General features: G+C 43.0%; 2 protein-coding genes across 2 annotated transcripts; both read left to right on the plus strand.

Annotated features, from left to right (window-relative positions):
• Positions 1 to 5688: 5688 nt before the first annotated feature.
• Positions 5689 to 37365, plus strand: CIMAP3 (ciliary microtubule associated protein 3). The gene is made up of 6 exons (XM_075198147.1): positions 5689 to 5734; positions 6123 to 6262; positions 16460 to 16558; positions 30898 to 31031; positions 35550 to 35667; positions 37194 to 37365. Exons 1-6 carry the CDS (start codon positions 5719 to 5721, stop codon positions 37257 to 37259), a joined length of 573 nt encoding a protein of 190 aa, XP_075054248.1. The 5' UTR covers positions 5689 to 5718; the 3' UTR covers positions 37260 to 37365.
• Positions 37366 to 68177: 30812 nt separating this feature from the next.
• Positions 68178 to 70443, plus strand: BTG2 (BTG anti-proliferation factor 2). Its single transcript, XM_075196036.1, has 2 exons — positions 68178 to 68472; positions 69043 to 70443. Exons 1-2 carry the CDS (start codon positions 68325 to 68327, stop codon positions 69372 to 69374), a joined length of 480 nt encoding a protein of 159 aa, XP_075052137.1. The 5' UTR covers positions 68178 to 68324; the 3' UTR covers positions 69375 to 70443.
• The last annotated feature ends 73736 nt before the right edge of the window (positions 70444 to 144179 follow it).

Raw genomic sequence — 144179 nt, forward strand, 5'->3', positions numbered from 1 at the left:
TGGTCTAATGCCCAGGCATGACAATGGCCTTCTTCTTATCACGTGCAAGAACTGCTTCCACTGGTGCACGACTTACACAAACAAAATCATCCTCATCAACATCCTCATTAGCTACTTCATCGACTACACAAATATCCCCCTCATCCTGATGCAATTCCAAAGTTGCATCCTCAATTTGTGTATCACCGGCTACACTTGAGATGTTCATGCACACATCTGCAAAAATGCTGAAAGGGGCCTACTTTATGGGTACACTATCAGACAGGTCAGGATTAAACTTAGCACTTATGGATCGCCTCTCCTCAGGAATTTGTGTCATTTCTGAATCAGAACACACATTTTCCTCCAATGCCTTACTATTTTTTTGCAGCTCGGGTTTTACATGTAAAAGTATTTGGATACCCCTTTTGGAGTCCGAGTGACAAGGTCTTGCTTGGTCATGACTGACCTTACAAGAAGATGCCTCAGTGATAGTTGCAGAACTAGCACTCATAGAGAAAGGCGAAGGCCTCATTATTTCCTTGCCACTGCGTGTGTAGAATGGCATATTGGCAATTTTATTTTTTTCTGCAGATAACTTTCCCTGGATTACAGGTCTTTTTTTCTTGGCCAAGGTAAAAGGTGTTTTTTTTACATTTTTGTTTCTCTGACTTAAAAACACTATGCACTTTAACATAGGCTTTAGCAGATGACGTACAGGGATTACTATCATCATGACTGGTGGTGCCAGTAGCTGCTTGGTTCTCCTGGTCTTCTGTGTACTGCTGTGAATCCATTTTGATAACACAGTACAATGTGACTGCAGATTTAGAAGACCAAGCCTGCCAGACCTAATATTTGTATTTCAGCCACGACAATTACAAAGAGGAGAGCTCTATTACTCCATTGCTGTTACCTATATAACACAGTACAATGTGACTGCAGATTTAGACGACCAAGCCTGCCACACCTATTATTTGTATTTCAGCAATGACAATTTGCAATAGAGCAATGGAGCTCTCCTCTTTGCATGTTACATGTTTTTCTTATTTAGACCTGCAAGGTGGAATACAATTTATCCTTATCAAGGAGGGTGATGAGTGGAAGATGGCCTTTCACACCATTGACCGTCACTTCAAATATCTGGTGCAGCGCCCCAACGGTATTCCAAAACTCTATGAATTAAATATCTTGGGATCTTCTTTATCAGTTTGTAATAATTTACCTGGATGATATTCTTATTTTTTTGCAAGATTTCCTCACTGACAGAAAACATGTGGCTGAGGTCCTTATTCATCTTAGGGAACACCGGCTGTCCTGCAAGATCGATGTCATGGCAATAGGGTTTCTGAAATCCTGGGACTAGCTATGACAGAAGTGTAGTGGAAACTGGGAGGCCGGATGAATGCCTTGTTTATAGAGCTTGCTCTAATCCTGTATACTGGATGTTAGGAGAGGGAACCACACAGAAGATAATAGCTGGAAACTGTACACAAGCAGGTAGTATGAAGTTGAATCCACATGAGGAATAAATAACCAAAGTATTTCAGCAAGCAGAATGAAGCTTAATTCATACAAGAATTAATGGTTTGCAGTTCACATAACAGCAACAGGATGAAGCTGAATTCACACAAGGGTCAATGGTTTGCAATTCATATAACAGCAACAAGATGAAGCAGCTGAATTCACACGAAGGGTTGATGGTTTGCTGTTCATATAACAGCTGTAAGATGAAGCAGCTGAATTCTCACAAAGGGTTATTGGTTTGCAGTTCATATAACAGCAACTAGATGAAGCAGCAGAATTCACAGAGAGTTATTGGTTTGCAGTTCATATAACAGCCAGCAAGATGATGATGAACTCACACAGAGAAGTCCATAACACAGCAGCAGGATGAGGCTGAATTCCCTCAGAGGGTAAATGGTGGAGATCTGTATACAGCAGGAGGATTGAAGCAGCAACCAGGATGAAGCTGAATTCACATGAAGGGTTGAGATCTGTATACAGCAGGCAGAATGGAGCAGCAAAACAATAGCAACTGTGAAGATCTGGAACCAGGAACTAGGAAAGTGTTGCACAGGCAATTTGCTGAGTGTAGGAGGAGACCCTTATAGTCTGCAGAGGAAGCCAATTGGTGGATGAGATCAGATGTTCAGACTCAGCAGGATGTTTGGTAAATGTCTCACCCAAGATGGCAGCCTCCAGTACTGCAGACAGAAGTCACGCTTGTCCCAGGAAAGAATGCTGCATTCGACCAGGAGCGAAATGTACGGTGATATGGTACCGCTGAGTGGTGTAAACAGGACTAAGACCCCGATGCCTGACAATCGACAAGTGTCTTTCTGAACAAAGACAATTACCCTTCCTGGGGTATATTATTTCAGCTACTTGACTCCAGATGGATCCCGCTAAACTGAAGGCCATCTGAGATTGGCCACAACCTACTGGACTGAAGGCCATTCAACTCTTTCTCGGATTCTTCAATTATTATAGGCAATTCATCAAGGGGTATTCCTCCATTATAGCCCCCATTATGGCTTTAATGGAGGGATGTTCCTCGTGGGTTCCCCTTGCTTGTAATTTTGCATTTTTTCGCTGACTTGTGGTTGCATTTCACAGCGTGTTTGACTTGTTTAACTGATAAAGTCTGGTTGTGCACCTTCCACTTCTGGAGGGTTGCTACTTGTTTTGGAGACATGGTGAAACTGGGTGAGACATGGTGCAGGGTATAAATGAACAAAAGTTTGTTATGAATGTATGAAACAGAAAAACGAAGGAAAAGGAGGGAGATAAAAGGCAGAATATAAGGTGAAATAAAGAACAAGAGACAAACAGAAGGGGGAATGAAAGAATATGAAACAAGAAAATATGCAAAAAAAATTGACAGTAAAAAAAATTAAATCAATTAATCCTATCTGAACTCTAAGGACTCAGGCTGACAGTGACACACGAGCACCACGAATTCCTGAAAACTAGAGGAAGAACGCCCATTGAAACACTAGTATATATAAACACAGCCTAACATCCATGGGCAGCAGCATGTCACCAGACTTAACCCTGTAAGGTAAGTGCCTGCTTCGTGACAAACAGATGCGTTTATCTGCATTCAGCTTAAGGCCACATTTTAAAATATTAATATAATGTGTGAGGAAACGGGGATCTTAATATAATGTGGGAGGTAGGCTATTAATTTAATGGTGGAGTGCAGGTGGGAGCTAATTATGGGTGCTATCTTATTTATGAGTGGTGGGGCAATTTAATAGTGGGGCATATGAAGTTAAGATGAGGTGATTGGACCTTTAATTTAATGCTGGGGTGGTTTGAGAGCTATTAATTGAATGTGTGGCTGTTTGGGGAAAATTAGGTATATTTATTATATGTGATTATGAATTATTTAATGTCTGGGATGGTTGCGGAAAATTGTTATATTTATTAAACGTAAATGTTATTTAATTTATTGCTGGGGCAGTTTGCAAGGAGGGAAATAGGTTTACTTATTAAATGGAAATACTGTTTAATGTTGGGGGGAAATAGGTCTATTTATTAAATGTGTATGCTATTAATTTAATATCAGGGCTAGTTGGAGAGAAATAGATATATTTATCAAAAGTGAATACTATTATTTTCATTTTGGGCTGGAGGGAGGATTTATTATAAAACATGGGTGTTATATTGATTTAACACCATGGCTGGTTGGAGGTATCTAAATTTCATCAGGCGCCCCGACCCTACAACCACTAATGGTCAGGCAATGCAACTTTGCTAGGCACTGGGTGCGGTGTACTCCCTAAACCTTCTCCCTCTACCTATAGGGGACACCAGCCGCTGTTCGCCTTCTACTCCGGGGGCTGATCCTGAACCTGAACCCAGGTCTTAACAAGAAGACTGTCTTCTCAATACGGAATTGCTTACAGAGTCCCAAGGACCAGGCGCCACCTGCCCCACCGAGGCCCACTGGAACAACAAGCCACCAGGGTGGTGGCTCCCACCCAGAACCGTCAGTGGCCACTGCCGGAACTCAGGCTGGTCGCGTTCACCCGGGTGGTAACACCGCCTAAGCTGGAGCCGTCAGGAGAACCTGCCGGAACTCAGAATTAGACACCTAACTAGAAACACGGAACGAGCGCCTGGAACTCAAGAGGGACGTGCTGCACTGCCAGTGGGGAGCCCAATCACTGCCTCTGTTCTACCCTAGCTGTGTGGTGCTCTAACAGATCCCCTTGTCCCCACAAGTAAAGAGAGTTACAAAGGAACAGCAGCAAACAAGAGCCTACCTTTAATGGGGGCCTGACATCTTGATCCTGAGGGGGAAAAACACACCAAACAACCCACAAAGTACACAGGCACAACAGTACAGAAACAAACAGTATCTTTTCCTACACTTACACAGAGCTTACTGCCTGACCTAGAAGACGTACCACAAAGGGTCCTGTGGACCTTGTACACCAGGGGTCACAACCCTTCCTCAAAATGAGGCCTAATGCCCTGCTACCATCTACCAAAGGGCCTTGTGCCTTGTTATATGAGGGACTTCTCCCTGCCTAACTATGGGGACTAGTGTCCTGCAACCATCTACCTAAGGGCCTTGTGCCCTGTTATATGAGGCTTTGGCCTAGCGCCTGGTATGCAGAATGAGTCTAATGCACGGTGACAGAAGAAAGCACTTTATTAATAGAATATGTGCAAGGTGCAGGCATGGGCCCGGGAGAAGGGGTGCCTTGCAAGGCCTTACCTGCTCCAAAAGTGCCTCGCACTACCTCTGTGTAGGTCTTCTTCCTGCCGCTGTCCTCACTGAACTGCCACTGCTCTGCCACCGTCCTCAGTGCACTGCCGCCGTTTCTGTATGTGACGCCGCCGCGAGCCCGGATTGGCTCGCTGCAGTGCTAAAGTTTAAATGATCGAGCAGGGAGCGCTGATTTGCTCCCCGGCCCGTTCATCCCCACAGGACACTGCGGCCGAACGCTGAGGGACCCCCTGGAAACGCTGCACCCAGGTAAGTCCCTCACAATGCTCACCCAGGGTTGTATACTGTTGCAATGAGGTTGTAATTCTGGGCACAGTTTGTATTCAGTGAGCATGGGGCTGTAATTCTGGTCACAGGATTGTATATGGTGGTCATAGTTTCGGTGGTATGCATGTATGACTGTCAGGCAGGGTACCGTATATAATATGCTTAAGTCGTTTATGCTGGGCAGAGGACATGTGGTGTGCATAATTCTAAATTTTGAAGTTTACAGTTTTTAGCAGAAATCTTTCAGTCTACGCAATATGCTCATTTTATAAATAAAAAATTACATATACAGTATGTTAAATTCAAATGTTTTTTAAGACCTTTAATTGCCAGCATATAATGTAAGAACGGATACTGAGAAATGCATTTCTTATATAAAAAGTAGAATTATTATAAAGGGCAAAAATCAGTAAAGTAAAATGTAGGCATGGGAAGTAATTTACATTACTATACTACTGTTTCAGTGAAACCATTGGTTTTGATTGCACAGATAGTGACTGAAAGCATATCTGCCCTTTAGTAGTTATCATTTATAAGAAACTACTTCCCAAACATCTTCTGTACAGATCAGCCAAGGTGTTTGGCTGCAGTATGATATATAACCAGCAGATGGAGCCAATGCTAAACTACCATGAACTGTTCAGAAAAAACTGTATAGCACTGTGACGTCACAAATGAGTTCCCTCCTCATGGCCATAGCAACACAAGTACACAAAACAGGAGAGAGCATGGAGCATAAACCAAGTAAGAAAGAACACTGATATTTCCCAAGGAGAATTTATATGAAGACAGCTATAACTATACTTTATGCACTATATTTAACCATAGCAGGTAGCACAAGCATAACTTAATGTAGCATAATTTAAAATACTATGAGAGACTGAAAAATTGCACTCCTAATTCACACAGTAGCATAGTTTAGTAGAAACGTTTTTTGTTTAAAATTAGTTACTAGAAAAAATAGACTGGAATTATAATAAAACTGTAGAAAAGGCTTGGGTAAAAAGCACTGTTTGCAATGCTGCATAGTGCAATGTCTACAAAAAGCCATTTTTTTCTATTTCAATTTGTTCTGTTTGTATTATATAGTATTGTTTATAGATTTCATTGGTTTCTTTTTTTAAATCTTCAGAAACCTTGAGAAATTGCTTTGGCAGCAGACAGGAAAGAAATCTTTTCCCATATAACTGTGCCTCAGACCGCCTGGGAAATGAATTAGCCCCTATTAGAGGAACCCCAAATGTGGGACCTGGAAGCTACAACAATGAAGAGGTGGGTGGAAACATGCTGGGGGTCATTGATTAAATCAGGGCTGAAATAGGACAGATAGATTTTGCTTATTTATTACCCCATTGCGGACCCTAAAAATTGTGCTATATTGGATAGATACATACAAGTGTGTGCACCAAAGAGTCCCGTCCCTTTAGCAACAATTGTAAGAAAGAAAAAAAGCTGCAGGGTAACTGTTAGGAACCCCTCAAGCAGTCTACTCTGCCAGTCAGGTGTTCACTGGAGCCCCTGATGGTGGGGACAGACTGGGCTGCAGACTGACAGAGGGTTGTGAAGTGTGTACCGGCCGGGGAGAACCCAGGCAGGCGGAGTGGAATCCAAGCAGAGGTCAGGGGTCGGCAGCAGACAATGGTACCAATAAACAAGCTGAGGTCAGGGGTCACGAGCAGGCAGGGAGGTCGGTATTCAAGCCAGAGGTCAGGGTCACGAGGTTCACAAGCAAAGTCCAAATCCAAGCCAAGGGTCATACACGGGTAAACAACAGCGAGTCTAATAGACAGGAACAGGGCAGAGAGCAGGCTAGCAGACTGGATACAGAAACTATAACCGGCAGTGAGGCTGCAGACCTCACTGCCTTAAATACCAGTACCAGCCAATCAGAGCCTGGCACTAGATCACATGGACAGGGGTTCTGATTCTAATTAATTACTTAATTAGCCCACAGGCTTATTCTCACACACGCGCCCGGCTGTCCCCAGCTGCCGGGACGCGGCGCTACTGCTGTTGGCATCCGACCGTTGCCTTCTGGGTAGATCCCGGAAATGACGTCCCGGTCCTTTTTAAAGTTCATGCTGCTAAAGTGGGGCAAGGATTCCGAGTTGAACAAGGCTAATTTTTGAGAATTTGTTGTGTTGGGGTATTCTTGGAGTTCAAGAAAAGGCAGGCAGATAACAGCACTGATAACTTTCGTAGGAATGGTACAGGTGGTAGGGCCAGTGGATGCAATTTTGGTGCTCTCCTCCACAGAATGCTGCCTCCCCTACACCGACCTCGGAGATGGCATTCCCACTCCCTGCTGCTCTGTATCTTAGCAGGCAGAAGGTGGGTGCGATATCTGCTGCTCCCTTCAGTTTGGAGGAGTAGCACTGGGCAGTAAAATCATAGCAGCGACCCCTCTCTCAGTGCTCAGTGGGAATGCCGTGAAAAGACATCGAGTGTTTTCAATGTTTCCATGGAGCCCTCTAACCATTTGCGCCCTAGGCAATTGCCAGGCTTCCCTAATGGCAGCGATGACCCTGACAACTGTATAGCAATTCTATAAATGTCATGCGAACATTCTCTGTTTACCCCATTTCTGTCTTGTCCCAGTTTTAATAAATATCCCAAGCTAGAACTCAATGATGTGGAGGAGATGCCAAATAAGAGTGACGTATTGTGATGGGGGATTACTGTGGAAAAGTATGCACACGCAGTTTTTGAACCTGGTTAGGCAAAACAGTCGGTTGGGTTTTATTACAATTGTTGTTGATGTATTTCCTAACTCAAATATCCATTTCCAAGAGTGCATACATGTACTGCATGATATACAAAGTTAGCAATGACCTGCATACTATGGCAAATAAATCTAATTCTTTATTTATACAGTGACAATCTTATTAAACAGTACTGTGCAAAGAATATGTAATCATTCATACCAGTCCTTGTCTCAGACTTAATTCCCTAATACACACACACTAGGGTCCATTTTATCAGAAGCCCATTATGTTTTTGGGATGCGGGAGGAAACCAGAGCACCAGGAGGAAACCCATGCAAACAGCTAAAAAACCATACAAACTACACACTGATAGGACCCTAGTTCAAATCAAACCCATGACCACAGCGTCTTGAGGCAGCAATGCTAACCACTGTGCTGCCATATATAAAAAATATATAAGGACATAGTTAGTGTTCTGCACATACCACCGTGCACCATATAGATGAAAGTGTAAGTATTCCAATGCCCACCGTATACAATTCCTAGCATAATATAATACACCACCCCAGTATGCCCTGCAATATGCCCTCTATTTTAGCAGCAGTATGCCTTCTATTTTCTGCTAGTTAGAAAAAATGTATTAAAAATATAAGGACCCGGAGGATTTGGAACTGGAAATTCTAAAACCAGTCAATTAATAAATTGTAATTATGTTAACACTTGCCAATCTCTGGAGCATGATAATGGACTCATTTGGATGGCAAAATACCTGGATCTTGGAGAAAAAAACTTGAAGAATATTGTGTTTTTTGCTGGTTGCAATAACCATGGGATATTCACATAGAAACATAAGAACACATGAATGAGGCATTAGCAGAAAAATATACTGTATATTGTAATCTATCTTCTGTCAGTGCAAACTATTGGGATAATAGAGTACAGTAGCAGTTTTAACTGACAGGAACCTTCTTGCAGATCACTATGCTGCTCTATAATGTACTTCTGCATCCAGCTGCCTACCTGTTTCCTTTTTATTCTGTTTATTTTTATCTTATTGGGTGAAGTAATTGTTGGTTATACCTCATACTTGCCTATTTTTGAAGGCAGCTGTCCGGGAGGGGGTCCTTGTGGTGGGGGCGTGGCCATGCGTGTTGTGCCGTTAAGTTTTAGACAATTTCGGCCAATCGCAGCAGTGGGTGAGGCCATGACGACGCGTTTAGCCCGCCCCCACCCTCTTTAACAACGGAAATGGCTGGATCCGGGATGTTTGCCTGCTTTCTCGGGAGTCCGGGAGTCCGGGAGAAAATTTGTGAGTCTCCTGGACATTTGGTTAGAGTAGGCAACTATGTTATACCTTTTGATGGTAATAAAAGTATTCAGCTGTGTTAATGTGGATGTTAAGCCACAACACTTTGTTTCTTAAACAGGTTGTTTATTTAAAGATGACAACAGATGAATACAGTTACTCACAGTTGCTTGTAGTACAGCAGGCAATATACAGTAGCAGTGCTGCTGTATTAGCGCTTTTAAAAAACCCAGTAGCATATTTAGCACAAATAGGAAGTGTATGGAGAGGGGAGTTTAGGACCCAGTACCAAAGCCAGAATTAAGACTAATAGGATAGTGATTTTATCACAAAAAGATGAGTAGCAGGAACATACAGACACAGACACAGACACTCTCACTCATACATAGGCTTTAGCTAGTCGGTGCAATTTCACATGTTTTTTTTTAAAATTAGATTTGTATTTCATAGACTGTGTTGTGCTTTCTACTTTCCTTATACAGTTAGGAACTAAAGAGCCAGTGTGAGTGAGACAGTGAGTGAGCCTGCTGGAGCTGCTGTGCTTTATCGTACTGTCTAGTGCAGTGGTCAGGGAACAGGGGTAAATTACCCCAAATGGGGTAAAAATGAAATTTCTGGGGGTAATGCTGCCGATTACATGCTGTCAGTTGGATTGCAGACCCCTTTAAATGTGAAATTGCTGTTGTACCAGAAGAGCCTCAAGGGTTGGCAGAGGCACTTCTTGAGCTTCGATGCAATAATGAAGCACGTATTGCATTTGAAAACAAAGCAGATCTGTCATATTTTTGTATGTCAACAGCTACAAAGGCATTCAAATGAGGAGGCAGTCAAAAAGTTGCTGCCTTTTGCAACCTACCTTTGCGAACAAGGATTTTCCACTCTTACGAACATAAAAACAAAGCGGAGAAATCGATTGGACGCTGAAGACTGTATCCAAATTGCTCGGATATCAAAATGCCCCAATATTGATGCTCTCGTATCAAAAATTAAGCAACATCATTTCTCCAAAACCTGAAGTTTTGAAGTTGAAGCTTTCAAAGAAATTTTTGAATAGATTCAAAAAATATTTGAATTCCAATAATATATGATTTTCTTCCTTTCAAATCAAGGGGGTAACATCGGCGTATCTAAATATATTTTGGGGTAAAAGGTAAAAAAGTTCCCTGACCCCTGGTCTAGTGTCTAACTCCTCCCACTTGTTTTACATCCTGATGAACTAATCTTTGCCAGAGCTGTGAACTAAATGAGCTACTTCACTTTGAAGATTAGTTCATTTTGAACTGATTATTCGTGAGCTACCGATCACTAATATACACTTTATGTTCATGCAGCACAGGTCCCTGTATGCAGTAGTAGATATAGTAGTATATGGTGGTATACCGTTATACAGATATGTATATGGATGCAGGAACATTATATATATATATATGTGCTGCAAGCCTGTGCAGAAACTTGTTATGTGGGCACAGACTCCTAATGTTATCTAGGGAGCCTCCAGTCACCTTCTGAATTACTTTGGGGACTTTATATGAGCAACGGTACGCAGCTCTAGATAGTGCGTCCATCTCTCTCAAGCTCCAATGGAAGAACGGCGTGAAAAGACGAAGTCCGGTTTGGAGGGACTGGTCATGCGCAGTAGCGCAAATCTGACATAGGCGTCCTGCCCCACTTCCTCCTAGACCACTAGGGGATTCGGATCACTATGGAAACCAGGGAACAAGGAGATGGAGCAAAGCGCTCCTATATGCCAACACTCCCCCTCCCTTAATAAAGTCTCCTGTCACAAAGAAATAACATTTCTACTTACTCTATCAAACATTTCAATAAAGTCTCTGTTCCTGTAACAATAATTCAAGGGTTAAGTGAAACAAAATAAGCACATGGTGAAATATATCAACATTATTCAAATATATTCCAGTCTACATTTTCTCAGGAATACAATTAGCAAATGTGAGGTCAATCCCTTTGTTAACATGTCAGCCGGATTGTCCTCACTGGCTATATAACTCACACTGACAGACTTCTTCTCCACTAACTCTTGGATGAAGTGGTGTCTTATGGCAATGTGTTTGGAACATCCATGGTGCTTTGTGCTTGAAGACAAATCAATTACTCCACGGTTATCACACTCAATGTCGATGGTCTCACTCTGTTTAAGAAGACCGATTTCACATAAAGTCTCCTTTATCCATAAGGCTTCTTTTGCTGTTTCTGCGAGTGCCATGTACTCTGCCTCAGTGGTGGATAGGGCAACAGTTGGTTGTTTTTTGCTTGACCAGCTGACCGCTGTGCCTACTAAGACAAACAGGTACCCTGTGTAGGAATGACGATCATCCTCATTGGATCCCCAATCAGCATAACAGAAAGTCTCTACAGTTGAATTCTTGGTTTTAGTAAATCCTAACTTTAAAGAACTAATACCTATCAAGTATCTTAGGATTCTTTTGACTGCGGTCCAGTGTTGCCTTCCTGGTGTAATAGCAAATTGGCTCACACGACTCACAGCAAATGTGATTTCGGGAGAGTCCCAATACTTGCATACATTAAGCTTCCAACAGCATTTCTGTAAGGGATTTTACTCATTTCCTCTCTTCACTGCTTGTTGGTAACATTTCCTTTGTCATTTTTAAGCTGTTATCCACAGGTGTATTTGCTGGTTTTGCGTCAAACATCCCATACTTGGTAAGTATATTTATGATGTATGCTTGCTAATCAATTGTAACAGTTCCATCATTCAAATTTTGCATGATCCTCATGCTTAACAGCTTGTTTGCAGGGCCTAGATCTTTTAATTTGAATTTCTGTTTCAACAGATGTTTGGTATTGGTGATGGGTCTCTCTTGGCCTGCTAGCAGTAGATCATCACCATACACAACTACGAAGAACATCCTTTGCTCTATAGTTTTGTAATACAGACAATTATCAGTATCTAACCTATTAAAGTCCATGTTTAGCAGTACAGCATCAAGTTTTATGTACCAACATCGACCACTTTGTTTAAGACCATAAAGTAACTTCTTTTGGAGGCAGACTTTACCTTCTTGGTAGAAACCTTCGTTGTAGTATTCAGGTGGCTCCATATAAATCTCCTCTAACAATTCTCCATTTAAGAATGGGAGTCAACGTCAAGCTGATACAACAACAAATGATGGATAGTGGAGATGGCAATCACTAACCTCAGGGTGCTGTATCTGGCAAGAGGCGAGAAAATCTCTCCGTAATCGATCCCAGACTTTCGTGTGCAGCCCTTGGCAACAAGGCGGGCTTTATAGCGTGTGATTGTACCGCCTGCATGGTACCGTCTGACCCACTTATTCCTGATCGTTTTGCGGTTACTCGGTTTGTCAACTACAGTTCATGTATGATTGTCATCCAGAGCTTTTGACTCTGTATCAATGGCCGTTTTTCACTGTTCCCAGTTATTGCTTGATTTTGCCTCTGCAATGTTTTGTGGTTCACAAAAGGCTAGATTAGCGTACTCCTCGCTATATCTCCTAGGGGGAATACCTTATTACTCCTCGTAGAACTTCTGTTTTCCGGCTGGGTATCCAGTTACATTTTCTGACTCAGATACGCTTTCTGCTGCCTGAACATCCAGTGTCACTAACCTTTCTTGTGGTTGCTGTTCCACTACTCCACTAGGTGACGTGTTTTCGTGAAACACGACATATCTGGATTTTGTTGTTAATGTCCCAAAGTCTGTATCCTTTACTCTTTTGGCAGTACCCAAGCGTGATACACTTCACTGACTTGGAATTTAACTTACGTCGCTTTTCTTTAGGAATATGTGCATATGCCTTACAGCCGAATACACTAGAATAATTGACATTTGGCTTTTTCCCGGACCACGCCTCCAATGGCATTTTACAGCTACTGTGGGCGCTCGGTTTTTAAGGTAAAATGCAGTGGACACTGCTTCCGCCCCAAAAACTTTTCTTCAGACCTGCTCGCTCAACAATTGTTCACTCACACCGTTCTGTTCTGGTGTATAGGTAATTGTTAGTTGCTGCTGTATGCCATATTTTCTTAAGAATTCAGCTAAAGTCCCGTTGTTGTATTCTCCACCATTGTCGGATCTCAAGGCTTTTAGTTTCAGACCTGTTTGAGTCTCTACAAGGCTCTTGTGATCCTCAATTTTCTCTATGACTTCACTCTTAGCTCTTATGAAGTAGACATGTGTTATCCTAGTTGCGTCATCAATAAGTGTCAGAGAGTATCTGTAGCCACTGACCAATCACTTCCATTGGACCACACACATCAGTATGCAGTTGACGTATATGCAGTTGCTGATTTGGGTAAGGGGCAACGAGTTTGCTTACCCTTTATGCAGCTCTCGCATGTCAGTCTTTCCAAACTGCTCACAATGATGCCTGTCACCATCTCTTCAGCGTGTTTCTGGACGTTGTCATATCCTAGGTGACCCAATCTCCTATGCAATAGCTCCATTGATTTACTGTTATCTGAAGCCGCCATCGCATGACATTCTTCGGGGTCTATCACATAAAGCTGGTAACACCAGGTTGCTGTTGCAATTACAGTACCTTTCTGGTTTTGAACAATACATTTGTCCTCTGCGAATTTGACCTCATAACCTTTTCTCTCAAGGATGCTTATAGCGATAAGGTTGGTTCCCAAATCTGGTACATACAAGGCGTCTTTGATGTTTGTGGCAATGATTTCACCTTTTATATTCAGGCGAACTGAAAGTCCCAACTTTTATTGCAGTAAGAAGTTTTCCACCGGTTCCTTTCACTGTAACTGAGTCACATGGTTTCAATAAACTGAACCAATCCTGATTACAGCTAAAATGTCTTGTGGACCCCGAGTCCATATACCAGCAGTCTTTCTTATGACTATCTGCTACATTCAATGCCGACTCATTCGATTTTTCACGCTTCTTCTGTTGCGCACCACTTGAAACTTTTAGTCTACATTCAGATGTAAGAAGCATCTGTACTTGGGCTTCTTGGACTTCACACTTTGTGTGAGTAGAGCGATGCTCTCAGCATTGAACTGCAGCAGCTTAGCTCTCACGGTTTCTGTTGTTAACTTGGTATCGTTGGGCTCCAAAGCTATTACTAGGAAATCATACCCTGGTGTGAGATTCTGCAGCATCGCCATTGCGACTTCTTCGTCATCCACCTGTGCTCCCACAGATGCCAATTGCCGGGATATCGACAGCATTGTGTCTATGTACTCATCCATGCTCTCACAAGTACTCAATTTAGTCCCATACACTGTACACCTCAAGCTTATCCTTCTTATCAGACCTTTGTCCTCATACACCTATTTCAGGGCAGTCCACATCTCACTTGCTGAATCTTTATCATTAATGATAGAATACACGTGCTGTTCTACAGCTAAGCCAATGGTGCCCATGGCTCTATTCACCTCATCAGCATTTGGACTGGCGTCTGGATCTACTGTGACTTTTCACAACTTTGCCCACAATAATTGCATTTGCATTACAAATTTCCACATTGCATATTTTCAGAACCTTTTAATTTAGCAAAGTTCTTGCTGGCGTCTCTGTTGTGCATTTTTTTTTTGTGTACTGATTAAAGGAGTAATCTGTAGGTTATCAGTTTCCTTTTATTCTCCTGCACTTCTGTTATCATTCTTTACGTTTAAGCGTTTGCTTTAACAAACGGTGCTGGGCCCATAATCGGTTGGTTATACCTTCTGATGTTACTAAAGGTGTTCAGCGGTGTTAAGTCACAGCGCTTTTGTTTCTTAAACATGTTACTGTTTATTTAAAGATAATAATAAGAGATGAATGCAGTTGCTCACAGTTACTTGTAGTACAGCAGGCAATATACACTTTATGTTTATGCAGTACAGATCTCTGTATGCAGTAGTAAATATAGTTGTATATGGTGGTACACTGTTATACTGATATGCATATGGATGCAGGAACTTTAAATATATCCCTGTGTTTGCGTGGGTTTCCTCCGGTTGCCTCCCACACTCCAAAAACATACTAGTAGGTTAATTGGCTGCTATCAAATTGACCCTATTATTATTATTATTAATATTTATTTATAAGGCGCTACAAGGCATCCGCAGCGCCGTACAGAGACAAACAAAATCACAATACAATGGGAGACAGCACAGTACAGTAAACACAGCAACTCAGTACGCTCAATGCACAGCTAGAGAGGGCGGGGAAAGGGGAGGGAGGATCCGAAAACGATGGGGCCCAAGAAGGGGGGCGCGGAAGAGAGGGAGACCCCCAGGGGGGAGGAGGGAGCGAAAGTGGACGTGGGGTGGAGGACCTTTGAGGAGGAGGGCTAAGTAGCTGGAGAGCAGAGTTAGAAGTGGTGGAAACAGGAGGAGAGATGGCCCTGCTCAGAGGAGCGTACAATCTAAGGGGAGGGGTGAACAGACAGAGACGCAGGAGAGAGAGGGAGAGTAGGGGGACAGAGGCAGAAGATAAGGTAGGAAGTTAAGTGGGAGACAGAAAGGCTTTAAGAAAAAGGTGGGTTTTTAGGGCCCGTTTGAAGCTAGTTTGACCCTAGTCTCTCTCTCTCTCTCTCTCTCTGTCTGAGTGTGTGTGTTAGGAAATGTAGACTGTAAGCTCCAATGGGGCAGGGACTGATGTGAATGAGTTCTCTGTACAGCGCTGTGGAATTAGTGGCGCTATATAAATAAATGGTGATGATGATGATGTATATGCTGCACATCTGTGCAGAAACTTGGTATGTGGGAACAGACTCCTAGGGCTAGATTTACTAAGCTGCAGGTTTGAAAAAGTGGAGATGTTGCCTATAGCAACCAATAAGATTCTAGCTGTCATTTTGTAGAAAGTACTAAATAAATTAAAGCTAGAATCCGATTGGTTGCTATAGGCAACATCCCCACTTTTTCAAACCCGCAGCTTAGTAAATCTAGCCCCTAATGTTATCTAGGGAGCCTCCAGTGACCGTCTGAATTACTTTGGGAACTTTATATGAGCAACGGTACGCAGCTCTAGAGCTCACTCTCAAGCTCCAATGGAAGAACGACGCAAAAAGCCGAACTTCCAGTTTGGAGGGTCTGGGCATGCGCAGTAGCGCAAATCGGACATAGGCGACCTGCCCTTCTTCCTCCTAGACCACCGGGGATTCGGGTCACTATGGAAACCAGGGAACAAGGAGAAAGAGCAAAGCGCTCTTATATGCCAACAGTAATGCAATATTTATGTCTGTATGATGAATAGGAATTTGTCACTGGCATCAATATAGGAGGATAGACAAATGTGTAGGCTGGTTTATTTACAATGATGTTCTTTCCAAAATACAGAGAGCATGAGCATGGAATAACATACATTTTTTTGTATTTATTTTGAATTGTTTTAGATGATATTTTAAACTTAGATAATACCATTTATAAAAAGGATTTACAATACCAAATGACTTAGAGACTATTGCTAAATGTTTTTTCTTCCTTGACTGAACTATGAATTTGTTGTGTTACCAGTTTACCAACCTGAAGCACCTTCAGCAGAGGAAACCGCTGAGTAAGAAGGGGTACTGTTTGGGAGCCAGGACTGCACCCCGCTTCCCCCCAGATAGTAAGGTAATAATTCTGTGGTAGTGTATATATCCAATATAGCCGTCTCTGTTAGTAGCCCTGAGCTATGTGGTTACTTTCACTGTAGATTATCCACACATTCAGAACATCGTTGTACTTTAACTTAACTAATTTGAACAGTTCCAGATTATATCAATATACCAGAAGGTAATTATTATTCTGTATGACACATGTAACATGGAGTAATAGGATTTTTTTTTCTTTGTTTCATGGTTATTTTTAATTTACTGATGATCTATCTTTTATAAGATTTCAACCAACTTGATGGACATGCATGTGCCTTTGCTTTGAGTGAATAAAGTACATGGAGTAATTTATCTGCCACCCTTTTGGCAGGTGCCTGAGCCTCTCACCCACCCCCTTAAACTGTACGTTATGTAGTATATGGTATTGTAGCATAACAGGAGTTGGACATCAGATATCAGAATCTAATGTCACAAGAAGTTTGAAAACAGAACAAATTTCTCAGATATTACCAGGTGTACTATCTATTCAAACAGTTATATGTAAATACCACCCCAAACAAGAATATTTCTGTAACCTCTTACTCATTGCGATATTTTTTTCACACTGAGTGATGCTGATGGCTACTTCACTTGCTGGAGCACCGTGGCAGCCTTTAAATGTTTAAGTACTGTCTTCTTAATATTACATATACAGCTATATTCAAAAGTTTGGGCAGCCCTTGTCTAATTGCATGTTCGATTGAATGGCTAAGTAAAAATAAGTTAGCAAACCCTCTGTGGGGTATAAACTTGAACATAACATATTTTTGCAATCAGTAATGCACATTAGTATTTAAACTGAATTTGTCAGGTTAAAAAAGAAAACAGGGAATTTGGCACATGCAAATGTTTGGGCGCCCTGGAAGTTAGTATTTTGTAGTACCTCCTTTAGCAGAAATCACAGCATTTCTTGTAGTCGGAGAAGAGTCTTTAGGGATTTTTTCCCCTTTCTTCTGGCTCAGAAACATTCTTATATGTTAAGAGATTTTCAATAATATTCAAGTCTGGGGAATGTGGAGACTATTCTAAAGCCTTAATTCGTGTCATGATTGATTTTGAGGTACGTTTTGGATCTGTCTTGCTAAAATATCTCCATCCTGAGACGTATTGATATTTAGTTTAATTCATTCTTCCTTCCACACAGACTGTCACACATCCCCAAATGCCCTAATAGATCCGCCCCCATATACTCTAATAGATCCGCTCCCACATACACTAATAGATCTGCCCCACATACTCTAATAGATCCGCCCCACATACTCTAATAGATCCTCCCCCACATACTCTAATAGATCCGCCCTACATACTCTAATAGATCCGCCCCACATACTCTAATAGATCCGCCCCCACATACTCTAATAGATCCTCCCCCACATACTCTAATAGATCCGCCCCCTTGCTTAAGGGTTCATTTTTGTTTAATCAATCCATAGCAATGTACAAACAACCAGCACCACTTATAATGCATATAATATTTATTGAACAAAAGCCTGATGGTTCCAAAATATACATCTGATGCATGTCTATTAAGTAATATCTAGTAAACGCATGCAGCTATGACCATCCTACTGCTTTACAGAGATCCAGTATTGAAACTTGAGCTCAGTGAGCCCAAGAAGTTGCTGTTGACCTGGTTGAGTGCACCCTCACAATTTGTGGCAAATTCACATCTGTTCCCTTTGAAAGCCTGTGTGATCACTTCTCCTATCCACTTTTTAAGTGTGTCTCTTGAAAGCGGATATCCCTTTCATGCTTCATCTGGTAGAACAAAAGTGCTCTGTCCTTATAAACCCACCTATTCTTGCAAAATACATATTAACGGCTCTGACCAAATCCGAAGTCTCTAGATGTTCCTCAACCTCTCCAGTTAGGAACAGAATGCAGGGCATATTATTTCCTGATTAACATGGAAGGAGGAGACCACCTTATGCAAGAAACGTGAGTTCGTTCTTAGAACAGACTTATAAGCATGAATATTTAGAAATGGTTCCTGGCAACATAATGCCTGGAGTTCGCCTCTTTTCCTGACAGAAGTTATGGCTCTGATGTTACAAATAATATAAATCTCTTGAAGAAGATGTAGGCTGTTTCAGATAACAAGAGCACTGCAGATTCTGTATGTCAGCTAATTAAAGATTAACAGTAATATAGTTATAGGGCCTGATTCATTAAGGAATGTAAATGCCTATACGTGCTGTATTTTGCGTACAAAAAATTATGCCAGAACCAGATCATACGCCAGTGAATACAAGAACATCCAAATCATCTTCGGGCACAAAGCATCCTGATGGCTGGCTACAATTTCAGGGGCGGTACGGGGAAGGAATAGGCGTATGCACGTAGTCAATGTACAGTAAGGGCGTGCCAAGCTCGAGCAAACACAGCAGCACCCGATTCAAGCTTTGGGCATATCAAAGGTACATGTTTTTCTGTCGCATCACTTGCACCAGCTACAGGGCAGATGTAAGTGCCACTGGATACTGATGACATTTGCATATACAATCGGCAGCAACTGTAAAAATGCAGTAGACAATAATATCTTAATAAATGTATTTTATGGGGTGAAAAATAAACTTTTTCTTCATGTTTTGTCATTAATGACTATATTATTAACAGGTGATATAAACTGATTTTTTTTCTGTGCATTCTGCTGGGAAGTAATATTCCACATAAGTATTGGACATATCCTGCAGTGTCTTGCCTGTCAGAGCAAAGTGTACCTAGACCCACATTCAGCAAAGACGTTTTATTCAGATCTGCTTGTAGTAGAATACGAACGTACATATGCCCAAATTAAATGCGTTTTTTAAAAAATGCAATTACAGTAATTTTGTGTGCCTAAATGAATCAGGCCCATGGAATTTGAAAGGATATCTAACTGTATTCTTTGAGATTTATGATTGTTATTTAACTGTCTCTCATAGAGAAATACCAGCTAATTATTATGTGAATTCTGGTCACTTCTGAAGATAGTCTTAAATTATCCACACAGACATTCCTTTGATGGCCAGTACCCCAGGAGTCTGTCTCTCTGACACCTCAGCAATCGGGATATACCGATTGGACCCCAAAACCCCGGACTGCTTGTCGGCCTGCTTCTCTCACTTTGAGGATCCTAAAGAGTGGCACTGGGTGCCATCTTGGCTTGTACAGGGTTCCTCAACCGAGAGAGCCCAGGGCTGTGTATCTACCAGTCTCACCATACAAATCATCTCCCACATTTGGACTCCTGCTTCAGAAACCGAGCTTTTACACTGGAGGCACCTACAGTTCGTGATCACCAGACAACTTCCTTCTCATAGGGGAGATCCAGAAGCAAGCAAGTAGCTTACACTCGAAGCCTGATTCATCTATGCACATAGGTCCTTTTGTGTGCTGTATCTTGCGTGAAATAGCTCTACGCTTGCTCAGAAACAGATCTTACGCCAATGAACACAACTGCATGCAATTCATGTCTGAGTACAAATAACATGACTGTTTACTACTTGAAGGGCAGAATAGGGGAGGAAAGGGGCAGATGAATGTAAGCAATTTACCGTAAGGGCATGCCAATGCAGATGCGGACGATTTAAGTCCTGGGAGACTTAAATCAAGCTGCGGATTTTAAAAAATTGGAAATGTTGCCTATAGCAACCAATCAGATTCTAGGTGTTATTTTGTAGAATGTACTAAATAAATGATAACTGGAATCTGATTGGTTGCTATATACAACCAAGGTGTAGTCCAGTTGTAAGGGACGGAGCTGTCCCACTTGTCCCAACCAAGGGACCTCTAAAATGGCAGGAGGAAAAAGCGAGACATGGACTTCCCAGCAGAGCAAATGTTCTTTACAATAAGAGTACTGCGGATGCAGTTACAAACAAAGAAAGCTTGCAGCATGGTGGGGATATTGGGTATCCCTTTCCCACCTTTGAGGGGCTTCTTGTACATAACTGACCGCTTCACTCTGTCCGTTTTGGAGCCCTTGTGATGGTCTTGCAGATGGCAACAAGACATGGCCAAGCTTGGGCCATGTACTGCAGAATGGGAAGAATCTCATTACGCAGCACCAGTGCGTTTCCTTCGATGGTAAGGTCTCTGACGCTCCACAGGCCAATCTTTTGTCTGACTGTCGTCAGTCTCTCTTCCCAACACTTCAAGGCCACCTCCTCTCCACCAAACCAAACTCCAAGAATTTTGATTGTGAAGGGGAATGCAGCGGGGGGTGACAGGTGCCACTGCCCGAAGAGCATCATCTCTGACTTCCCGCAGTTGACCATTGTCCCTGAAGTTCAGCCGAAGTTCTCGTAGGTCTGGACGAGTGCGGTCACCGAACACACTCTGTTCTCCTTCATTCTCCGTTCCTTTACTTACCTTCTTTCCTCACTTTCTGCTGTCTTCTTTCCTGATGTCCTCTCTGCTGCTGCTCCTCACTGACACTGTCGGACCAGTCTCTTTGCCTGAAGCAGAACTTCAGGCAAAGAGACTGGTTTTAAATAGAAGTGTGCATTGTGTTCTTTGTGATTTTGTGTATTGCTTTTGCAAGGGTGTGATATATATATATGCAGGGCCGCCATCAGAAATCGTGGGGCCCAGTACAATGAAGCAGGCAGGCCCCCCCCACGTTGAACCAGGGCCGTCTTTCCGACTGGACACGATGGGCAAGTGCCCGGGAACCCAGGGGGAAAGGGGCCCAAGGCAATGAAAAAAAAATCCTGGAAAAAAAAACAAAACAAAAAAAAAAACGTACCTTTTGTGGTCCTGATCCAGCTCCCTCCCTGGTCCCCTCTTCCGGGAAGGGGGTCGGACTTAGTCGATTGAAAGGTAAGTTAAGGGGGGCCCTAATATATATAATATATAATATCTCTCCCTCTTTCTCCCCCTCTTCCTCACATATATATATATATACATCACTTTTTACACACATACACACACACACATATGTGTGTGTGTGTGTGTGTGTAAAAAGTGATATATATATATATATATATATATATATATATATATATATATATATATATATATATATGAGGGGGAGAGAGAGGAAGAGATAGATTCTGCAGCACTTAACTTCCGCAGTGGAACGCATGTGCTTTCCACCAACAGGAAGTTCGGCATTTGGAACACAAGTTTGCGTTCCAAAAGCTGAACTTCCTGTTAGTGTAATGACTGCAGAAGTTAAGTGCTGCAGATACAGTTACGGCTCCGCTCGCTGTTCTCCAGTCTCGGCGTCTTCGCTGCTGTCTTCAGCCTGGCTGTCACAGTGGCAGCCAGGCTGAAGACAGCAGCGAAGACGCCGGGACTGGAGGACAGCGGGCCCCCTGGTAAGTGTGTGCCGCTGGGCCCCCTGGTGAGCTTGGGCCCAGTACAAGGGTACCCCCTGTACCCCCCCTGATGGTGGCCCTGCATATATATATATATATATATATATATATATATATATATATATATATATATATATACGAGGTATGTCTATTAAATAATGAGACTGTGATTCCACCTAGTAAACATAGAAGTCAGAACCGGTTATAACTGCATACATAGTAACCCTGAACCGGTCTGGACCTGCATCACAAGCTGCAACACTCTATGACGTTCAGTTGATTGTGAGTCGCCATTTAGTTTGGTTGTGTTTTCTGTAGAGTGACGAAAAAATGCTAAGTTTAGAAGTTGAACAGCGATTTGTTAGTAAAATTGCACAAAACACCAACAGAATGTTTTGAAATGCTTACTACGGACTATGGGAATGACTGCCTGTCTCATGCGCGTATGTTTTAGTGGCACAAAAGATTTAGCGAGGGACGTGAGAATGACGAAGATGATTAACGCTCTGGACGACCTTGCACTTCAAGAACCAAAAAAAATGTAGAAAACATCAATCAGATTGTTCAAAAAGACCACCGACTCAGTGTTCGAATGATAGCTGAATCCGTGAACTTTCATCATGTTAAGATCCTCACGCAAAATTTTCCATACGGTGTCTTGGAAACTTTTGTGTGAGGATCTTAACATGACGAAAGTTTGTGCTAAGATGGTCCCAAGGTTTCTCACACCAGAGCAAAAAGAACGTCGCAAGGAATGTTGTGTTGACATTCTGCAGCAACTTAACACAGATCCAAACCTGTTTCATAAAGTAATCACTTGTGATGAGACCTGGATCTTCCAGTAGGATCCTGAAACCAAAAGACAGTCAATGCACTGGAAAACACAATCATCACCAAGAATGAAAAAAGCTTGTCAAAGCAAGTCAAAATTCAAAGCAATGCTCACATTGTTTTTTCGATATCAAGGGTGTAATTTTGGAAAAATGGGTTCTAAAAGTCACAACAGTTAATCAGCATTATTATAAGCAAGTTTTGCAAAAGCTGAGAGAAAGAGTCAGAAAGAAACAGCCACAACTTTGGAAAAATGGTTTCTTTCTTCGCCAGGACAATGCGCCTGCTCACACAGCACTTTCTGTGAAGCAATTTTTGACCGACAAACACATTACTACACTTGAACATCCTCCATTTTTGCCCGATTTAGCACCTTATGATTTTTATCTTTTCCCAAAAGTTAAATCAGTGCTTAAAGGGACACATTTTGAGTCAGTTGCTGCTGTAAAGAAGAAAACGGCAGATATGTTGAAACAAGTGACAGAAATTGATTTGCTCCATGCCTTCGACCAGTGGAAAACAAGACTACAGAGATGTGTAAGTGCAAATGGGGAGTATATTGAAGGGGACAAACATCAAATTTGTAATACCAATAAATAAAGGTGAGTTAGTTAATCAGTCTCATTACTTAATAGATCTACCTCATCTATATATATATATATATATATATATATATATATATATATATATTTCACTATTCACTCTATGCCAAGGTGATTTATTTACCACAAAGAATTACCACTGCCCTGGTATAGACATACGCCTGTTTTAATTGTGCCTGCTAACAGAAGTAATTTCTGAAGGCATTTCTCCATTTTGTCATCCCCTGGGTCCTTCAATAGACCTGTATCTTCCAGAGCAATTCCAGAAGTTGAAATTCCAGAAGTTGCCCTCGCAGACAGATTAGGTACTGCCACATCGATCTTAGGCACCAAATGCCACTTTATGGCATCAGAGTCCTGAAAAGGGTACTTGTGTTCCAATCTCCTAGTGTTAAATTGATGAATATAAACATGATCCTACTCCTTAGCAATCAAATCCTTCACAACTCTTTGAACCAGTGATGTTCTGCACCTGAGTTTGACAATCTTTATTTATGAATTTATGAGAGAAACGAAAGAGATGTTAAGCAAATTTAAAGATAGAGGTTATCCTGAGAAGCTACTTCAAAGAAGCTGAGAACTACGCTTCAAGCTTAGATAAAGTTTCTCTTTTAAAGTCTTGTAGGAGCAAACCGAAGAAATGGAATTTGGAAAATGCGCAGATTTTTGTTTCTAAGTTTAATGCAAAATCAAGGCAGATTAGAAATATAATTAATTCTAATCTTGGAATACTGAAACAAGACAATGTGCTAAATAATTGTCTGGAAGACAAAGCGATTGTGATTTTCAAAAATAATCTTTACTTAAAAGGGTCTTAGCTCTAAGTGTATTGAAATCTAGCAAAGAAATCCAAAGTGGATGCTGAACTCCTACTAAACTGGATGGTAGCTTTAGGTGTAATAAGCCGATCTGTCTTACCTGTAAATATCTTGTAAATAAGTCTAAAAATATTACATCTAATCATCTAGGAGTGGAATTCCCTATAAAGGGTTTCATAAATTGTGATACTGCATATGTGGTTTATGTTTTAGAGTGTAATTGCAAATTGCAATATGTGGGAAGGACTACTAGACCTTTGAAAGCTCGTTTTAGGGAGCACAGAAAGAATATAATCAATAAACTCCAGGAACATAGTGTCTCCAAGACACTTTGCTAATTTCCACAATGGCGATCCCAGTGGTTTAAAACTGGTGGGAGCTGAATTTAAAGATAGGACCGCCAGAAGAGGCAACAGATTTACTAAATTATGTATATGCGAGTAGGCATGGATACTGAAATTGGCTACTTTATGCCCAATGAGTTTAAATAAAGCCTTGAACCATAATTGTCTCAATTGAAATGAATGGAACTTCATTCTGGTTTATTTCCCAAATGTGGTTTGCAGTCGCCAGTATGTGTTAGAATATTACGGTTAGCCATAATTTGAGTGGTGTGTTATAAGTGGTTATGGATGGTCTGATTATGAATTTCATTTATTTTTTATATCATAACTATGTTGAGTATTATTATTATTACTTTCATTATTATTATTATATTTTCATTGTTATTATATTATATTATTATGTATATTATTATGGTTTTGATATTGCTATACACTAACAAGTATTTCAATAATGGTTATATTCGGACTATTTAAGATTCTAAATGTATGAGGTTTATGATTATTATTATTTAGATTATTTGTTTTATATACTCAGTGTCTCTCTCTTATATCGGCACTTTACGTGGCAGGTGTTTATATGCCTAGTGTGGTATGCTAGACTACTATGGGGGGGATATATATCCTGATTTATGTCATCTATTAGGGTATACTTATAGGTAATTGCACTTGCTGTTACATTTCTACAAAGATCTTGTTAATGATGCACTACTGTCAATAGAAGGATTTTTCTCTAGATGTTTATATGTATTTTATATTATTTTTATTAAGAAGTTGGGTATAATAATGTTTCTGGCTTTATTGATAAATGGAAATATTAGGTGTCGGTTTTTAATTAAAATTCTATGAATGTTATTGATAAGGATTAGTTCTTTATAACTTTGAATTTATGTTTAGTTGCATTATATTTTATGGTGTTTTAATGAGAATATAGGTTGTTCATTATTGATAATGACCTTTGGGGTTACTCCGCTGGTGATGAGATCATTAAAAGAGATTAGATTAAAGAGGTCAATTGACCAATGATAACTCTGGTCACTTTAAGCCCCCTGTATAAGCATATACAGCCTTCGTCACTCAAATGAACACCCCCTGGCAGGTAAAGACGTGGATTCTGAAAAGGAACAAGCGGGTGTTCAATCCGCACACCACCTAACGATCGAGTGAACTGCGCTATCACTGAATTAACCTTCTTCCGTACCTCATCGGCTACCCGGCCATCAGAGAAAAAACACCAATTCAGCCTAGGCACTATATCAAACCAACATATAATAAGGTCAGGCCAGGAGGCACGGACCCAAGACAAGTCAGACCGAATCGAGAAAATAGGATCAACAGATTTTCTTACGCCCAAATCATTCCCACCCAGATGAATTACCAATACATGGGGCACCCCTCGTTTTACTACCTCATCTACCAGGAGTTTCCTAAAACTGGGTCACCATAAACCCCTCTGACCTATCCACTGGACCACTACTGACCCCAGAAGAGAAGATGTGTCCCCTGCTGCCCTATGCAACGCAGTCCAATGAACATACGAGTGTCTGAACACCCAGATCAACCGCGGGGTCTTGTGGTCTGTAAGAGGCAGCAAAAACAATATAAACATTAGCATACATCACCAACAAGCACATTTCAAAGAACGTGAATGGAAAAGGAAAAATAGAACAAAAGGGGCCAGCATGGCCTAGAGCAGTGTTGGCTAACCTGTGACACTCCAGGTGTTGTGTAACTACAAGTCCCAGCATGCCCTACTAGCAATAAGCTGCTATATATTGGCAATGCATGCTGGGACTTGTAGTTTCACAACATCTGGAGTGTCACAGGTTAGCCAACACTGGCCTAGAGACTTAAGCATGCACATGCATATCCATCGTAAGCAACAGCCCACCGCACAAGAAGTGTACATTCCCACAAAGTGAAAGAAGGAAACAAAAGAGGGGAGCAGGAGCCCAAGCGAAGGTAAAACCATATAACCTTGTGCTGCCAAGTGCCAATCAGGCCCACTTTTTGGAGAAAAACATGCAGAAATCCTTTCGCGCCGTTCCTCCAAATGCATGAGCAGCCGAAACCTTGTGCCCCGCAGCAGAGAGAGCAAATTAAGAAGAAATGTCAAGGAAGAAGAGAGGGTCGTATATAACATTTAAAAACATCAGTTTTCCACCTGCCTAACCCCTTTATAGCGAGTCCTGACGCCCCAGCAACCACAGCCGATGGGGCGGCCCTGATACGGAAAGAATGCGTGCCAAACTGAGAACCATCCAGACCCACAGCCGCCAAGGTATGTTTCAACACCACTGAAAATTGGTACCTAGTAATGGGGGAACCATCGCCGTGGACCAACCACGGGAGAGCACCACTCGGCCGCAGAGCAGCAAATTCACTGATTATTGCTCCCGGGCAAACAGAGCAACCAACTTTCGGGACCATTGTAACCCAGCACCCTCACCCCAGCTGGTCCAATTTAGCACACAGAATTGCCAGATAAAACCTTGTGTTCCACAAGCATACCTGAAAGGGGGTGGACCTGGAGGAAGCAATGAGCTCACTCACCCGGAGAGCGGTAATGTATAACATGACATAGGCCGCGCAAAATAAAACCACCTCATAGCTGTCGCGCGCCACCCTTGGAATCACGTCCACTAAGCTACATAACAGGGAGTCACTAAAGGGGCCTCCTCTGATTGGGTACCGGGTGCTTTCTCGCCTAACCCCTGAGCGCCCTGGAAATCAAGAAGCTCTTGGTGTAATTCGCCTCACCTTTCAGCCTAACAAAGAATGATATACCTGCCAGTGACCCTGCCATAGCAGCTCTAGCCCTGCCAGCTTGGAAACCTGCCCAGACAAATGCAAGCATGCCCTTGTCCCCACCTTCCTCACCACCATGGCCCTGGCTCCGGAAAGTACACCACTCATTCCAAGCGACACAATACTTCTTTTGAGTCATAGGAGCCAGGGATGATTCGGTCAGCCCTCTATGTCGGCTTGACAATCTGCCATACATAAGAGGGACAGGGTAAACCCTTTAGATGCCCCAGGTGCCAAAGTTCTAAACCTCTCAACTTGACCCCTAGACAAAGCATCCGCCAACGCATTCTCCACACCAGGCACAAGCACGTGGCATATGTCATAGGACAGACAGCACCATACCAGTCGCCACAGAAGTGTAATCACCGGAGGTGAAGTGGCCCTCTGCCTATTAATCACCTGTTGAACTCCGAGGTTGTCACACCAGAAAATTATTTGTTTCCCAACAAACCTTCCTGTCCAAAGATCCACCGCCACTTTGATTGGGAAAATCTCAAGGAGTGTTAAATTAGCTGTCCAGCCGGACAGCACCCATTCCATAGGCCACTAGACTCCGGTGGCGCAGGCCATAAACGCACTCCATTAAAGTCTTGAAGGAACATGTCCCAAACTGCACAATCTCCACATAGAGAGGAATTCGACCATGTGGGCGCCTATGCCTATGCCCGGCCGTCGCCTGCTGGAGCTTTCAACAAAATACCCGTCCCATAGATATCACCCGACAAGCAAAATTGAACCGCCCCAACAACACTTCATTTATCGCACCACACAGCTTACTCACATTGTCCAGCGGTAGCCGACAAAGGACCAAGACCATATCTATCTCGATACCCAGGTAGGACAACCGCATTGTCGGACCTTTCGTTTTTTTCTTCTAGCTACCGGGATGCCCAATAAATGGAAAAGGGCCATTTCTGAGAACAACATCTCCTTACAGGTAGGGCTCGACCACCAAGAAATCATCCAAGTAATAGGCGACTCCCTGATGGCCTGTGCCTGCGCAAACACACCAGTGTAGGAATGAACTGAAACACTGGAAGACAGGAAACCACACTATCTACATAATAGCCATCATCCAACCTGAAACCTATGAAACAAAATGAGTCAGGGTGAAGCGGCAGCAAGTGAAAGGCCGACTCAACGTCCACCTTCGCTAATAATGCGCCTTTACCAAAACCACGCACCATGTCAAGGGCGGCTTCGAAAGACTGGTAAGTTACCCTACAAAACTTCTCTGGGATCGCATCGTTCACTGAAAAACCGTGGGGAAAGGAGAGGTGGGGAAAGGAGAGGTGCTGAATCAGTCTAAACTTCCCTACGGCCTTCTTAGGAACCACCCCTAGCAGGGAGACCACGAGGTCCCGGTAAGGTGGGTTCCGGAAATGTCCGCTCATGCATCCAAGCGCAACCTCCTTGCTAATCTTAGCCGCCAACACATCGGTGAACAAACTGGCAGATTTCAAACTCCCTACCCTCCCCGAATGCACTGGTCCTTCGATAGAAACACGAAACCCGTGTAGAAAACCCTCCCTCAAAATTTCCGCTTCATACTTGAGAGGGTAGTCACTGAGCCATCGACTCAGGCTAGCCACATTTATCGGTGATTCTGCCTTCCGCAGCTCCGGAGAGGGGCTGGCTACCTGCTCCCCCCCTTTTGTCCTGCTTGTCACATGACTTAGCTGGGTGACCTCCCCGCATCTAAGGCAAGTATGGGAGAATTTACACCCTAATCTGTGTGGACAACTTGCTCAGTTGAACGGATAGCAGCGACCCTTTTTGAGAAAGGGCGCACTAGACCTACCTCGCCCCGGCAGCCGCCACCTCTTCGTGGCCAAGGCACCGACCCCCCAACCATCCTTCAATCAAGTTTCCACGTCACGATAGCCAAGCATAAGGCTGGTGTGACATTCATACTTTCCCGAAACACCTCGTCATAGGCAAGCCATAACCCGAGGCCGACCAGGAGATTCGTACGACATCTGCTGGAAGAGATGTATTACTAAGAGAAGCCAGAGACATAGAGATGCAAGACATAGACCAGCGCCCATGACTAGCCGCTACCGGCAGCAACTGTGTTGCCCTATCAACTATCTCACCTTGCCGTCTGGAGCCACCCGCACTACCATCATCATCATCATCATTTATTTATATATCGCCACTAATTCCACAGCGCTGTACAGAGAACTCATTCACATCAGTCCCTGCCCCATGGGCCGACCTGCTCCTGGAGGGGGACCTACTTAAATCAGCATCACCGTGCCCGCTGACTACCGAGACTCGGGAAGAGTGCTGGTTCCATCAGGAGGTAGAACCCTGCCCCCCATAACAAAACTGAGACTGTGGGATATTCTACGAATCAGACAGAGCGCGGGACTTCACCACTATGCGGCCTGAAGGCAACCGTTTTTTCATAGGTTGCTGGGACTGATTGCTAGAGTTATGCCCATGTACAGGATACCGACTGGTATGAACAGTATGGCTGTATTCCTCATGCACAGAGGCCCTGCTGCCAGTGTGTGAAGCACCCTTACCTGTTGCACCCTTACCTGTCATACCTAAGAAGTGAATCACTAATTACACCTTCCTGCCTGTCCCCCGGGACCCCGCACCAAAATCAACAGGGAGGGGCAACCCCAAATTCTGACTATTATGTGGGGACCAGCTACTACCCCTATCAGAGGGGGGAGCCACCCTACCTACCGCCCTATGTGCCCGAGCTTGTGCAGCTCTGCCGCAAACCCCCGTCGCACCCTGAGCTCGCTCCCTGCTCAGGAAAGCGCCGGAGCAATGGCCATGGGACCTGAAATGACGTCCGTCACTTTCGGTTTGGCGGCGAAAGCTTTGGGGAATGGTAAGATGCATGCCCACTCACCCTCCTGGAGGGAGAGCGGGGCACTCTTGTGGAGAAAAGACAGGGACCCGGACCAGACGGGAGGTAGGGGGAGGACCAGACTGGGGATCCATGATGGGAAAAAGCTACCGCAAAAAACGGGAGAAAAGAAGGTAAGACACTAAAGGGGGAAGCAGGGAAAAAGAGGGCAACAAAGCGGAAGAAAAAAAAAATAGCGTCCCGACATCCAGCAGCACAAGAGACTGCTTATCCTCCATCCATCCAATATATCATTTCCAACGATCCCTCCTCCATGACATCAAATAGGCGTACTCCCTATGTCAAATTATTAACTCCCAGAGTACCACTACAGTCCACAGATCCAGCCTCAGCTTTTAAAATCCCTTGATCTTATATTCAGCCTTCAGATCCTATTCCAGAGTATTTATTCAATTCTGGAATTGTCTTCACCTGGCTTAATTTAAGGCCTAACAAGTCAATCAGGTTTTGAGGACTCAAAAATGTATTAATTAATCTGCTTGTAGGGTGTCCAAATATTGCTTTATTCTTTCAAACTGTTAAATTTAGCAAATCCATAGTAATTGTGCACGAGTGTGTAGAAAGGTTTCGGATTTAAAATCATGTTTAAGGTTGTACCATTTAGAGGTTGTGTTAACTTATTTTCACAAACAGATTCAGTGAAACATGCAATTTCACCATGGCTGCACATACTTTTGCATATTTCCTGTTTGGATTCAGATTCTCAGTGAAACTTGTGTTTTTCAGATAGTGACTCCAGGGCCAACAGAGTATCAGTCATTCTTTTCCAAAGAGCGCACATTCTTACCAAGCATTGCTCCTTTCAATGCCAGTGCTGTACGTTTTCCAGATGAGATCACAGATTTTTCGCTACATCCTAGGTAATATCTGGCTTTCCTTTTACTTTCCGTAATAAAACATATTTCTCCTTCCAATTGGGGATACTTCTACCATGGGGTATAGAATCCATTCTAGGCAATTGGGCACAACTACACAGAGTCTGAAGTTCCTCATTTCTATAACCCAAACCAAAGTTTCACAGGTTTTTTTTTAGCTATGCACTGGAGTTGGACACTATGGCACAGGGCTGCCTAATGCAACCACTTAAAGGTTTATGTTGTTTTTATTTTTAAAATTATTTCTTTCCTTTATAAGTTCCTAAGCTGCAGCATATATTGACATCCATGCAGGAGTGTCTGTCCTATGTATTGGGAGGAGGTAGCGATGCACTCTGCATCACACTGTCCCTTGTTCAGTTTGAGGAGGGCTCTGGAGGGAACACCTTATTACTGATATGCCACAGAGTGATGGACAGTCCCAAAATGACTAGCATTGAATGGCACTAGTCTCAAAATGGAGGTCATGCTCCAGAGCTGCAGACAGATTTAACAATCCTCCACTCCTCGTAGTAGTTTATATAGGACATTTTCAGCGATATATACTGTTTTCACACAGTAAGGAAACAGGGTTTTTGGTCAGTTGGCACCACTATTGACAGGCTGCTTCCACTAGCGACAGAGGGGCATACTGGGGAAATGCCATGTGGACTGGGACCTCTCTCTGTATTGGACCTCTAGGGATGGGCATACCCCAGTTCCTAGCACCTGTTGCTTGGAGAGCCTTACTTCAGAAAAGAAAGTTCCTCTCCTATCACAGATTACTTCTCAAGGAGGCTGCTCTATATTGTGAGTCTCTTTGGGAAGCCTTTTGGGCTGTTAAATTGTTTTCCATTTATGAAAGTTGTGTGTGTGAGAAATTGTTGTAGGCCTTCAATTAATCTGTAATATCTGCCTGTTTACCATTGTAATTGTGTTCTGGTCACTGAGCTATATTACGTATTCCTCCAGTTTCTGTATTATAATTGTTAAAATATCCATTCTCAGTACCAGACTTCTCATTTTTACTCTGTACCCCTGTATTCCTGCTACTATGTTGGATAAAGCGACCAATTCAAAATCTAATTCTAGAGGAGGAAAACCCATCATTTACTATGAAGCAGTGGACAGTGCTCTCTGCTTGTCTGGGTGGAATGCAGCTGAGATGGCGGAGTCTGCTTGGGAAAGATCCTTGGCTCAGTCCATTGCTGAGCTAACATGCCTCGCTGTGCATCCTTAGGAAGTGAATGAAAATCCTTCCTCCATCTCTTCATTTAGGGAAGCTGGGATTGATTCTGTTCTTCAGGAAACTATCATCCAGGTTTCTGAAGAATCTGCTATGGTGGCCCACACTGAGTCACCCTGGGCTAAAAATTTAGGGAAATCAGTATTGGGTTTGGTGTGTCTTCCTCAATGGAAGAATCTTACTCAGCCCAAAAGCACCAGAATATAGTCTATGTTCATTTTTTCATGAAGATTTGGATTTGGAATTCTCTTCACAAGAAGGCTGGGAACTGAGGTTATGAGGACCCGTCGGAATTCGAGAAAGAGTCCGTCAGAGGCAAGGCATTGGCGACCTAGTTATGCCAGTGCATCAGTCCCTTAACATGTTAAATCTGAGGCTCCTAGCAGAGACTTGGTGTAAACAAATAAAAGATTTCAAATTCAGTTTTTCCGAAGAAATAACAAAGTTCGAGTTTCCATCTAAGGTGGACACACTTGTGCCTGCCTATCTAAACCGACCGCAATACCCATGCCTAATACCGCTTCTCTCAAGGATGGCATAGACTGAAAGTATGTGGGAACTTAAGAGTTGATTTATATGACAACAGGTGCTGCTTAAAGGCCCATGTTATCATTGGCATGGATCAATTCAATAAGGCCGTAGAAAAATGTCCAGAACAGGTCACTGATGGGGTTACAATCTGACAGACCTAGTTCTAAGTTGTTTTCCCTTGATTGAACATATCAAGGAAGCATTAGAGTACTTGAGCACGGTGGCTCTGGATGCTGGTCTGATTGGATCTAGAATCTCGGTCCTTTGGCTTAGATCGTGGGATGCTGATGTGGATTCCAAAAAGACACTTGAATCCCTGGCCTTTGTGGGAATTGTGCTTTTTGGACAAAAACTTGACAAGATCAAGAGCTCTTTCCTTCCAGTGAATGCACCTGATCTAGAGGACTGAAATTTCATTCCTTTTGCTTCCCGCTTGAGTCTAAAAGTTCTAACACTAGAGTCCAAACCATTGTCATATGCAGTGGACAGCAGACATGGGTATCCAAGTGTCCAGCCCTTAAGCCCTCTAATAAACAAAGTGCATGTTGGGCTTCTATCCCATACCAATTTGTCTGCAATGGGAGCCTGCTTTCTGTTGTTCTAGGACCAATAGAGAGCCAATAAATAGGTAAGAGGCATTAAAGAGAGAGGTTATATTCTGGACATTCAGGGGCCTCATCCCATGCAATGCTTGTTTACTGGTCTTCCTCGGGAAAGGACCAAAAGTTAGGCTTTCAGGGAGGCCATTCTGTTCCTGCTGTTATCAGTAATAATCTTCCTATTCCCAGAATAGCAGAATGATGAGGGGTTTTATTCAACAATCTTTCTGGTTCAAAAACTGGAGAACATCTGTTGACCCATGTGAAGAAACCAAGGATCAGGTTGAAGGACTGTTAAACTTTTGAAAGGTCCCGACCTTTCAACTACCATTGGAATAAATGTTGACACTGATGATTGGACTTTTATTTAAATGGTGCCTCTAAACACAGGTCTTTTGGGCTCACTTTATCCAGTGGTTCAATGTGATTTAATACTGTACATGTGTATTAAAGTTGTATCACGAATGTTGCTCTATATATTGTGAATATCAGTATGCCAATGTTGTGATATATTTCTAAGGTTATTATTAACACAGTTGTGTACTTGACAATAGGTATTTATTTATGTTCGGAGTCCAAGGTGTTGATCATAAATTATCAGAAATTTAATCAGGTGTTTTTGTGCCTCCTATTTGAAACTAGTCTGCAAAGAGCTTTCTTCCCAGAGCAAAAATTAGGGAGAGCTATCTTGACTTGACTATCAAAAGAACATACTGTATGTCCTCCTCTGCATTCAGTTATTGGGGTAGATTCTCTCCACCTTTGAATCAATCCAACATGAACGCTTCTCCTCACGGACTTTTCAAAACAATATTCTGACAAGGTTATCCAGGTTCAGACTTTGGCTAGTTTCCCAATTCTTGAGGTCACCTCGAACATGACAGTCCCTACTGTGGTGATTAAAAGCGGACAATTTGAACAAGGGACACCATTGGAATCGGTGATGCTTCATCTTTGTCTGCAGGGTCATTGGTCTTGTGACGAAGCAACACTTCCTTTCAATGTCCTAGAGCTGTGACAATCACTTTCCTAAAAGGCAACGCCACTGGTGAGGTATATATACATTATCAAGGTCGAACCAAAAGCTCCCTAGTGATGAAAGAATCAGATCTTGACCTAGATCTTGAGATGGGCATAAAGGTATGTCCTAGCAATTTTGACAGTTTACATACCTGGAGTGGAGAATTGAAGAGTGGATTTTCTGAGCAGACAATCCATTGGAGGTGTTCCACCAAACTGTGGAAAGCTGTAGTCAGCCAGAGGTCAACATGATGGCTTGTTGGCTGAACCACAAGGTGGGTGGGTGCTGATTGAGGACTAGAGATCCACAACCGTTCTTGGTTAACACCATGGTACCGTGGGACTATCTACTAATATACCTTTTTCCACCTATAGCTATGCTACCCCGGGATTAAAGAGAGCCTAAAGAAAAAGAACACTATTGACCCTGGTAGCTCCACATTGTCCGAAAAGATCATAGTACACTAATGTTCTATGGATGGTGCAAGTCCAGCATGGAGGTTTCCACTGAGGACCGATCTTCTAAGTCAGGGTTCATTTCTGCACCAATACTTAGTTTGACTGGCTTTAATGGCGTGACTAATAGAGAGGAGGAGCTTCAGACTTTGTGTGGTTGTTAACCCCTAAGTGCCCAGCTCCTAAACCAGCCTCTATATCCTATGGTAGCAGTGTCCCAAAAAGGAAACAGAGTAATGGCTTTAACATAAGTACAAAAATCCTCTTTTTTCAGCATTAAATAAACATAAATATAGAATAAACTACAAAGCAGGAATATTTTGATTAGAAATCAGTATTTCATATATTTATTATTATAACATTAATATTGTACTTTTATGGAAAGATATATTGTTTATTTGGCAATTAGTGATGTAAAAAAATATGAGTGTAATGACAAATGTCACAAATATTTCAGTATTAGAAACTGTTATAAAACTCTTTTTGTATTCTAACAAATAACTTGTACCATTTTGTAGGTTATATGAAGTCACAGAGTTTTGAAAAAATTGCTGCAACTGCAGCCTCATTACAAAATTCTTCAGTGTTTCTTAATAACCTTATAATCTACAGTAGAAAATGTTTATCCCAATATTATTTTCCTTTAACAAATAATAATATACATCATCATAGCCCTGGAACATATGAGCTTCACACAGAACAGGGCAGGAAGGTATCCTGGCCTGGGAAGTTCGGATCTCCTGACTGGTCAGCCGTACCAACTCTTAAGAAAAGGACAGTGAGGGCAGAGGTAAGAAGTATAGTTCAATCTTTTTTTATTTAAAGTTTAAATTGGCTGCCTCTGCAGCAAAGTGTTTCATAGCTAAACTCAGCTAATTGAACTTTTCTACAAGTAGGACAAATATTTACTGGCCCTATGATTATGGGGCATATTTATCAGGTGAAAAGCCCTATGGCGATGTTTTCACCAGCGTTAGGGCTGCACCCTATAAATGAAGGGGGCGCAGTAAGAGGTAAGCTCAGGGGAAGCCTATTTAACAAGCATTGCAGCAGTACATGTGCCGTACATGACATACTGCATGGCATACTTGTTCTATTATTGCCATATTACATCATATCAGGTCCACATATAATATATCCCCTCATACTGACCTAGCGAAGCAGTAAGTTAACTCTTACAGCTCCAGACCTGTATCACCAATGCAGCTAAGTATCTCTCAGCTGCTACGCCAATATTTTATTGGTAAATTGCGGCTACATATGAGTCTTAATCAGCCTCATCGCCACATTTTAATAAATGGAGCCCTATATCCACTTGTTTCACACAGCTTAGTTGCCTATTAATCCATTATAAATATCACTTCAGACTTTTATACTTAGGAGGGGATGTATTAGTAAAGACATGTTCCAAACATGGCTGCCCCAATTTGACATCAATTAAAGTTAACTTGTTAATGCCCACCCATTGTAGATTTACAGCAAGCCTGTATTCATGTGCCATAAAACTGACTGCAGCTGTACATAGAAAAATAGAATTTGACTGGTCCATCTAGTCTGCACTTTTTTGGGTGTTTTTGGTTTGTTTATTTATTTGTACTTATTTATCTTTGTTTTTGTGGATTTTTTATTTTTAAATACTTTAGATCTAACACTTAATACTTCTAAATACAAGGACTCTGGTGATCACAGGTCTAGATTTATCTGGCTACAAAACTATAAATGAACATGTTAAATGTTGCCTGTGGCTGGATATAGAAGTAATCTAATATTTTTCAAACTTTTTAAGTTCCCCTTTAAATGCAAAAAGTAGAATTTCCATATTTTAAGGCAGGTCTGTAGACATTATTGTATTCAGTCTTCACCTCCCGGCTGTCCGTTTGTACCGTTAGCCAATCAGATCATGAGAATGTTCACAGCAGCAGATGAGTGTGCTGTACATGTTGGAGCAAGTGGCTTGTCCACTCAGATGACTGTGTGCTGCATGTGACAGGGGTAGTGTCACAATGTGAGAAGGGACATGAATGTCAGCAAGAATCCACAGTCTGAGTTACATAGTCGGAGGTGCAGGGTCCCCAAGAGCACAGTAGTAATGATGTGAGACTCCTGTCACAATAGTGCAGAACGATTGTGGAGTTAAACATACCTCGATGTAAAATGAAATTCATACATCCAACTTGTTTGTTTTGCATTTCATCAATATCCACCTACAATGCTTTCCCTATTGAAATAACAAACATGTTCTTTTGTACCACAGTGAATTTACACTGCTTACATTGTGAGAAGCTTTTCACTTTGTATTCTTATTCCTCTTTCCAGCTGATGACGGACAAAGAATTTCGGAAGAACAGGAATCGAGTCGCATATCTGAGTCTGTATGAGTAATAACCAGATTTCAGCATGTGCATAAAAGTCTTCCACTTGCCTCTGACTGCAGATAATATTGTCTATTTAATAACAACCTGAATAATAAATTAAAGAATTGAGGATCTATCTGTCTTTCAATGTCTTGTATGAATTTGAAAAATTATACTAAGAATAATTTTTTAACCTACCATAAGGAATGTGCCTAACCATAAAGATGCCTAAAGCAGGAAATGACACCGTGCCCCTCTAACTTTGGTTTAGGGTAATGTACACTTATACCACTTTCATACTGCCGCCCCTGCAATATCCCGGGTTTTTGAAGCCGGGTTTTTGCAGGGTCTCGGAGCGTCCCAGCTCAGAAACACCATTCATACTGCACCTCGGACCCGGGAATTTCCCGGGTTGACCCCATTCATACTGCACAAGTCTGTGCCCTGGCAATTTGTGGGAGTCATCACCAGAGCAGTTTTCATTGGCTGAAAAATGGTGATGTCATTGAAAGGTGACTGGTTAATGCTGGAACACAGCATTTATATGTCTCATAATCTGGGGATGTGATGATTCACGCAATCAATATAATAATGTGTATAGTATTTGGGATCTAAGTACCTTTATTCATCACTCAGCGACTGAACTTATCATTCGGATTCCTGCACAATATTTACAAAAAGGTATGGTAAGAAGGTGTGTACCAAGATATTGTGATTTAAAGGTGCAGGGATAATAACTATTGGTGTTTAGAATTTAATTTTACTCTATGGTAATAAAACGAGGCAGCAACTTGACATGTACATTGAGCTTTCTTCTTTGTGACCCCTCTGTGGCTGAAGAATGAGCATTATACAGCTGCAGGGACTGGCTAAATGACCTTTAATTGTTGATGACCTTTATATACTACTTATATTCCAAATTTAGTGTACTTGTAGCTCTATTCTGGTTGATGTTCTTAATTTTCTCACAATGCAAACCCAATTACTACATTTTACTCTTTCCCCTTTTAATAAAGAATAAAGAAAACTGAGAGGTCACCTTCAGTTCCAAAAAATGTATGTACACAGCACAGTAGAATCACTGTGAGATATGCTGCACACAGATCTGTACTATAAAACATACCCCTCACCATTGCCCCACAGTTCTTCATGATTCACTGACAGGCAGACAGCCAATCATCTTGTTTTCTGTGCAACCCGGGAATTACCCCTCGATAAATCCCGGGTTGAAGACCCGGGTTTTTAGACCCGGGATTTTTGACTTGTACCATTCATACTGCACCAAGACCCGGGTCGTTTGAGCTCGACCCGGGAAAAACCCAGGATTTTGGTGCAGTATGAATGGGGTATTATTAAACCTACCAATAAGGTAGAGAGTACTTATTTGCATTTACAGCAATAAAAGAATCAATTTAAATTAATTACCTACACCTGGGATGGGAAGCCAGATACACTTCAAGGGCAACATGTGCGGTTCTCTAGCACAACCACAACAACAAATTTGCAGTATGCTGGTTCCAACAAATTCCTTTATATTGTGCTATTGGTTTTGGCACAAGCATATGTTTTAATTTTGGATCTGGATTTCATTAAAATGGTCAAAACAGGTAAAATTATATATATATTTAAGCTACATTTTTATTTATATCATTAACATTAATTTACAGCCGTTTGCAGTGTATTTTCAAATGACCACCTCACAACTGTCAATATATTCACCAATAATAGCCAAAGGCGTCAGCATGCTAGCTGGCTAAAAATAGTGGCATTGCACTTAAAGGAAAGATGTACAATACCTTTGAAACATAGTGACACAGCAGTGGCAGATAGGATGACAGTTTAATAAAGTAATGTGAAATGATTTGAGAAAATTGTATTTTATTATCAATGGCATACAGCATGTGTGATGTGTGACACGGAGAGAGAGAGAGAGCAGCGGCAATAATAAAAGGTAATTTTAGAATAGATGATACACCAGGACAGGCAAAGCCCATAATGTAAAATGGTGCAAGATCGACTTGCCCATGGGACCTTCCACCCACCCTTTTGTTGTATATTAAAAAGGATATGCATGGGGCGTCGCCTGACTGCCATCTCTAGTGGACGTGCGGTACTGGAGCTCCGCTGGTGTTCATGCTATAATGCTTTTTTTTGGGTTCAGTCTCCACTATTTAAAGACCGTGAGTCACCAGCCTTAGCCCCTCTGCCTCCCGGGACCTGATTCGGCTGTAGATGCCCCTCGCCTTTCTGGTGTGGCTCTCCCCTGTGCTTTGAGGCCCAGCCCATCACCATCTTGCTGCAGAGTTTCCCAGTCCCTGGGGCTCCCCTGCTGCCCGGATACTGCACCCTGCAACAGCGCTTACTCTCTGATCGGTCCCCTGCCTGCTTCTCTGGAGTAAGAGCCCCTGGTCCCAGCTGTGACACCCGCGGGAAGCCCGCATTGAATTCTTGGTCACCTCTGACCCCTCCCATTGCTGACCAGCTACCTCCTTAGGACAAAGAGCATACCTACTGCAGCACACAACTGTGTGCTGCAGCAGCAATCCGGTGAAATCTGGCTGGCTTCATTTCTCACTGGGTCCGGTCTGCAGCTGCCCCCTCTGACTGGTGAGTTACACTGCGTGCTTCTCTTCTCCCAGTCAGGCTGTTATTCAACTGTGCACCCCTATAAGGATATATTTTCTTAGACAGCCAATCTGCTCTGCGCTCATGCCACTTCAGGCTCATCCAGGAGGCCTGGGATTTCAACTGCTATATTATTGTGATGTGACTGTCACTCCATCACATCATTCCTGAGTGGCTTTTTTTGATCGAATTTTCTACTCTACCCGCCTCCACCCACCCCTTCCCCCGGATTCATCTCTGACTCTGTTTTGCCTAATTATGCCGAATAAGCAAAAAAAACTCACTCTAAGGGCATGCCCTACTACTACATTAATAAGTCTTCCTAAATCTCTGGAATCGATCAAGCAGATTCCCCCCAGTTCCTTACCAGACTCCAACTCCAGTTACTCCAACTCCAGTTACTAAAAAAGAACTTCCTCTCTTTGATCAAGGAAATGAAAGATCTTCGCTCCTTGGGCCATACTGAGGTCCAACATGCTCTTCATAGTCTGCGATCTGAGGTGTCTGCGCTGGGCTCCCGCACTAACCACATCGAAAGGAAGACGAAGGACATTGTCTCAATTTAAGACTCCACTGTGGACAATCTATCTAAGTTTAATCAGGAGCTTAATGTTATCCATGATTGCCAAGAAGATATGGACAATCGTGCCTGGAGAAACAACCTCCGAATCAAGGGCATCCCAGAGTCTATTCAATCTGTCCACCTTGATCCCTACCCTCAGAAATTATTCTCACAGCTTGCCCCAGAAGTTCTGGAAGATCGGCTCCTTATGGAAAGAGCCCACAGAGCTCTTAAACCCTGCCCATCTTATTAATCTGTAACTAGAGACGTCATCCTCCATCTACATTTTTTCACGACCAAGAAAGCTGTTTTACAAGCTGTGAAGATACCGGGTTTATCTCGCCCAGTGCTACCCACTTCACGCTGGCTGGCCACCCAGGGTGCCTCACTATGCCAGAGAAGTCTACCCAGTACCTTCTAGGATTCATATAGTCACTCAGGCAAATTAGGTTGGAAAGTAAAACAATATATTTATTGTAATAAAAACAACACTAGAATATTATGTACAAACAGTAAAGAACTGCCTGGAGCTCTAACTGATTGCCAGTGCAATGTTGATTCCTCAGACGCCAACCTGGTTTCTAGCAGTCTGCAGTCTATTCAGTTATTTCTGCCCAGACAATGCAAAAAATATATAGAACTCCAATCAGGCGCTAGGATATAGCAAAAATAGGGATCACACTCCCACAGATCCTTACTGCATCTCTAAAAGGGTAGTGTTAGTTCCACAGAAAAGTATCACACATAAATGTATCACACAAAAATACAGTATACAGTGCAAAACAGGAGCTGTGGATAGTGTCCTAAAAATAGTGTGTCAATGTATAAACAATGGTAATGAAGGAACAGATCGCTGATTGTACATAAAAATAGACAATATTTAATTAATACAAATTGATAAAATAAATAACAACATTGAATTATTCCATATCACACAAGCAATAAAAATATCTAACTATAAATTCGCAACCATCATAAGAAACAGACAATGTCTTTTAATACTCTCCCGCCATGGATAAAAATCCTTAATACCGCATGGAGTGATGTTCATACAAGCGATGTTCATACACAGCTTGTCAGTCGCGGCTTTGTTGTGTGGTTAGGGAATCCTGTGATGTCAGAACAGGTTGCCAGGTAACCGTTCTTGATTGTAATTGGGCCCAACACGTTTCGTCATAAATCCATGCAAAGGAACCTAATCAGGCCACCCATCTTTGTATATGTAGCCAACAGTTCTGTTCCAGAGACACAACCCAGTCCAGGCACAGACAAATCCTCAGGCGTGACAGGGACCCTCTGTCATGCAGGCACTGATAGGTGTGTTAATATACGGCCTCTGTATCTGATACTTATTTCTGTGTTTTGAACTTGCTTTTGGATTTCTAAGACCAGCTACTGTTTAACCTCTTCGAACCTTGCTTACTGACATTGCTACAGTGTACTAACCTTGTTCTGAATACTTGAACTTGCTACAGTTTAAAACCTCTGGAACTTCACTTACTAGTTTAGTTATACTATGCACTGACCTGGCTCTAAACAATTGAACTCGCTACAGCTTAAACCCAGTGGTGCACGCAGGGGGGTTTCTGAGTCTCTAGAAACCCCCCCCCTGCGCTAACTAAGTGGCCACTGTCCTATACAGCAGCCGCGGCGCTGTCAAAGAAGCGCCCGCAGCGGTGCTGTATTGTATACAGCACCGCCGCAGACGCTTCTTAGACAGCGCCGCTGCTGCTGTATAGGACAGCGCTGGCTAAACGGAGCTGCTGCGCATGCGCAGCAGCTCTCTCTCGAATTTTTTTTTTTTTTGGGGTGGCGGGGAGAAACACCCCCCCCTCCCCAACAATCCTCCGTGCGCCCCTGAAACCCTGTGGAAGTCTCCTGACTGATCTTCTGCTATATTGGAAACTACTCTCCTGGAACCACCGTCTCAGCAGCTTCTCGAATCACTTCCCAGCCAGCTTCACCAGAAACTCCTCTCTGGTCAGCCTGCTTTCAGCCTTCTGAATCTGTCCATCGGAATAAGGTAACAGAACTACGTTTCTTACTGTTACCATGATATACTCATAGACAACTATGCTTGAAACTCAGTAATTCTAGTGTAAATCTGTTCTGTTTATATAGTGAAAGCCTATAGAGGACCTGAGAAGGGGGAACCAGAGGGAACTTATTATATCCAAAGGGTCAGTACAGGTGCATGTGTTACAGAAACACTTCAATTGTGAGTAGAAAGTCTCTCCACCTATATAACAATCAATCATATAACTTCACTTTCATCCAGAAATACTGCACCAAGAATACTTCTGGTATGCTCATGTATGTCCGGATGATATGAAGGTGACCAGAAGAGGCCATATGAGGCTAAGCACTCAGACCATGGAATCCCTTTTACACCTTTCGGATCTATTCAATTATTACTTATAATTCACAAATGGAATCAACAATACTACTCTAATTATATTATATACTTATAGGGCTGATATGTTTTTTTCTCAGCCCAGCACTGCCTCTAGAATTTGGGATTGCAGCTATCTGGAAAAAGCATTTCTAAATGCCTATCAAAGATACACAAAATAATATAGTTTATGCTGCTAATACATTTTTGGAACTCTCTCATTCTCTATCAGTATTATGTTACCCATGAAACTATTGTGGAAATATCACACTGTTTTGTAATTGTTTGATAGGCTGTGACGTTTTTAAATGAATAAAGTGGTAATTTATGGCTTGTAATAATGCAAAAAAATATAACACTTTCTGTAACTTGCGTCAACTGAAAACAGCTTCTAACTGTACAAAAATATGCTATGAGTAATGTGAAAAAAAACAAGATCCGGTGGCTTCTACATGAGAATGAAAAGAGTCAGGTTTATTTTGTAATCAAATATGCTTCTGGAAAGTATTCACAGTAGCATAAATTAGCCATTCAAGTTCCAAGACACTACTCCCCTTCTGGTAATTACATTGGTATGTATATATTCAAGAAATGAAAAGAGAAAAACTATTGTATGGTACATGCAAAGCACACAATGATTTTGCTGAGAAAACCGTTCCTTTTTCCGCACACACTGCTTTCCTCTTGGTAATTACACAAGTATTGTATATCAGGAGGTAAAACTTATCTTAACCATCTTGAATATTGAAGCCTATTTCCTATTTTCTGCACATAAGATATATAGAAACTAATGAATAAAAAAGGGTTCATATAATACCCCATTCATACTGCACCAAAATCCCGGGTTTTTGCCGGGGCGAGCTCAAACGACCCGGGTCTTGGTGCAGTATGAATGGTACAGGTCAAAAATCCCGGGTCTAAAAACCCGGGTCTTCAACCCGGGATTTATCGAGGGGTAATTCCCGGGTCGGACCCGGGTTGCCTGCACTATGAATGGTGCAACCCGGGTTTTTCAACCCGGGTTGCACAGAAAACAAGCTGATTGGCTGTCTGCCTGTCTCTGGAGGATGATGTCATCGGTGGGAGCCCGTGGAAGATTCAAAAAGGAGTTTAGGAGAAATGGTGGATGGTGGAGTGCAGATCAAGCTGAAGCAGAATCGGAGTTTGTTGGAGAAAATTGCTTTTATTTCACTGAAAAAGTGTCACCTCAAAAAACCAGTCACCTTTCAATGACATCACCATTTTTCAGCCAATGAAAACTGCTCTGGTGATGACTCCCACAAATTGCCAGGGCACAGACTTGTGCAGTATGAATGGGGTCAACCCGGGAAATTCCTGGGTCCGAGGTGCAGTATGAATGGTGTTTCTGAGCTGGGACGCTCTGAACCCCGGCAAAAACCCGGCTTGAAAAACCCGGGATATTGCCGGGGCGGCAGTATGAAAGCGGTATAAGTCTGTAAAGAGAGGGTGTAAAACCTTTTTTGCTCCGGGGAAAACTGAGTAAATGTGAATTTAAAAATGTAAAATATGTAGAATTTGCTACAGGAAAAGGAACCCTCTCCTCTCCTGTAACACATTTGGCCCCCTTCACCTCTGTAACACATAGAAAGTATATAGTAATCACAATGGTGCATATCATTTTGTGGAGCAATGCAAAACCGATATTTCATTGTGTGGTCTGAGATTATTGTAAAGAAAAAAAAGGGCACATTATTAACGGCTTTCCTAGCTGTGCTGAAGGATGTATGGCTAATGAATTTGCACGAGTTCAGGCTGTAATGGGACTAAATGATAAGAGGTTGCATATGATGCTTTTGCAATGTGCACCTTAAGCAACTTTTCTACTTCTTTGCACACCTTTGTGCACATCCTGTTCTGCGAAGACACCTCCTGAAAGCAGAGAGTAGGAGTGCACCTTAATGTATTCAGGCTTACCATCCAGGCGCACTGGTGCAAACCTAAAACTTAATCTGGGGTACAGCCATTCTGCTATATGAGAGTCTGACATTTCAGATTTTGAAACTGTAATAAGGGAACCCACATTTCTCAACCATTTGGAAATGTGAGGATGAATAGTAATAATAATGATTTAGACGTAGAAATTGAGGAGGCTACTTTGGAAATTGCAAATGCGCAAGAGGATGAGGGGGATAATTGTGGATCTGAAAATGAAGGTGTTGTACTTAAAAAAGATAAGGAGAATGATGATGATTGTGTCCAAGTAAGGCAGCCACCAATGTTACCACCTCATGCCCATGATAAGTGCACCTCATGCCCATTGTGATGTCAGGGCATGAGACCAAAAAAATCTCTTGTGGTTGGAAATATTTTTATCCCAACCCAGACAGCATTTGTCAATGCATCTGTAGTCCTTGGGATGCCACGATAAATAGAGGTAGGGACATTGATCATCTAGGCACTTCCTTCCTGTTACGCCGTTTGCAGCGAGTTCATTCAAGTACTTTTTCAAAAGGTGGAAAATTCTGTATAGTAGCAAGCAGCCTAGCATCAGCAAGCAGCTGAATGGATAGACACGTCATGCAATCTTCACCATCCACACCTTCATCATCAACCTCCTCATTATCAGTATGTAGTCCAGCATCCAATTTTTCAATTCAATCTGACTCCTCTAATGCAATCCATGATTCCCAAGAAACATCTTTGTGCACTACTGCTGCTGCTGGGGGTGACATTTCTATACAGAAGGGAAGCAAGAAGAGTAAAGCTGGGTACACACTACAGAATTTTCCACCAACTTTTTATGCCGAGCGATTTTACATGCGATCGATGTTCCGATCGCTTGGTCCATGGACTGCATACACACTAGCCTTTAAAAAGTATAATGATGTTTCTCTGCGCGGTCTATCCACAAAGCTGCCTTTCCTCTTAAAATGCACAATCCCCAATTTGTGCAGTAATAATGGTTTGGATAAAAAAGTATTAAGAGAAATGGGCGCTACCGGATATCACATAAAAAAAGGCAGATAGAACCATAGCTATCCTACTTTAAACTGTGAGATGATCTTGCAGTATCTAACACATGGAATCCAAAACACATAAAAAATAACAATAAAAAAACAATTTACATGGTGATAAACACCCATAAAAGTCTGTATAGTTCAATTACTGTGTATATTCATTCTTCTCTGTTGCACCAAATCTTTTATAGTCGCTGGTCAGATAGATGAGCATGTAAAAAAAGAGAATAAACAAACATAGTGCAACCTGTATGTATATCGAAATATGAAGGAGAAAAAATCCTTTAGAACACAGCAGCTACGGAAGCGTAGTGTTCAGGGCTTCCGTAGCTGCTGTGTAGATGACAGTGTAAGGAGGAGCAGAGAAGAGCTGCTCTGCCTGTCAGGCATAAGATTATTGAATCGAAACGCGTCGGCAGTGAGTGACGTCAGACGCTCCGATCGGGACTCCTTTGGTGCGAGGACCCTGCCCCTTTAGGAAGCGATAGTTGCGGGAGTTCTACCCGGGACACTCCGTGCTGAGTTTTATTTGTCATCATGCTTATCGTTTTCAGCTAAAGGGTAAGAGGCCATCCACCCTCGGTGTAGGAGTTTTTTAAATATCAAGAATGTATGCATGAAGTTTTTTCTGTACAAGAACGGTTTTAGCTTTTTATATGTTTGAAATAAATTGAAAAAGGATTTTACACTATGGAGTACTGTTTTTCTCCCATGTTTATATAACGGTGGAGTGGAATCTGGTATTTCGGATACAAAGTGAATAAGAAGACATCTGTTCAGTGATATGCCTGATTTCTAGCTGACTCTAGTGAGTACATATCCATAAGGGGTAAAGAAGATTTGACACATGAGGTGGTTGTTTACTTATATGCTTCCTTTGAGATTGGTTCTAGTAAGTGCATACCCTGGAGGGGTCTAGCACCTCCCCCATTTTTCACGTGGTGTTCCCATTAACAACATTCCCACACGGGTTCTAAAGGATTTTTTCTCCTTTATATTTTGATATACATACAGGTTGCACTATGTTTGTTTATTCTCTTTTTTTACATGCTCATCTATCTGACCAGCGACTATAAAAGATTTGGTGCAACAGAGAAGAATGAATATACACAGTAATTGAACTATACAGACTTTTATGGGTGTTTATCACCATGTTAATTGGTTTTTTATTGTTATTTTTTATGTGTTTTGGATTTCATGTGTTAGATACTGCAAGATCATCTCACAGTGTAAAGTAGGATAGCTATGGTCCTATCTGCCTTTTTTTATGTGATATCCGGTAGCGCCATTTCTCTTAATACTTTTTTATACACACTAGCCTTGTTTAGGACGATAAAGGGAAGAGCGGACGTCCCTTTAGCGACTTTTTACAGCCATGTTGTCGTGAACAATGATTTTAATTTCGTACACACTGCAGCGACATTTGCGGGAAATGTAACGAGATACCAAAGGCATTAGCATAAAGGGGCAGAGCTTTCGCTAAAGTTAACACCCAAAGCTGCATAAAAAGAGAAGACTACACTGTCTCTTCATTCATTTCTATAAAATAGAAGTTTAGTAATATACATTTAATTTAGAAAAACATTTAACTGCTTAAGTGTAATGCAATGAATATTCCCTAATAATAAAATCCCTTTGTATGTAATGGAATGCTCCATTCTCGGCGTGCATCATCGCTGATTGGTCCACAGCAGAAACAAACGCCCATGTCTGAGTGTATAAAATGACAGAGGAACCTGTTTGGCGCCGAGGAGCGTCAGAAGATGGCGAGTGAGCAAGTGGCAGTGGGGGTTGCGGGTGAGAAGATGTCAGTGGGGTTGTGGGTGAGGAGAAGGTGTCAGTGGGTGTTGTAGCTATGGAGACGGAGACGGAGATAGAGTCTGAGATGGTGCTGGAAGGGCTAAAAATTTTTGGAAAAGTTAAGGTGGGGGATGGAGATACTCAAGAAGAGCAAAGAGCAAATCCAATGAGCCCAAGAGCGGTGGAGATGATGGTAAAAGTACTGGACTAGGACGACAACGACATTAAAAAAGGTCAGTACTAATTTGTAACCTAGGCCTGTTTAGATACCACTGATACCACTAATGTTACACCTGTTAGCAAACAAGAAAAAATTGAAAAAGAAAAATATACTAAAAAAGTTCTACACGAAGGTATGTCAGTGAACATGTTTAGACAACTAAATGCTTTGGGCACATACCTGTACCGTTATAATAACCAAAATGGCGCCTGTTTTCCAGAATGCTCGGAGGTTAAGCCCGCTATTATTGCTATTTCGCCACAGGGACCAAAATATAAACTGATCTCGAGCAGTGTGAAAGGTGAGAAAATGAGAGTATTTATGTCGTTATATATAAATTACAGATATAGAAGTTAAATGGTAAACATTTTTTTATTTCCTTGTATCGTAGACAAAGAAATCAAAGGGAATAGAAACCCAAGCCACATCAAGACCTGTTCTGCCACAAACCAGTAGCACCTTTAAAAATACTAAATACTAAAAATAATACTCTGCAGTACTCAGCTCTCTGATTGGTATGGGCGTGCTCACTTCTCATGCAGATCTTTCATACAGCTGTGTGTGTTAAAATTTTTGGACCTTTTTCCTGCAATAAAAATGTTGCTTGAACACTGTGTGGTTTATTCTGGGTTCTTCTCAATTATAAGTTAATCAAGGTTAATATAACTTTAATAGGTTATAAAGGTATAAGTGTATAAAGAGTAAATATGAATAACACACGTGCTTTACACAAGTGTAATGGTCTGCAGCCAGACAGGTGCAATATACATTGATACAAAACACTAGTCAGTGATGTGCGGATTCCGCACCACGTGGGACTGGGACAGACATCAAAAAATTAACATACACACGCCCCCCAGATTGAGGAAGTATCGGAGGATTGTCGTGGATCGGTCGGAAGTTTATACACACTACACAGCGGAAACGAGATTGGAACGAAAATATTAAACGGTACGACCAACCAAATGAGGCGACAATCGTCCATGTGGGAAGACTTTCGACCATCGTATCACTGCACACACTGACCCGACTTTTGAACGAGCGGTCATATGTCGGCTGTTTGAGGCGATTATTGGACGAAAACAGTGTAGTGTGTACCCAGCTTTAGCAAGAGGAACCAAGTATGGCAGTCAGCACCGTGTTGCAGAGTGGATCACTAAACCATGACATCTATGTTAGCGTTGGATGGGCGCCAATTTCCACCATGAATGAATCAGGTTTTAGCCAATTAGTTGAGGTCATGTGTGCACACTACCAAATGCCATCTCAATTCTATTTCCACCCGAACAGCAATTACTCTACTGTACCGGGAGGTTAAAGAAAAAGTAATTCAGTCCCTTGAAGAATGCCATTGTACCAAATATTCACTTACCTACAGATATGTGGACAAGATGTAGTGGTCAAACAAAAGACTACAGCCCAGTGGGTAGGTGTATTGCATTCAGCAGCAGTAATGCTTGTAGCTTCATCATCATCCTCCTCAGCCTTTCAGCATAGTAGGGCTAGCACAATGCCAAGTTATTGACAGGCAAGCTACTCTCTGTATCACTGGTTTCACAAAGAAACATACTGGTGACAATCTGTTGGAAAAGCTCAGAAATGTCATAGCAAAATGGCTTAGCCTACTAAGACTCTGCTTAGGTTTCCTCATTGCCAATAACGGAGTGAACATTGTGTGTGCATTACAATGTGAATTCCAACACGTACTAAGCTTTGCATATATAATCAACTTGGTGGTGCAGAAATTAGAGGTCAGTACAGAAGATGCTGTTTGTGGCCCGTAAAATTTCTTGCCTTTTTTGACATTCAGTGACTGCATGTAGAACATTGCAGAAGCTGCAAAAAAAAATATCATCTGCCATATCACCACCTGAAGCAAGAGGTAGTAACGAGGTGAAATGCTGCGGAATCAGTGGCGCTATATAACTAAATGATGATGATGCCACACTTTATATGCTTCAGCGACTAGAGGAACAGCAATAGACTATGAGATAGGGAGAGGGGGACATGTTACTTTACTCAAGCACACTATAGAATTGTATTTGTTTTATCCAAGGTATGTAAACTATTTGAAATTATAACAAATGAAGTGGGTTCAGACACTGCCAGCTTGTCAACTCATACCTCTAATCTAACTACTGTAAAAACACCTGGATAAGTGATAAAAGTAGATGAAACTTAGTGATTCTGCAAAGTATGTTGGCCTTGTAGATCAAGTTCTTTATTCATTTCGCCAGGACCCAAGGATTTGCAGCATCTTGAAATTGGATCACTACATTTGGAGACCATGCTTGATCGTAGGTTTAAGTCATATGTAATGTCTTTATTTCCAACTCACAGAAATCTTCACAGATGCACACAGCTCCTTGTGAAAAAGCTGTCGGCTCATCGCACATAACATGTCTCCTGCTTCAGCTTCTCCTACAAATGCTACTGCCAGAATAAAAACTTACTTTTTCTAAGAGTCACACTGATGATGAATCAGCTCAGCACCAGGGCCGTAACTAGGGCTGTACGACAGGGGGCGACCGCCCAGGGCGCATCGCTGAAGGGGGGCACAATTTAGGAATATTTTAGGTTAACTTGGTGAAAATTGAAGGCTAGGGGGGCGTCATTTGTCTTTCTCGCCCCGGGAGCTAGAATTCTAAGTTACGGCTCTGCACAGCACATCAATGTGAAAGGTTATTATGCACATATATATTGACACCTCTACCATGTCTTAATCTGATACACCTTGTATTAGTAGAATGCTGGAGGATTACTTTAATGAAAATGTTTAAATTAGCACCTCAGACAGTTCACTTGAATTCTGGGAGAAAAAAAAGGCAATTTCAAGCCCCTTGTACAATCTAGCTATGGTGTACATAAGCTGCCCGCCCTCCAGTGTGTACTCAGAAAGAGTGTTTAGCACAGCTGGGAACAGTGTGGGTGATCGTTGGATGTAGAAAAACTGGTGTTCATCAAAATCAACTACAAACTGCATGAGGAATACTGTTGTTTCTGCCTATTACAATTGGAATGTGTAATGCTAGATTCCAGTGGTGACGAACTAATATTGTGTGATGATGATCTTGATATCAGTGATGAGGATGATGATGAGGGTGATGACATTGTCAACATAGAGGAAGATGACCACTGTTAGCCAAATGCCCATTGGCAATTTGCTAAAATCCCTATCTGTTCTCCAGTTCCTAAACCAACAACCAAAGTGTTCTCTTTTGTGAAAGCCCATACAAATAAAGCACTTCAGCCACAAAAGCGGCATTTCCTGTCACTGAAGTACCTGGTTTGTTAAAATGTGCAGTTTAAAAACTTCAGCTTGCACTGAATATACCCCTTGCACCCTAGTAGGTGGGTTGAGTGCTGCAGTGTTATTTGTTTATTGTATTGCACTGTTATACCATGTCCTGTCTTGTTGTTTGCCCTCTGTACGGCGCTGCGGAATTCATGTGGCACATTATAAATAAAGGTTACTAATAATAATTATAATAATAACAATATGCATGCCCTTTTTAACATATGGGTGGGCCCAAGGACAATTCCAACTTGGACTATTTTACATTATTGCCTTGGTTTATCATCGACAACATTAAGTTGACAATTCAGGTGTCTACAATATTATTAGGTCGACAATCCACTTGGTAAACAGTATTATTAGGTTGACAATACAAATGTCAACATATTTTATGGTTAGTGTTACTGGTTAGGGTTAGGGATAGAGTTATGAGTAGAGTTGGGGATTTTATTATTGACCTAATAATACTGTCTACATTTCAATAGTCGACCTAATAATACTGTCAATGTCATTATTGTCTACTTTCCAACCCGGTCTATATTAGGGTGTCCACCATATAAATGTCGATCGTAACCATCGAACATATGCGTCATACCTGGGTGGGAGGGCCCACGGAGAATTCTATCTTCCACTATATTACATTATGGCCCCGTTCTACCATCATCTTTTAAATGTCTACTGAGGTCACCGCTGCCTGTCTAATGAGCTCTGATACTGCAGCTGCTGTCCCTCTCCAATGTGTCACACATGCTGCCTGACAGTTTCATGCTTGGCGTATCTTCTTTTGTAAAATGACAATGTGATTTATATAGTCATCTGTATTGGGGATGATGATGAGGTTGATAATATTTTCACCACTGAAGAGGATGGTTAGCTCAATGTCCATTAGTAAATTGTTAAAATCCCTACCTATTCTCCAGTTCGACAAGCAAAATGTCCACTTTTGTGGGGCCATAACAAATCACATACTTCAACCACTGAAGTCATCTCTGTTGGGTTGGCAGTTGTGAAGAAATAATTAGAAAATAGACTGTAAATGAATGTTAATGCTATAAATAGTAATGTAGCAACAAAAGAAGATCATGTGATTGTGAATTTACCTGTTTTTCACCATTTAATTAATCCAGTTCCAAAACCAAAAATACATGAAGACTTTTGGCCACAACTAAAACACTAAGATGGTTTTAGAACGAACATCTCTAGTTGATTGATCCATAAAGTAGGGTTTGGACAGACATAGAGAACTGTGATAGGCAGACAGATGCAAACAAGAAATATGCACATAACTAGACAAGATCAGAGGAAGGCAACCTTTGACGCTCCATCTGTTGTGGAACTATAAATCCCACTATGCCCATCTTGGGACTTATAGATCCATAGCAACAATCATCCTTGAGATATAGAAATAAAGGTAATATTAACATAACCACTGCTCTCTATATCAGGCCCCCTAACAAGGCATCTTCCACCTTGCATAAAATGGTTTGCTTCTATGAATGGCCACTGGAGGGCACTGTTCATATTGACAGCAAGCTGTATTGCAACAAGAGCATGCTGTCACATGTACTGGGTGTAGTACTTTATTTAATGGCTGGGATCATAAATCTGTGACTTGTAATTCTGTGGTTTGTCAGCAGATGGAGTGCTACACAACAGTATTATTTTATGTATGAAGAACCTCCATTTTATGTAAAATATTAGGTCACACTTTATTCAAACATATTATTTCTGACTTGATATTTTCTTTTCTAGTTATAGTTATCTTCTTCTCAATAAATCTGTATAGGTGCAGTAACCAGTGTGTGCCCCAAGTAACCTATGTGCCCACTGGTGCTACAGTCAGGTGTTGAACGCAAAGAGTAATAAGTACACTTGCAGCCAGCACTATAGATTTGTGAATGACTGATATCAGGTAAAGACAGTTCATTGTGTGCTTAAGGGTCCTGCTGTAATGTAACTTCTAGCTTCAGAAGTCTAAAACTTGTCTTTAAGTCCATAGTCTTGTATGATTGCAGAGTGTGTATACACCCCTTCACTTTACACAAATAACCATGAGGCCCAACACCTCCATAAATATATTTGCCCATTCTTCCGGAATGTCCGGGAGACTCCAGAATTCCGGGTAGGTCTCCCGGAATCCTGGGAGAGCAGACAATTCTCACTCATCCTGCCCACTTCCTAGTGAAGAGGGCGGGTTGGGAGCCTCAATGATGTGATTCGTGGTGAGTCGCGTCATTTGGGCCCGGCACCCCGTGACAAAATGTTGTGAATTGCCACAACCCGCCCCCTCCCGGAGGACTAAAGCTCAATGTTGACAAGCATGAAAATACTACACAGAACATTTATAGAAATAGACACAGCCTTTATACAATAAAAAGCCATAGGGAATGGATAGGTTAGGCAAAGCCTAGATACTGGGTAGCGGAATCTGTGCCTGAGCCTACTACCACCACCATACAAAGGAGGGTTATGCCCCAACATGAGGTGGAAGCTCTGAACGTGCCATAAACTCAGATCCTGGAAATCTCCCCCTATACTCACTTTTTCCTGTAACTTACTGTAAACTTGCCACCATGTGCCAGAATAAAACCCACTCGCTGAAACTACCCATCTAGTTTGTGACAAAAAGAAAACGATAAAGAAAAACATGAGAACATCACAAGCACAAAATTTGACTAATGCTCGGTACACACTACAGTGTTTTCATCCGATTATCGCGCCAATCAAGCGGTAAACGACCGCTCGGCCCGATATCACATTAGTGTGTACGCTGCAACGATGAACGATTATCATTCTAAAGCACATCGTATGGTTTCATTTGATTTTTAAACCAGAATAAAAGTGTCGTTCAACCATGGAACAGTGTTGTTCCAATTCTGCAGTGTGTATGCACTGGCGACCGGCAGTATCCATAGATCTCTATAGAGTGCGCAGAGTCAAGATCTGGAGGTAACTCGTGTAAAATGTGTTAAGTGTGCATACATAAATTGGCATGCAGAGCAGGACACTTTTTTTATTCTATCATTGGTAAAATCATTAAAGATATCTCATCGGGATAAATTTTCTGTAGTGTGTACCCAGCCTAACTAAGCTAATGCCCAAAAGAGGTGTGGGAATAGTGTGATTTTCTCCATCTGTAGCCCAGAAAAGAGGAGATCTGTACGTACCACAATCCCTTAACATGTCTACAATCAGGAAGTTACACTGGCAGGGTCAGAACGCCCACCTCCCCAGGCTCTTCCTACTAACGCTGTAAAACTATCAGTAGGACTCATGGTTTGGATTACACTATTCAGTCAGAGCGATTTACATTTCTAGCTTATTACTGCTCCTCTTTAGTTTATTGGGTAGTACCATCATAGTGCCTCTAGGTTTTATTCTGCCAATTTCTATCAATGATGAGGTATAGCTTGAGACTAGTAGTGTTAACCTTTATATAGTGCGAACACGTCCCACCAGGGCCATAACTAGGGCTGTGCGACAAGGGCGACCGCCCAGGGCGCAACACTGAAGGGGGGCGCAATTCAGGAATATTTTAGGTTAATTATTGGGTCTTAGGGGGCGGCATTTGTCTTTCTCGACCCGGGCGCTAGAATTCTAAGTTATGGCTCTGCGTCCCACACAAGGAAATGGCAATTCCATCCCTGGAGTGGGGGGTAAAATGATGCACTTTGAGCTCGCCCCTCTCACCACATCCCCTCCCCAGAATCTCCAGGAGGCAAACTATACAAAGCTGGCAAGTATACAATAGAGTCAATTTCGGCCAAAGCCCATTAACTAACCTACCACTCCATTTTTGGAATGTAGAGAAAAAAAGCAGAGGAAACCCGCACAAACACAGGGAGAAAATATAAATTATAAACTTATTTTAACACTGATTTTGTTCAGGATGGAATCATAATCATACCCATGGTCCCAGTGCTAATCACTGGGCCTCAGTCTCTCCTGTGACTATCTATGGGCTCCTGTTTTCAGGAATATTCCAGTTTTAATAAATGAGTTACCTCTCCCTTCCCCCTCAAGAGCAGCACTAGAATTACAGCTCTGTTTATTTTCACCAGTGTTTGTCATTACAACACTTGCAATGTTAATGTTCCAAAAATATCAGAACCCTGAAGCATCCAGATTACAACGAACAAAGGTTCCTTTTAAGAGTTTACTGCACTTGGCACCATAAAGAAGATAGAAGATTGTCTTTATGGACTTTAGGTCACATGTATGCCTTGGATTTAAGTAGACCAATAGTTAAATAACATTCACATAACCTTGAAACATATTTTGGTTCTACCAAGAATATCTGAGCATTCGTAGCATTTTATTTTTGCGTGCTCACATAGTCTTATTAGCAAGGCGTCTTCTTATTGTGTGTTCTATTAAACAGTGATTACAATCATGGAAATAAGAGAGAGGGTGGGGAATGTTTATGTCACTACATGGTCTGTCAAGCAAGCAAAATATTCTGGAGAATTTGTCTTTTTCAGCTTGTTCTCGTCTGTCTTCGCCCTTAACCCTCTCAGCCCCCTCCTCGGGCTGGCCACGTCACTTGTTTTGGAGAGAAGCTGGGAACGGAATCTGCTGATGCTGGCAGGGCCACGTCACAGCCGACGGGAGGGGAAGCCCTGACCTTTTATGGCTGCAATATGCCCAGCATTTGGTTGGAGGTAGACGTAGGGAGGGGCGGCAGTGTGTGTTTATAGACATAGGGGTGTAACTATGGGAATACACAATGTTCTGTGTACTTGAACTTGTCACTTGCCGGATTCTATTTAATTTACTAGTAGCTATTAACATTTGCTGTTCCTATTAGTATCTTTGCGTTACCACATTGCAAACTGTGTTTAATTTAGTTGTAGTGGATATATAGTATTTAAATAGCAGGAGTACACAAATATTTACATAATACATTAAAATGTGCCCATAGTGTATAACACTATAAGAACCACCATGTTATTAAACTATCCACAATAATACCAAGCATTCAAACATCATTCAAATCAATGTAAGCGTCCAAATGTACACACTCTAAACTATACTGACACAGATATCTGGGGAACCAGGAAGCTGGATGTTAACCTTGAGAGCTTTTAACTAAATTTATTCAGCATAGGTTACATTGATATAAATATCAATTGGCCAATAAAACAGTATAGAGTGTCCCAGTAAAATGTATCATGTATGCAAACATAGTGTGTGTCCTGCAACAGAAAGGTAGAGCCAAGCTCTACACAGCTACGCTATCAGTCATCTTCATTACTTTCTGATTTCCCAATAGTAAAAGACATTACTGTATATGACAGGCACCAGCCACAAGAGTTTCACAGGGTCATACAGTAGGTAGTATGAAACAATACAAGGTAACAAAGAACAGGTCTTGACATGGAATTACCTATTACTAGTGTGTGTGGTAGGGTAGGGAATTTAGACTTTCTCTGTACAGCGCTGCGGAAATGTTGGTATTTTATAAATAAATGGTGACGATGATGAAATGGTGACGGAGGAGGTTGAATCATAGCAGCGAGGTATTGCAATAGAAAACTGTTTGGGGTTGAAATAAGAGAGATTGACAAAGAGGGGAGGTTTTGGAAGGATGGGGAGGGTTTAGGCGGTGGATGGGTAGGCTTTGAAGAACAGGTGTGTTTTTTACGGCGCGTTTCAGACAGTGGGGAGGGTCTGATAGTACGAGATAGAGCAATCCAGGGGTGGGGAGTGGCATGGGAAAAGTCTTGGAGGCAACCAACTGTCCATAATATCCAGTTGATGCCCATCTGTCCCCTATTGTCTCTTACAACATAATGTCCAGGGAATTTGATATGATAGGGTTGTAGTACCCCGTGTCAGTCATCACTATCAGCTGACATTTATACCTTCTCTTTAGTGGGTCCAAAATATACGAGAGAACAAGCGTACTTTACAGTACTCTGTATGTTCTCCCCGTGTTTGTGGGGAGACGCTCTGATTTTCTCTCACAATCCAAAAACATACTGGTAGGTTAATTGGCTGCTATTACATTGACCCTAGTAACTGTGTGTGTGTGTGTGTGTGTGTGTGTGTGTGTGTGTGTGTGTGTGTGTGTGTGTGTGTGTGTTAGGGAATTTACAGAAAATAGCACATTGACAATATTAACAATTATTCCATTGCTTGCAGTATTCAGGTTTTCTTTATCAAGTTTCATCAAAAACATAATTTGAGAAGGGCGAAAGCTGCACCCAGCTGCAATATGGACGTTACTGGCAACCACTCAGTAGCTTGTAATGTGTATTTATGTCAGTAGACATGGAAAATGCAGAGACTTTTGAGAGGTGTAAAGGTATACCTCCCAGTAATGTCACGTCTGAAAGCTTATAGAGGAAACTGTGATGCGTCACATTAGACATGCCTAAGGGCATGTCTAACACTTTTAAAGAGCTAGGTTGCCCCATCCCCCTCCACTAAAAATGGCTAGGCACAACAATGGCAGGTGGGCAGAGTCCCCGCTCGCTGTGTTGAGTGCGAGACACTTCCCTACAGTTCTGGCAGTCAGAACAATAGTTCCCCTCGATTTGTGACTGTCCTGCTTGAACCGCTCTGAAAATACTTCAAGTATTTGTACAGGAAAGCAGGACACAATTTTGACATTGCTATGGTTTCTTTGTATTTTTCTTGTTACCTGACTCAAATGTCAAACACATAAAACACTAAAAAGTAAAGCAAATATTGGTTATTAATCAGCCCCTTTAGTCATTTTGTAAGCACAAACTGATTTCTCAAGCAGTTTTATGTGAACTCAAAATTACTAAACAGAATACTGACCTGCTCAATGGGTTTAGGTTCAGTATATTCCTTAACTGTCTGTGCTACAAAAACCACTCACCTTATCTCTCCCTCTCAATGCTGAAGGAGACAGGGATGATTAGACATTATTTAGCTGAAACCAGAAATGTGTTTCTGCTTACCTCTCTCTTTGTGACTGATCCTCAAAACAATCTGTGTGAGGAACAGACTTAGGGGCACATTTATCATTATTCGGCAAAAGTGAGAAATAGTTATCAAGGATAAGGATTGAACTATTTTTTACATTTATTAAAATGGGAACACAGAAACAGCAGTTCCGAAAAACTGCTGTTTCTGTGATAGAAAAAATCACACTTACCTCCCTCTTCGGACGCGCTGTCTCGGGATCTCCTCTTCTTCCTTCAATTGCGCATGTGCAGTGCACATGCGCACACAGTCTGCGCACACAGTTCCCACTCTGTCTCTGCAACTATCGTTGCAGAGAGAGCGCGCTGAGTGACAGGGAGGGATCATGTGATCCCTCCACACATGCGCTGTCCAGCTCTGCTCTCCGGAGCAGAGCTGACAGCAGTGGATGTCTTCAACTCGGATGATGTACGCCAGCTTCAGCTGGCGTACATTATCAAGACAAGTTCCCGAAAAAAAACATTTTTCGGGACTTGTTAGATTGCGGCCAGGAGCAGTCACCATTCTGTTGAATGGTGACTGCTCGCAAAAACGATCAGGAGTGCAAAGCAGCAGATATCCATGATATCTGCTGCGATGCACCTTTAATAAATTTGCGGAGGGCACATCGGGACTTTAATTCCACGGTAAGTGCACAATAGTGCACTACCGTGATTTGTTAAATATGCCCCTTAACTGTTATGAAATATGTTAGATTGCTAATCATGTTATAAAATTACCAATCAACTCAGAAGCTAAGTTTTAATCAATGCTTACCAAGTGAATTGTACATTTCTGTCATCTCCATATAGTTGTGTGTGGAATGTTATCATTTTTTTTTGTTAAAAATCTCACTGGATATTGAAAAAAAAAAAAAACAGCAAAAGGTGAATGATCTGTGGATTAAACAATAGTGCAAATTACTCTGTTTGCTTTCAGGTATGTGTTAATGATGCATACGGTGATAATTTCAAGTGTACATTGTAGCCTTTTGTAAAACTTCTTGCTTTGAGCAACTGGCATTTTTTGTTTGCTGGTTGTGTACGTGGGTTTTTTTTTTTTTTTTATGCATCCTCTAAACCCACAGTTAAACCATAAAGCCTGGACACCCCTTTGATATTGAGTATTTCCTTTTAAGCCAATGCTTTTTAGGGACTAACTTTCTGATATCACGTATCTTTAAGCTGTTGTGAACACAGGAGGGTGGAGAGCTGCTTCCTGTGTTATCTTACTACCCCCCACCAGCCACCTCCCTGTTTCATACACACTGATTACGTCTTTGGGCAGGGAGAAAAATAGGAGGAATAAATCTCCTTTCAGCTGCTCAGAGCACTCTATAAAGTATTTAGAGAGAACAATGTTCTGTGCAGACACTGAGAGTGTCTTTGACTGAATTAAACAGTGTTCAAAACACTATACGTAGTACCAATGTCCTTAGTATTTTTATTAGGTGTAGTAACAAAACTAAATAGTTGGGTGGGGGGGATTTTAATAAAGTGTACACTCTGTAAGGCCTTGTATACACGGGTGTCAGGGGGAAAACGCTTGTTGACAGCAAAAAGAAAAACTTTCTACTCACTTCAAAGCATATTTTCAATACTCCCTGTGTCATAATTTACTAAAGGGTAAGGGCCTGATTTATCGAGACACAGTATCTGCTGATTTTGAGTGTATCGTAAGCACAATCACTTGAACCATTAGGAACGTCCATAAACGCAGTCCTGCTCTGTGCGCTTGCGAGCACAAAGGACACTTACTACAGCCTATAATTTCAGGGTGTGAACTGGGCAGAGAAGGGGCGTTTTGACCTAGTGAATTTAGAGTAGGAGCATGACAAACTCAATCGTACACAGCCACGTCCAAATCCAGCTCTGTGCGTCTGAAAGTTATTTGTTTTTCTGCCATGTCTCTTGCTCCAGTTAAAGGACTAGTCTAAGTCCTGATCAGTAGTGATGACAGTCCCATATGCATGCTATAATATGTGTTCGCAATCACAAACAACTGTAAAAATGTATTTTATACTCAGTAGACATTAACAACATTCTAATAAATGTATTTCATGGGGGAGGAGAAAAACTTTTTTTTTACTGTTTGTAAAGCACAACATATCAGTCCCCGATTTCAAAGCACTTGAGATCTGTGCCTTGCTGAATTTGGGCAGATGCAAAGCCTAAATATGTGCGTATAATACTGAACGCGTTTGCACCCAGAATATGTGCCTTGATGAATCAGGACCTGTGTGTTAATGCTCGTCGCAGTTTTAGGCAATGTTAAAATTGGCACAAAGTGAAGTGAACACTTGTCAAAAAGTGTCTGTGTTCATTCTCTTGAATTGGACTATCAACATATAGCTTTAAGAATGTGTGTTTAACACCTATTTTTACACTTGTGTAGAAGACCTAAGAGGCAGATGGAAGATGACCTGTCTGGATGCAACTTAATCTGACAGGGAAATGGTTTCTGTTTGTATCTAGTTGCATCTTGCGTTGGAATAAACTGTACATCATGTGTAATGCTTCTGTAGAATAATATAACACAGAAAGTACTTGAGTAATTAATTGCTGTAAGTGGCTGTATGTGACTGTTATCCTACATTCTTCCTGCAGGCCAGTGGTGGAAATACTGCCATTGTGGGCAGCTACAGGGCCCACAGTTCTGAGGCGTGTGTGGGCCTCGGGAGGGTTGACTGGCATCGCCGTGTCCTCCTCCAGATTAGCTATAGGGCCCATGTTCCACCACTGCTGCAGGACTTAAGGCTATAGTCTGTTATCACTGAGAACTACTACCAGTGTGGTAGTAAATGGAAAGTAAGACATTCCATAACAAAAGAATTATATTTAGGAAGCCTAATAAGCTTGGAGTGTCGGATGGGTTGCTAGATCAGCCACTGAAAACTAAACACATTCTTAGTAACTGCCACTCTCGTATCCATTTTTAAACGTCTGACTTGGCATCCCGACTTTATTAGCACCACTCCTCCCTCTGTTCACAGAGGCCAGAGAGTGAAAATGTTAGTGTTTCCACATACACAATATTATACATTCTTGGGCTGTGGTCCTGCAGAGATAAAAATGATGTCTATGTACTAAACCAAATATGGAGGTAATAATGGTGCTTTTTCATTCTTTCCTCCATATTTGCTTTGGTATATAGAGCCAAATGTATCTCTCTGCCACTTTGCCCAGGTGAATGACTGTAAGAGGAGTTGGTACATGCATGGTAATGAGAGTAATCATTGATTCTGCATACATGCCATCCCTCCCACCCTACATATGCTACGATCCCCCCACACCTCTGAGGTGGTGAAAGTTTGCTATGCTCCATTTTTGGAGCACAGCTGTGTTTGCGTGTAAAAAAACATTCTTACATATGGTGCCACTTTGCTCACGCAAACCACTGTGGTAGCTCAGGGAGGTGCCACAGTTCAGGCAATCGCCGACCTCACTGCAAAATGTGGGTGGTTATACGTGTCCATCCACAGTGAAGTCCCCTACTGCTCATTAAAGCTGAGAGGGGGCCTCTATAGCGGATGAACTGGTATTGCCAGGCCCCCCATCACGGCTGCCATAGCCCCTGCACTACCCGCAATGGCTATATTTCTGGCCCTATTACTTTTCATTTTGTAATGTACTGTTTTGCTTAAAAGAATAATAATTATTTCATTATCTGTTTTTGTTTTTTTCTTTTGAAAGCACGGGAACAGTGCTTCCGTGCCCTAGTGCTCGAAAAAATTAGTGAAAACTCAAAAAAAGTGCACAAGGGTGCGGTACATGGCCCTCCTCTAAAAAGGAAAGGCCCTAGTCCCCGCCCCAAAAGGGCCGCTAGGGGGCAATGCTCTTCAGACCCCCTTCGCTGCAAGGTTAGGGAGTCCCCTTTAGCCCCTGGGATCCACCGACGCTTCACCCAGGGCTCGACAACTGGCCTACCCCTGGAAGGATGGGCAACGATGGGGTTCAGGGGGGCCAGAACCTAAGGGCCACACAGCCCCACCTAGATCTTCAGGGAGCAGAGCCCAAAAGGGCCACCCGCACCCCAAAAACCCATGAAACTTAAAAAACACAAAAGTGAAAGTGACAAAAGGTGCAATACATAGAAAAATACAAAAGTGCCGAGTGGTTACGGGCCCAGCCTCATGGCTGGGCTATTATAAATATTTTCTCGCCCAGCCAAAAGGCCGGAGCAAGGAATAAAGGCGGTGCGTATGGAGAAAGTGGTCATAATGTGCGTGGTGCCAACATAATCACATGTATAACTGTCATTTCATTATCTGTTATAACATTATATTCCAGTGACGCCAAGAACTGTGCTGGAGCCCAATCTTTGTAAACTACTAGTACTAAACCTTCTGACACTTTGTATGTTAATAAACTAAAGGAGAAAAAGTACCTCACAGCTGAGTTAACACCACTTTATGGTTACAAAAGCTTCTTCTGAAATGACACCTGGAGCCAAAACAAACAATTATGTCCCTCCCCTTGTTGCTCACACATCCCCCATCCAAACTCTTGAGCAAGTCTGGACAACTCCCCATGTATATTGTGGTTTTATACACCGATCAGCCACAATATTAGAACCACATACAAGTAAAGTGAATAACATTGATTATCTAATTACAATGGCGCCTGTCAAAGGGTGTGTGGGATATATTAGGTAGCAAGTCCACAGTCAGTACTTAAAGTTGATGTGTTGGAAGCAGGAAAAATGAACAAGGATCTGATTGACCTTGACAAGGGAAAAATTGTGATGGTTGGACGACTGGGCAGAGCATCTCCAAAACAGCAGGTCTTGTGGGGTGTTCCCATTATGCAGGGTTTTGTAATGTACCGTGTTGCTTAAGGTACTGCCTGCTTTTGCTTGTAGCACAGAAATACAAAGCAGCTTTATTTTTATGCTACAGTTTAGAGTTAGTTTAGGAAGTAACCGCTAAATCTTTCTGCACATTGTAATCTTGCTCCCCTGCAGCACAACACGGTTTTACAAAAGTGTCAAATTATGTTTTCTGGCTGCATTTACTCACAACCCTTAGCCCTATGATGCCGCTCTTGTATACAGTTTCTTGCTGCATTCTACTTATTTATGTTTTTCTCTTTGTGTCCAAAATAAAACTGCACATTCTAAACTTCAAATAAGCTTACGCCAAACGACACATCACTGCTTAAGCTACTCATGATAACAACACTGCACAAAAACAGGTTAATTCATTTTCATATATTTATATGTAATATGAGCATAAATTATTTTCATAAATGCTAGAATCATAATGCATAAATTACATTATTATGTTGTGTGCAAATAGGCTAATGCGTCTTTAGCATTTACTACTAACACTATCAGACCATATCTCTATGCTATTGCGGGGTGTAACTATATACTCTTGTCAAGCATGTACCCCATGTAAAAATTTTGGCACTTCATTTTTTTTTTAAAAAAAATTATTTAATTTCGTAATTTTATGCACATCGAGGTCTGTTGCACCAGCAGAAAGCACCTGCAATATTATTATTATTATTATCATTTATTTATTAGGCGCCACAAGGTATCCGCAGCGCCGCACACAGTACTAACAGTAGACTATACAGGGTGAAACCATACAGAACAATGAACAAAAAGTACCAATACTTCAGAAACTCCGGCCAGTCATATGCAGTAAAGACGAAGCGGAAAAACAGGTATGGAGACAGGAGGGGAGGGGGCTCTGCTCATACGAGCTTACATCCTAAGGGAGGGTAAACAGACCAGGCACAAGAGGAGCCAGTTGAGGCAAGAGGAGAGAAGGGAGGACGAGCTAAAGGGAGGAGATGGGGGTTAAGTAGATGGTTGGTAGGCTTTGAGGAAGTGGTGAGTTCCAATAGATACGTTATATTTGCCCACTCTCCCGGAATGCCAGGGAGACTCCATAATTCCGGGTAGGTCTCCCGGGAGAGCAGGCAATTTTCTCACAACCTTTCAGTTGGGAGCCTAAATGACGCGATTTGCGGCGAATCGCCTATTTTTGGCCCCGCCCCTACCAGAAAATCATAATTTTTTTCCACAGGGGGCAAAATTATGTGATTCACCGCACCCTGCCCCCTTCCGCTCTCCCTCCACACCTCTTCTCCGGGATCTCCCAGGTGACAACAATAGAAAGTTGGCAACTATGAGATACGTCTCCTAGAGACCTTATCTGCATCTGCTTTTAACTCAGCATAGCATGTAAACGGCATTAGATGTTAGGCTCGCCCACTACCTCCCCCGTTCCACCTCTCTAAGCGTAGAGAGCTGCAAGGGGGAAAACCGTCTCAGTCTGAGTGCTGACTGCGACAGATCCTTGGCTACTCTGCATGCGCAGTAGCCAAAAGCTACTTGCATCAGACTCAACATCAGGCTGCGAGAGTTTAATTAACTTTAACTCTCTGTACACCATTGATTCATCTACTTTTATTAGATATTTCTTTTTATTTAGTGCTTTTCCATTTGTAATTGAATGTCAAAATTCTATTATGTTTGGTATTTAATCTATTCTATTACAATTAACTACTTATTATTCATTTTAAGTGCTGCTGCAGGATCTAATTTGTTTATTCAAATATATATACCCTATGTTTAATATTTAAAAAGCATATTTTCATTTCATAAATTGTCAAACAAATATTGAGATAATAGATATTTGTTTTTACTGTTACACATAAACTTTCCTAAATGTTTTCTTTTTCATTTCAAGTTGCAACATACAATTGAACACATGTCAGGTTGAACGCAAATTGCATTCTCAGCATATAATATACTATACTGGCGGTTCCCAAACTGTGCGCCGCGGCTCCCAGGGGTGCCGCGGGCCAGCCATAAAAAAACAAACCAAACAGAAACACTTATCAACCCGCCGGGCGCCGGGACCCAGCATCCTCCTCTCTCACGCAGCCTGTCACTGATATGACAGCTGCGTGAGAGAGGAGGATGCTGGGTCCCGGCGCCCGGCGGGTTGGTAAGTGTTTCTGTTTGTTTGTTTTATGGCTGGCGCGCAGCAGGGAGGACAGAGGAGAGTGACAGCGTGACAGGAGGGGGACAGAGGAGAGTGACAGCGTGACAGGAGGGGGACAGAGGAGAGTGACAGCGTGACAGGAGAGGGACAGAGGAGAGTGACAGCGTGACAGGAGGGGGACAAAGGAGAGGGACAGCGTGACAGGAGGGGGACAGAGGAGAGTGACAGGAGGGGGACAGAGGAGAGTGACAGGAGGGGGCCAGAGGAGAGTGACAGCGTGACAGGAGGGGGACAGAGGAGAGTGACAGCGTGACAGGAGGGGGACAGAGGAGAGTGACAGGAGGGGGACAGAGGAGAAAGACAGGAGGGGGACAGAGGAGAAAGACAGGAGGGGGACAGAGGATAGTGACAGCGTGACAGGAGGGGGACAGAGGATAGTGACAGCGTGACAGGAGGGGGACAGAGGAGAGTGACAGCGTGACAGGAGGGGTACAGAGGAGAGTGACAGGAGGGGGACAGCGTGGCAGAGGAGCTGGGACAGAGGGCAGAGGAGCTGGGACAGTGCGACAGAGGGCAGAGGAGCTGGGACAGCGTGGCAGAGGATCTGGGACAGTGTGACAGAGGGCAGAGGAGCTGGGACAGCGTGGCAGAGGGCAGAGGAGGAGGACAGCGTGGAAGAGGAGCTGGGACAGCGTGACAGAGGGCAGAGGAGGGGAACAGAGGGCAGAGGAGCTGGGACAGTGTGACAGAGGGCAGAGGAGCTGGGACAGCGTGGCAGAGGGCAGCGGAGGAGGACAGCGTGGAAGAGGAGCTGGGACAGCGTGACAGAGGGCAGAGGAGGGGGACAGAGGGCAGAGGAGCTGGGACAGCGTGACAGAGGGCAGAGGAGCTGGGACAGCGTGACAGAGGGCAGAGGAGCTGGGACAGCGTGACAGAGGGCAGAGGAGGAGGACAGCGTGGAAGAGGAGCTGGGACAGCATGGCAGAGGAGGGGGGCAGAGGAGCTGGGACAGCTTGACAGAGGGCAGAGGAGCTGGACCAGCATGACAGAGGGCAGAGGAGCTGGACCAGCGTGACAGAGGGCAGAGGAGCTGGACCAGCGTGACAGGGCAGAGGAGGGGGACAGCATGACAGAGGGCAGAGGAGGGGGACAGCATGACAGAGGACAGAGGAGGGGGACAGCGTGGCAGATGAGCTGGGACAGCGTGACAGAGGGCAGAGGAGGGGGACAGTGGGCAGAGGAGGACAGCGTGAGAGGGGCAGTGGAGGGGGACAGCGTGACAGGAGGGAGACAGCATGACAGGAGGGAGACAGCATGACAGGAGGGAGACAGCGTGACAGAGGGCAGAGGAGGGGGGACAGCGTGACAGAGGGCAGAGGAGGGGGGGACAGCGTGACAGAGGGGGCAGCGTGAGAGAGGGCAGAGTGTCTGGATGCAGTGGGCAGTGGGGGCAGAGTGTCTGGATGCAGAGGGGGCATTTTTGCATACAACTAAATAAGCATTTCTGTCCTGACCTAAATACTTATTACAATTTTTTGACCCAACTACTTTTAAAACAGGACTGCTCGGTAATTATTTTGGAGGGGTGCCTTAAAAAAATTATGGAGACTCTAAGGGTGCCGCGAACTGCAAAAGTTTGGGAACCACTGTACTATACTATTTTACTTTTGGGCAATCACACAAACTACTAATTTGGAAATTGGTGGTTTGTACGCATGCTCAAATGTAAAAAAAACATATTATATACCAGGAATGCAATTTGCATTCACCTTAACATAAGCCCTTGAATGAGCATGCAATTCTTTTTGTTATCCCCCTGCGGTGCTGACAGATACATACATACCTACAGCGCCTGTGTACTACAGCAGCTCAGCGCCCGAATCCAACATAGATTTTGAGATCCATGACTTGATAAATTTGGGTGCATGCACGGTAGCTAAGTGGTTAGCATTTCTACCTTACAGCACTGGGGTCATGAGTCAATCCCAACCATGGCCTTATCTGTGAGGAGTTTGTATGTTCTCCCCGTGTTTTCATGGGTTTCCTCCCACACTCTAAAAACATACTGGTAGGTAAATTGGCTGTTAACAAATTGACCCTAGTCTGTCTGTGTGTGTTAGGCAATTTAGACTGTAAGACCCAATGGGGCAGGGACTGATGTGAGGGAGTTCTCTGTACAGCGCTGTGGCGCTATATAAATAAATGGTGATGATGAGGATGATGCAAAGCATAAATAGATGTGTAGAATACAGAGTGCCAGTTGTGCTCAGAATGTGTGCCTTAATGAATCAGGCATTGTGTGTTCAGGGAATATTTTGCACTTTTGCTGATACATGCGAGGCCTATTTTTAATGACACTGACGTTCTGCTCACTTTTGCAAAACAGTAGCTGTACAGGACAAGTGCACTAATTATATTTTTCATAAATCTACCTAAATGAAATAGTTAAAGGACAGTCTGCAAGAAGCAGATAGCCCCTTTACCAGGCGCGGGCTGGCAAATTTCAGCTCGGGGGGGCGCACAAGCGGCCCATCACGACACGCGATGCGGCCGCCTGTGCACTGACGCGGCTGCATCGCGTGTCATGTGATGCGGCCGCCAGTAATATTTAGGTAATATTGCATCCAAGGGGGGGGGGGGGTCACCCCAAAAAAGCGGTTAGACTGAGCGGCCTGGGGGGCTAATGCCCCCCTGCCCTTTACCCTGTACTGCAAACAATAATGATCGCAGGGTCTTTTCAGTGAAAATGGAATAACAAACAATGTAAAAATATAGCACAGCAATGCGATCTGTGAAGGTAAAACATACAATTGCATGTATATTTTTGTTACCTTCTTATTATACCAATTTAAATTGGCAAATGTTTGTTCCATGTTAGTGAGATGTTTATATCGCAATGATAAAGTTGTGTAGAGCTCTTGTGTAAATAAAGGCCTAGCCACATGTTAAGAGCTCATGCAGCTCCTCCCCCAGCCCGCATGTCCACACTTCCCCTCTACCATTATGTCTGCCTAGATCCGCCCCTAATCCTCTCGGACAATCTAGCACTGGGGTTGGTGCTGACGTCACTGCCTCACGCGTCAGTAACTCATTAGCATAAGCACCGCTCTCCCTAGCTGGTTGGTGGTTCGGGTTTTACGTTTCTGTACGCAGCTCCAACATGCTATAAAAGCCGGAGCTCTAGTACTTTCTAGCACTTTGGGACAAAGAAGACGGTGCAGCGGCCGGTCCGCCCTGGGATACCACGCAAAGTAACACCCGATCATCCCCCGACGACAGCCTCTCCAAGTGTACTGAGCACACCGTCCGACCTCACTTTTGTCAGCCATGTCCCTCGGATCCGTCCCCGGTAGCCCCTCGGAGGTCCTGCCAGAGGTCACAGCCGCCGTCAGCTTCTTGTCTGGTCTCCTGCGCAGCCGCCTTAGCGAGCAGCAGCTACAAGGCTTTGGTGGAGCATTGCGGGACACGCTTATCGGTGAGGGCACCCGGGGAATGAGTTGGTGGGGAGGGGGTGGTTACCGGGGCGGCGGCTCTGACGTAAATACGACAGCTGTGTGTTCCTGAGCTGCCCGTACTCTACATGAGTCTCATGAATCGGATTTCGGATTATGTTAAATCCGATCATCACTACAGATCAGTAACCTTCTTACGTTGTCAGATGTACAGTCACTTTTCTGCCATGTAATGATCCCCATTTAGAATATATGCGAAACACTCCACCCATTTAATCTTTTAAGTGGTAATATTACTTACTGCATCGAAATGTGAATATTTACTAAGTGTATGATTTGCAAAACTTGAAGGTGACATGTGGCTCTCTAAAATTAAAGGATGGCATATGTAAGTATGGTCTGTGGGACATCAGCAGGCACCTTGCTATAAATATACACAATGTCATGTTGCTGGAAGGCTATTGGTTATGAGAGTATGAATAGTGTATTTAATGTGGCAGGTTATCTACAAGCTTATTGCCAATTACTTTATATGGCTTCTGAAATAGAATATGGACTGAAATACTTATTTTACTTTTTATTTTCTCTTGCAGAGCATTATAGACATCATTGGTTTCCAGACAAGCCTGCCAAGGGTTCTGGCTACCGCTGCATCCGAATTAACCATAAAATGGACCCGATAATCAGTAAAGTTGCTGGTTGCATAAATATGAGCAGTCCATGTCTACTCAGCCTCTTACCCAAAGAGCTCACCCTCTGGGTAGATCCTTATGAGGTGTCGTACCGGATTGGTGAAGACGGCTCCATATGTGTTCTTTATGAAGCATCTGCTTCTACTGCTCGGAGCCCCTTAAACTGTAAGAGTGAGCTACTAAGTTGTTCTACTACTACTCCCAACCAGTATCTGATGACCGTGGGCAGCTAACCTCCCCAAGGGATCTCACATTTGCTTGTGTATGTGTAAATACCTCGCTCTGGGAGCCATGTTTTCTAATGAAGATCTATTTATATTTTTAAAGCTTTTTTTTTTTTTTTTTTTGCATAAAAGTCTTTGTCTAGAAGTCTAGTATTTTAATTCTCCTGATGAGAAACACTAAAGCACTAGTACAATATGTACGACCCACTACCAAATCTGTACAGTATAATGAACATCTACATGTGGTGCATAGGGGCATTTGTATTATACATTTTCCTGACTAATTTTGGACCAGTCTTTGCTACTAGAACCTTGCACTTTATTCCCAAAACAAGTGCTTCAATGTATTTAACCTCCCATTGTTGGAGACTCAGTTTGTTACTGTACAATGTCTATATTTGTAGAGCAGAATATTTTTGGGTCTCCAGTGCTGAGTGGGTTAAGAAAAAAGCACTTTGATCTAGTAGCAGATGGTGACTTTTGATTTCTGAATTTATCATTGAAACAATAACTTTAAAGCTATCTTGTATTGGCAACATACCTCAGGGTTCCTTAATTACGTGGGGCTGTATCAGATTTAAGGACTGATCCACAAAGCAGCAGACTCCTGAATGCACTTTTAAGCAGGGATAGGCTTGTTTTCAGCTTTTATGTTTGGACATGTCTCTGCACAACTGTAACCTGCTAAAATTGCCTGTGATTCCTCTGACAAAATGGTTGCACCCTGCAAGTCAGGTGGCAATATTTCATCTTTCAAATGTTTGAAAATGATCCCTTTGCATATTGATTTTGACATGTATGAAGATTTTTAGTGCCTTCTCTGCACAAAGGTGACTTACTGACACAATTTGCAGGCCTTAAATATTCTCCCAACATGTGTATGTCCTGGGTTATGTTGGATCTGATGTATGTGCCTGCCTTTACTGCCAAGCTGTGACTGCCTGCATCTGTTTGTCATCTGCAATTGCTTGTGCTGCTTAACTGTTTCATATAAATAGGCAGTACCTGATAATACTGTGATTTTGTTACTGGGTTCTGTACAGTTGTTACTTTTGTAATAAAAGATAAATTACTGTAATGTGTATGTAATGGTTACTTGATGCATCTGTAAACTTTAATTCTTATGGGTCAGTGGGTCTGCTTGTCACATGCTTTAGTTACTAACCTATAATATAATTACTTGCTAATGACTAAACTTGGTTTTTCACAAGTTGCTTGATACAAAAATAACTTGTGACCAAATCACCCCACAAGTTGGTACCTAAAGTAACACTAGTTGCTTCTGGTGTGTTCAGTGTCTGGCTGTGAGATATAGTTTAAGAATCTCTGGGTAAATGAGGGTTACTCCCTTTGCTGGCGTTCAATGTGGTACCATGACATTTCTTCACTAGAAGCAGAAGTAATAACTGTCAGGGCTGAGTGGCTGGAAGCTGAGACAAAAATAAAAACAGACAACTTAGGAGGAGCATCTCATTTTTTTTTTTTTTTTTTTTTTTTTTTTTTTAGTGGGGTTATACATGTTAATATAGTGTACCCGTGTTCAATGAATTTAACTGGGTTTCTAAAGAAAACAAAAGGGTTGACTGCTGTTAAACAGAATCAATTGCTAAAGGATTATCTACTAGGTCTTCAAAATGTGTCCATCAAATTTCATAGTGGGACCTGCTATTCCATTTCTGGCAGGGCTGAGAATTAGCTGGTATAAGGCAAGAGTTATTTAAAAAACTTGTACAAACAAACCAATGGTGAGAACTTCAGGAGAACTATGCAGTCACACAATTGGTGTGAAAGACTTGTCCACAAAATGAATGGGTCATTGGCTACACAAAAAAGACAATAGGTTCTTAAAGTACTCTTAATACTGGGTTGAAGTACTGTTTGGCTGCAGTGATAGCTGAAAGTGTACATGCTTAAGACTACTAGCATTGCACATCTGGCCACTGTCATTTTTTTTTTGATTCTTTCCTGTATTGATTCGGTTCCATAGGTTAGATGAGGCATTTGCAAATGGCAATTTGTAATGAAGCAAATCCAAGGTGGATTTGGGTTGCTGGGATAGAATGCTCCTAGGTTTTGTGAAGACCAACAGGTTTTCATTAAAGATTTGGTTGTATCTTGCATCATCGGTTTTACCCATTTTGAAAATGTTCTGCCTCTGATGCAGATATATATCCTAAACAATATGCTCTTGTTACTGTGCTTCAAAGTAGGTATTTTGTTTATGCTAAACAAAATGCCTAAGGCCCGAGTCATTAAGGAAAGTAAGTCAAAAAAAGGAGTAAGTTTGATCCGGGACAAACCGTGCTACAATGCAAGGGGCGCAAATTGGTTATTTTGCGCATAGGTTAAATACTGGCTGTCTTTTTACGTAGCACACAAATACTTGATGGCTTTATTTTTACACTGAAATTTAATATAGGGAATGCCCTATCCCAACTATAAATGTGTCCCCATATTTTAAGATTACCTTTCAATCCAATGCAACATTGTTTTGCTCAGATGCAAAGTTTCTCCTTTTATATGCTTTGCTCTCAATGATTCAGGTCCAATGAGCAAAACTGCAGGCAGTTCATGTCCAGGCCCCTAGTGTAGAGACAAAAAAATGCCAAATGGGGTGAATATTGTAACTAATCACTGTAGGTTTACCTTGTCCATCCTTTAAAATTTGCCCACAACATTTAGTAGGAAACCATATTAGAGATTGCTAGACCTAGCTCGCCAACACAATCAAAGGTCATGTGTCATACGAACCTGTTTTAGTGCCTCTCAGCCCATAAAACTGTTGCTCTTGTGGATTATTTCTGCTCTGTTGCATAATCTGCTTTCATTGGGTGTACCCATAGTTTGGTCCTGGGGGGGCATGTGCATAAGAATGCATTACAAAAGGTGGGATATCATTTTTAAGATTGGGTACCCCAAGGTCTCCGTCCATGATGTGCAAATAATAAAAATATATGCATCCTTGCATATGGGATTCTCTCACCTAAGCAAACATGGATGTTGGCTTATGCAGTACAGAGTTGATTGTAAAGTTTGGTTAACTAAATATTTGTTTCTGATTTGAGATTACAGCACTTAAACTGGAAGTTTTATTCTAGCAGTTTCTTAATAGGGGAACAATGGTTGGGTTTAGTACAACTGTCTTGTATGTATTCATCTCGTATCCATACAGTGAGCTATATGCTTGAAATTCCTGACATGTTTGGGAGAGATGTCATTACGTTGGTGAGGGTAAGCTGTCTTCTAAATTCATTTGGTCTAACATGGGTACCCACATTGCCTGGGTTCACTCTGATGTTCACCACAAGTGGTTCTAAAACCAGGGTGGAGAAGCATGGTGAAAAGCGAACACCTATGCCTTATAACAATGGCTAGAGGTGCATGAGATTGCTAGAGAGCATTGAAGAGGTGTTTTGGCATAGTGGCAATATAATGGAGCATCTCGCATGGTTTCTCTGTGTCCAGGGCCAATATTAATGAGTCTTGGCAAGTTGTAGTTTGAGGATGCTTATTTGCTTCGTGTTGCACAAGGCTTAACATGCCAGAACAAAGTCTACCTGGTCGGATAGATCAGGGAGGTGATAATGCCTTTCGGATTGTTTGCCAGATGTTTCAAATTAACATTAAGATAGGGCAGGATCTTACACATGAGATGGAATCTTTCCCTGCTTTGTGAATGACTGCAATTTTGGAGAGGGTGGGGGCCGGATCATATTCTGCTCTGTAAAAGGTCATTTAAAATGGTCAGGGTGGGGGTTAAGTTATCTTTGACCTTTTTGTAGTAAGGCGCCATGAATCTATCTGGAGCAGGGACTGAGACAGTTTTGAGTATTAAGTTGAGATGCCTTTATTGAGTTTAATGAGAGGACAGAAACGCAGCTAGTTGACTGTTGGGCAAGGTCAGGGAAATTTGGGCATATTGTAGAGTGAAAGCTGATAGCCGACTTGTTTGGTTCGAATTGCAACAATATGATTGCATGTTAGTTTGGCTCTTTGGATGCAAGCATGGCGTCTGTTTGATCATCCTTGACATAGAACCTTTACTGCAGCCATTTGAAATTGAACTCTGCTTTGGTTGAAGAGAGGGCATTAAGAGGGCTGCGGCTTGATGGCCTAACCTTTTGGATCAGGTATGTTGGTGTTTCATGGGGAGATATTTTTTTTAAGTAGTCTTGTATGACAAGCCTTAATTTGCTCATGTGAGCCTGATTGAGGAACATTTTTATCTAGTTGGCATTGCGAGGGTGTAAAACACCAGATCTAAGTGGTAACATAAGTGGGGCCAGGAGATGGGAATAATCTCTGTATCAAGAAGCTGCTGCATTAGGGTACATTTCACAAATATGTAGTTTATTTTAGAGTACATATTATGAGGGGCCAGAGTAGTGAGTGTATGATCTGGTATGTCCATTCTTTTTAAAGACTGAGGAGTCACTATGAACCTATCCAGGTAGGGGTCTGTGGCTACATTGTATTCCCCCCCCCCCCCCCCCCCCCTGGCTCAGGTGCCCATCTGCTGTCTTGGGCAGCTCTACAAAACAGGTGAATAAGAACTTGTGTTGAGCAGGTTTGGAAGCATATGTGGATGCCAGTTTAACCATTAGATTAAAAATACCAGCAATTATTATAAAATTTATATATATTACATATACACAATAAAGGATTGCTCAAACCATCTGCCTTTAAGGAAAGAATGTGTACCACAAAAGTGAGATTTCTGAATAAAGACAAGATTAACGCCTGCTTGCACATTTGTTAGTGGGAGAGTTTAAACTATAAACATTAAGTGAGTACAATTTAATGCTCATAGGAGATAGTTGAGGAACAGCAGGCAAAGAAAGATGTGGGTGTGGAGAATTGAAAGATATGAGTGGACAGCTTGTACTCCTCCACAGGTGCAGGGGAGTAAGTGAAAGGGAAAGACCCCAGATGTATGTTCATCCACTGAAGGGGGTGCAGTGTGAAATAGCTATAGAGCAGTAGCAATGTAAATAATACAAGAAGCAAGTTTGCAGGGATCGTGGTATTATATAGTCAGAGAAAAGCGTTGCGAGCGAATGGTGGGTGAAAGGGGTCCCTTAGACCAAAGTAGTTTTAAGCGTATTGAAGTATAGGTTTGCACATTGCATAGGTCATGGCATGTAATGTTCTACTAAAAGCATTACATGCTTCAATTAGAACTTCAGGAGTCCTATTGGGAAAGCTATCTTGCCTTTGAGATAAGCCAGTTGTAGACTTGGTATAATCAAATTGGCTTCTGAGGAGGGAGTAATGTAAAATAACTGTTTCGGAACAGGTTGTGATAGCACTGAGTCTATCGGATTAACCCAGCGGTTCCCAAAGTGTGCGCCGCGGCTCCCAGGGGTGCCGCGGCGCTGTCACTGGGGTGCCGCAACCAGCCAGAGGAAAGAGAAAAAAAAAACGTACCAATCCGCGCGGCGCCGGGATCCAGCATCCTTCTCTCTCCTGCAGAGCGCCCGACAATCAGTGACAAGCTGCGGGAGAGAGGAGGATGCTGGGTCCCGGCGCCGCGCGGATTGGTAAGTGTTTTTTCTTTTCCTCTAGCTGGCCGCGGCGGAGGGGGGGGGGGGGGGCAGAGTGGCGGCCAAGTGAGAGAGAAGCATAGAGAAAGGGGCAGAGTGGGGGCAGAGTGAGAGGGGGGCAACGGGGGCAGAGTGAGAGGAGGCAGCGTGAGAGAGGGCAGAGGGGCAGCGTGAGAGAGGGCAGAGAGAGGGGGCAGTGTGAGAGGAGGCAGCGTGAGAGAGGGCAGAGGGGCAGAGTGAGAGGAGGCAGCGTGAGAGAGGGCAGAGTGAGAGGAGGCAGCGTGAGAGGGCAGAGGGGCAGAGTGAGAGGGCAGACAGGGCAGCGTGAGAGGGGGCAGAGTGAGAGAGGGCAGAGGGGCAGCGTGAGAGGGGGCAGCGTGAGAGAGGGCAGATGGGCAGAGTGAGAGAGGGCAAAGTGAGAGGGCAGACGGGGCAGCGTGACGGAGCAGACGGGGCAGCGTGAGAGAGGGCAGAGTGAGCGGAGGCAGCGTGAGAGAGGGCAGAGGGGCAGAGTGAGAGGAGTCAGCGTGAGAGAGGGCAGAGGGGCAGCATGAGAGAGGGCAGAGTGAGGGGGCAGCGTGAGAGGGGGCAGAGTGTTTGGAGATGAAGGAGGTCACAGTGTGAGTTAGTTGTCAATTATTCTTTGACAGAAATATAATTGAAAAAAATATATAAAAATATTATTTTTTCCTTGGATCTATGCGTATTATTTTTGCATACAACTAAATAAGTATTTCTGTCCTGACCTAAATACTTATTATGTTTTTTTGACCCAACTACTTCTAAAACAGGACTGCTCTGTAATTATTTTGGAGGGGTGCCTTGAAAAAATTATGGAGACTCTAAGGGTGCCGTGAACTGCAAAAGTTTGGGAACCACTGGTATATGCCATAATAAATGAGGGGTAGTTCAGGCATTCTCTCTGAATTTTACAAAACAAATCAGATAAAATAGGTGTCAGTTCCCTTCATAGGCTTTTGAATATTCAGCCGTGAGACCGTTTGGTCCCGGGGCTGTTGTAAACTTTAAATTTGCAATGGCAAAGTGTATTTCCTGGGACATAATGTCGGCTACCTCAAGTATTTGGAGAGTTTAATGTCAAGTCCAAATGTGAAGTATTTAAATTTTTGTATAAATTCCTGGTTTTCTCCTAGAAGGTTGGTGATTAGGGGGTAAGGCAAAAGTAGGCTTTAGGGTTTATAAACGAAAATATCATTGCTTTTGGGTTTTTTCCCATTGACTAGCCATTGTTTGATATGGTTTGAGTTGGTATTGGATTATGGTGAATTCACTTTGCAATTCACTACATGCAAACTCTGCAGTTGTGTGGCTTAGTTACATCACTACCATTTTCAAACAGATTGGTGTTCACTTCACTGATGCCCGAGTCTATATTGTTTATGTAAAAGTCAAATTAATGAGGTCACAAGATGGATCCCTGTGGGTCTCCTCATTTTAAAAGATGTGGGAGAAAGTTCACCTTCAGCTTTGATCTGTCGTTGCCAGTTAGAGAGGTAGCTGTTGAACCAAAGGAGGTAGATTCTAGACCAGTAACTTTTAAAGTAATGAGGAGACAGTACCAGCAGTTTTACTTAGGTCTGAAAAAACAGTGCAGCAAGCCTCCATGCATCCACCAGCCCCAATACATCCATCAGTATACCAAGTTTAGTTAGGGTTACTTGAGATGACTCATATGGGGAAAGTAGCCACAAAAGTGGCTTACATCAATTACAATGTTCGCCTCTGGCAGTGGTTGAAGTGGGCTGGTATATGGTGGTATACCACCACGAGAATAGGTTAAAGGTACTGAATGAAAACTCTGCAAGTCCCATGGGGATCCGGTAAAGGTTGTCATCTCCTCATTGGCATGGGTTTATTGTAAGCTTTATAACATTATAATTCTTAACATAGATAAATACTAATGCTCTTTTAAGCTTATCACAGACATTAAATATAAGTGTTTATCAGACATTATCGGTAATGACTAAATTAACAAAGATAAGATTAGAGGCCTTGCTACAATCAGGGCACATGTATCACAGTACCGTAAGTAAGAAATATACAACATTATAATAGAATAACTTCAACATGTTTATACAATGTTTCCAAATACAAACACTACAGTGCAATGTCACATGCTATGAGTAAAGGATGTAGAAGTCCAAGTTTTATATCACTTAATAAACCCCATTACTTTTTTAATGTGATGTTTTAGTAATAGAGAACTAGGACAGCATAAAACAGTGACAGTCTCCAACCATGGACTTTCTCCACTGCTGTGATATAGGAAAAAAAGTATTCACAGTGAAATACGTACCACGAACTCACACTTCCTCTCCTCAAATGTCCACAAGTATTTGAAAGATTCCAATGCATTTCATAAGGTATCGACTTCTTTTTGGGTATGTTTATACAGTGATGTTTGAATGAGCATAAACCTAATCACACTATAACAAGTCCCATGTAATCTATGGGGAGGGGGATTCAATTGCACACAATCGTGGAAATTATGGTAGAAATCTCTGCTCATTTCCCCCCGAATGAGCAAAGATTTCTGTCAAATCTTCACCATGAAGTGCTCACCGATGTTCTGGGTACACTTAGCTGCTAATTGAATTTCCCATATGAGTAGGGAAAAGATATCCAAGCTTCATAGAGGTCATAGCAAATGTAAAGCACGAGAATTATAAAGACAAAAAGCAACAATCCTGTGACTGATACCATTAGTATAAAGTGCTCTACATGGATTTTGTCCATACATAGATACAAAGAAGCAACACCATTATAAATGTTTCTAAAATCAGTCAAATAATTTGAGAATAATCAATATATATGTCAATTTGTCCACTGGTATCTCATCTGAGACCGAAGAGTGAGACACCACCAGTCCCTTGCCAGATATATACCCTTTATCAGGATATGCAAAGCCACAGGCAAATATTTCCAAGTGAGCAGAGGCTTCCTTCTCAGCCACCTTTTTCTGCTGTTTCATTATGAAACTTGCCAAACAAAGGGGTATAAAAAAAAAAGGTCTCCACTCAAAAGAAGTCAGATCAGGCAGGGTAAGGGCAATTTTACATGATCATGGACCAGAGCTCTTCTGATTCAAGCCTGTTCACATCAAGCTCAAGACTCTCCCACATGGGAATTGTTACTTAGCAAAGAGGTGTTTTGAAATCACCTTTATGACTTGATCAAAGAGTTTAAACACCCATCCATCACAGTGTCACCAGAATAAGCTTACAAATGCTACTCAGTTTGTTTGTTTTTGTTAAATACAGTGTATCGGTACGGAAAAGTTGGCACATGCAATTGCAGAAATACTTATTGTTTTATTTATTTTTATTTTGCATCATTCGTTATTAGTGCAGTGCTGATTTCTGAGCAGTTGATTTGACAAAGCAATACATTTACCCAGATAAATATGTTCTATGCTTTTGATAGACTACAAGAAACAGGAAACCACTGTTTTTAGTGTATTAATGTTTCCATGAAGAAAGGAACTGAAACATGTTCTAACAAGACTTGTGCCACTAGTGTGAAGAATCTTTTGTGTTGACGTAACAGAGACTGTAGGTTTGGCATGTCACATGGCAACAAATCACAGTGCAGGTGCTTCCTGCAGAGTAGCATATTGTCAGCTTTGTGTTCTCATCACCCAATCGGAGCCTGGGCTGTATGTGTATCCATGGGACTCAAGCAGTTTCTACCCCTGACTGTTTCTGACCTCGGAAACTCATGTTTATGCATGTTCACCAATTGTGTGTTTTCACATGTACCAGACTTCGAGCAAAGCTTGCACATTGAAGCCTGAAAAGGATTACTGGATAAATCATTTGGAGATTTAAATAGTTATTCTGTGTATAAAAACAATGGAAGGAAAGTCTGAGATGAGTATCTTTATACACAGTGCTCTATAAATTTTGCTTTGTACCATGTGACGCAGACACACATTGTGCAATGTTTGAACAATGCAATTATGTTTGCTTAAGCTGGGTACACACTACACTGGTTTCGCCCAATAATCGGCTAAAACAGCCGACATACGACCGCTCGTTCAAAACTCGGGTCAGTGTGTGTAGTGACACGATGGTCGAAAGTCTGCCCAAACGGACGATTGTCGCCTCATTTGGTTGGTCGTACCGTTTAATATTTTCGTTCCAATCTCGTTTCCGCTGTGTGGTGTGTATAAAGTTCCGACCGATCCACAACAGTGAGTACCAATTACAGTCATTGCTCACGACAACATGGCTGTAAAAAGTCGCTAAAGGAACGTCCGCTCTTCCCTTTATCGTCCTAAACAAGGCTAGTGTGTATGCAGTCCATGGACCGAGCGATCGCAACATCGATCGCATGTAAAATTGCTCGGCATAAAAAGTTGGTTGAAATATCGGTAGTGTGTACCCAGCTTTAGAATGCAGACTATACATAGCTGTATCTTTTCCGAATTAAGATAAGTACTTCACAAGCTTTATTGGTAGATAAAGTAGATTAGCTTGAAATATTGATTGATGTTAAATGAGGTGTATTCAAAGCAAAAGGATTCACATCTGCATGCTCAGAAGACAAATCCCTCCAACCTCCCATGAAAACACCTTTCAAATGGCACAATGTCTGTATGGAACATTTCTCTTTTTTATTTACCTGTGTCAATAAGTCTGTTTCTGGACTACAAAAACTGTCTGCTGCACTCCTGCTTATTGCTCTTTGGTCAATCTTTTGCCCTTAGTGTTTGTATGCATTACTCCAGTACTATCATATATACAGTAGCACTCCATGACATCATATATACTTGTAGAATCCTGACCAATTAGGGCGAGGGGACAGGAACTGATGCGTTCTCTGATTATTTGCCTGACAGAAAGTAACCCAACCCAGGAGTCAGGTAGAACACATGGAAGTAGCGTATAACTATTTCCAGGTGAGCCGAGTAGGAGAAAACATAGAGGAAACATTGACTCTGCTGATACAACTGGTATTAAAAACAGGCAGTGGCTCATTTTCACCTGGTCAATATATACATATATTGACCAGATGAAAATGAGACATACAAATTTCAATCAATTTGAGTAAACATATTTAACAGTACAAATACTTCAAAAGTTATCCAATATTCTGAATTAATTTTATTTGAATTACTGTTCTAATGAGCTTAATAGGACTGTTCACCCAAAGAAGCCATCTCCCTGCAGTTTCCAAATATCAAATTTTATTATAGTATAATGCAACACCAGTTACACAAACTGAAAATAATTCCCAAAGACCAAATATTAAGACCTGAGGGTAAACTACAGTCCTGCTTCGGGAAAATTACTACCACCACCCTGCACACAGTATTTTACACAAGGATAGGTTGTTATTGTTAGAAAAATAATTCATATAGGTTGAAACCCCCTTTACAGAATGCTTGTTAGCAGTGCGCCCAGTTTTGACTTGCGTGTATCTAAGAAATGCCTTTTAGAAGCAAAATCTTTTAATGTCCCATAGGCCTTAAGGTGTTGATGATGATTAATGTCATATCTGTCCTCTCTATGCTGTATTCAAAACTGTATGTATCATTACTTATGTGTCTAACTAGCAACTGTAAACTGGGCACATTTTATAGGCACCATACTATGAATGTATGTGATTTTTCCAATCTCGCCAATGAGACACACTTCTAAAATAAATTGTGTCTCCTAGTGTGGTATTTTGTGTTTTTTTGAAAACTACTGCTTGATATATAGCATTGCTTGTATAGATCACAGTCACAGAACAGGCATTGCGATTCGCCAGTTTGAAAAAATACGGCTTCATGTACCATTTTTATTCGATAAATTGCATGGTTTAAAAACTGCACAAAAAGTTTAACCATGCATTATAATACACCCCTCCCAAATGTTTTAATTACTACCTATGTGAGTAGCATACAGGTTTCAACATAGGGATCATTGATGTTTTAATCAGGTCTATGTAAGTTGTTACAGGATGGACTGCCTATGCCACCCTGTCTTGCTGCTGGGAACCGGCTGGGCTTACTTTGCCACCGTTCCCTTTTGTTATCCCAAATGCACCTCTCCTGCCACAGTAGGAGGGTCTTACAAATGCTGCCACCACTGGACTGTATTTTACAAAGGATTATACATTGTACATGGGTGCATACTTACCTCACCCCCTTAACAACAGCGATAATCCCATCAGCATGCCCAATGATGTCATCAGCTGCAGACGCCTTCTGGCTGCGTCGTCATTGGCTGCTGTCGGGGTGAACAGGAGTCGTCATCAGGCAGGGTCAGGAACCAGCTCCTTCGGAATAGACACGTCGGGGTGAATCTTGTCATCTACCCCCTTTAGGTATTTCAGCTGCCCCCATAAGTCATCCCCCTCAGCAATTTCATCAGCCCCCTTCTTCTACTCCCTTTAGCATTTTCACCTGCCCCCATAGAGTTTTCACATGCCCCCTTAGAGTTTTCACATGCCCCCATAGTGCCTTCACATTCCCCCATAGTGTTTTCAACTGCACGGTTCCCCCCCTTACTTACCTGCTGTTGTTCTGGCGCAGCAGCCTTCTCTCCAGCCCTATACATGACAGACTGGCAGCGATCACTGCTAGCTGCCTGTCAGTGCGGCCACAGGCGCTTCTTACTGTGGACATGTGAGATGTGGAAGTCCTGATCTTATGTGATCACAGTAAGAAGCGCCCGCGGCTGCCCTGACAGGCAGCTAGCAGCGATCGCTGCCAAACTGCCTGTCATGTAGTAGTGACAGTCGGACCGCCCCCTATAGACCAGGGGCGGTTATGATGTTTCTAGCCAGAATCCAGAGAAGCAGCAGCTGAGTTTAAGGCCGCAGCAGGTAGTGAAAGCTGCAAATGTAGGTAGGAGAGACCAGCACAGTCTGCCTGTCCTGTTTTAGTTGGACAGTCCTGATATTGATGGACTGTCCTAAGCTGTCAGGACTGTCCCAATTGTAGGGACAGTCGGGAGGTATGCAAAGCAGGCACTATGCTTGTGAAGGGGAACCCTCCTGCACCCAAACAGCCTCTGCTGTTGGCTATATTTGACAGTAAAGTGGATACCGCACAGATCATGTACAATCATGTGCAGTACCGCCACAGCACACTTGTTATTACTGGCTGAGCTACTGCAAACTCAGCAAACACGCCTTTGACAGTGTTTTGGTGCTCAGCCTTAGGCCTGAGTGAGGCTGAGTGACTCACAGTGAGCTAACTGAGCAGGTATCAGTATCTGACTTCAATCAGCTCCCAGCACTGCATTTTTAATTACACTTGATGGGAGTACAATTATGTGTTATCAGATTACACAGGCCACTATTATGCAACCTGTTGCCCTCCCAATGTTGTGGAACTATCCATATGACTACTAATAATTACACTGAACGGTTTACAGTAAGTTAACGCTACAGCATTATCTACATGCTGCTACAGATTTGTATGCACGATTTTGATTTACCATACATTTACACATTATCTTATGTTTATATTTACTATAATAAAGATGCATTGTGTTTAATACAAACACTGCTCTGTGTATTTACAAAATAAACATTGCTGTGTGCATTGATTTAGCTAATCTTGACAGCATTAAACTGTTTTTAAATATTGTTACCATGCACGCCATTTTTATTGTAAAGCAGATCGAAACGCCTAGCATTAGGCAAAGCTAGGCGGCTGATTTAGTGCGCCAACATTTAGGGGGCGCCTTAAATACTGGATGAGGGGCGTAATGTCATTCATCTAGTGTTTTTAATGCCCTTGTGATGCCCCCTGAGAGATGGCTGCTAATGTGGAGAGAGAAGCATCAGAGGACCATACTTGTTTATTGAATTTATCTACCTAACCCAGTCCTATAAACACAAAAGCACTGGGAGGTGCTCTTACTCACACCTATTGCCAATCACAATATACAAAGAGAAATCACTTGATCAGATATACCAGAGCACTTTTATTCGTGCATTCAGGCTATAATGTTCCACATCTGTGGTCTATTCAATGTTGTAGGAGTCTCACTTAAGGAATATTTATAGTTAGATCTGTATTTGGCAACAATGTTTTACTTGAAAAGCATTTGCAGTTGGAGCTATATTCAGTAATAATATCACTGTTCACTGCTACAGTGTGTAAACAGTATCTATTTAATCTAATTCACTGACTGCTTAGAGACTTATCTGCTTAATATTTAATCTTTATAACTGACCTAAGGGGGCCAATTCAATTCTGCTGAGAATAACGCGGTGTTAGCAGTTTTATCGTTAATACGGTAAAATTGCGCATAATTACCCTTAATACGGTAATTTCCATTTTTACTCGTGGCTCCCTGAGCTGCGAGATGAAATCCAGGTTAAAATTACCGTATTAACGGTATTACTGTTACCGTCACGCAGAATTGAATCGGCCCCTAGGCTGTTTATTATTGCAACAGATAACTAGATATCAAAATGAGGTCAGAAACCATGATATTCCAGTCTCTCAGTGTTGTACCTAAAGATCGTAGGTTGTTTAGTATATCTAAATTTAACTAGCCCAGTGCTGTCCATACAGACCGTAGGCTGTATAGTTTATCTGCAGTCAGGGGGAAATCATTGTAAACTAGATGTAATAGAGTTGCTTCATATAGATCCAGTATACATGAATCCATTAATGATAGCAGATAGGAGAGACCTGTTACAGGTCTCTACTGCCTTGCCCTAGGGTTACATTTTAGGTTACTAGATGTAATAGAGTTGCTTCATATAAATCCTGTATACATAAATCCTCTAATGCTAGCAGACAGGAGAGACGTGTTATAGATCTCTGTTGCCCTGCTCTAGGGTTACCTTTTACTTTGGGGCATTGTGATGTTACTAGATTTCCTGTCCAGACAAAGAACTAGCAACTAGCATTTACTTTGAACACTATAAAATGCTGTGATAAGTGTACCAGGAATCAAATGAAACATTTCCTGACATCTAATGCTATTGCTCTTCCGATATTTTTCTATTGCCCCAGCCATCACAAATATACCACTTCTGCACCCCATGTGTTGTGAAAGTCTTCAATGAGAACCCTGCTAGAGTAACATTGTTGGGGCCATTGTTAGCATGATTTTTCTCTGGACTCCAACCATTCCCTGAAAACTCAACTCGTCAGGCAAGCTTGTCGCATTCCAAAACTACAATCTTAACATTACTAAATTATTCTACCCTATTAGCACCCTCTACACAGTTAACACAAAACTATAACTTTCTATACTCAAACAACCCTCTGAACCCTGAATCAACATTACTGTGTAACTGGATCATGTAGCCCCACAAATCACTCTTTGCTTCTGTCTGCCTGTTAGTACTGAGACTTGTTTTTTTTTTATTGTGTTTGTTCCCAATGGTAAAGCACTATGAAATATGCTGGTTATATATAATTACATTTTAATAAATTAAGTTTAACAAATAATAATTAAATAATATAGGGCATTATCTCTTGGGGTAGAGTTTGTGTCACAAAAGGCAAGTGCAAAGCATATGTGAAAATGCATATAAACCGATCTAGACGTGGTATACCCATGGGTGATATGCGCCAGATATGTTAGCATGGATTTGGGACTGCGCCTAGAACACAATTGGCAGTAAGCTTTTCCCATTCAATTCAATATCTCGTTTATTACAATGTGGTTTCCATTGTATGCACTATATGTAGAAATCCTATTTAAATGAATGGATATTGGAATGGTAGAAGCTGCGTACATTGAATAAAGATGGGCAGTGTGTCATCTCTCAATGGTTCACCGTAAAGTAGGGGGACTAACAACTGTGGGGTCCTTGGTACTAGAGTGGAAACCATTCCTAAGATAGACATCCTTGCTGGCTCAAACTAGTAACAGGGAAACACACAGTGTGGGGACCCCCAGTTATAAGGGGAACCAGTCCAGTAAGTGGAGCATCTCATTACCCTTGCCTGTGATAATTATTAATATTGGGACCCCCGGAGTAGCAACTGTGCTGCCCCAGGGAATAACAGTCTATAATACCCTGTTCCGTTATACTAAAATAGTAATAAAATGTAAATAAAACACAGAACGAATTGTTAAATAAAAACTCCCCAATCCCTCATTCACCAATTTATTAATAAAAAATTAAATTTTTCTTTGTATTCTGTATGGATCAACGCTGGTGTAACTGCTCATGTTAACCCCTAGTGGGTATACAAATAAGTAAGTTATAATCAAATTCAAATATTCATAGCGGGAATTATAAGCGTTCCATGTCATGACTTGATTAGGTACACAAAGTCAGCAGCAAAATGTAACTTTGAAATGTTGACAAAAAGAAGAAGTGGTGTGCAATGGGGAAGCTGAAAGGAGATAGCACATTCAGTACTAACACAGTGTTACCTTTAGTAAAACTAGATCAAACATTCTTATGAATAAAATTGTATAAATGGCACCCTGTATGCATTGCATTCAGCATTTCAGCACCACTTGTACCACAGAGACCTATTTGCTAACAATTACTATTGAGGTCTCAGTTGGGTTTCAGGCTATCTTGTGCTGGTGCAAAACAATGCAGTGCAAGCCTCTAGGGATAACAGCTTTCACATTGACAAGCTGAGCAAAGACAGGTTTGTGTGTGTGATTGATGTGTCTTAAGTTATAAGGGAGTTGCATTGTGTTAGAATTGACTGTGATGGTATCTTGCTTCATGTAACCCCTTCCTTGTTTAATGAGACAATAGCACAAATACAGATTAGCTATAAATAAAAACAATGGGGGTCTATTTATTAATAGGTGAAAAGCCCTAGATCTGGCAAAAAAACAGGATTTTTTTTGCCAGATTTAGGGCTTCTTTCTTTTAACAAAGCCCCCGGGCAGGTGAAGACTATTGCCACCTATCGATGGTGGAAGCCTTTGCCGGGGGCCTTTTTATGGGGAAACCTATAACCCATGTGAAGAGACGCCGATGTACTCCTATGGCTATCACCATCTCAGGGTGGAAATAGCAGAGGCTCCCCAAATGGAAAAATGTTATATTATTTAACTAAAGCATTTTCTTGATTTCTTTTATGATAAAAATATTTTGTTTCTTTTTTCCTATTTTCTTTCTCTTTTTTTTTTATTTATTTTTATCTTTTATCTTTTTTTTTTTTTTTCTTTATTATTGTTTTTATTACTGAAAATGGAACTGGAAGCCCAAGACTGAGCATCCAGTTCCAGTGCACATGCCCAGACTTGCCTGCCGAGCATCAAGATTCCCCTTACCACTGCCAGCCAGTATCGCTGGGGAGCTGAGCATTTCTCAGCTCCCCCCAGTGACATTTTTCTGTTCAATTGGGTGGTAAAACATTTCTGCAGTCAGGGGCGCACGCAGGATTGTAAGGGGGGGTGGGGGGGGGGGGGGGTTTCTCCCCTGACCCAAAAAACCCCCAAAACAAAACAAAACACACACGCGAGAGAGCAGCTCAGTTTCGGCAGCACTGTCCTATACAGCAGCCGCGGCGCTGTCAAAGACTGCTGTATAGGACAGTGCCGCTATGGTGGGCACTTAGTTAGCACAGGGGGGGTTTCTGGAGACTCAGAAACCCCCCCCTGCATACGCCATTGGCAGTGATAGAAAATCTTCCATATTGCTCAATATTAATAAACAGATCCCAATGTCTGAATGAATTTGGTAAATCTAGCCTTAACCTTTCAGACTGTAAGAGGAAACTAGAGAACAGGATGAAGAAAATACATATGAACACTGGGAGAACATACAAGCTACTTGCATATATCACCTTGGTTAGAATCAAACCTAAGACATTAGTTCTGCAGTAAAGCTGGGCACCGCTATATTTTTTACATTATCCAGGCCTGCCTGGATAATGTTAACATTATTAAAACTCTAACATTACCATATTCATGTGTAAGCAGTTAAAGGCTTATCTTTTTTCTATTCTGTGATTTATTTCTGTAGAACTGCGTGTATTGTAGCTTTATTCAGTTTAAGGTCTGGGTACATCTCCTTTCCTCCCTCATTGCTGAGCACAGAACAGATGGTAGCAGCTTCCCCACAGCTACCAGTTGCTGCTCCCCCCGCATTGTCCTTTGTATCCAACAAAAGGCCGCCAGTAAAGCAGCTTCAGCGGCAAGCAGAGAGAGATAGGTGGGGAGGGAGGGTCGCATAGCACGCAATGCAAGATTGGATCAGTCCATCTGCCAGGCCTAGAGACAAAATTATTATAGTTCCAGGACTGGGTCCCCATTCTTTCAATTTTGTCTCTGTTCTACCCTATCAGCTGCTCTAGTCATTCTCTTTTCTAAAGTAGGTCACACTTTTTAGCAACTGCAATGAACCTTAACCAATGAGATAAAAGATAAAACTGACACAGAAAACAAGCAGTATATAGTCACCCATGATGTGGAGCCTTTGTGATTATAGCACAGAGATTCGGGTCAAAATATTTCAGAACATGACAATGCTTTATTATGTGTCTCATTTATAAAGTGACCAACATTTTTCAGATGTCAGTGAATATATTGGTCTATGATGCATAGCTCAGTTGTCAAGGTGACTCCGTATGAGAATCACACCATTTGCACATGACCATGTGAGAGGGATGGAATTACATATGAGTGTTAAGGAATGATCGAGGAACAGGTGTTTTTGGTTGGTGGATTCCACTGTAAAGTTCTAGTAGAATGGAAAATATTACAAAGCCAAAAGATGGATTTTCATTGGCGCCATTTTAACTTTTTTTTGTCAAATGCCATATCACCTTTTTTATCTATGTAAAGCGCACATATAAAATAGGGATGTGCACCGGCCACTTTTGGTGTCTCGTGTTTTGTGTTTTGGATTCGGATTTCCTTGAGGTTTTGGGTTTGGATTTGTTTCGCAAAACACCTGACGAAAGGTTTTGGTTTGGATTTATTCTGAAAACAACATAAAAAGTGTTAAAATCAAGTTTTTGGGTTTATTTTCACTCCTACGCTATTATTAACCTCAATAACATTCAATAACAATCATTTCCAATAATTCCCAGTCTATTCTGAACACCTCACACCTCACAATATTGTTTTTAGTCCAAAACAGGCTCTACTGAGGCAAGATGTCGTCCTCATCCTCAACCTCTGATTCCTCTCCCCCTACAGTGTGTACTTCCTCCTCCTCATACATTATCAATTCGTCCCCGCTGGACTCCACAACCACAGGTCCCTCTGTACTATCTGTAGGGCAGTGCTGTACTTGATTGAGGAATTGATAATTCATTTTTATGAACATCATTTTTTCAACATTCTGAGGAAGCAACCTCCTTCGCCGCTCACTGACCAGGTTCCCCGCTGCACTAAAAACTCTTTCCGAGTACACACTGGAGGGGGGACAACTCAGATAAAATAGAGCCAGTTTGTACAGGGGCTTCCAAACTGCCTTTTTTTTCCTGCCAGTAACAATATGGACTGTCTGACATGTCTATTTGGATGGTGTCAGCAAAATAATCCTCCACCATTTTTTCTATTGTGACAGCATCCAATGCAGCAACAGTAGACATGTCTGCAATGATTGGCAGGTCCTTCAGTCCGGACCAGATGTTATCAGCATCCCCGCCAACGGGTCTTTTAGGAAAACTGAGCTTTTTCCTCGCAGCTTTATCCTCCAAATTTTTGTTTTACATTATATGTAGCACAAGAGAGCATACCCCTAAGCCACACACACTCGGCAAAGCCTTTAAAAATTATATGCGGCACAGGAGAGTACCAATGGACTTTTACTGCAGAATCAGTGAACTTTGTAATATTGCAGTACCACTGGACTTATACTGCAGAATCAGTGAACTTTGTAATATTGCAGTACCACTGGTGGACTTATACTGCAGAATCAGTGAACTTTGTAATATTGCAGTACCAATGGACTTATACTGCAGGATTGTTTTTGGATATTTTTTTTTTAATTTCTTTTTTTTATAATTATTTTTTTTTAATTTTTTATAACTTGGGAATAATGGGGAAATAACAATGCCCTTAGAAGGACAGAGCACAGGACACAGCACCACTGGACTGAACAGGACACAGCACAGGACCCAGCAGCACCACTGAACTCAGAAGGACAGAGCACAGGACACCGCGCCACTGGACTGAGCACAGCACAGCACAGAATATAGCAGGGCAGAGGACCACCTAACACAACCTCCCTCTACCCTGATCAATGCCCGAGTGAAGATGGCGGCGGCCAGCGGGGAATTTATAGAATCCGAGTATCGCGAGATCCGACAACGGGATTATGACTCGGAGCCTCGCTTTCAGTTTTGCAATTGGCGGGAATACCCGGATCTGTCTCGGATCCGGCTCGGATCGGCAAGGTTCGGGTGGGCTCGGATTTCAGATATCCGAGCCCGCTCATTCCTAATATAAAATACAGTACATTATGCTTTTGTATTGTCTGCAAACTATAATGTACACTAACTAAACAATTTGAATTGAAAAGCTATGCTCATTCCTTCAACTGTCTTTTCCCACTGGGCTTCCTATAACCAGTGATCCAGATGGCTGCCCTGGATGTATTTACCTTAACCCAGTGGTTCCCAAACTTTTGCAGTTCACGGCACCCTTAGAGTCTCCATATTTTTTCAAGGCACCCCTCCAAAATAATTATTGAGCAGTCCTGTTTTAGAAGTAGTTGGGTCAAAAAATTGTAATAAGTATTTAGGTCAGGACAGAAATACTTATTTAGTTGTATGCAAAAAATGCCCCCTCTGCATCCAGACACTCTGCCTCCTCTGCATCCAGACACACTGCCCTCTCTCACGCTGCCCCCTCTGCCCTCTGTCACGCTGTCCCCCCTCCTCTGCTCTGTCACGCTCTCCCCCCTCCTCTGCCCTCTCTCACAATGTCCCCCTCCTCTGCCCTCTCACACGCTGTCCCCTCCACTGCCCCTCTTACGCTGTGTCCCCCTCCTCTGCCCCTCCTCTGCCCCGCTGTCACCATCCACTGCCCCGATGTCACCATCCTCTGCTCTCTGTCGCCATCCTCTGCTCGCTGTCCCCATCCTCTGCTAGCTGTCCCCTTCCTCTGCTCTCTCTCCCCATCCTCTGCTCCGCTGTCCCCCTCCTCTGCCCTGCTGTCCCCCTCCTCTGCTCTCTGTCCCCCTCCTCTGCCCCGCTGTCACCCTCCTCTGCCCCGCTGTCACCCTCCTCTGCCCCGCTTTCACCCTCCTCTGCCCCGCTGTCCCCATCCTGTGCTCTCTGTCCCCATCCTCTGCTCGCTGTCCCCCTTCTCTGCACTCTGTCCACATCCTCTGTTCTCTGTCCCCATCCTCTGCTCTCTGTCCCCATCCTCTGCTCCGCTGTCCCCCTCCTCTGCCCCGCTGTCACCATCCTCTGCTCTCTGTCCCCATCCTCTACTCTCTGTCCCCCTCTTCTGCCCCGCTGTCCCCATCCTCTGCTCTCTGTCCCCATCCTCTGCTCGCTGTCCCCCTTCTCTGCACTCTGTCCCCATCCTCTGTTCTCTGTCCCCATCCTCTGCTCTCTGTCCCCATCCTCTGCTCCGCTGTCCCCCTCCTCTGCCCCGCTGTCACCATCCTCTGCTCTCTGTCCCCATCCTCTACTCTCTGTCCCCCTCTTCTGCCCCGCTGTCACCATCCTCTGCTCTCTGTCCCCATCCTCTGCTCTCTGTCCCCCTCCTCTGCCCTGCTGTCACCATCCTCTGCTCTCTGTCCCCCTCCTCTACCCCGCTGTCACCATCCTCTGCTCTCTGTCCCCCTCCTCTGCCCCGCTGTCACCATCCTCTGCTCTCTGTCTCCCTCCTCTGCCCCGCTGTCCCCATCCTCTGCTCTCTGTCCCCATCCTCTGCTCTCTGTCCCCCTCCTCTGCCCCACTGTCACCATCCTCTGCTCTCTGTCCCCATCCTATGCTCTCTGTCCCCCTTCTCTGCCCCACTGTCACCATCCTCTGCTCACTGTCCCCCTCCTCTGCCCCGCTATCGCCATCCTCTGCTCTCTGTCCCCCTCCTCTGCTCTCTATCCCCCTCCTGTGCTCTCTGTCCCCCTCCTCTGCCCTCTGTCCCCCTCCTCTGCCCCGCTGTCACCATCCTCTGCTCTCTGTCCCCATCCTCTGCCCCGCTGTCCCCATCCTCTGCTCTCTGTCCCCATCCTCTGCTCTCTGTCCCCCTCCTCTGCCCCACTGTCCCCCTCCTCTGCCCCGCTGTCCCCCTCCTCTGCTCTCTGTCCCCCTCCTCTGCTCTCTATCCCCCTTCTCTGCTCCGCTGTCCCCCTTCTCTGCCCCGCTGTCCCCATCCTCTGCTCTCTGTCCCCATCCTCTGCTCTCTGTCCCCCTCCTCTGCCCTCCTCTGCTCTCTGTCCCCATCCTCTGCCCTCTGTCCCGCTGTCACGATCCCTCTCACTTTGCCCCGCGCCAGGCGCCAGCAATAAAAAAAAACAAGCACAGAAACTTACCAATCCGTCGGCCGCCGGGACCCAGCAGCCTCCTCTCTCCTGCAGCTTGTTACTGATGTTGATATTCAGTGACAGCTGCGGGAGAGAGGAGACTGCTGGGTCCCGGCGCCCGATGGATTGGTAAGTTTCTGTGTTTGTTTGTTTTTTTATGGCTGGCCCGCAGCACCCCAGTGACAGCGCCGCGGCACCCCTGGGAGCCGTGGCGCACAGTTTGGGAACCGCTGCCTTAACCTGATTAGCAAGTTGCAGATACTTTTTAACTGCATGAATACAAACTGTAGAATGTACATCTTGTGTCATGTGTCAAACTGTGTCATGCACATCAGTCCCTGCCTCAGGAGAACATATAGTCTAAATTCATATAAACATACATACTCACACTCTAGGTTTAATTTTTGTCAAAAGCCAATTAACCTACTAGTATGATTTTGGACTGTAGGTGGAATGGGAGCACCCGGAGGAAACCCACACAAACATAGGAAGACCATACAAACTCCTGCCCTGGTCATTCCTCTAGGTGCTTTGGTTTTCTACTACAGTTCAAGAACATACTGGTATGCTCATGTTAGTGTGTGTTTCTGTAATAGAGATAATAAATAGGAGGACTTTCATCCCGACACCACAACACTTTGGAGACATATCCCTCTAACAAGTGCTGCATCCTCTAACTAGTGTGCACAGAGGTGGAGGGGTGATTTGTTGGGAGGGATTAGTAGAGGAAAGTGCTCCAGATGCAGGAGGCATGCGCCCTGGTGACATGCCATTTTCCATGTGATATAGCCTTGCCCCCAGTGTGGCACAAACACATCCCTTTGGCTATTCTGACTTCAGTAACCTATATATTGGTGTAATATGAGTTTGTAGAGTCCTTATTCGGAAATGTAAAATGTTGTGAGGTATGGAGAGGAAAGTACATGATTTTGAAAGGTGGCTTTCAATTTTGCCTTTCACCAATTCATATAAACACCGATCAGCCACAACATTAACATCCACTGAGAAGTGAAGTGAATAACATTGATTATCCCATTACAATGGCACTTATCAAGGGTGGGATTTATTAGCAAGCAAGTGAACAGTAAATTCTTGAAGTTGACTGTGTTGGAAGTAGTAAAAATGGGCATACATATGGATCTGAGTGACTTCGACAAGGGCCAAATTGTGATGGCTAGACGAATGGGTCTAGGGGAGGGCTGGCAACATTTAGCCCGGGGGGCAAGACTCGACTTAGCGACCTATTTTAAATGGAAAAAAATGCAGGTGGCCCAGTAACTCAGCGAAAGATAGCCTACTATGGGACTGGCCCCGGAGGCAGATGCCCCCCTGCTCCCCAGCCCAGCCTACCCCTGACTGGGTCAGAGCATCTCCAAAATGGCAGGACCTGTGAGGTATGAAGTGGTTAGTACCTACCAAAAGTTATCCAAGGGAGGACAACCAGTAAACCGACGACAGGGCCATGGGTGCCCAAGGCTCATTGGTGCGAGTGGAAAGCGAAAATTACCCATCTGGTTCAATCCCACTGAAGAGCTACTGTAGTACAAATTGCTGAAAAAGTTAATGCTGGCTATGATAGAAAGGTGTCACAACACACAGTGCATCTCAGCTTGCTATGTATTGTGCTGCATAGCTGCAGACCAGTCAGAGTGCCCATGCTGACCCGTGTCCACCTCCAGAAGTGCCTACAATGGGCACATGAGTGCCAGAACTGGACCATGGAGTAATGGAAGAAGGTGGCCTGGTGTGATGAAACACATTTTCTTTTACATCATGTGGACAGCCAGGTGCGTGTGCATCATTAACTTGGGGAAGAGATGGCACCAGGAGGCACTTTTACTTTGACACGTACCACCGACCTAAACATTGTTGTAGACCAAGTACACCCCTTCACGGCAATGGTAGTCCCTGATGGCAGTGGCCTCTTTCAGCAAAATATTGCACCATGCCACTCTGCAAAAAGTGTTCAGGAATGGATTAAAGAACAGGACAATAAGTTCAAGGTGCTGACTTGGGCTCCAAATTCTCCAGATCTCAATCCGATCGAGCATCTGTGGGATATGTTGGAAAAACAAGTCAGAGCCATGGAGGCCCCACCTCGCATCTTACACGCCTTCGTGCCAGGTACCACAGGACACCTAAGAGGTCTTGTGGAGTTCATGCCTTCACAGGTGAGAGCTGTTTTGGTGGCACGAGGGGGACACACAGTATTTGGCAGGTGGTTTTAATTTTGTGGCTGATTGGTGTATTTATCCTGCTCTCGAAAACCCAAAATATTACACAGCACTGCAAAAATAGAAGTTTTTAGTCATATTTTTACCAGTCACTTGTAATATCCCTCCCCTCTCCAAGTTTACTGTGCTTGCCTGTGGCATGAAGGGTTAAAAATTAGACTGGAGAGGTTCTGAGGTGAAACTAGTAATTGAGCTGACAGAAAATTCAGCACAGGAGGGAAACAGACAAAGGGAGGCGGGAAAGGAAAGAAGCATTGTGCACACCCAAGCCAAGGGGTTTAATAAAAAGTTGCTAAACAAGCTCAGTATAAGGCAAGATTACTGTGCTAAGCAAACTACTAAAAGCTCAATATGTATCCAGCCTGCAGGGGACCTTTATACAAAACAAAGCAGTGTTTGCTTGCTGTACCATGTCTAAACACATTAATTAATCAAGCGTTGTCATATGATTGAATGATATATCTTTCTAAGAGCACAGTTATTTTAGAAATTGTAGCAGGTTGCATTTATTCTAGGCAAGATGCCATTTGTAACCCTGGCACATTAAAGCTTACGGAGATAAAGATCTATTGTTACAGCTAATGCAACACAAATGAAACTATGGAGTAGGCTGGCTATGACACAAAATTATAGTATATATCAAATATGCGCCATTAAACATTTTTTTGTTGTTATTTAGTTCAATGAAGGTATATTGATGTTTTTATTTTATGCAATACAATAATGTATGTGCTTTGTGTGAGCATGAGAGATATGAGCAGGGGCGAATGCAGGATTTAGAAGGGGGGTTTACGCCCCCCCTCCCCCGGAAAAAACTAAAAAAAAATTGAGAGGGAGCTGCTGTACAGTTCCGTTGGTTCGCGGAGGGGAGGGGTTTCTGGAGAAAGAAGAAACCCCCCCTGCGTGCGCCACTGATGAGTAACATGTTTCAAATGAATAGGTGGCTGGTCTATATATGCCTTTGGCTTGACGCTGTATATATTGTTTGGCTTTGTATGCTTGGGCTCATTTTAAATTTGTACAATTCACAGTCTATTCATCTGCTGTAATGGACAATGCATAAAGTGCTTCAAGCATGGCTGTACTAATGCCTTGGTTCTGCTGTCCCCTACTGCGAATAAAAAACAAAATCAAAACAAATAATTTCAATTAAATCATTTTAACCATGACATGCTGCACCAGTTTTACATTACCTCAAGTTTACAACTTATCAGCCACACTGTACCTATGCCAACACTATAGGGCATATTTATGAAATTTCAATAAGCCTTATTGCAGGCGAAAGCTCTTATTTTTGCTTCAACCAATTCATCATTGGTTTATGCTGGTGATAACCCTGATGGCAGTAAGATTTACCAGCTTTCTTTGGTGAATGCTTCTCCATGCTTCTGCATGAGTAAACCTCTCTCAGGATGACAATAACAGATCAAAAGCATTAAAAATGGTTAATGCTTTTTTTTTTTTTTTGTTAAGTAAACTAGTTCTATTTTCAAACTCTATTTACTTTTTTGACAAGCGGAACTGGAAACCCAACTCTGGACAAAATGGTATCCCAGCAAATCGGTAAGTTAACTGTTACCAGTGCAAATCTGCATCACTCAGCTGCCCGGCAATATATTTTTATTAAATTGCTGTGATAACTGATGTTTTATTGCTGCGATTGGGTACACGTAGATGAATGTGCCTCTAGTCGTCAGTAAGACTCACGTCAGTAAATGACCAAAAATTATTTTAGCACTATGATAACTGTTTTGTGCTTAGCTCCCAACATTTAGACATGCAAAATTATGACAAAATAAACCTGTCTGTCTTGAATCAACCGGTTTGCTGGGAAATTCCACCCCTTTCATATAAGCCCCACCCCATATGAAGTTCACAAATCAGGCCTGTCCCACCCAAATCACGACAGTTGGGACGCATGGTTTTGTGTATAGAACATACTTGCCCACTCTCCCAGAATGTCTGGGAGACTCCTGAATTCCGGGTAGGTCTCCCGGACTCCCGGGAAAGCAGGCCACTCTCCCGCATCATGCCTGGATGGGAAGCTCCATTACGCAATTTGCAGCGTCCCATCCCCATCCCCTTCCGTCCTCACACTTCATCTCCCCCCAAGATCTCCCTGAGGGGAGGTGTAAAAAGTTGGCAAGTATGATATAAAATTGTCAAATTTTTAGCTATAACTTTTCACATTGGATAACTGACATTATTTGTTGTTATTTATATTTCCATCAGTTATTGAAATAATGATGATGTGTGATTATGTGGGCAGCACGGTGGCGTAGTGGTTAGCACATCTGCCTTACAGCACTGGGGTCATGAGTTCAATTCCCGACCATGGCCTTATCTGTAAGGAGTTTGTATGTTCTCCCCATGTTTGCGTGGGTTTCCTCCGGGTGCTCCGGTTTCCTCCCACACTCCAAAAAACATACTGGTAGGTTAATTGGCTGCTAACAAATTGACCCTAGTCTGTGTGTCTCTGTCTGTGTGTGTGTGTGTTTGTGTATGTTAGGGAATTTAGACTGTAAGCCCCAATGGGGCAGGGACTGATGTGAATGAGTTCTCTGTACAGCGCTGCGGAATTAGTGGCGCTATATAAATAAATGATGATGATGATGATTATATGTAAACCATCATGTTTTCATCCTGTTTGGGCATTTCGTAACAATAAATGTAGTCAAGCCTTAACAAAATAAGGTACATATTTCTAAATAATAAATATTTTAACCAACCTTAGAGGGTTAGGGTTAGGGCAGGAATAAAGTTTTTGTAACAAATTATTTGCAGGCATTAAGGAACTAAGGGGTCAAATATATTCCTGTTTTAAACTATATCTTTAGGTCAAAGGTAAACTGGGACATGACAATGTTCCTTCACCTTGTTCTGTACATGTACATGTTGTTTGTAAACAAAAACTTAATAGAAGCACCCTACAAATGCGAACATTTATAGTTCTGAGTGGTAGAAGTTTGTAAGCTATGTTCAGTTCCTTAAAATTAGAGATGGTCACTGACCCCCGTGTTTTGGTTTTGGATTCGGTTTTGGATCTGGATTACCGTCGTGTTTTGGTTTTGGTTTTGGTTTCGCAAAACCGCCATTGCGTGTTTTGGTTTTGGTTTTGTTTGGTTTTGTTTTGCTATTTTTTTGGAAAATCCATGTTTTTGGGCCTAAATTAACCCAATTTAGTGCTCCAACTGTTTTAGAGACAAGTAATCTAATTGTTGAGGTAATAAATCATCCAAAAAAACAGTTTAATTCTTCGTTGGTAGGCCTATTCTACACACAAAACAGATTGTCTTCCTCTCCATCTATGCATATTGGCAATGCAGCCATCGTCTTTGAATGTATATTACACCCTACACTTATAGTTAAATATGTAAAGAAATGGAAAAAGCCAGTTTGGTTTCTGTCTCTCAAGGCCCCCCTCCACTTGTATAAAATACCAAAAAATTCAGCCATTATAGACTGTACAATATTAATTGACATGGAGAAAGCCAGTTTGGTTTCTGTCTCTCTAGGCCCCCCTCCACTTGTATAAAATACTAAAAAATTCAGCCATTATAGACTGTACAATATTAATTGACATGGAGAAAGACAGTTTGGGGTCACTCTGTCTCTCTAGGCCCCCCTCCACTTGTATAAAATACCAAAAAATTCAGCCATTATAGACTGTACAATATTAATTGACATGGAAAAAGCCAGTTTGGTTTCTGTCTCTCTAGGCCCCCCTCCACTTGTATAAAATACCCAAAAATTCAGCCATTATAGACTGTACAATATTATGAAAAATGGACAAAGCCAGTTTAGGGTCACTCTGTCTATGACACCCTACCCTTAAGGATAAATTGCCCTAACAGCAGCCTTTCAAGATGGTATGTGATATGGAAATGCCACAAGTCCCTTTCCTCTTTGGGGGTAGATTGCACCCTACACTTACATAGAAAGTTTTAAAAAGATGTTATCGGCATCATCTTCAGCTTAATCCTCACCCTCATCACTGTGTACGTCATCATCACAGACTATCAATTCATCGCCGCTTGAATCCGCCATTAGAGAACAGTCAGTGCTTGGATGTCTTGGATGGTGAAGGCCTTCCTCGTGGAAGATGTAGTTCATTTTTATAAACATCATTTTCTCCACATTTTTGGGAAGTAACCTTCTACGGCGATCACTGACTAAGTTCCCTGCTGTGCTGAACACTCGTTCAGAGTACACACTGGAGGGTGGGCAGCTTAGGTATTGCAAAGCAAGTTTGTACATGGGTTTCCAAATGGCCTGCTTTTCTTCCCAGTAAGGAAAGGGACTGTCTGACATTTCCATATCAACTACCTCTTGAAAGTAATCCTCCACCATCCTTTGCATGTTTATACTCATATTGGATGGAGTTATGGGCAAAGTGACACATTTTTTTGAAAAATCCTTCAAACCAGCCCAGATGTTAAATTGTTCTCGTCTGCCCCCTGTGTCTTCCCTGCTTCTTTTTTGGAAATTTAATTTTTTACGAGCAACAGCTTGAGAAAGTGAAGGAGGACACGTCGTCAAGCCGAGGCCCAGTTCAGCGGCCAACTTGCTGAGCAATAGCTCCTTGCAAAAGTTCACATCTCGCTCATTTACAAGTAAAGACTCAATGTAGGTTTTAAACCTTGGATCAAGCACAGTGGCCAAAACGTACTGATCCGAGTTCAAGATCTTAATAACTCGAGGATCATTGTGAAGCGAATTAAGTACTTGATCGACAAGGCCAACATACTTTGCTGAATTGCTTGCTTTCAGCTCCTCCTTCATTTTCTCAAGCTGCTTTTCCAATAGTCTAATTAAAGGAATGACTTGGCTCAAACTAGCAGAGTCTGCACTGACCTCACATGTCACAACTTCAAATGGTTTCAGCACCTTGCACAGCACTGAAAGGATTCCCCACTGTGCAAGAGTGAAATACATCCCCCCTCCTTTCCCAATGTCATGACTTGTGCAATATGCTTGGATGGCTTTGCGCTGTTCCTCCATCCTCTGAAGCATGTACAGGGTGGAATTCCACCGAGTTACCACCTCTTGCTTAAGTTGGTGGCAGGGCAAGTTAAACTGCTCTTGGACCTGCTGTAATCTCCTACATGCTGTGGCTGAATGCCTGAAATGGCCTGAAATTTTACGGGCCACCGAAAGCATCTCCTGCACCTCACGGTTATTTTGTAGGAAGCTCTGCACCACCAAGTTGATGGTGTGAGCAAAACAGGGAATATGTTGGAAATCACCCAGCTGTAATGCTCGCACTATATTGTTGGCGTTATCTGAAATGACATACCCTGGGGAGAGTCCGAGTGGTATAAGCCATGCATCAATCACATCTCTCAGTTTGCGTAACAAATTGTCAGCCGTATGCCTGTTAGTGAAGCTGGTGATACAAAGAGTGGCCTGCCTGTGACAAATGTTACGTAGTGGTGTACATGCTGCTGCTGTTCCTGCTGGTGAAGGTGAATGACCAACCCAGTGGGCTGTCACAGTCATATAGTCTTTGGTTTGGCCACTTCCACTTGTCCACATATCTGTGGTTAAGTGAACAGTGGGCAGAATGGCATTTTTCAGCGCAATCTCTACATTTTTACACACTTTTTGGTATAGTTGTGGAATAGCTTTACGGGAGAAATGGTGTCGCGATGGAATTCTGTAACGCGGACACAAAACCTCAATTAACTGTGAAAAACCAGCTGCGTTTATTGTGGAGATTGGACGCAGATCTAGCACTAACATTGCAGCCATGGCGTCTGTGATTCGCTTGGCGACTGGGTGACTGCTGTCATATTTGCTTCCCCTCGCAAATGATTGTTTCACAGTTAATTGCTGAAATGTAGGACTGCTCATTTTATTAACCTGCCTCTGGGATGACGATTCACCCCCAGCAGCAGCAACAGCAGCAGCAGGACTAACGCTTTCTTCAGAGGAATCAATAATAGTGCCGGAGTCATCCAGCCTTAAGTGGGATGCCGGGCTAACTCCGAGCGCTACTGAGGATATTGATGAGGATGGTGTGGTGGGTGTATTTTGTAGCCGCCGGTATGTCGGTGAGCGGAGGGTGATGAGGGAGTGCTTGTATTCTTTTGGGAAGAACTTTCAGCTTTTCCCAACACTTTGCCATGAACTCTCGTTAAATGGCGTAACATAGACGAGGTTCCAAGATGGTTAAGGTCCCTCCCTCGACTGACTGTGGCTTCACATACACTACAAATGGCTATACAATTGTTGTCTGGATTTGGGTAGAAATAATTCCACACATAAGAAGTGGATTTTTTTGTTTTATGCCCAGGCATGACAATGGCCTTTTTCTTGTCACGTGCCAGAACTGCTGCCACTGGTGCAGGACTTACACAAACAACCTCATCCTCATCAACATCCTCATTAGCGCCCTCGTCGCCTACACAAATCTCCCCCTCATCCTCTTCTAATTCCAAAGTGGCATCCTCAATTTGGGTATCACCGGCTACACTCGGGCTATTAAGGCACACATCAGCAGAATGCTCACGATTAGACATCCCACTGTTGAATGGACTCTCCACAGGGATTGTTGTCATTTGTGAATCAGAGCAAATATTCTCCTGTAATGCCTCACTGTTATCTTGCAGCTCGGCTTTGACGCGTAACAGTAGTTGTGCACCAATTGTAGGCTGGGTAACTTTTTGGGATCTGCCACTAATAGCCAAAGGTGAAGGCCTCATTCTCTCTTTGCCACTGCGTGTGTAGAATGGCATGCTTGCAATTTTTTTTTTATCGTCACTTAACTTTTGCTCAGTTACACTTCTTTTTCGCTTCAATACAGTAAATTTTTTTTTGGTTTTTGTTTTTTGCACTAATTTGAAAACACTCTGTTGTTTGACATCGCCTTGGCCAGATGACGTACTGGGAACACTAACATCAGGACTGGTGACAGAACCTGGTTGCTCATTCAGATCATATGTGGACTGCTTTGAATCCATTCTGAGCGCAAACCACTGGGGAGTGCTAAAAATTATTTAGTAGATTCTGCTGACAGTTATGACTTTTGACAGCCAGAAATATTAATGCACAATTAGGGAGGACACCCCAAAAGCACTGAGGAGTGCTAAAAATTATTTAGTAGATACTGCTGACAGAAATGACTTTTGACAGCCAGAAATATTAATGCACAATTAGGGAGGACACCCCAAAAGCACTGAGGAGTGCTAAAAATTATTTAGTAGATACTGCTGACAGATATGACTTTTGACAGCCAGAAATATTAATGCACAATTAGGGAGGACACCCCAAAAGCACTGAGGAGTGCTAAAAATTATTTAGTAGATACTGCTGACAGATATGACTTTTGACAGCCAGAAATATTAATGCACAATTAGGGAGGACACCCCAAAAGCACTGAGGAGTGCTAAAAATTATTTAGTAGATACTGCTGACAGATATGACTTTTGACAGCCAGAAATATTAATGCACAATTAGGGAGGACACCCCAAAAGCACTGAGGAGTGCTAAAAATTATTTAGTAGATACTGCTGACAGATATGACTTTTGACAGCCAGAAATATTAATGCACAATTAGGGAGGACACCCCAAAAGCACTGAGGAGTGCTAAAAATTATTTAGTAGATACTGCTGACAGATATGACTTTTGACAGCCAGAAATATTAATGCACAATTAGGGAGGACACCCCAAAAGCACTGAGGAGTGCTAAAAATTATTTAGTAGATACTGCTGACAGATATGACTTTTGACAGCCAGAAATATTAATGCACAATTAGGGAGGACACCCCAAAAGCACTGAGGAGTGCTAAAAATTATTTAGTAGATACTGCTGACAGATATGACTTTTAACAGCCAGAAATATTAATGCACAATTAGGGAGGACACCCCAAAAGCACTGAGGAGTGCTAAAAATTATTTAGTAGATACTGCTGACAGATATGACTTTTGACAGCCAGAAATATTAATGCACAATTAGGGAGGACACCCCAAAAGCACTGAGGTGTGCTACAAATTATTTAGTAGATACTGCTGACAGATATGACTTTTGACAGCCAGAAATATTAATGCACAATTAGGGAGGACACCCCAAAAGCACTGAGGAGTGCTAAAAATTATTTAGTAGATACTGCTGACAGATATGACTTTTGACAGCCAGAAATATTAATGCACAATTAGGGAGGACACCCCAAAAGCACTGAGGTGTGCTACAAATTATTTAGTAGATACTGCTGACAGAAATGACTTTTGACAGCCAGAAATATTAATGCACAATTAGGGAGGACACCCCAAAAGCACTGAGGAGTGCTAAAAATTATTTAGTAGATACTGCTGACAGATATGACTTTTGACAGCCAGAAATATTAATGCACAATTAGGGAGGACACCCCAAAAGCACTGAGGTGTGCTACAAATTATTTAGTAGATACTGCTGACAGAAATGACTTTTGACAGCCAGAAATATTAATGCACAATTAGGGAGGACACCCCAAAAGCACTGAGGAGTGCTAAAAATTATTTAGTAGATACTGCTGACAGATATGACTTTTGACAGCCAGAAATATTAATGCACAATTAGGGAGGACACCCCAAAAGCACTGAGGAGTGCTAAAAATTATTTAGTAGATACTGCTGACAGATATGACTTTTGACAGCCAGAAATATTTATGCACAATTATGGGGGACACCCCAAAAGCGCTGGGGAGTGCCAAATATGAAGAAAAAATAATAAACCTCTATCCTCCTCTCTGCACTAGCGATTTTGGTTAGAGCAATTGCAAGAACAATATTGTATTCTCTGTCCCTGCTCTAATTAGCCTATGACTACACCCTGCTCTCTCCCTCTGTCAAATGGCGATGGATTGCTGTGGAGGCGTGTATTTATAAAGTTGAAGTATCGCGAGAACCGAGCCCCGAGATCCGACGACGTCACAATGACGTTCGGCCTCTATTTGGATTCGGAATGGGCGGGAGAGTACCGAGCTGCTCAGCTCGGTACTCGGATACCCAAAGTTCGGGTGGGTTCGGTTCTCGGAGAACCGGACCCGCCCATCTCTACTTAAACTATAATTTACTTGCCTCCCTGCTCAGGAAACAAACTTTTAGATGTGTACAGCTGCAGGCTCCTGATATTTTCAGGCAAATATACCAAAATAAGGTTGCCGTTCTCCTTGTTGATATATAGTTTGTAATAATATCCTTAGGCTGGGTACACACTGCTGTGTTTTCAGCTAGTTATCAGGCCAATCACCCGCTGAACAACCGTTCAGCCCAATATTGCATTCGTGTGTACACTTAGACGATGAACGATAGCAGTGCCAGCTCACCAATCACACTCAAGACTGAATGCTCACTGAATGACAGGTGAGTGGACACCATGTATCAAGTGGTACCCATATAATTAATGAATATTGAATTATCCGGACTGACCGGAAGGAACAGATCAGAACATCTTTCTCTTCTGTCAAGTTCCAGGGAGGTGAAAGGATGCTGGCTCTGCAACACCGCTACAAGGGCCAGTCGCCACATGCAATATCAGAGAGAGATCAGTACAGTGAGAGTCGACAGTGGTCACCAGAGTGTCCCAGGATTTCAGACTCCTCCCTCTGTGCACTGGCTGGACTCCAGAGATATCTCAAGGTTTGCAGCATCCTGAGAGGCTCCAAACTTTTTCAGTTCAAGTTAGGGTCTCCAAAAGGCACCCCTAAGCCAAAATAATTACCAAGTAGTCTCCCGCCTTGCTTATCACTGGCCCTGGCCGAGGCACCCCTGTGAGATTTCCAAGGCACCCCAGGGAGCCTAGGCTCACAGTTTGGGAATCACTGGTGTATATAAAGAGTACACATTCTTGACCTGCCCCTTAGATTTGGTAGAACAGTCACCAAAAATTGGGATTGTTCCATTAGAAACAGAACATTTGATGGACTGTCCTACCTGTTCTTGTCACTTTCACCACCTGTTGCTGCTGGTTTCTTTAGTTGCGGCTTGTCTGGATCCTGGAATATTGGGGGCACTATTTGGAAAAAATGGGTACATATAGAAAATTCCAACCAGCCCCGGTGTTAAATCAATAGAATCCATGATTAATACTTAGGCTTCCCTCCAGTCCCAACATTAAAGTAATAGGTTTATTTATTAAATGGGATACTATTTCCCACCCTCCAAACCAGCAATAAACTAATAGCATTTACGTATAATATATATACCTATTTCCCGCTACCGTCACTGCCATTAAATAATTCATATTCACATTTAATAAATAGACCTCATGCTCCTACTCAACCCCACATTCATTAATAGCTCCCAAATCACCCCATCTTAAATTAATAGTCCCCACTATAAAATTAAATTGCCCCACCATCACCCCACAAGCAAAATAGCACCCATTAGCCACCACCTACCACACACACACATTACATTGCCACAAGCCCGCTGTGCCATGACACACACATTACTGTGCCCTTTCATCACCATGATGTGCCCCTTATGATCACATTGCGCCCTCCATGCTGCTTTTTCTCCCCCTTCACACTCTGCCATGCTGCTTTGGCCCCCCTTTACTTACTCTGCCATGCTGCTTTGGCCCTGCTTCACACTCTGCCATGCTGCTTTGGCTCCCCTTCACACTCTGCCATGCTGCTTTGGCTCCCCTTCACACTCTGCCATGCTGCTTTGACCCCACTTCACACTCTGCCATGCTGCTTTGGCCCCCCTTCACACTCTGCCATGCTGCCTTTACCCCTCTTCACACTCTGCCATGCTGCTTTGGCCCCCCTTCACACTCTGCCATGGTGCCTTTGCCCCTCTTTACACTGTGCCATGGTGCCTTTTTCCCTCTTTACACTGTGCCATGGTGCCTTTTCCCCTCTTTACACTGTGCCATGGTGCCTTTGCCCCTCTTTACACTGTGCCATGCTGTCTTTGCCCCTCTTCACTCTGTGCCATGGTGCCTTTGCCCCTCTTCACACTGTGCCATGGTGCCTTTGCTCCCTCTTGCTTCTGTTCCTTCACTTACCTTTTCTATCGGCTTCCTTCTTTTCTTATCTTCTTTTGTCTTCTTGCCGACTCCTCTCTGCACAGCTCCTCACTGAATGTCGGGCGTGATTCAACATTCAGTGCGATAGGAGCAGAGAGGTTGGGCACCGGCCCCGCGATCACGTGAGTATTTTTTTTTTATAAAGTACCCGCTCTCCCCACCAACAAAGAGGGGAGTGATCAGGGTCGGGGCCTACCGGGGGCTCCCCCGGCTCCAACGCAGGCCAGTCCGACCCTGGTAGTGTATCCCTATTTTAAGTGTGGGAGCTGTTTCCCCCAGACAGTACAGATTGCCTTATTGAAAGTGCCATGGTCCTAACAGAAGTGTAAGTGGACAACAAAAGGCCCACATTAGCCAGCGGTCTGAAGGTGGCCTAGTGTCATCATGTTCATGCGTACCACGGCCAGGGCTGCCATCAGAAAATGAGGGACCCAGCACAAATGGAACTGTTTCTTTTTCCATTGTGCAAAAACACATAGATTAATTGACTTTTGATTAAAATGGTGTTTGTCTGCATGTGGTCAGAATATTCAAGGGCGTTATTAGGGACAATGGAAAGTTGGTAGTAGGAGGGGACTTAACACTTCCAAGGTTTATAGCGCCGGGTATGAGACAGAAGAACTATCTACCAGACAGCTCCCAGCACACTGACATGCTAATAGCCAAAGGCATAAATACCATAGTAACAGGAGGTGCAGCTACTTTTGGGCCCACATTTTGGTGGGCTCACCTGCCTCTTAAAGCCCCATGTCTATTTGTGTTTTTTTCAAACTTATGCAGTACATGGGGTTCCTTACAACATCTTTCTAGGAGGCCCACAAACTTCTTGTTATGCCCCTGCTCATAATGTCACACGGGAAGGAAACTGTAAAGTTTTCTTCTTTGAAGAAGACATATTTTTTTCTGTGACCACATTACAATCATTACAATATTAATGCTGTGTGGATTAATGTGTATTTTAACATATGTTTTTGAGTTAATGATGAATTCCATACCAATTCCTGGAGTCTACTGATTCATAAAAAAAAACCTCCAGGAGGGTAAATATATTAAGGAGCGGATCCGTCAAATCGCCGATATTCAGTGATTGTGACTGCCATATTTAAAGGAAAATGGGCAACAGTTTTTATTTTTCTAATACATACAACATGGCAGGTAATAGCAAGGGCAAAATGTACCTATTAGCATGAAATAACATTACACCAATGCTCTGGTGTCTATACTTAGACTGGGACAAGTATTAAAAGTACATTAAACTGTGAGAAATGGGTGATAAATAAAAAGTCCTCAGTCCAGTGGGACCCCGTTTCTATACTGCCATGGCGACAATGCTTGAAACAATAAAAAGGAGATAATGGAGAAGCAAAAATTGCAGTTGTTGAACCACGGACTGGTTGCATGTTCTGGTACGTATGTTCTGTAGCTTTCCTCTGACCCATTCTGCTTTTGCCTCAGGACAGTGAGAAAGGCTGGCTCTCACCATTTCCTCATAAGCCCTCATCCTCTTCTGCCTGTTGGAATATCATCATCATCATCATCATCATCATATGCTATTTATATAGTGTCACTAAATTCTGCAGCTCTGTACAGAGAACTCACTTACATCAGTCCCTGCCCTATTGGAGCTTACAGTCTAAATTCCCTAACATACACATAGGCAGAGAGAGACTAGGGTCAATTTGATAGCAGCCAATTAACCTGCTAGTATGCTTTGGATATAGGAGGAAACTGGATCACCTGGAGGAAACCCACGCAAACATGGGGAGAACATACAAACATACAAACTCCACACTGATAAGACCATGGTCGAAAATTGAACTTATAAACCCAGCACTGTGAGGCAGTACTAACCATTAAGCCACTGTGCAGCACAGTAGTCCTTGAACTGGGCAGCACTAGTCCACGCTTTATATAACAATCCTACTTTGGTTGTTTTAATGAATGGGCAGGATTCCAAGTCATTCCGTCTCAGTAATTGTACAAGGCAGAATTTCCCCCTATTCCCGTTGACATTTGCTTTATGCATTGAACCTCTGGTAGCTCAAATTAGATCCAGCCCAAATGTTACTTGACTCGCCCTCTTGTCCCGTTTGCAGGTAAGGGGAACAAGCTAAGAAGGAAGAGGGAGGAGCTAGACGCCCCAGCTGGGGGCTCTGACTCTTCAAAGAAGGCAGCGGTCGAGCTCGCCGAGGCCCTCTTCCACAGGAGGAGGCCCTGGAAGAGATGATAGAGAACCTGCTAGCAGCTCAGGATTCTGAAATGGAGGAGGAGTTGGAGGTGGACGTATTCCTGCAGCTGCCCGACATCTGCCTTTTCGATCAGCTGGAAGAGAGAGATCTGTGTTTACTTTTCTTGACAGTCAGAAATGTGAAGTTTACATGTTGCAGGAATTTTCTTTGCCTTTCTCTAGTCCTTATGGACATCTGGGTAGGCAGTGGTCTCATGGGCCCTCTTATTAGTTTGGGGGAGTGACTGTAAGTCTACGGGGGTCGCCATACTTATCAGGGGAAGCCTCTTCACACTGGATTCCGTTCAGGAGTTTGTCTGCGGCAGATTGCTCATCGTAGATAACTCTTGGACGGGTGAGCCATCAGGCTAATCTGTGTGTATGCATCCCCTTGTAAGAATGAGCATTTGGAGCTTTTCCAGCCCTTGCGGGCCCAGCTTGCGCCCACCAGGTCGGTAGTGATGGCTGGGTATTTTAACTGTCCTATAGAGAAAGAAGAACGTAGTACTAACAGCACTGCTAAACTTGATGTTTCTTCTAGGTTGCTGCAGGAGATGGTAGGCGAAGCATCCTTGTGGGATCCATGGGGGCTGGGTCTGTAAAGTATACCTGGGGCCGCCCCGACGGCTCAGTGTGTTCCCGGATTGACTTTGTGTTTAACTTGAGAGCAGAAAGGCAGAACAGGCATGTTATGGTTCCCTGCTTCTTCTCAGACCACAGGGCCATTCTCTTTAAGGGGGTTCTGTGCCATGGTTTCCCTCCTGGCCCAGGCTCCTGAAAATTGAATTGTGCTCTGCTGGAGAGGGAGGATGTGTTGAAGGAGCTGAGGGATGCCTACATAGCGTCAATAAATGTTGTTTTGATTGCATGTCTAACTGGTGGGAATATGTGAAGGTCAAAATTTTCATTTTCTTTCAGGCTAAGGGAAGACAACAGGCGTGTGAGAGGAAAATAAACTTCAGGAGGCTGCAATGACAACTGCAGTCCCCGTTATATCTCCAACTTTGCGACTGGGATGTGAAGGATGATCTGGCGGAGGCCAAGGGGAGCCTGAAAAGGCACTTCGAGGAAAAAGCCAGGAGCATTGTCTTCCGTTCCATGGTGGAGAACCTAGAAAAAGGTGAGAAATGTGACTCTTTCTTTTTCAGAAAACTCCACTCCGGCCACACATCCCTGACTGAGCTGCAGGACGAGACCGGTGTTCCCAGTAAGGGGAAAGAGGGCGTCATAGAAATCGTCACAGAATACTACAGCAACCACTACAACCACTATTCCCGTGACAGCCACCCCTTGCTGCTGTCTGCAAGACCATTACAAGGACAGTCTTCCACTTCATCTGGGGCTCTTAAATGGACAGAGTGAATCAGTTGGTTATGTACAAGGAGCCCCTCAAAGGTGGGAAAGGAATCCCGGATATCCCCACCATGCTGCATGCCTTCTTTGCTTGTAACTGCATCTGCAGAACTCTTATTGAAAATAACATTTGCTCTGCTGGGAAGTACATGTCTCTTTTTGCTGACAAAGTATTGCTCATGTTATCCGATCTGGCAAGATCTATCACCCATCTCTTCAACAAAATGGCTCTCAGTCAGGGTATAGACCTAGCGACTCCAAACTCGAGGCTCTGGCAATCAATATCCCCCATAACATTAGGGAGGGTCTGTAAAGATTATTTAAGTTTCAATGGCGCTTACAGGCTATTTACTATTTGGGGGTATTTCTCGCTAAGAACTATTCCCAACTAAACCAGCTTAATTATATACCATTGATTCAAATAATTTCAAAGGATTTTGCCAATTGGAAGCATATGCATATATCATGGATAGGGAGGATTAATGCTTTTAAGATGAATATTCTCTCGCACCTCCTATATCTTTTCAAACCCTCTCAATACAGGTCCCTCTTTCTGCTATGAGGATTCTCCAAGGTTCCTCCAACAGCTTTATCTGGGGTGGTTATAAACCTTGAATCCACAGGTCTATTCTTGCTAAGGTGTCAGCAGCGGGTGGTCTGGGAGTACCTTAACTTGTAAATTATTACTATACTGCCCACTTGAATCAGGTTATGTTCTGGCACATTACCCTGGGACTAAAAAGTGAGTGGATATTGGGAATGCCATGGACTCGGATATGTCTGTGAGCTACCCTCCGTGTTTGCATAGGATCTGCAGGCCCACCTCGGCCTATGTTTGCTCTGTAATTGCTTGCACTCTTTCCATTTGGGACAGGGTATGTCACGGGCACTAGGAGTCTTTGCCCAGGATATCACCAGATGATGTACTTACCAGAGTAATATAGCTAGTACTATGGTTCTCTGGTAGCAGGGTGACAACGGAACAGGAGAATCAGCAGATGGTGAGAGAATGCTCAAGGAAAGTCTATGACTAGCAGCAACTGGTAATGAGTAGATGTATGTACACGAGGAACCAGATGGACAAGGAAACGTGAGGAAAGTCAGCGGTCTGCGTATAGCAAGTTGTACCGCTGTCTATAGTGAAGGAATGGATTCCAGGTGCAAGTAGGTAACGGGGAAGTCAGTGGTCTGCGTATAGCAAGTTGTACCACTGCTTATGTGAGAGGATACTTGAAACTGGTGTCACAGGGAAACAGGAGTCAGTGGTCTGCGTCAGCAAGTTGTACCACTGCTATATATATGTGAGGAGGGGCACGAGGAGATGAATGTAATGCAGAGGATACACGGGACACACAGAACTTGATCCCACGATGATATCCACAATACAATAATAACTGACAAGCGCTGCTTGAAGTATACAAAGTCACTATAGCGATCCAGGTAATAGGAAACAAAGTCAATGGTAACAATAGCTTCAGTGGATAGTAGACTCCGGAGATGAACACAACACAGTCCAGACGGATATGCAATACAAAAGCAAAGTCAATGGAAAGTATGCATACCGCGGTTCAGGAGAGCAGGCTGTCAGAGAGACGTGCAGGGATACCTGAACGGCTGAAGGCCGGCAGGAGGAGAGACCACTGGAGGATGGAAGCGGTAATCAGGTTGGTGCAGTGCACGGCAGGTAACCAGTATCAACGGAGCAGTAGTAAGTAAAACTGGAAACATGATGAACACGGGAGAGTTGAGGCTGTCTGGTATCCGGCAGTAGTAGCGGAGGCAGCGAAGAGAAGACATGCTGAACACGGGAGAGTAGAGGCGGTCTGGAATCCGGTAGTAGTAGCGAAGGCAGCGGAGAGGAGACACGCTGAACACAGGAGAGTAGAGACGGTCTGGAATCCGGCAGCAGTAGCAGATAGGAATCAGTGGAGAACTGACACGATGAACACAGGAGAGTTGAGATGGTCTGGAACCCTGCAGTAGTAACGGAGGCAGCGGAGAGCAGACACGCTGAACACAGGAGAGTTGAGGCAGACTAGAGTCCGGAAGTAGTAGCAGATAGGAATCAGCCGAGTGCAGGCACGATGAACACAGGAGAGTTGAAGTGGTCTGGAAACCACAATCGTAGTAGACAGGAATCAGCTGGAGCTGAATACACGAGGAAACACAGGAACAACTTCAGAGGCTCATGGGGAATGAGACTCCAAGATCAGGCAACCAGGTAATGATCACAGGTAGTTTAAATAGGGAGGGTTGCCTGATCATCCAATTAATTAAAAGTAACAGGTACTGAAGGTTTAATAAGGGCTGCACATGCGCAGACCCTCAGGATGGCGGACGGCCACGGTTCCTGAACACAGGAGAAATGGCACTCACAGTCTGGTGAGTGACAGGGTAAATGCTCAAAATAAATTTGCCTCTTAGCCCTCTCCCGTGACACCGAAATGTGGGCATCCACTATTTCCCCCAGGTCAATCAGGCCGTATAGCGGCCAATTGGAAATCTAGCAATTTTGATAGGTTTATACATGTAATGGGAGAGTCAGCTCCTGCTGCATTTGCGGACATTCAGGAAAAATGTAATTTTCCTCTGTCGCTTCACTTCCAATATATCAAGATTTGCAATTTTTTAATTTCCAGACATGTTCCAAACTGCTCTACCAACCCCCTCCTTTTGAAAGGGACTGCATTTACCAGGTCGGTTGCAGGGGCACGATTTCCCTAATATCTCATTCAATCTTGTCACAGACCCTCAAGAGGGACCTTGGATGCGGACGGATTGTCTGACATCAGAGAAAGACCGGTTAGGACATCTATGAATGTGAATGTTAAAGAGAAATTTATACACGTTGGTATATGGTCCCTGAAAAACTGGGTCGCATATATCCTCTTACTTCTAATGCCTGCTGGAGGGGGTGCAGTAATGTCAGAACGTTTCTTAATGTTTGGTGGGAATACCCTTCTATCCAGCAATTTTAGCCTCTCGCCATTAATTTAATCGAACAAGTCACTGAGATTCTGATACCCAGGGACCCCCTAGTGTTATTGCTCAATGGACATCTTCCATCTCTGAACAAGTTTGGGGACAGATTGGTTTAATACACTTTCCAGGCCAAATACTGGAATTTTGCCACTCCTCCTCAACGTTCAGAGTTGCTGAACAGGATAGGACATATATCCACTATGGAATATATCTCCTTTTTGCTTAAAAACACTGTGACAATATTTCACAAGGTCTGGGGTCCGTGGTATGATTCTACACATTCTAGTTCGCCTGGCATGGAATGAACATAAGGTAAGACAGGAGTTCTAGCTCCCTGTTCTCTCGATACCTTGTAGTTTTCTTCCTTCCCTAGTCGTCTCTATTCTCTGCTCTACCCTTTCTCCCTGTTCTTTAGCCACACCTCGATAAAACTAAAAATTCTTAACTGTGTCATGGTAGTACAGTTCTTTTGTTTTTGGTGCCCACAGAGTATTTTTTTTTACATATATTGTTACCTCTAAGTATTGGTTTGATTGTTCACACAAATTTTGGTAATCAGAATAACGTGGTATTGTGTACTGTTGTGACTTTTAAGTGCTGAGTTGTGTTTATTACGGTTTTTCTGGAGCAGTTTAAAAATAAACAGTTTAAAAAATTGAAATTAAATAAATGTTGTATCCCATTTTATTGTGATACTTAACTACTTTTCGGTTCCGTTCTTCACATAGTTACCATCATTTAGACAAAAGTTTGGAAAGGAGGGGTAAACTCAACAGCTTCTGGTCATGCAACCGATGTAGCCGAAAAGATGGCAAAGCTGAAAGAATATCTCAACTTACTGAGGGGAAATAATAATGATGTGACATTTTTTTTGTTCAACTTGAATTTTTTGGGGGGATTTATATCACATGTATGTGAAAATACTGCCAGAAGGCTCTATCTCAATATAGTTCAATCATAGTCAAATCATATATAGCTTTCAATCATAGCTAAATCACATATAGCACTCAGCAGGGCCGTAACAAGGGCTGTGTGATAGGGGCGATCGCCCAGGGCACTATGCTGAAGGGGGCGCAGTTTATGAAGATTTTAGGTTCATTTGGTTAAAATTGAGGGCTAGGGGGGCAGCATTTTTCTCTCTTGCCCCAGGCACTAAAATTTTAAGTTACAGCTCTGCACTCAGTCTTAGTCAAATCATCTATAGCATTCAATTCATAGTTAAATCTTATAGTTCAAATATGTGGATTTACAGACTCTTCTCTGTTTGAGTGTAGCAATTTGTTAAGCACCTCACTACATCTCTCATAGCTATACAACATTTAAGTATAGTTTTAGGTATAAAATATGTATATATAATGTAAAAATCATATACACCGATCAGCCTCAACATTATAACCACTGACAAGTGAAGTGAATATCATTGATTATCTTGTTACAATGGAACCTATCAAGGGGTGGGATATATTAGGCAGCAAGTAAATAGTCAGTTCTTGAAGTTAATGTGTTGGAAGCAGGAAAAATGGGTGTAAGGATTTGAGCTACTTTGACAAGGTCAAAATTGCTATGGCTGTACAACTGGGTCAGAACATCTCCAAAATGGCAGGCCTTCTGGGGTGTCCACGTGATGTAATAGTTTGTACCTACCAACAGTGGTCCAAGGACAACCGGTGCATCGGCGACAGGGTCAGGGCGCCCAAGACTCACTGATGCACGTGGGAGCGAAGGCTAACCTGTGTGATCCAATCCCACAGAAGAGCTATTGTAGCACAAATTGCTGAAAAAGTTAATGCTGGCTATGATCCAAATAATGTAACACACAGTGCATTGCAGCTTGCTTGTTCACCAAAATTAATAATCCTGTAGCACAGACTGAATAACTATACATACAGGTAGATAAAACAAATATTTGAGGACTTACGCATAGTTTGTTAGTAATAAATGAGACTTTATTGAGACTATATTTGTACATGTGTTACAATTTAAGATGTATACACTTGCATATAGGAGCAAATAATGACGTATAGAGTATGTATTGCACACGTTTAGTATTGATTTGCTATGAAAACGTTACTGTATTTCCATGTGCTTATGTTGTACATTTAGAAATCAGCACGTAGGATACAATAAAGGCAGCGCCGGAGGAACGTCAGAATTATTGGACAGAGGGTTGTGAGTGCATACACACTTACAAATTTTAGGATGTTTCAAAAACCAACTCAATCATTATGATGTGCTTTGGTGAGATAAAAAATGATTGTGGAAGTGTATACCAAACGGTTAGTTATCGTGTGACCTGCATGATAATTGCATAAGTGTGTGCCCAGCTTTAGACACATCAAATGTTAGGAGCTATGCACATATGAACAGGCACCTCTTAGATTTTTTTATTGTTTTAATTTCTCATCCTTGCGTGGGATTCCTCCAGGTGCTCTGGTTTCCTCCCACACTCCAAAAACATACTGGTAGGTTAATTGGCTGTTAACAAATTGACCTTAGTGTGTGTTAGGGAATTTAGACTGTAAGCTCCAATGGGGCAGGGATTGATATGAGTGAGTTCTCTGTACAGCGCTGCGGAATTAGTGGCGCTATATAAATAAATGGTGATGATGATGATATTTTATGTCAAATCAAAAGTAGCCTTTTATTCCAGCCTGAAATGCAATCACACAGATAAGCACATGCACACATCAGTGTTAAACTTCCCGCAGGCTAAGCTAACAGGTGAGGAAACAGAATGCCTTCACATATTTCTCCCCTGGGTCTGTCTGACTACCCCCTTCAGTTGTCTCCTATTTTCTGACTATTAAGACAGGGTTGGCTCAGGGCTTTCTCCCCCTTGTTTACTTGTCTCAAGGCTGCAGCTGCTCAGAATCCCAGAACAAAGACTAGAAATAAATATGCCCTTGTCTTTTGTACTACTCAGTATAAAGTGCTTTTCCAAGGGTAAATTGAGTAACTGAAAAAAACAGCATGTTTTTATCTATTATCTAGGTCTTTAACAAGCTAAGAGACAGTCTCTGCTCAACAAAGCTTGAGATCCAGGAATAAGATACAGAAATGATATGAGGAGGACAGATCCAGTTAGCACAAAGGGCTGACATAAAAGACTGAATATAACTTGTACTAGCTTTTTCTAGATATTTGTAATATTTTCATATCATTTTATTTAAAATACCAAATACAATTTTAATTTGTGAAAGATAAAAAAAAGAAATAGTGTAGTGAAAATGTAACAGCTTTTAGGCAAATGGAACAATGTTTGGTGAAATGTGAAAACACTTTCCAATACAAAAAACTATTGACATAATATTCTATTGTACGCAACAAATTCTAAGGGGGGTATTCAATTGTCCACGGGTTCGAGCGCGGAAAAACTATTACCGTTAATACTGTAATCTCTCGCTGGGTTTCAGCTCGCAGCTCGTGAAATCCAGAGAGTAAATTACCGTATTGACGGTAATCCTGCGCGGACCACAGGATTTTCGGCAATCTCGCGGACAATTGAATATGCCCCTAAAATTATCACTCTGGAAATTTTCTGCTTTGCTCTGATACTTTTTTGACATTTTTTTTTACAGTTTTTTTACAGTTAACTACAACATAACATTAGTTTGTAGGTCAAGGAGTAAACTGCACAACCAGAAAAGCTGCCTGGGGATCCCATCATACTTTTTAATGTTAGATCATAATCTATACTTAAGTGTCCCCAGTTTCACACCAACCAAGCAGCTGTATTAATTTACAAATGCAGTGTTAAATTCTGTTCCACAGAAAGGCTACTCAAAATTTCTATTACTGGAAATTTGCAACACTGAGAAAGCCTGTTCTGCTGCAATATCTGGTAAAAAATTCTACCTCAATTTTGCTCATCTCTTCTGACTCTACATTTCTGCCTGAATTGGTAGCTACCACTTGCTGATATATCAAATGAATAGCCCTCACATTAGATAAATAACTCCCACGTAACATTAATAGCCTAAATGTTACATTAATATACACACTACATTAATACAACCCACTATATTACAGTAATAACCTCACACATTATATTAACACCATCACCCACACACATTACATTAATATCACCTCTCTGTCAATGCAATAAAACAGATCTAAAAAGCTTTTTACAAAGAAACCTGAAGTGAGGGCCTTTTTGCCTTTTGCTTTTGTTGTACTTCAGAAGGTAATAGGGAACCCACATAAGGCTTACACAGATCAGCACGTTGATTGCATCAGGTGAAGTGTGGTGCAAGAATTCAGACAGTTTTACACATTATACTTTAAATGGGGCTGCACATTTTTCAGGCATATTTGCCTCCTGTAATAAAGACAGTCCACACATACAGTGCACTGTGTAAATCAATAATTAAATATTTAAGAAGCGTGCTACATACAAATGGGACTCATCACCCGAAAGTCACCATAATAATAAGACCCTCCCACCTATGCCTATAACTGGGAGTGATCGGGTCTCCCCTTTAGTGCCAGACATTACAAATCACAAACATGGAAAGCAGCATTCAATGAACTGTGGAAAGTGTGGAATCCCGGCTAATCCCAGCTGACCATTTTAGCCGTGGTTGTTTATAAGGTGCTGGTGGTTCATTTGTAAGGTTTTTTTTTCACCATTTGGACTGAAAACAGATTTTTTTTTATTTAATAAAGTGGTGATCAAGTGCTTCGGGGAGTGATTTATTGTATTTATTTGAAAAATTAGCATATTATTAGTTTAGGGAACCCTTTCCACTATACTGGTACCATGGGGTTAACAAAGTTGCCACTCCAGGGTTCCCAATCTTGTTATATATCCCAGCCCCCACAGCCCGGGTGGCTGGAAGAGCCCCAATGCTTTTCAACATGGGGATTTTAGCCTCTGCTGTTTTAGTGCCTACCTTCCCTTTAGTGCCTCAGGTTATTCCTGTCACCGTGGAAACCAGCCCAGGGCTCATGTTCTCTGTGTTGTAGTGGAAATCAGACCAATCTGCCTAGCAGAGGGGCCGGCTGAGGACTTGTTGGAGGCATTTTGGCAGTATCCAATTATTTATTTTTATTACATAACATACAGTTTACAAGATAAGACCTGGGGGTAAATGTATGAAGCTGAGAGTTTTTCAGCGGGTTTGAAAAACCAATCAGATTTTAGCTATCATTTATTTAGTACATTCTACAAAATGATAGCTAGAATCTGATTGGTTGCTATAGGCAACATCTCCACTTTTCAAACTCGCCGAAAAACTCTCAGCTTGATACATTTACCTCCTGATCTCTACCAGCTGTGAGCCCTTCACTCCAACCAAATCCTCCCCTCTGCCTGTGCAAACTTATACTCTGCAAATGCAGCCATTTAGCACCGAAAACATATGCTAGGCGCATTTGCAGAAATCTAGGTGGGTCCAAAGCTATATTTGTGATGTGGAACAGCATTTTTGTCCTTTGTAAATGACCACCATGATTTAAACACACAAAATATTACAAAGTTGTGGTCAGCGTCTGTGCTCACAAGTATAAATCTGTATATATCTAGCACAATACAACTATGAGGTAATAGAACTATATATTGCTCAAAACATGAAAGCTCATCATGCAGATATTTTTAAATAATTCTGAAAACCTTTTATATTGACGTACAATTATATTAACATCTAAAGAAACTAAAAGGTTATAATATTATTTTTATTTGATTTTTTTCGTTTTTTGTTGTTGTTTTTTACACCATACCCACATAACCAGCCATGGGTTGGCTAATCCAGATTTTTACATTCTTCTGCTCCAGTTACACACTGCTATCTTCCAATATACTACTTCTAATGCTCTGGGCAGACTCAGATGCCATCCTGCTACGCAGTGCTCATACTGAGCGACAGGATCAGTGTCCAGTCTGGCAACACACTTAGGTCACTTCTGGTGTGACTGTGGCCTTTTAATGAGGGTGGAAGATGACCGCATATGATGTCTGTAGAGGTTATCTGCAGTAATCCTCTGTCCACATATGGCAACATACACGATAATGAAGCAATCACAGCAGGTGTGGCCTGATTTCATCTCTATGTTTAGCTCAAACTCATCTACTATACATCTCTATTATCTATTGGGCCCACTAATTATGCTGATTGTATGTTCTCTCTAATCACATCTTATCTCTGAATCCCCTACAATTATTGTTAAGTAAACTCTCAAATTAGATCTTTTCAAAATTCATAGATTCATTGGGATATAATCTCAGTGTCTATGATATATGATACACTTTATGCACTCACCCCATTCCTTACTTCTGTATGTCTTTCACACCACATAAAATGTAGATCTAGATGTGCCACCTAGTGGCTTTAGTTCTAAATATAAAATATTCTAACAGCAGTCACTAACTACACTGATTGCAGCAGAGGTGAGCAACCAGTCAGATCATATCTATAGATACCACAAGAGTCAACTTTATCTTTTATATGGGTGTGCATATACATATACAGAGTATAAACACACACATACATAGCGTACACACAAACATTGAAAACATAACATAATTACAATATCTTGCTAAGCGAAAAAGAAAATATTGAACATTACCAAAATGTTTACCATAATCATCAAATTAGCAAAGCTCTGCACTTTCCTCACTGCTGTGTCCAGCGGGGGAGGGTTCAAAGGGCTACTTGTAGTCTCTTCACAGTAGCTTATGCTGCTACTGCATCCACAATCACACCAGAGGGAACTGTTGAAGTGGGGATACAAAAAGTCATACATGGCCAACATGCCCCTCTGACGTCTTCACGTGCCCCTTATATGCGATCAGATCTTCCCACATGTCCCTTACATGCACATCAGCCTCTCCAAATGCCCATGATACCTTTCCAAGTGCCCATAAAACCTCTCCACATGCTATCAGACTTCCCCACATGCCCTTTACATAACCAGCAGACCTCCCCACATGGTATCAGACCACTCTACATGCTCGTCACACATCCCCTCATGCCATCAGGTCTCATTACATGCCCCTTACATGCCCATTAGCAAACCCACATGCTTCTTACATGCCAATCAAACCTCCTCACATTCCATCAGACCTCCCCACATGCCCACCAGCTTCTCCACATGCCAACAGTCCTCAACACTGTCATGACTCGGGGTCTTACGCCACTCGGCTGTATCATATCATTGTGAATCTCCCTCCTGTCAGAATGCTGATTTCCAAATCCTGAAACAAAGCATGACTTCTGTCTGCTGCAATGGAGGCTGCCATCTTGGGAGAGACATCTTGCTACATCCTGCCTATTCTGAGCACTTGACTTCGTCCATCAATTAGCTCCCTCTGCTGACTATAAAACTTACCTCCTACTTTCAATAAATTGCCAGACTTCAGCCATGAATTCTTTGTGTGGATTCAGCATCCTTCTGTTACTTCAGTGTTACCATACATTGCTGTCCAAAGTCCAGCTAATCACCTCTTGTGAGGATCCAGCTTTCTCCTACCTATTCCTCTGACTCACCTACTAGCCATTCAGGGTAGTAGGCTACTATTCTGAGTCTCTCAGCTTCAGGAGCGTTCTCTGTGTAAGGGTTTCCAGTTCCACGTTTCACCAGGTTGTGGGCTCCGAGAAGGTCTGATCCCTTTGGGCTTGCTCATCCTACCCTTTGATGCAGATTCTGAATCCTGAGTTCCCCAGGGCCAGTTTCAGGTTTACTCAGTCCAGAAGGTAGCCATCCCTGGTATTCCTCTACTTGAGTTGTGAGTTTTTCCAGATACAGTCTTGGTAAGATAATCCTCTGAGGTTCTGGACTGGCGGATACTGAGTCTCTCACCGTGGAATTCAACTATGGAGTTCAGTCCAGTATTCCTCCTCCTGTCATCTGGTAGTCACAGATAGAGTACGCCTTCTCTCCATGAGCAATGTCTTTATCTGGCCTCCTAGTTTTCACTTCATCTCTGCTACAGCTAGTCCCAAAGGCCCCGAGACAGATCCCCGAAACCCTATTGCTGTGACAAACATATTCCATCAGATTGCCACAAATATCATCAGATCTCCTTACATGCTCATCAGCCTCCTCACATGCCCCTTATGTAGCTCTCACGCCTCTCATACTTAGCCGCTGGAGTCGACGCAGAGGAAGGAGGGAGAGCACACTACACTCTCTCCTCCTTCTCTGAAAGCCGCAGGTTGTACACCACTAATATTCAAATACAGTTCCCAAAGGATTCTGGGAGAAGCTCCAACTAAGACCCAGCATGCGGTAGTAATCCAGTTTTCCAACAACCAGCAAAAAGATCTGAAGCATAGGATATGCATATGATTAATTTGCTAAATCTGAAGCAGAAATAATTCTCCAGGTAGGATTAGGAAATGACAATCTCCAGCAGCTGTACAGCGCTAGAGCAATCTGCAGTGCAAGCTGTGAACAACAAGTGAATACAAATGGATCCGTTTCAATAATTTACAGAGTCAGGAATAACAGGCATATCTTCTCATGAAATCTGGAGCAGGTGTTGACAATTACAGAAATACAGCTTTCATGAAGCCAAATCTTTAACAAGTAAATGAAACCTGCTTCAGCATTAAACTGAATAAGGAATCAGGGGTAACAGTATTGGAAATAATATCCACAAGTACCAGTATAATACATACAGCGTTACATTGTTACTTCCCACCCGCTGGTGACGGAAGGCGAGTTCACGGGGGGGAAGTCTAGTTTAATGAGGCCACTGCCTCACCTAACATGGTGCTGGTGACGCTACGCCTTTGGTGGGGGGCGGAGCTTAGCTGTGAAAGCACCAGCACTGGTTATGTGAGCCCCACGCAAGGACCAGAGTTTATTTAAGACTTTGGTCTCCTGGACTTAGTGTGGACAACGTCACACAAATGTCCTCCACTTGTATATCTTTAAACTAGGCACACTGCTGCACAAATGTGAAGCTCTGTCTGCAGCCTTGCCCTGCAGAATGTCAACTGAATACCTAACTGTTCCCTTTGACATATATTCATATATATATATATATATATATATATATATATATAGCCCTGCTCAACACACACACACATACACACACACACACGCAAATACATATCGGCTACAGCCTTAAAACCGCCTGCCTAATATTGTTTAGGTCACCCTCGTGCCACCAAGACAGCTCTGACCCGTTGAGGCATGGAATCCACAAGAAGGTGTCCTATGGTATCTGGCAAACAGATGTTGGCAGCAGGTCCTTTAAGTCCTGTGAGTTGTGAGGTGGGGCCCTGTGGTATGTGTCAAAGTAACATCCACATGAGTGCTAGGACCCGATGTCTTCTAGCAGAACATTGCCCAGAACATCACACTGTCTTCGCCGACTTAACTTCTTCCCACAGTACATCCTGATGCCATCTCTTTCCCAGATAAACAACGCACACACATTCGGGCGACTAAATGAAGTAAAAGAAAACCTGATTCATCAGACCAGGCCATCATTGGTCCAGTTCTGTTGCTTATGCGGTGATTGCAGGTGCTTTCGGTGGTGGACAGGGGTCAACATGAGCACTGGGACCAGTCTGCAGCCCCATACACATCAAGCTGCAATATGCTGTGTGTCTTGACATCTTGGGCTCCCTGACACTGTTGTCGGTTCACCAGTCGTCCTTTTTCGGACCACTTTTGGTAGATGCTAATCACTGCATAACATGATAACCACACATGACCTGCAGTTTTGGAGATGCTCTGACCCAGTTTTCTACCCATCACAATCTGGCCCTTGTTAACGTCACTCAGATCCTTACGTGTAACCATTTTTCCTGCTTTCAACATATCATCTTTAAGAACTGACTGTTCCCTTGCTGCCTAATATTTCCCTCCTCTTGACAGGTGCCATTATAACAAGATAATCAATGCTATTCTCTTCACTTCTCAGGGGTTTTAATGTTGTGGTCAATTAGTATATAGAAGTTATTGCATAGCAGATACTACATTTTACACAATATACTGCCAATATAACAGTTTTTCTCTATGATTGCAGTAATGCTCAATCACATGTACTAAAATTTCCTGGATTAACACAGCAAATGTGTCACTCTTGGTTGTCATTCGCATAGCTAGGGAAACAGTGACACCCTGTGGACATATTGTTTTAGTATTGTGTGAATTTAGCAGAGCAGTTGTTCAATGTGCAAGTTCTGTAGTACAGAAGCCCAAAAGGCCTTCTCCATTCAATCCCACTGGCAGGGGCGGGCTGGGCCCGGGTGGCAGGGGGGCATCGGCCCCCCGGGCCGCTCAGTCCGACCCCTGTTTGGGCCGGCCCCAGCTCCCCAGGAGGTCAAATTTTTAGCACATTATCCGCGGCTGCATCGCAAAACACGCGATGCGGCCGCGTCCAGCACACAGACGGCCGCATCACGTGACACGCGATGCGGCCGCGTCATCAATGACGCGGCTGTATCGCGTGTCACGTGATGCGGCCGCCTGTGCGCCCCCCGGGCCGAGCTCTCCCAGCCCGCGCCTGCCCACTGGTCTAAGTTTTTGGCAAAAAATATAGCGATCTTGGGACAAGAAGTTTTCTTCATACCGTATTAAACTTGGGGGTAAATTTATGATCCTTTGATTTCTGCAAGTCGCCGGATATTAGCGACTTTGCAGTGAAAATCTAAAGCGGTGATGGTTTGTAAAGGCAAGTTTACAAGTTTGCCTTTACAAATCATATCCGCTTTAAATTTTCACTGCAAAGTCTTCGATTTCCGGCGACTTGCAGAAATCAGAGGATCATACATTTACCCCTTGAGGTTAAGTACTTTCTCTGGGCTCTTGGAAGTTTTAAATATGGAAACAAACCAGATAGAACTGCTACTTGTCCTTTTACTTTGTGGCCTATGGATTGATCTCCGGGGTGATCCTAAACATCTTTTTCATTAGGTTATACAGCCTTAAAGAAGGTTACAAGAGTACAAAGTGGTGTATTTTGTGGATGACAATCTGTTACACATGTACAACCAATGATATGCTTACCTAAACTGCATTATCAAATTTGGTTGCACTTATAGGCATTCTTGCCTACTCTCCTGGAATTTCCAGGAGGCTCTCATTGGGACAGTGCTGGGTGGGAATATCGGTTGATGTGTGACAGGTGGTTGTAGGGGCGAGTAACGTGTAACAGAGACTCAGGCAGTGCTGGCACAGGGACAGGGGCCCAGAGAAGAGGAGGTGAAGGCAGCTCAGTGGATGAACACACTCTGGTATATGAGGAGTCAAGTTAGTGTGTATACATGGGTTGTTAGATTTCCAGTTCTTGGGGCCACAGCAGTTAATGGGCAATATATAAAGAGACTTGATCTCTGCCCTGTGCACCCAAAACGGTTATAACACTGGGACCATATGGTGTGCTGCGTCTTTATTTCACGCTCATTACATACAGGGACTGGCTGGCAAATCTTAACCCGGGTGCAAGACTCGACTCAGCAGTGTATTAGGAATATTTTAAAGGGAAAAAATGCAGGTAGTCTAGGGACCAACCCCAAGGTAGCCTACTATGGGACTGACCCGGGGGGAGATGACCCCCGGCCCAGTAAGCCCCTGATTACTTACATGGATCATAGAATCATACTCGTTACATCTCTATTTACATATATAAAGCACAGTATCACCCTCATTATACAGTACATCTATAAAGCACATAGAGGCCTATAACCAGAGCTTTTAAAAAGACTCAATGATCCATTGGTGATCTCTATCTTGGCTGTTGCGGGTAAGAGGGAAAAATAGGAACATGGATAAATAGACAGGTGCAGGGGGAAAGGGAGGGAGTGAGAGAAATAGGTGGTATGTAAGGGGGTGAGAGAATCAGGGGATGAGGCACAGAGGAAAACTTGTGGCGAGGGAGAGAGGGATACCTGCTATGAAGATAGAGGCACATGGGGAGAGTAGACAGAGAAAGAAAATAAATAATGGAAAATTAAAGTGCTACATAGAATACATAGGGAAAAGCTGGTGGAGAGGGAGAGAGGGCTTGGTTGCAATAAAGATAGAGGCACATGGGGAGATTAGAAAGAGAAAGGAAATAGATAAAGAAAAGATGAAGTGCTACATGGAAGATATAAGGCAGAGGAGACATTATGGAAAGTTAAAGATATTACTACACAAAGGAGGCATAAGAGAGATGTAGGAACATGGGAAACATTAGGAAGAGGTGGGGGGAGACAGAGGAGAGGTGAGGGACACAGGGCAGATGGCGTTTCAGCATTTAATATGTTGTTTATTATAATATATATATATATATATATATATATATATATATATATATATATATTACAAATACATTATAAAAATCACTAAAGCTTTTGTGGGCCAATGTGGCCCCCGTCCGTTCTCTTCAAATTTCCATACCAGCACATCTAAGTTCCCACTTCAGATACCTGAGTGTGAGTGTAAGTGCTGGCAAGTGTTCAGTTCTTGCTGAACAGGAATGTGCTTTTTTTCATTACACTATTATTGCTGAATTAACAAATTTGCTAATTCACACTACATGATTTAAAGAGTATGCCACCTAAGTTTAATAACCAGCATGTCTATATTAGAAGTTTACAACTCTGAGTGAGCTATGGCAGCTATTAGTAGTTTACAACTCTGACATATTCTGCTAAACATCACCGAGAGGAACTCTCCTGTCTCATTGCGCTGTGCTGTAGCTCTTCTTGTCTCATAGTATTTAAAATTGGCGATTATCTTAAGTTCTACCAAAAGTTTGTGAATTTTCCGCCACTGACCATAGCCTACGATGATGTAAGCATGTACATCATATACCTGACGTTTGTATCACTACTGGCTTGCACACAGATAAACCCAAATTAGTTTTATTCAATCTCATTTAAAGTAGAGATGCTCAGGCTCGGTTCTCCAAGAACCGAGCCTACTCGAACTTAGCAGATCCGAGTACCTAGTTGAGTCAGCTCGGTACTTTCGCAAGCCCTTGAAATTGAAAACAAAGCAAAACGTCATTGCTATGTTGTCGGGTCTCGCGAGCTTTGGATTCTATAAGTACCACCCTCCACGGCGATCCAGCGCCATTTCACAGTGAGACACAGAAGGGGTAGCACAGATCTTGGCAGTTTCTAGTGCAGTTGGGCAGTGTCACAGCTAGAAAAGAAAGAGTAGGGTTAGCAGTGTTCTTCAAAGTCTCCAGTGACATTCTACTGAGTTATTGCTCACACAGAAACAGGAGAGCTCCATTGCTCCATTGCGAATTGTCATTGCTGAAATAGAAACACTAGGGCTGGCAGTCTTGTTCTAAATCTGCAGTCACATTGTATTGTGCCATAGCTCAGTAAAAGTCTACCGTGACATTTTAGTGTGCCATAGCTCACTCAGAAATAGGAGAGGTGACAGTGTTTAGTGCTGAAACAGAAATTGTAATAATTGGGCTGTCAGTGTTATTAAAAGTCTCCAGTGACATTCTACTGTGCTATAGCTCATACAGAAACAAGAGGGGTGACAGTGTCCTTATCACTCTCCAGTCTTCATTCACATTGTTCTTGTCACTCTCCAGTCTCAGAAAATTGTCAACATGCCATTTTACCCAAAATACTACCAAGCACACCAGCACCATCTAGCTCCCTTCTCTCAGCTAGATCTCACCACCTGCAATCTACATTGTCATCATATTCACCCTCATCAGTGTGTACATAATACTCAAATAATACTCATTCATCCCCGGAGGAATCCACCATCACAGAAGTCTGTGTTGTACTTTTATGTAATTGCCGGTAATGGCCTTCCTTATGGAATTTGTAGTTCATTTTACGGAAGAGCTGTCACGATTTTTGGGCAATTCTTTTAGACCAGACCAAATGTCAAAATGTTGTGCTGACTCATATTTATTACTACTGTGTGTCTTGGGAAAGCTAAGTTTTTTCCTAGAAGCAGTTGCCAGAGAAAATGAAGGAGACATTGCTGTGTCACGTACCACTTGAGCTGTCAGCTTGCTGACCAGGAGCTCATTGCATCTCTTGAGATCTGGGTCAGTTGAAAAGAAAGAGAAGACATAGCTCTTAATCCTAGGATCAAGCACAGTTGCCAACATGTAGTGATACAATTTCAAGATGTTGATAACACTTGGATCCTGGCAAAGCAAATAACGTACTTAATCTACAAGTCCAACAAAGTTAGTGAAATAGCTTTGTTTCATTTCCTCCTTCAATTTCTCTAGCTGCTCTTCAAAAAGTCTTATTAGGGGAATGTCACGGGCACTAGGAGTCTTTACCCAGGGATCACCAGGTGATAGGCTTACCAGAGCAGTATAGGTGGTAATATGGTACTCTGGTAGCAGGGTGATCACGGAACAGGAAATAGCAGATGATGAGATGCTCAGGAAAGTCTATGACTAGCAGCACTGGCAATATGGAGGTAGTAATACACGAGGAACTGTATGGACAAAGGACACGTGAAGGTAGTCAGTGGTCTGCGGTAGCAAGTTGTACCACTGCTATAGTGAGGAGGAATGTCCAACAGAAACGAGGAGGTGATGAGAGTCAGCGGTCTGCGGATAGCAAGTTGTACCGCTGTCTGAGTGAAGGAATGGAATCCAAGTGGAGGTATCCGGGGAGTCAGTGGTCTGCGTTAGCAAGTTGTACCACTGCTATGTGAGAGGATACTGGAGCGGTGAAACTGGAAACAGGGGTCGGTGGTCTGCCACTAGCAAGTTGTACCACTGAATATATATGTGAGGAGGTGCACGGGGAGAGACTGCAACACAATATATACACGGGCACCTTGACTTTGATCCACAGTAATATGCACGATATAAATGTATAAATGACTGAACAACACTGCCAATATAGAAAGTCTCTTGAAGTAATCCAGCATGAGATAACACAGTCAATGATGGCAATAGACTCAGCGGATAGTACACTCCAGAGGAGAACCAACACAGTCCAGCAAGGTATGCAATACACAGCACAGTCAATGGGAAGTATGCATACCGTGGTTCAGGAGAAGCAGTCAGACAGAAGTGCAGAGATACCTGAACGGCAGGAGGCCGGCATGATGCAAAGTCCCTGGATGGGTGAAACGGTGGTCTAGCAGGTGCAGCGCACAGGTAGGTAGACCAGCAGGGAACCCAGGAAGGCGTGGAGAGCGGATCAGCAGTAGATGGATGCGTAGCGCTGAGAAGTAACAGCAGCGGGTCTCTGCGGGAACACGGAGGTAGCCAATAGCAACCAGCAGGTGCAGTAACGATGGGACACCAGAGCAGAGTTGAACTGGAACAGTTGATCACGGAGAGTAGCGGGTAGCAATAGTGGCAGCAGACTCAAGGAAACACGGGAGAGTTGACAAGGGCTGAAGACTGAAGCGCACAGAGGCGGCGGATAGGAATCAGCTAAACAGTCACGATGAAACACAGACGGGTTGCAGGTTGAAGACTGTAGTGCACGGAGGCAGCGGATAGGAATCAGCTAGCAGTCACGATGATGAAACACAGACGAGTTGCAGGTTGAAGCCTGTAGTGCACGGAGGCAGCGGATAGGAATCAGCTGGCAGTCACAATCATGAACAGGTGAGTGGATGTGAATGAAAGACTGTAGTGCACGGAGGCAGCGGATAGGCATCAGCTAACAGTCCCAATGATACAAGGTAGAGTTGAAGTGGTTAGAAGACTGTAGTGCACGGAGGCAGCGGATAGGAATCAGCTCACAGTCACGATGATACAGTAGATGGTAGAAGTGGTATGGGAACCACAGTAGTAGAAGTGGTTTGGAAACCACAGAGGTAGAAGTGGTTTGGAAACCACAGGAATCAGCTGGGCTGAATAAACGAGGAAACACAGGAACACCTTCAGAGACTCATGGGGAATGAGACTCCAAGATCAGGCAACGTGGTGTTGACCACAGGTGCTTAATATAGGGAGGTTGCCTGATCTGCCAATTAAGTTAAAGGAACATACACTGGAGGTATAGAAAGGGCTGCGCATGCGCAGTCCCTCAGGATGGAGGACGGCCACGGTTCCTAAATGTCCGGGAAGAAGCACTCACAGTCCGGTGAGTGACAGTACCCCCCCTTTTAAAGGTGGGCACAGAACGCCTGGAACCGGGCTTGTCCGGATTTTTGGAATAAAACTTCTTCAGAAGGGCAGGAGCATTAAGATCTTCAGCTTTGATCCATGAACGCTCTTCAGGACCAAAGCCCTTCCAATGAACGAGGAAACGGAGGACTCCTCGCGAAATTTTTGCATCCAATACCTCAGTAATCTCGAAATCCTCCTCCTGATGAACTTGAACTGGCTGCGGTGCTGAGGAAGGAGTCGAGAAACGGTTGATGATGAGAGGTTTGAGCAAGGACACATGGAAGGCATTGGAGATCCGAAGATTCTTAGGAAGAAGAAGTTTAACACATACTGGATTGATAACTTGAATGATCCTATATGGACCAATAAAACGAGGGGCGAATTTCATAGATGGAACCTTCAAACGAATATTTTTGGTAGATAACCAGACACGATCTCCAATTTTTAGTGGTGGAATAGCCCGCCTCTTCTTATCTGCGAAAGACTTATATTTGTTAGATGTCTTCTTTAAACAGGTTTTGACCTGAGACCAGATATTTTTGAAGGTCTGACAAGCAGTCTCCACAGCAGGAACTTGGGTGGGCGGGAGGGCAGGAAATTCCGGAAACGACGGATGGTGACCGTAGACCACAAAGAATGGAGTTTTGGATGATGACTCATGGTACATGTTGTTATGGGCGAATTCAGCCCAAGGGAGCAATTCTACCCAGTTGTCTTGGTTGGCTGAAGAGAACATCCTAATAAAAGTCTCAAGATCTTGATTGACTCGTTCCGTTTGTCCGTTAGATTGCGGATGGTAAGACGATGAGAGTGCTAATCGTATGCCCAAGGTTTTACAAAGGGCCCGCCAGAATCTGGAAACGAATTGTACTCCTCTATCTGACACAATCTCAGACGGACATCCATGGATGCGGAAGATTTCTTTAATGAAATGTTCAGCCAGAGTAGACGAGGAAGGTAAACCGGACAGAGGGACGAAATGAGCCATCTTCGAAAATCTGTCTACCACTACCCAAATAGTATTGTGATTCTTACTTGGTGGCAAATCAGTAACGAAATCCATACTAATATGGGTCCAAGGCTTGGACGGAATGGGTAGTGGTCGCAGCAACCCTGCTGGAGTTCTGCGGGAGGATTTGAACTGAGAACATAAATCACAGGAAGCAATAAACTCTTTGACGTCTCTCCTCATTGAAGGCCACCAGTAACTACGAGAGAGAATCTCAAAGGTCTTATGTTCACCGGCGTGTCCAGAAAAACGAGAGGCATGGAACCACGAAAGGATTTTCCTCCTCAGAGTAGGAGGCACGAGGGTCTTCCCAAATGGTAGCATTTTGGTGGATGAAGCAGCCAGAGAAATACATTTGGGGTCTAGAATAGCATGGTTGGGAACCTCTTCTACATCAGAGGACGTCACAAAAGCTCGAGATAGAGCGTCAGCTTTCTTGTTCTTAGCAGCTGGTTTGAAGGTTATAATTAATTCAAAACGGGAAAAGAAAAGAGACCATCTTGCTTGACGAGGGTTCAAGCATTGAGCAGATTGCAAATATGACAAGTTCTTATGATCCGTGAAGATCGTCACCGGATGGCGAGCTCCTTCCAACAAGTATCTCCATTCCTCTAATGCAGCTTTGATGGCCAGCAACTCCTTGTCCCCGATAGTATAGTTTTTCTCTGCGGGCAGAAGACCCCGAGAGTAGAAGGCACAAGGATGTAATTTTTGTTGCTCCGAGCGTTGGGAGAGAATAGCTCCTAAGCCCACATTAGAGGCATCTACTTCTAGGAAGAAGGGGAGTGTCACATCAGGTTGTCGCAGAATGGGAGCAGACGAGAAGGACTCTTTGAGGATTTGAAAGGCTTGGAGAGCCTCAGATGACCATTGCTTAGTATTAGCCCCTTTCCGAGTTAAGGCCACAATGGGAGATGCAATGGATGAGAAGTCTTGAATGAAGCGTCTATAGTAATTGGCAAAACCTAAAAAACGCTGGATGGCACGAAGAGTAGTTGGCTGAGGCCAATGTAGTACAGCATTTACTTTGTCTGGATCCATCTTCAGGCCAACTCCGGAAACTATATACCCCAAGAATGGAATCTGGGGTAACTCGAATGAACATTTTTCCAATTTACAGAACAATGAGTTTTTCCGTAGTCTGGAGAGGACCTCTGCCACATGTTGGTGATGAGAAGGCAGGTCCTGTGAGAAGATCAATATGTCGTCCAGGTAGACAACGACACATACATATAATAAGTCCCGAAAGATCTCATTGATGAAACCCTGGAAAACCGCGGGGGCATTACACAGCCCGAAGGGCATTACTAAATATTCGTAATGCCCATCTCTGGTGTTAAACGCGGTCTTCCATTCGTCACCGGAACGGATTCTAATTAAATTGTAGGCACCACGAAGATCCAACTTAGTAAATATCCGAGCTCCCTTGATGCGATCAAATAGCTCAGTGATCAGCGGAATGGGATACCGATTCTTGATAGTAATGGCGTTGAGTCCACGAAAATCTATACAAGGGCGTAATGATCCATCCTTCTTTTTGACGAAGAAGAACCCAGCTCCAGCGGGAGAGGTGGAAGGTCGAATGAACCCACGCTGGAGATTCTCCTGTATGTACTCAGATGTGGCTTGAGTTTCAGGTAACGAGAGAGGATAGACCCGACCCCTGGGAGGAGTCTTGCCAGGTAGAAGGTCGATCGGACAATCCCAAGAACGATGAGGAGGAAGACGTTCAGACTGAGCTTTATCAAACACATCGGCAAATGAAGCATACTGAGGAGGGAGTCCCGGGGAGGAAGATGAGATGGAAGATTGCTGTACTTTAAGAGGAATAACTTGAGAGAGACAACGATGGTGACATTCAGGCCCCCAAGACGTAACTTGAGGGGTACGCCAGTCAATCTGGGGAGAGTGACATTGAAGCCATGGAAGGCCTAAGACAATCGGACTTGTCGTAACAGGAAGAATTAAAAACGAAATTTCTTCATGGTGTAGTACACCAATCTGAAGGGTTACTGGAGACGTACTCTGGGTGATGAGACCATTGATGAGACGTGATCCATCTATAGCCGTCACAGTAATGGGTGTTTTTAAAGTGATCACTGGTAGGGACCATTGATTCACTAGTGATTTAGAAATGAAATTTCCTGCTGCTCCGGAATCAATCAATGCCTGTGACTCAAAGGATTTGGTAGCAAAGGAAATCGTAACATCGAAAGCGCAGACTTTAGATTTCATAGACAATGGAGAGGACTCCAGGGACCCTAACTTCACCTCTCCAGAACTAGTTAGGGCCTGGCATTTCCCGATTTCTTAGGGCAAGAACTGAGCATATGTGTGGAATCAGCACAATAGATACAGAGTCTATTCTTTACTCTTCGTTTCCTCTCTTCTAAAGATAATTTGGAACGTCCTATCTCCATGGGAATCACAGAAGGTGAAACTGGACGAGATTGAGGGTTTAAACGAAGAGGTGCTTTAGCAGAAGTTGTTTTCTCAGATTCTCTTTCACGAAATCTCATGTCTACACGATGGCAAAGAGAGATCAAATCTTCTAGTGACAAAGGAAGCTCTTGGGTAGTCAGTGCATCTTTAATTTTATCGGAGAGCCCCTGCCAGAAGGCGGCAACTAATGCTTCAGTGTTCCACTGAAGTTCAGAGGCTAAGATCCTAAATTGAATGACATACTGTCCTACTGTATGGGAGCCTTGTCGCAAACGAAGAATGCTGGAAGCAGCGGAGGTCACACGACCTGGTTCATCGAACACACTTCGGAACGTGGAAATGAATTTGGCACTATCTTGTAGAATTGGATCGTTTCTTTCCCACAGAGGGGAGGCCCAAGCCAGGGCTTGTCCAGAAAACAATGAGATAAGATAGGCCACTCTGGAACGATGGGTAGAAAAATTTTGAGGTTGGAGTTCAAAATGGACTGAACATTGGTTAAGGAAACCTCTACAAGTTTTGGGGTCCCCGTCATATTTTGACGGAGTAGGCAGGTGAAGCGTAGGAGCTGTAGACACCTGGGATGGCACTGGGGAAACGGAGGAAAGCACAGGAGCTTCAATACTAGCTGTAACAGTCTGTCCAGATGTTCCTTGGGAGGTTAACGATTGGTAACATTGAAGTAACAGCTGTTGGCGAGCATCCTGTTGCTCCACACGGCTGACCAGATGCTGCAGCATCTCTTTAGCAGTAGGTTCCGTATCTGGGTCTGTCATGGCCTGATCTTACTGTCACGGGCACTAGGAGTCTTTACCCAGGGATCACCAGGTGATAGGCTTACCAGAGCAGTATAGGTGGTAATATGGTACTCTGGTAGCAGGGTGATCACGGAACAGGAAATAGCAGATGATGAGATGCTCAGGAAAGTCTATGACTAGCAGCACTGGCAATATGGAGGTAGTAATACACGAGGAACTGTATGGACAAAGGACACGTGAAGGTAGTCAGTGGTCTGCGGTAGCAAGTTGTACCACTGCTATAGTGAGGAGGAATGTCCAACAGAAACGAGGAGGTGATGAGAGTCAGCGGTCTGCGGATAGCAAGTTGTACCGCTGTCTGAGTGAAGGAATGGAATCCAAGTGGAGGTATCCGGGGAGTCAGTGGTCTGCGTTAGCAAGTTGTACCACTGCTATGTGAGAGGATACTGGAGCGGTGAAACTGGAAACAGGGGTCGGTGGTCTGCCACTAGCAAGTTGTACCACTGAATATATATGTGAGGAGGTGCACGGGGAGAGACTGCAACACAATATATACACGGGCACCTTGACTTTGATCCACAGTAATATGCACGATATAAATGTATAAATGACTGAACAACACTGCCAATATAGAAAGTCTCTTGAAGTAATCCAGCATGAGATAACACAGTCAATGATGGCAATAGACTCAGCGGATAGTACACTCCAGAGGAGAACCAACACAGTCCAGCAAGGTATGCAATACACAGCACAGTCAATGGGAAGTATGCATACCGTGGTTCAGGAGAAGCAGTCAGACAGAAGTGCAGAGATACCTGAACGGCAGGAGGCCGGCATGATGCAAAGTCCCTGGATGGGTGAAACGGTGGTCTAGCAGGTGCAGCGCACAGGTAGGTAGACCAGCAGGGAACCCAGGAAGGCGTGGAGAGCGGATCAGCAGTAGATGGATGCGTAGCGCTGAGAAGTAACAGCAGCGGGTCTCTGCGGGAACACGGAGGTAGCCAATAGCAACCAGCAGGTGCAGTAACGATGGGACACCAGAGCAGAGTTGAACTGGAACAGTTGATCACGGAGAGTAGCGGGTAGCAATAGTGGCAGCAGACTCAAGGAAACACGGGAGAGTTGACAAGGGCTGAAGACTGAAGCGCACAGAGGCGGCGGATAGGAATCAGCTAAACAGTCACGATGAAACACAGACGGGTTGCAGGTTGAAGACTGTAGTGCACGGAGGCAGCGGATAGGAATCAGCTAGCAGTCACGATGATGAAACACAGACGAGTTGCAGGTTGAAGCCTGTAGTGCACGGAGGCAGCGGATAGGAATCAGCTGGCAGTCACAATCATGAACAGGTGAGTGGATGTGAATGAAAGACTGTAGTGCACGGAGGCAGCGGATAGGCATCAGCTAACAGTCCCAATGATACAAGGTAGAGTTGAAGTGGTTAGAAGACTGTAGTGCACGGAGGCAGCGGATAGGAATCAGCTCACAGTCACGATGATACAGTAGATGGTAGAAGTGGTATGGGAACCACAGTAGTAGAAGTGGTTTGGAAACCACAGAGGTAGAAGTGGTTTGGAAACCACAGGAATCAGCTGGGCTGAATAAACGAGGAAACACAGGAACACCTTCAGAGACTCATGGGGAATGAGACTCCAAGATCAGGCAACGTGGTGTTGACCACAGGTGCTTAATATAGGGAGGTTGCCTGATCTGCCAATTAAGTTAAAGGAACATACACTGGAGGTATAGAAAGGGCTGCGCATGCGCAGTCCCTCAGGATGGAGGACGGCCACGGTTCCTAAATGTCCGGGAAGAAGCACTCACAGTCCGGTGAGTGACAGGGAATCACTTGACTCAAGCTAACAGTATCTGCATTCTCTTCACAGGTGACTACTTCAAGTGGTTTCAGCACCTTGCACAACACAGAAAGTATTCTCCACTGCACTGGACTAAAGTTCATTCCCCCTGAAATTCTATTCTTCTTGTAGCTGCTGCATTCTCCTACATGCTGTTGCAGAATGCCGAAAAATGACCCGAAATATTTCGGGACACAGACAGCCTCTCCTGCATGTCACTGTCATTTTTAAAAAAGTTCTGTTCCACCAAGTTGATTGTGTGAGAAAAACAGGGAATGTAATGGAATTCCCCCCGTTGTAATGCTCTAACAATATTGGTGGCGTTATCACAAATCACATATCCTCAGGAGAGTCCAAGCAGGATAAGCTATGTTGCAATGACATCCCTTAGTTTTTCAAACAGGTTGTCAGCGGTATGCCTCTTAGTGAAGCAGATGATACTCAGAGTAGCCTGCCTCTGAAAGATCTGGCGTTGTTTGTTAGATGCTGCTGCTGTTCCTGCTGCTAAAGGTGATGTACCAACCCAGTTGGCTGTCACAGTCATATAATGTTTAGTTTTCCTAGTTCCGCTTGTCCCTATATCTGTGGTTAAGTGTACAGTGGGTAGAATGACATTTTGTATCCCAGTTTTTCTTTTTTGTAACCTACTGGTACAGGTAAGGAATTGCATGTCTAGTAAAATGGTGTTGAGATGGAATTTGGTAATGGGGACACAGGACCTCAATTAACTGTCTTATTCCTGCTGCATTAATGGTGGATATTGGATGCAGATTTGATACTACTGTAGTCGCCATGGCGCCTGTGATCCGCTGTGCGACTGGGTGACAGCTGCCTTACTTACTTCCTCTTGCAAAGGATTGTTTACCAGTCAGTTGTTGTAAACTACTAGTAGTCTTCTTCTTGGTCTGCTTCTGGGTTGAAGATCCACCCCCAGCAGCAGGAGCAGCAGCAGTGGGCCTAACGCTCAAGGATTCTTCTGAGGAGTCCTGGATAGGGAAAGAGTTATCTCGCTTTAGAAACTTGGATGCAGGACTAACTCCGATCACTTGTGAGGATATTGATGATGAAGGTGTTGGGGGTGTAGATTGCAGGTGCTGGGATCTTTTGGTTTTATGCCCAGACATAGCAATGGACTTCTTCTTATCAGTGGCAAGAACTGCTTCCACTGGTGTATGACTTGCCACAGTAAAGTTCATAAACAGTACTGTTTGCTTAGGTGCCTTAAGCCCATTGTTAGGTTGTTTTTTGGGGGCCCTAACAAACCAAGCACTTCAGCCATAAAAGTTACACTTCTTGTCGCTGGAGCACTTGCTTTGTTAAACTGTACATGTCCTTTCAATATCTTACATAAAGGTGGGTGGGAGGGCCCAAGGACAATTTCATCTTGCACAACTTTTCTTTTCTGCCACTGCTGTGTGGCAATGTTTCCTAGATGTGCTATGAACTACCGTGTGTTTGTGTCGTTGCTCTGTCGCTTAGCACCCAGCCAGCTCGCTGCAGTCTTTGTCCGAAAGTGTATGAAAATAATATTGTGACCTGTGAGGTGTTCAAAATTGATTGGAAATTATTTAAATTTAGTGTTATTGAGTTTAATAATAATGTAGGAACAAAAAACAAGCAAAATTAAGTTATATATGCTGTAGAGTAAAGCTGGAAATATAAATATGTGACTGTAAATAATCTACTTAATTTATTTAATCAAAATGAGAAGAAATCATTTATTTAATCAATGTCAACTGTACACCTGCTGTTACTAAACCGGTATGTGCAGGGACACTTGTTTGCTAATGTTTGATCCAAAGGAGCCCTAGGTGAAAGAGACTGAGCTACAATCAGGTGGTTGACCTAAGCATACTGTAATGCAAGGGGCATATTTAATTACCCGCAGACATCATGGTTACGCCGCAGCTGTGCATGCCATCAGTTAATACGGTATCGCAACCACACAGATTTCCCTTTGCAACCCTATGGGGGGTGAAGGGAAATTAGCGATGTTGCGGTAACACGGAGGGCCTCCTGAACGGGCGTGAAGGCACTCCATGCACAATTGAATATGCTAGGAGTTAAGGATAACACACTACCATTCCCAGCAAACAGGGTTACATGTTTATAAAAATTACAATCCCCCTCCCTAGTCCTATTAGGGCACAGTGCTGGTGTAATAATTTATACAGTGGTCGTAGCATATTTGGTAGGAGTAGTAGCAGTCTCCATCAGCCTACTACTCATTTGTGGTGTTCTTCAAACATACTATCATCACTGCTGGAGTCTCATTACCACCACATCATAACGTAGCATCTCTGCATTCCTGTGACAGTTCAGCTGTCGGACAAAGATAATTCTAAGAGTTCTGTGGGCAAGAGGAATACATCCAATACTCTATTAATATCCAAGTAAATATTACTTGGCTTACGTGTGCATCACTGGAGACAGCTTTTCAGGAGGAATCGCTCACTGAATATGACAAGTGATCTTATATACGCTCTGATGGACACTGTGTGGTGACAGTTGCTGTTATGATCCAAAGGCAGAGATATAAGTTACTGTTGAGAAATAAGGAAAAGTTTATTACAGGTATATTGTAATAAATGGTAGAGAAATGCAGGAATCTAATAACAGGAGCAGTCTGAGGGTATGGTAAGGTTCATGGAACAACTTAGGCAATTGCAGGTAGAAGCAATAGTGTTTGTAATCTTGAGGTAATGCAAATAATATGGTAACATTCACTGAACAACTTTGGCAATGCAGATAGAAGCAACATTATTTAAATTTGAGTTAATGCAGATAATATGGTAACGTTCAGTGAACTACTTAGGCTATGGAGATTGAAGCAACAGTCTTGCACCAGTTAAGGTGCTACAGGTACCAAGAGTTCTGAATACGGAATAGTGTGATGTACACACAAATGCTGGAGACTCAGGATATACAGGAAACAGGTATGCAGACAGTTCAAATGGGTGACAGCCTAAGCACTACAGAGATGGAAATACAGAGCAAAGAGATTCTGTGCTACTATATATTGCTACCTGCAAGTAGTGTGCTGTATTTGATGATAGTCTGGGCAATGAGTTCACAGCCAATAATCATAGATCACAGTGTACCATCTATAGTTCTAGTGGTTCAGGAACCAGAGAGTAGCTGAAAACAATACCAGGGAGCAGGAACCAGAATGCAGCTGAATACAATTCCAGGAATCAGGAACAGACCATAGCAGAATACAATGCCAGGGATCAGGAACCAGAGTTCAGCAAAATGCAATCCCATTGGTCAGGAATCAGAGAGCACAGCAACATGGAAGCTAGAATGTAGCATTATCAATAGCAAATGTATGCAGGCAGGAAAGGTCTTAAATAGTGCAGGTCACCAATCAAGTATTCAGAAGAAGGCACACCTGCACTGCAACACAGGACTAATTAAAAGCAAAAATGCATGGAACAACCAACTGATCCCTAACAGTTACTAAGGAACTCTGAACTTTCTATAGCCAATTTATTGTGCAATATTATTTGTAAATCTGCAACATATTTATTCCAGTTTTACTAGTTTTTATTGGGATCAACTTAATCCTTACTATTGCTTTCCAACATTTACTATTCAGGGCTATTCTTATAATCGTAATACAATATATATGTGAAGTGTTGTTTTCAATTGTTTTATCGATATTTTTAAGGATTTAAATTTGTTTAATACAAGGATCCTATAATGATACAGAGTATAATGAATACTATCTAGCAAATTATTGATTTTAGTATTGTCACTGTGAGAAGGGCCTTTCTGATCTTGATTGGTTCACCTGCCACACAGCACTGACCATCCCAGAAACCTTTACATGTCTTCCAGGTCTGGCCTAAGGAGGAGACAGCAATTGTTATGGTGGAAGTGGTAGCAGAGAGAAGGAGAATGGGGAATGTACAAGTTATAAATTGGAATAAGGTAACTACACCCCACTCCAGTTGCTGACACCTTGAGTTTGTTCTTTAACTTGGCACGGAACTATAGATATTCAAGGTAGGAAAAACTCCAGCATGAATATCTTACTCACCGGGGGTGAGGGCCCTACAAAGAGAAACATGAAATGAGAGACACTCACCGTAGTAACACCATCTCCTCTTGATTGGAGTCTGCTGCTAAAGATGACTCCTAGGAAAGGGGTGAAACTCAACAGCCCTCTCAAAGGACTAAACTTCTGCTTATGTGGTATATACTACCCATTCTAGTGCTAGCTAATACTGCAACAACAGCAGAAGTGCCCTGGTCCTAACAACGTTCTATGTGACCGTTGCGGTGCAAAAAAACTATGTCTAGCCTGAGCTGTAATGTACTACAATAACTGACCTAACAGTGACACCCACAATACAATGGGCTACAGACAGAAAATAGTACAATGAACAACTAAAAGCCTACCTTTAATAGGGGCCTGACTAATGGGTCCTATATGAAACAAGGCTCTGAGAAAATCAATGCTAAAGTTTTGGTGGGAAATGGTAATTTTGACAGGTAAACTGTTAAGAGAATGGCCTCAGATGTATTTGATCAACTGGGCTACCCTCCTGTACACTCAGAAGCTAGTGGAGGGGGAACAATATGAGGGACAAAGATACAGGAAGGAAGGGATTCCTAATACCGCACAAGCCTAATGCCTAAATCCCTCATGTCCCTAGGCTCTTGGCCTAAACTTCTGGTGTCCTCTGGCTCTTGGACTGAATTATCTGTGCCCACAGGCTTAACGCTTTAATTAAACTGGAGCCCATGCGTTAGCAACCCAAGTTAATCTGGTGCCCACTGGGCCTAGCGCATGAGTTAACCTTGCCTAGGGGCCAAGCTCCCATGTTATTAACTGTGACCACAGCCCTTGCTCCTGAATTAATTTGGAGCCCATGGGTTTAGGGCCTTATAGTGGAGACAGTGGCTGACATGGGACTGGGGAGCCAGAAGACAAATACAGAAGGTTCCTATATGCTCTAGGCATCCTCACCTGGACGAGCAGAGGGCTTAGTAATTATAAGATTCTTACACTGAAATTTAAAGTTGTTCTAGGGCATGCCCTACCCAAACTATAAATCTGTCCCCACATTTTACATTTACCTCCCCTCCAATGCAACATTGTTTTACCAAGGTACAAAGTTACTCCTTTTTTTTTTGCTTTGCTCTTCTTCAAAGACCTCTCCCATTTACCTCCAAAATACCCGAGAGACTTGTCTGCAACTGTCTCTCCACCTACCTCTCTGAACACTCCCTCCTTGACCCTCTCCAATCAGGCTTCCGCCCCCTCCATTCCACTGAAACTGCCCTGGCTCAAGTTACGAACGATCTCCTCTCGGCTAAAGCCATGGGCCACTACTCCCTCCTGATTCTCCTCGACCTCTCAGCGGCCTTTGACACCGTTGACCACCCCCTACTGCTTCACACCCTTCAGTCCATTGGCCTCTCCGGTACCGTCCTCTCCTGGTTCACCTCTTACCTTGCCGACCGTTCCTTCTCTGTTTCCACCTCTGATTCTCTCTCCCCTTCTTCCTCCCTTCCAGTCGGGGTCCCTCAGGGCTCTGTCCTTGGACCCTTACTATTCTCACTATACACCTCTTCTCTGGGTGCACTCATCAGCTCCTTCGGCCTCAAGTACCACCTTCATGCTGATGACACTCAACTCTACCTTTCCTCTCCTGATCTCTCTCCCTCCCTTCTTTCCAGGGTATCCGCATGCCTCTCTGCCATCTCCTCCTGGATGTCCTCTAGATTTCTTAAACTCAATCTTGCTAAAACTGAACTCATTGTCTTTCCTCCCTCTCGTACCTCCTTCCCCTCTGACCTCTCCATCACTGTTGACAACTCATCTATCTCCCCTGTTCCCCAACTCCGCTGCCTAGGTGTCATCCTCGACTCCTCTCTCTCCTTTGCCCCTCACATTCACTCTCTCACCAAATCCTGCCGTTTCCAGCTTCGCAACATTGCCCGCATTCGGCCCTTCCTCTCCCAGGATGCCACCAAATCTCTCGTCCACTCTCTGATTATCTCCCGCTTGGACTACTGCAACCTTCTCCTTATCGGCCTCCCCCTCTCTCATCTCGCTCCCCTTAGATCTGTACTTAACGCCGCTGCTAGGCTTATTTTCCTCTCTCGCCGTTCCACCTCTGTATCCCCACTCTACCAAGCCCTTCACTGGCTCCCCTTCCCCAACAGAATCCTTTTCAAGCTCCTCACTCTGACTTACAAGGCCCTCACCAACTCCACTGCTCCCTACATCTCTAACCTTATCTCTATTCACACTCCCTCCCGCTCACTGCGATCGTCCAACGATCGTCGCCTCTCTTCCCCTCTGATCACCTCCTCTCACGCACGTATCCAAGACTTCTCCCGCGCCGCTCCCCTCCATTGGAACAAGCTCCCCCGCTCCATCAGAACTTCCCCTAATCTGTCCTTTTTCAAACGAACATTAAAAACCCACCTTTTCCTTAAAGCCTTCCAGTCTCATGCCTAAACTCCCACCAGTCGGCTACCTCTCTTTCTCATCCCTTCTTCCCTTCTCCCCCTTCCTCCCGTCTCTCCGTTTCATCCATGTGTCTGTCTGTCTTCCCCTCCCTTTAGATTGTTCGCTCCTTTGAGCAGGGCTCTCCTACCTTCTGTTTCCATCACTTTTAACTGCGCTCTCCAGCTACTCAGCTCACCTCCTCTCAGTCCCTCTGCCCTCTGTCTCCTCTCGCTTCTCTCCGCTCCCCTTAGTGACTCTCAACCTGTCATCCGTGCCCACCCTCTTGGGCCATAGTTAACTGCCTGTACTCACTTTTCCCCTCCCTCCCTCTCTTTCATGCTGTGCCTGAGCCCCCAGAGTTATAGTGCTTACTGTTACTTGTACTGTGCTGTTTCACCTTGTACTGTGCCATTGTTTGTCCTTGTACGGCGCTACGGATACTTTGTGGCGCCCTATAAATAAAAATTAATAATAATAATAATAATAATAATAATGACTCTAATCCAAAATGTAATAGAAGTTCCTTAAACATTCTGATATAAGCACAACTTTGCATTTTTTACATCCTTATATTACTTACACCTCATTAGATTGACAATAGAAGCTTCTTACATGCCTATATTTTTTTTTAGTTCTACTAATACATATTATTACTCTTTGGTATTCTTGAAGGTTTATCAACTCATTTTTTTTTAAATTTCCAAATCCAAAATATATTTTTGTAATATAGTTTGTAATATACTTTTTCAATGCTAAGCAAAAACATAAGTGATACAGAAGGAATAAAAGATAACAAACCCCGGTCGTTCATGGCAGGCAGATTACATTGGTCTATTGACTAAGGTGTGATCAGCCATAAAAACAGAAAACAGCAGTTTTCTCCATAAAACAGCAGTTTTCTCCATAAAACAACCATTGCATAATTTATGCAGGAATCAGCGCAGGAGATCATGGTAAATCATGGTAGTTTGCAGCTGTACTGCATTATGCATTTCTGCCTTTTAATGTCTCTATTTTGCCATGTCTGTGTGTGCCTCTGTCCCCCTGCCTGTATGGAAGGGGAAGGGGTGAAACTAATGTACAGATCATCTTAAGCCTATCACACATCTTTAGACTATGAGATACAATGGCCACATTTAACAAAGAAAGGAGTGTAACCTCTTGGGGATCCATATTAATAATTTTAAACATAGGTGATCAAAATCAGAATTTCGTTCTACTTGATTTTCCCAATGGTGTGAAGCTCTGGTGATATAATTTTTTACTTCTGCTTCTTTTATGGAAAGTTCTTTCTGCATTGTATTTGTAAATTCTGCATTTTCCAGACTCTATAAATAAAGCTGGGATGACAATAGTGTCAATGAATTGAGCTCTGTGGCGTGGTTGGGGCAAAATAAGAGTTGAGTCCAAGCAGAACAAAAATGATAAGAGAATTACAGGTGGAGCAAAAGGAATGGAGGTTTCCAGGTGACCAATTTCCAATGGAGACATGTGCAAAATTCTGTGCCCACATGGTTAATGGGGCTAACATTCTGTGCAGAAATTGTGAAAATTGTGCTCATCTCTATTTGATATGGATGAAATCAATCCTGTTCTAACATCACCAATGGATGAAGCCTAAGAGAAGTTCCCGACCAACTCCTGATGGGCTCCAATTGTAGTCAAAAGGGAAAAGAAAACTGAATGGGATACAAGCTGATTGGGAATTGTTCATAACAAATCATCTGCATATAAGTTTATTTTATAATCTCTAAAGAATAATATACAAGTGAATATCTCTCTGTAATTGTATAAGTAATTTGCCTCAATAATGCTAATCTTTAGTTAACCTTGTGTGTACTCATCAAACAATACTCATTTTTTTTATGAGTGCACACAAGGTTCACTAAAGATGAGCATTATTGTAGCAAATTATTTACTGTATACAATTACTGAGAGAGCAGTTCATACTATTATTGATTTCCTTTTTCCCCTTTTTCGGTCCCAACCTGCACCAATGGATTCTTTCTGTATACAGTCCTCACAGTTATAGACATCTGGGAAACTTCCATTTCCCTTCTGGCGTTTCATAAAATTTGTATTGAATATATGATCCTTGTCACTTTGTGAGTCTGGCAGTTTCCTAGGCATGTTTAGTGTCATGAGACTTATGCAATATCTGCAAGGGAAATTCCTGGTGAAGAGTCTCTAAAGTTGTTTCCACAAAATAGAAATATCAAATAAGCATAACCCTTTCTTTCAGTGCACATATTAGTGAAACTGCTCCTAACCACCAGTTTATGAGCTGCGCAGAGCACACAAGGGAAGATATAACTGGTGTCATTATTTTCAGAATACTCTTTTAGGCTGTTATTAATCTTTCCTATCATATCAGCTATTAAAAGCAGGGCTTCATTAAGTCTCGACTGGGAGATTTTAGGATTCAAGGGACCTATTTATTAAACTTACACTGTATTTTTTATCACCACTTATCACATTTAATGAGTTTTTAATAAGTTCCCTGTTGTGTGACCGCACAGTCAAACTGTCATTGCATGGCTCCAAAATTATACTTTACCTAGAGGAGCAGGGCAACAGGCAATGCCGGGTCATACCCTCTCCAAGGACCCCATTCTCCCCCGAGGACCCTGCCCTGCTCTCAAATGAGCAGCACAAGAGACTAGAGTGGCATTGTTGGACTTTGCTATGTCATCTGGCAATGCACTGTTCCATCCCTGATGGGGGATATCATATATGGGGGATTGATGGGGGGACATAATTAATGGGGGACTAATGGAGGCCATAGGGCATTATTAATGATATGGGAATGTGAGAATGATTATGATATTGGGGATTGATGAACTGAAAATGATGAAGGGATACTAGTAGGGGTGAGCGGGTTCGGATTTTTGAAATCCGAACACCCCCGATCAGTGCCGATCCAAGCACTATTTGGGGATTCCCGCCCGACACAAAACTCAGAACGAGGCAAAACGTCATAATACGTCGGATCTCGTGAGATCTGGATTCATATTATTCCCCGCTTTCCGCCGCCATCTTCACTCGGGCATTGGAGAGGGAAGAGGGAGGGTGTTTTTGTGGTGTAGTCTGTCCTGCTAATGTTTTTTATTTAAAACTTGCAACATAACATTACATATGAAACAATAAAATCAATAAACTTTACTAAAGGTGGCACCAACCTATATTAAAAAAGACCAACTGAAAACAAAGGCTGATTTGCCCTTTCTTAACCGAAAGTCCAGAAGGGCTATTTGCCCAATTCATAAGTCCAGTAAATATAAAAGGATAAAATCACATAAAACAAGAAGGTGCCACCATACAAACAACAAACCCAACTCATATACATCACCGTATCCCACTAAGAAGCAAGTTGTAGGTGCATGTAAGCCATACTTGAAAAAAATTTCCACCACACAAAATCTAATGGGGTGAAAGGACAGCAAGAGAAGCCACTTAGAAAGGAGAGGCACCAGACTTTGACCCCCTAAGGAGGTCTCAGACTCCGCCACAGCCTGAGCCAGTTAGCATTGGACATCCGGCGACCCTCCATGCCCCTCAATTTCCACACCTCGTGGAGAATATCTTCCACCACTACCTCACAGGGAAGGACTTTCTGCCGGATGGTGACCTGACACCGTGCGTTCCACGTGAAATACCTGACCACTAAACTGACTAAAAAAAGTGTACAGAAATCAAAAGCCCTCCACCTTGCCTTGAATGCCCCGTAGACCCATTCAGGGTAACTAAGCCCCGAAAGGCAGGGGATCCCCAGCGACCTGGAGACTCTTTTATAAACCTTTACATTAAAGGGACACTCGAGCAAGAAATGGTCCATAGTCTCCTCCACCCCTAGACACTCCTCCCGTGGGCAGCAACGATCATCAGCATTTCTGTGCTTGAGGTTCCCTCTTACATAAAGTCTCCCGTGAAAGGAGAGCCAGGCAATGTCCTGAAGCTTCAACGGGATTCTCTCTGAATTAATCAAGGAAAGCCCCTACCGAACTCACATCACCTGGGCAGTCTCTCAGTGACAGTGGAACCCGAAAGTGGGAGTGCAGGACTCTCTTCTCCAACTCCCTTCTAGAAGAGCTCCCAACTTCCCCCGCCCCTAAGCCCCAACGCCTTGTCACCTTCAATCCCAAGGAAACGTAGGTCGGGAGATACCCATGCCGGACCCGGAAACTCTTAACAGTGCCTCCCCCATACCATGCACTGAGAAAGGGATCCACCCATACCCTGAAGCCTCCCACCCACTGAGGAGGGGTCTCAACTAGGAGACTACTAAGGTGCAACTTCAGGAAGGTTGACATAAAGAAAAGCACAGGGTTAATCATACCCAGGCCCCCATCCTTCCTCAGTCGGTAGGTCACGGCCCGCTTGACCAGGTTCAGCCTATTCCCCCAGAGTAACTGGAAGAAAACTGCATAAACCCTAGACCACAAAGACTCCGGCAAAAGGCACACATAGCTGATGTACAGGAATACCGGGATCAGGAAGGTCTTGATCAGGTCCACCCTTTCCCGGAGAGAGTGTT

The sequence above is a fragment of the Mixophyes fleayi genome, chromosome 2 (genome assembly GCF_038048845.1).
Source record: "Mixophyes fleayi isolate aMixFle1 chromosome 2, aMixFle1.hap1, whole genome shotgun sequence".
NCBI lineage: Eukaryota > Metazoa > Chordata > Amphibia > Anura > Limnodynastidae > Mixophyes > Mixophyes fleayi.

Coding starts and splice junctions, on each gene's coding strand:
- BTG2 (XM_075196036.1), top strand. CDS start 68,325: ATGTCCCTCGGATCCGTCCCCGGTAGCCCCTCGGAGGTCCTGCCAGAG. Junction 68,473..69,042: donor ATTGCGGGACACGCTTATCG/GTGAGGGCACCC, acceptor TTTCTCTTGCAG/AGCATTATAGACATCATTGG.
- CIMAP3 (XM_075198147.1), top strand. Junction 16,559..30,897: donor GCTTCCCCCCAGATAGTAAG/GTAATAATTCTG, acceptor TGTGTTTTTCAG/ATAGTGACTCCAGGGCCAAC. Junction 35,668..37,193: donor AAAGGACAGTGAGGGCAGAG/GTAAGAAGTATA, acceptor TCCTCTTTCCAG/CTGATGACGGACAAAGAATT.